The sequence below is a fragment of the Taudactylus pleione genome, unplaced genomic scaffold, assembly GCF_031769625.1.
Source record: "Taudactylus pleione unplaced genomic scaffold, aTauple2 ptg000116l, whole genome shotgun sequence".
Classification (NCBI taxonomy): Eukaryota; Metazoa; Chordata; class Amphibia; order Anura; family Myobatrachidae; genus Taudactylus; species Taudactylus pleione.
This window is the reverse complement of record NW_028284518.1, coordinates 9,816,851-9,961,029: the sequence shown is the minus strand read 5'-3', so window position 1 is coordinate 9,961,029 and position 144,179 is coordinate 9,816,851. Positions and strand designations below refer to the sequence as shown.

General features: G+C 42.8%; 1 protein-coding gene across 6 annotated transcripts; it reads right to left on the bottom strand.

Moving 5' to 3' along the window:
* Positions 1 to 63,080: 63,080 nt before the first annotated feature.
* On the bottom strand, positions 63,081 to 125,798 carry SLC35B3 (solute carrier family 35 member B3). 6 transcript variants are annotated; one of them, XM_088471670.1, is made up of 10 exons: positions 125,780 to 125,798; positions 98,554 to 98,815; positions 96,030 to 96,151; positions 90,863 to 91,017; positions 86,661 to 86,768; positions 79,008 to 79,105; positions 66,687 to 66,779; positions 65,726 to 65,837; positions 64,795 to 64,864; positions 63,081 to 64,308 (listed from the first exon to the last, which is right to left on the bottom strand). In XM_088471670.1, the coding sequence occupies exons 2-10, from the start codon at positions 98,752 to 98,754 to the stop codon at positions 64,158 to 64,160; spliced, it is 1,110 nt and encodes a 369-aa protein (XP_088327796.1). In that variant the 5' UTR covers positions 98,755 to 98,815; positions 125,780 to 125,798; the 3' UTR covers positions 63,081 to 64,157. The 6 variants fall into 6 exon arrangements, with proteins under 6 accessions (XP_088327796.1, XP_088327800.1, XP_088327798.1 ...); XM_088471674.1 differs by lacking the exon at positions 125,780 to 125,798 and adding an exon at positions 99,714 to 100,086; XM_088471672.1 differs by lacking the exon at positions 125,780 to 125,798 and adding an exon at positions 99,762 to 100,086.
* Between the last annotated feature and the right edge of the window lie 18,381 nt (positions 125,799 to 144,179).

The following is a 144,179-nucleotide window of genomic DNA, read 5'->3' as shown; positions in this document are numbered from 1 at the left end:
TTGCTAATAGCTAATTAACAGATATTACATTTTTTAATCCCATCAGCACAAAGGAATGGTGAAATACATTATTTCATCCCGACAGAATACTTTAGTATATACGATTGATGGCCAGTTTTGTAAGAGGAAGAAAAACATGAAGGCTTAGTTTTTTTTAATCTACCTTCAATTATGCTTTATTTTATAATACAGGTTGAGTCTCCCATATCCAAATATTCCGAAATACAGAATATTCCGAAATACAGAATATTTTTAGCATGACTGAGATAGTGAGACCTTTGCTTTTTTATGGTTCCATGTACACAAACTTTGTTTTAGGCACAAAAGTATTACAAACATGGTATAAAATTACCTTCAGGCTTTGTGTATAAGGTGTATATGAAACATAAATAAATTTCATGTATGTACACAAACTTTGTTTGAGCCACAAAATTAGCGAAAATATTGTATAAAATGACCTGCAGGCTGTGTGTATAAGGTGTATATAACACATAAATGCATTCTGTGCTTAGATTTGGGTCCCATTCCCAAGATATTTCATTATGGTATGCAATTATTCCAAAATACGGAATATTCCGTTATCCAAAATACCCCTGGTCCCAAGCATTTTGGATATGGGAGACTCAACCTGTACATACTTTCTTTGCAAAATATTGAAGGTCTTATTTAGTGTTTCAACTGGAATGTAGAACTATTCATTTTTGTTTTGTTTATCATTTTCAAATAATAGATGTGTTCTACTCAACATTGAGATCTTATTTATATGTTTTAGTTCAGTTTGCATAAAATATTATGGGCCTGATTCAGCAAGGATCACAACGCTGCGTACGCACACACACGGTCGATGTTTGCAATCTACTCATGCTTCTGCATTGCATTGTGTGTGTGCAAACCAGCCACTGCGATCGAGATGCGATTGCAGTGAGCACACAGAGGAATGGCAGAGTGATTGACAGGAAGTGACCATTTGGGGGTGGTGACGGGGGGGTGGTCAGGGAAATGCAGGATTTCTAGAGGGGGGCTTCCAAATGCTTGATTTTAGAGCGAGTGTGGCCAGTCCATGAAGAGGGCATAATTAGCACTTAAACAGCTATAATATGCGTCATACAAAGTGAAGTGTATGTCATAATTTCAACATATACAGTGGCAGCAAACAAAGGTAACCTATTAGACATGGCAGTAGGGCCCTGGACATATATGTACACATTGGTTTACTTGTGCACTGGATAGTGTATGTTATACAGTATTAGGGGGTCTATAGTAGTGCACCCCTAACAGTGCATGTTTTCTAGATCAATTAGTTGGTGCACAGGTTTACTCATGACTGGTTGTGGTAATTATATCATTTGTGATATGTAGATCTTTAAAATATGCAGCTCGAGTAAAATATAATCATATATGGTTATTGTGGGGGGGTTTCCAGGCTACCAGAACCCCCATGCGTTTGCCTATGGCATACATAAATTAGCCACTGCGACAGCATATGCAGCCTGAGTACTCATTGCATGCAGGAAGTTTAGCAGTTTGTGAGTGAGGGTCAGGTCAACCACAACTGTGCGTATGGGTTCGATGGTTCTTGATGTTACCGATGTTTTCGCTGTCTTGCTAACTAATGTGGATGTACATAAGGTGTATGGGGTGGCTTTATGTAGTGCTGGACGTCTGCATATTGTGCTGCAGAGGCAGTGTGATCGCATTAATTTGCAACATTTCACAACGAACGAGTGCGTGCGAACGCAGCATTGCGATCTGTCCTGAATCAGGCCCTATATTCAAAGTCAGCCAGGAATTTTTTCAGGTTTTCTGTTTTATCTCTAATAATGTTTTTTTTATTTTTTATATCTTTCACTTTACTAAAGTGAATTTCATTCTGTTTCTCTTTTGAGAGATTGGACTTTACTCATATTAGTATATATGTTTAGGGGTCATATTTATTAATTATCAGGGCAATAAGATATTAATGGTCACCAGTATGTGTATAATTAATTTTATGGGTGTTCCCTTATTTGAGATTTAGATATGAGTTATCAGTAGACTTGTGTAGTACATTTTCATATAAAAGTGTGATAGAGATGTAAATGGAAACTGTAATGGGACTACATTCAGCTGCACATACTATTCACTTTCAACACTGTGCAGCTGATTTTGAGTCAAATGCAATGCCAATATTCACGTAAATGGTCCATGTCTGTGTATGTGTCTAAGTCACTAAAAGTCACACAGCACGTGTCCCATGTTGTGTGTGCACATAGTCACAGGACAGACTGAGATGCACAGATTGTATTAGAAATATATTTCGCATTCCAGGGCGGTGACTGGGAGATGGCTTTTCAGACACATGGAGATGCACCGTCTTATGGGTGTGTTATGGAAGTGCTACAGAATGTAAGCTTAATCGCTTACATTAAAGGCCATACTCTGATGGATATTCTACACTTAGCATCGAGCTTTGCATTTTTCAAAGATGCATCAAGCGGGATTGTAGCGTCTAAAGATGCGTCTTAGTCCTTGGCTTATACTAGTTCTTAGCATAAAGTCGCAGACGTGACTGTGGTTCCTGGCATCTTCTATGGGTCTCCAAGTTCTCAATGTCATTTGAAAAGTTAGTGTAGATTTAAGGAACCAGTACCCTGCCTAATATGGAACATGTTTGTAAAAAGATTAATATCTTACACTCTTGCTGGTCTTTGAGTGTGACAGATAGTAATAGGGGATTTATAGAAGGTTGTGTTATTGCATGTGTTGAAATGTGTTTATATCTACTTTATTTTACATACAGACATAGGGGTAACCTTGTAAAATAAACATTAAACTTGTGCACTTTGTAAAACAGATATTACAGTAAAGATCAAACACAGTATGGAGCTATGACAAAAATTCACATTGAAATGTAATAAAATATAAAACACAGTATGAATCTTTGATGTGTATGATTCATAGGTTGATACCTGATAGTGGGCCTGATTCAGCATGGATCGCAATTGCAACCGTGTATGCAGATCGGTCGATGGTGCTTACTGCGCATGCGTATGCATCACAGTGCGAGTGCGTGAGATAGCATTGCAATTCAGAAAAGAAAAGAAAGAAAGACATCACAGAGTCAGTGACGGAAAGTCAGCATTTGGGGGTGGTGACAGGGGGGTCGTCGGACAAATGCAGGCGTGCCAGTCCATATGAACGCTGTTACTTTGGCATGCATAAATTAGCCATTGCGATGGCATACACAGCTTGTGTACTCACTGCGTACGACGAGAGTTGTAATTTATGAGACAGGTCAGGGCTGCTGTAATTGTGCGTGAGGGGCCAATGTTAATCGATGGTACCGTTCCGATTTATACGCAGGTGTACAAGGTCTTATAGATGTGAGATAGCGGTAGTGGTCATCTCTATGCTGGCTTTGTGATTGCAAACATTAGCATATTTTCACAGCAGATCTACGTGCATAATTGCTGCTACGATAGCAATAGTGATCAGTAGTGAATTATGCCAAGTGTCTGGTTTGAGATGCTACATACAATATATTCAGAGTTGGGAATAGAGTAAGAAATAGTAAGTAACTGTGTACCTGGACAAACCATGTAGCAATGCAAGGGGTGCAAACAAATACATTTATATTGCATGTGGGGTAAATACTGGCTGCTTTTGCATGTAGCCCACAAATGCTGGACAGCTTTATATTTACACTAGAATTTAGATTTCAGTTTGGACACGCCCCGCCCAAATCTAACTCTCTTCTGAACATGTTAAATCTGCCCCTACTGCAGTGCAACATGGCTTTACCAAGGTGAACGGTTACTTTTCTTACTCTTACTCTGGGCCTGATTCACTACCATACGCAACAGATAATACGCATGCAATGTGCCGACTGTTTCGCACTGCGCATGCATGCGTTATCATCCGGATGGACATGCAGCATGGCTGACCAGACGATGTCGCTTGCAGCCGCGGGAGTGTGCATTTTGGTCATACACAATGAGTCGTGCAGCCGATATATGGTTCAGATTCAGCTGGAAACGACATATCATGCCGATATCGTCTCAATGTGTACCCAGCTTTAGAGCATAACTTGTCCTTGAGTCACCTCTATTGCCCTGAGTCTCACCAATCTCATTCCTTCCCTTCTAGTATATTATCACATATTATCACCCCCGCCCCTCATTACATCTGGGTCTGTTTCTTCCCCAATGCCCAATCTCCCCATTGAACTATGATGACAACCAAAGTACCTCCAACACCCCCCCCACCACCGGACTACTGTAAGGGGTGTGTAGTGTAACCCTCCCCCTTGCAGCCCTCACCTCACCTTCCCTCCCCGGCGGCCGGCACCCCCCACCCACTCACAAGCGGCCCGATGGTTGCCCACTGCGCATGCGCCGCGTCCGGGGCTCGCAACAAGACGGGGCGGCTGTTGATTGACAGCTCGCCCCGTTTTGTGGGCGGGTAGGGGGGTGGCCGGACAAACACAGACGTTCCCTTAGGAATGCCTGGCGTCTGTAGGAGGGCTGACTGACATCACTACTGATGTCAGTAATGGACTTCCTGCTCTATTAGAGCAAGGGGCAGCCTAGCCCCTACCGTAGGGTCCTGTCGCAAGGCTGATCATCGCAATGGTCTCCTGGCTGCTCGCACAAGCTGTGGGTGGTCTCCCACAGCTTTGCGAGCGACCGGAGAGAAAAAAAAATGCCCACAGACCCAGCGAGCGGCCAGCGGCTGCGAGCGGGTCTGAATCAGGGCCTATGTGTGTAGTGTGTAGTACTGGAAACTACCCGACACCCCCCGCCTATGGCCGACACTCCCCTCCCCCCTCGGACTGCTGTAGCACTGGAATGGGACTTACCATATAATTTTGTTCACTCTCTAGACGTGCACCCCTGCTCCTTCTTAGAGCATCTTCTCGGCTCCTCTCCTCTACTCTTACATCACACACAGCAAACAGTGCAGGGGTGAGGAGAGTGAGCCAGAGCGGCACCTGGCAGCTGTTCAATGTGCTGACAGTGTGCCGGGGTTAGTTACTTAATATAGATACATAGATATACAGCAGGCCCCCTGGGACCCGCCGGGCCCTAGGCAGCTGTTTATGTTACATAGTGGTAAATCCGCTACTATCATGCAGCACCAGAAGTATGTTGCAACAGCAGTAAAACAATTATGCAGAAAAAAAGGGTATTAGGGGTGAGCAACCTACCATGGATTCCCAGATCGTGACAGTCCTTTGTCCATGTCTGTTCTGGTCTCTGATTGGAGAATGTAATTGCATTTGCACATGTGTATGTACTGGTTTTAGCATCCCTGTTGAACCAGTGCTTTTAAAAGCAATGTTAAATGTACGAAAGCGTAATGTTTTTACCCTTTAAAGGTTGCAGTTTTATATAAACATCAAAGAAATATTTTCATTTGCATTTTTACTATTTGCAATACTCATTTGATTGCTACAAGATCTGCAAATGATTGTTTGGTAATCCTAAAACGTACCCAAGAGCTGCTGATATTGATATGGAACCCTCAGGACATGAACATTTGGGTTTAAGTGTCTAAAGCATTTTATTAATTAAATTGCTGTGATTTAATTCTCCCATGTTAGCATTTACAGTTTATGAAACAGCCTAGTAATTAGAAAATGACTACACTGATGTTGTGTGTTTTCTATGCTAGTCATACATTACTGCACTACTTTCCCCTCCTATGCACACAATCTCCCAGGCTACCTTATTCTGGGTCCGATTAATAGGCAACTGCTACTGGTGCGTTAAATTGCTTTCTGCTTTATATTTTGATGCCAGTATATGATAACTGGTACTTTTAGAGTCATGTTTGACGAGCTGTAAAGGAATGATGCTTATTTTTTCTTGCATGCAAAGAAAGAAGCAGCGCAGTGTCTGTAAATCTTATGGACACACTGCACGTGGATACACTGAAAATCTTATAAGAATATTTATTTATGTCGTTTTATTACTATAATATCATGTGCCACACTAATGGCCGAGCACAAGGGAGAAAAACAAAGTGCCAAATGTAAATATTTTCCATTCATTAATTCAAATATAAGAATGTTCTAAGTAAACATATTCTCAATTATCCTAATAATAATGACAAATGGAAATATATAAGCTTTCCATTATGTTTTGTAAAATGTAGCTTTGGTTTCAAGGGTTGGGTACAGGATGCCGACGCTAGGATTAGGATACACCTGTCAGTAGGTATCCTAACCCTTCTCCTACCCCTACCCCTAACCCCCTCTTCATGGTGCCTAACCCCAACCTCCCCCTAGTGCCTAAACCTAACCTCCCCCTCCCCACACCCTAAACCTAACCCTCCCCCTAGTGCCTAACCCAAACCCTTCCCCTAGTGCCTAACCCTAACACCTAACCCTTCCCCTAGTGCCTAACCCTAACCCTCCCCCTAGTGCCTAACCCTCCCGTAACCCTGCTATTTATTTTCGGGATGCCAACGCCGGGATTCTGACAGGTGTCGGGATTCCAGTATTCTAAGCGCCGGCATCCCATGTGCCAGGATATTGACTGGATCCCGTTTCAAAAGACTACAAAGTCAGATCCCTTTCTACGAGTAAATTAGGAATTTAAAATATTCTGAAAGTGACCTCATTTGGTACTGTAGGTATTATCCAATTGTCAGTAGGAGGAGACAACAGCAGGCTGGCCATTGGTGTGGGTGCCCCAATACTGCTGAATGTGGGAGTAACTGTCATACAATGTAGAAAGCATCCCAGTGACTGCCATGCAATAAAGAGAGCATTCTGGTGACCATTATATAATACAGAGAGCGTCCAAGTGACCACCACAAAAAACTAAGAGCATTCAAGTGATCACCATACAATAAGATACAATACACAAGAGTAGAGCAAATACACACATAGGAGTATATTTAAAGTGCGGGTGTTTAGAAGTGGAGATGTTGCCCATAGCAACCAATCAGTGTGTAGCTATTATATTCTAAAAGGTGCTAGAGAAATGATAAGTATTATCTGATTGGTTGCTATGGGTAACAGCTCCACTTCTAAAAACTTGCACTTTAGTAAATGTACCCCATAATGTTAATAAATACATTACATATAATTAAGAGCCAAAACAAAAATATTTAGATCAAGAAACCACTATTCCAATTCCCTTCATCTCCCACATGATAAAATACAATCCATTGTTATACAGGCACTATTGTCTGTCTCAACATTTTTAACGATTTACTGATTATCTTGTCACCATTTGTGATTAGTATTCATACACCAGTACAATACACCAGTACAAGTACAATACACCAGTATTGTGTTTTATTATTTCTAACATGCATCATATTATTTATTTGATCACTTCCTTTCCTATTTTAGCATCTAATGCTGATATTACATTATAGCTATTTGAATGTCAGATCCCAATAAGACACTTTTGAAAGTTAGTATCTTGTAATAAAAAAAATAGTTAAACAGAAATACTTTCAGCAGTCCCATAATTGACTGGCAAACATGGAAAACTCCCAGTGGGGCCTGTTCCAATCTTCCCTTGTTCCCTTTCTTCTGGTCTACAGTGTCTGACAACAAGAGAAATCACTTGTATTAGTCTGAATACAACCCATCCATTGAAACACACATTGCCAACAAAGTACTGCCTACATTGTATATATCCAGTTGACCAGGCATGTTGCCAGCTCTTTCTTATTTCGGAGTAAAAATCCATCAGTCTTGAAAACCAAACTCTCTTTTCCAAAATTATTTTTTTCCAAAGCTCTTTTTTGACAGTCTTCCTCTCCTGAATATTTCTTTACAGATTACAATGGCTAGCAGGGCTTTTAGTGAAAGTGTGTGTAAAACAGACATTTGATGGAAGAAGGATTACATTTTCGAATAGGAGGAATAGTAGCTGCAGTAACTTTGGAGATGTAAGTTGTGTGCAGTGTAAAAGACAAATACTGACATAAATCATTATTAGATATACCATAAGTATACATCACTAATTTGAAATTTACTAGCAAAAAATTTACAGTTTTGAAATTAATTTCCAATATTTTGATGCCTATGTAAAATAGAGATGTGCGGGTCTAATTCTCTGAGAACTGACAACAATCGAGTCAACCGAGACCGAGTTCGGAATCACTTTGGGCTACTGAGTCGCACAGAGTCCCGGTTTGGATCTGCCTGCGGTTCGGAACTCGGGTTTAAAAAACGAACAAGGGTTTTGGATTGTCTGCGAACAGTTCATAATTACATCATTCTACCGTTTTTTTGTAAATACAGATCAAAACCGAAACATGTGAGGGCGGTTTTGCAAAACCAAAACACGAAGATGAATTCGGATTCAAAACCAAAACACTGGGGTTGGCGCACATCTTTTGTGTGTGCAGAATTGAATATACTGTAGATGATCCTATGGATAATTAAATATGGGAGGATGAAGGATGGATGTCCTAAGTGTGATATGGTAATAGAGCACATTAGTCAACTTGACAACACCTAGTCAAGGAATAAGCAGCATGTAAGCAGGGCACTCAGCTTTCACACTGAATAACCCTGAGAGGGGAATCCAATACTACACAGCCTACCTATTATTTGGTGTAACAATAAAATAATTAGAATTAATGCCGTATCTTGATCAGTACTTGCATTTATATTTTAAAAAAGTACAGTATATATCCTGCAAGTAATTTACTTGGCTTGGCTTATGCAGAACATAGATATATAACATTAAATTCCATGAATGGAGTGTCTTTCTAAGGCAATGTAGTTTATCATTAACATAAAAAACTGCTATGCACTCTACATAAAACATATTTTCTAATGAGTGAATACATGTAAATTGTTGGGGCTTGCATGACAATGTATAAACCAACACGCTGATCTAGCAAGCACAACAGTTGGTCTTTGGCTCTAACACAACACACTTGAATCTTATAATTAAATGATATTTCCTGGCAGTAGAGTCTCAGAAAAAATTATGCACAAACAATTCATGTGCAATTATATATTACTCTCCAATATCAAGCGCCATTTTAATCTGCTCTCTGAATGTTATCAAGTTATTTTGGTATTTTAAATGAAAATATTAAGATAAATCCATTAAATCCATTAGTGAAGCATATCTCGAGGTTCCAGGCTCTGTGATTTATTAGAAACACAGAAACTTAGTTTGCTGTTAATTTACCTTGTTGAGAACTTGCTTTCTTCTTGTAATAATTGCCATTAGTTCTAGTTTTGTGTTTTGTTAGATTTAGGCTATAGACTTTGATGCCTATAGATAACTGCCAGTTTGTAACATGTTAGGATATGATAGTTATGTTGCAATGTCATATACTTGTTATAGTAATATGCAAGTCAGAACGGTCAATTGCCGACGGCCGGGAAGCCATCTGACTAAAACCTGGGGTCTAAAGACCAATGCAGGACTAAAGATAGGCGTCAAAATCCCGACGTCCGTCTATATCCCGATGTCGGGATCTGAGGAAGGTGGTGAAACACCGAAAGAGATGTCGGATTGGGGCTGATACACATGTACTTGTTATGGACTATGCTAATTATACTTGGGCATGATGAGTATTCATTTTCAAATGCTTATGGATTGATTGAAATAATTTTATGTGCACCCCACTGCTTAATTTAACCTCATGCTGGAACAAAGTTTCTTTTTGCCCCTTGGCTTTCTAGATGACTGATTGCGTCAGTCATACAATAAATGTATTTTTGATATTTTGCATATTGGTCTACTTTCTCAAGGACCCCTGGTGGATTTTGGGAATTTGTTGCCATTACATTTATTTGGATCAAGCACCCATTCATTGGTTCATAAAAAGTGTGTGCATTTCTTTCTGACTCTTCTATATAATTATATATATATATATATGTATACAGAGTTGGGTGGAGATACTGTGGGTGAAGCTATAGAAAAACAATATATATATACATATATATATATATATATATATATATACAGTCAGGTCCATAAATATTGGGACATTGACAGGATTTTCATATTTTGGCCTCTATTCACCACCACAATGTCTTTGAAATGAAACAAACAAGATATTCTTTACCTGCAGACTTTCAGATTTAATTTGAGGGTAATTACATCCAAATCAGGTGAACGGTGTAGGAATTACTATGGTTTTTATATGTGCCTCCCACTTTTTAAGGGGCCAAAAGTAATGGGACAAACTAAACAATCCTAAATCTAACTTTCACTTTTTAATACTTTGTTTCAAATCCTTTGCAGGCAATTACAGCCTGAAGTCTGGAACGCATAGACATCACCAGATGCTGGGTTTCATCCCTGGTGATGCTCTGCCAGGCCTCTACTGCAAATGTTTTCAGTTCCTGCTTGTTCCTGGGGCATTTTCCCTTCAGTTTTGTCATCATCAGGGGATTGACTTGGCCATTGCATACCATTCCACTTTTTAGCCTTAAAAAATCTTTGGTTGCTTTTGCAGTATGCTTCGGGTCATTGTCCATCTGCACTGTGAAGCGCCGTCCAATAAGTTCTGAAGCATTTGACTGAATATGAGCATATAATATTGCCCGAAACACTTCAGAATTCATTCCGCTGCTTTTGTCAGCAGTCACATCATCAATAAATACAAGGGAACCAGTTCCATTGGCAGTCATACATGCCCACGCCATGACACTACCACCACCATGCTTCACTGATGATGTATGTTTTGGATCATGAGCTGTTCCTTTCCTTCTCCATACTCTTCTCTTCCCATCACTCTGGTACAAGTTGACCTTTGTCTCATCTGTCCATAGGATGTTGTTCCAGAACTGTAATGGCTTTTTTAGATTTTGTTTGGCAAACTCTAATCTTCCTGTTTTTGTGGCTCACCAATGGTTTACATCTTGTGGTGAACCCTCTATATTCACTCTTGTGAAGTTTTCTCTTGATTGTTGACTTTGACACATATGCACCTACCTCCTGGAGAGTGTTCTTGATTTGGCCAACTGGGGAAATAATTTTTCTGTCATCCACCACAGTTGTTTTCCGTGGTCTTCCGGGTCTTTTGGTGTTGCTGAGCTCTCCGGTGCGTTCTTTCTTTTTAAGAATGTTCCAAACAGTTGATTTGGCCACACCTAATGTTTTTGCTATCTCTCTGATGGGTTTGTTTTGATTTTTCAGTCTAATGATGGCTTACTTCACTGATAGTGACAGCTCTTTGGATCTCATATTAAGAGTCGACAGCAACTGATTCCAAATGCAAATGTCACACCTAGAATCAAGTCCAGACCTTTTACCTGCTTATTTGATAATGAAATAACGAGGGAATAGCCCACACCTGTCCATGAAATAGCTTTTGAGTTGATAGTCCCATTACTTTTGGCCCCTTAAAAAGTGGGAGGCACATATAGAAACCGTTGTAATTCCTACACCGTTCACTTGATTTGGATGTAATTACCCTCAAATTAAATCTGAAAGTCTGCAGTTAAAGCACATCTTGTTTGTTTCATTTCAAAGACATTGTGGTGGTGAATAGAGGCCAAAATATGAAAATTCTGTCAATGTCCCAATATTTATGCACCTGACTGTATATATACATATAGAGGGCTAGATTAAGGCTTGTGGGGGCCCTGGGGAAACTAAAGTTGTGGGGACCCCCATCAAGCCACACGGAGTCTACACCCCCTCCCCCTCCACACGAAGCCTAACCCCACCATCCCTGATTACTTACCTTCTGGCTCTGTGTTGTGAATGAAGCAGCATAGTCGGCACAGCTGCATAGAGCGCAGAGCTGCTCCTGAAGCCCGACATCAGTGATCAGCGTCACGGACATGATGTGTCATATGATGCTGATGAGGGGACTCGGGACCCGCTCTGCGCTTTATGCAGCAGTGCTGACTGTGCTGTTGCATTCAGAACACAGATCAGCGGCAGCTCAGCCCCCATCCGGGAACAGGGTACACTGGGCAGGATTTTCTGAGGAGGTTTTCCACATATGTATATATATGTGTGTGTGTCTAAATATATATATATATATAAATACATATAGAGAGAGAGAGAGAGAGAGAGAGAGAGGAGTAGATGGGTGTGGCACCAATACTCTTTCAAAGTGAAGTGACACAATATATAGTGAGCATATAGTGTACATATAGCAAACAAAACCAAAAATATTAAGGCGTCAGCTCTGAATCAACATAAAAAATACTCGTGCTAGTATTTTAAAAACAATGTAGACAAGGGGGGAGTTGATATTAGAGTGACTATTTTGCTAAAAATTGTGTAAATGTGAATAAATAGTTTGAATAAATATAGTGATAAAATTAATAACAGATATATTATAGACATAGAGTAAGGAACCTCAAAGATAAAAAAGGTTACCCTTAATCACACATAAATAAACAAGAAAGTATAAAATCTTAAAAGAGACTGTTTTCAGAGTTCATGAGTTCATGAGGCATAGGTGGGAGTGTCTGACCTATGCCTCATGAACTCTGAAAACAGTCTCTCTCGTATCAGATAAGCTGCTATATTTATTCCTTATTTATTTCGTTTAAAATCAATTTTTTATCTTCATCTGTTTACTGTTGTATGAAATGCCTCTTGATTTTATATTTATATTTTTATTTATATATGTATGAAATGCCTCTGGATTTTATACTTTCTTGTTTATTTATGTGTGACTAAGGGTAACCTTTTTTATCTTTGAGGTCCCTTACTCTGTGTCTATAATAAATCTGTTATTAATTTTATCACTATATTTATTCAAACTATTTATTCACATTTACACAATTTTTAGCAAAATAGTCGCTCTAATATCAACTCCCCCCCTTGTCTATATATATATATATATATATATATATATATATATATATACGTGTCTGTTAAACACGCACCCAAACATATATATAATATATATGTAGCAAACATATATATTTTATATATAACATACACACTAACACACACATATACAGTATACACACATACATTCACACTAACACATATATACACATTAACACATACATACACACACACTGACAAATACAGTATACACATACTGTATATACAATAACACATACACATATATACACATAAACACATATATACACAACATATATACACATAAACACATACATACACATACATACACATACACATATATACACAAAAACACATATATACACAACATGTATACACATAAACACATACATACACATACACATATATACACACAAACACATACATAAACATATATACACATATATAAATAATAAAACAGTACACATACACTTACATTTTATGCAGCTGCTGTACCCTTCATTAGGTTCCACCACCTCGCACCGTAACCATGCGATTCACAGGTCATATGAGGGCGAAGCTTCCTGTATTGGCTCCACCTCCACTTCGGCCATGACAGCAGGGGAAATTGCTCTGTCGGCGTGCTCTAGTGGTGGGGACCCCACTGTGTGTGGGGGCCCCGGGACAACCACCCCTGTCGCCCCACCCTTAATCTTGCCCTATATATATATATATATATATATATATATAATATATATATATATTATGCCACACAGTAGTAATGTCAGGATGTGGCCTACTTACCATTGTGCTGGCTTCCCCTGATCTTCCTGACAGTCAGACACCGAGTGCGGCGGCGATTGGCGCTGAGTATTCTTCTTGGGGTCTGCTAGGACTTCCATGTGTGCATCCTGGTTCCGTGGTCCCTTCATAGGCGCAGCCTTGTTGGTCTCTATCAGCTGACTAGTCCATCATCCAGTGGTACAGAATAGCAATAAAACAAACCACCTGCGCCTCAGGACGGCAGCTCCGTACACACCCAGGAGCACCAAATCCCCAAATGTTACAAACAAAAAATAGGGCGGTCCGAGAGTAGCGCTGTCCTCGATAATAATACGTGTAACTCCCTTCCGTCAGATGTAATATCCTCGACAGGTAAAGAGAAATGAACATACAATGGAGAGTATTATATACACCAGGATTCCGGGAAAAATTCTCAAAACGGATGATCATGAAGTGTAACCAACTCACCCCAAAGTAGTGAGATGCATTCACAAAAAGGTATCTTTCATAAAGCTTCTTTTTGTAGTCATATGCCCCTCATCGCCCCCTACTGGGTCTGAACTCACCTGCAAACAGATGTAGACATTCCCCAAAAGGTTTCTTTTATGTAAAGTGGTGTCCAGGCTATAGGTAAATTGTCCAACACCAATATCTTGGGGTAGCCAAAACACCACAGAGGATGGTCTTTCGAAGAATATTTATTCCAAACGAGATAAAAATACAATAAAAAATTATAAAACAATATAGTACTGGGAAACCCACTAAGCGACATGGATATATGGATATACCAAAAATGTCAACCTCACCCAGACTCTGATAGACTTGGTAAGCCAGCAGATGTGAGTAGATGGAAAAAAACGAAGGTAAGTCCACAGTGGTCAGGATCCCCAGAAAAACATCAACGCGTTTCAGACTTAAGCAGTCCTTCCTCAGGATGTATACTAACACTCTTTTAGACTCAATTTATATACCCCTCATCCCCTCAAGTGGGAGGGATTCACCATGGAGGTGTACAAAACATGGAAATATACAAACATAAAACAATCGCTATACAAATCTCTAAAATACAATCATGCAATGATGCCCCTTATAATGAACACTGGTGTTCTTCCGTACTAAACATGTATAATCACTCCACTTAATAAATCAATAAAACCGGAGTATAAGACATGAGAGAATAAACCAATGTCCATGGAACAACCTCTTATTAATGTGATCCAGTCCACTTTTTCATTCAAACAGGAACAAAAGCATAAGGTGTTTCCATGTTACTCCGCACTTGCGTCCCGGAAGTGCTGTGCGCGTCTACATCCGGCTCGTCACTATTATGGCTTTTAGTAGTTGTTATTGTGGGTAGCGCAACGCCGTAAGTGATGATAATGGACTTCCATCCTATGAGCCGCAAACCACGAAGCTGACATCACGTGGTCCCGTGTGCTCTAGTGTTGCATGGGACGCCATTTTGCGGGGGTTTTTTCGTAAGAACACGATGATTGTAGAAATTACCAAAATTGTAATCCAATGATCCCACATATTATAAAAAGAAAAACAACATATTACTAATGCCGAATAGACAGACATCACAAAAAACATTAATATGATTAAAAAATATGAATATTTAAAAATATAAAGACTCATAGGAACCATTTCATTTCGAAATCAGCGTTTAGACCTCTAGGGACTAAACATTTCAATAGGTGTATCATTCTCATTTCTTCTTGTGCCAATCTATGGTCCCTATCATTAATTCTCCAATTAGGCTTCACAATTTTTATACCACAAAATGATATTAGGTGTTTGATCTCACATGCATGTACTTGTTTAAAATGTGACGAAACATGGTGCGTATCTAAACCTTTTTTAATGTTTCGCACATGCTCTGCCAATCTTTCCTTCAAAAGGCGGGTGGTTTTACCCACATATTGGCTACCGCATGTGCATTCTAATAAGTAGACACAATATTTGCTATTGCATGTTATAAAGTCATTTATAGAGAACAATTTCCCCGTTTGTGTAGATTTAAAATGCGTGATTTTGGTATTCTCAGATCTACAAATTTTACACATGCTGCAAGTCCCACACCGGAAAAACCCCTTGGATCTAATGTTACCCCCTAATGTGGGGGGGTTATTACACTTTTCACTAAATTATCTTTAATATTGTGAGCTCTTCAATACACAAAGGTGGGCTTGGTCTCTATATGTGTTTTTAATAGGGGATCATTCCTCAATATTCCCCAGTGTTTGGCTATGACCTTTTCCAATTGTTTATACTGATTATTAAAGCGTGTTATGAAAGGGACTAACGGTTTTTTATCACTAATTCTTTTTTGTTTGGTGGTAGATATTGCTTCTATTCTGTCAAGATTTGCCCCCCTTACTCTAGCTTTCCTTACTACATCAGCTGCATAGCCCTTAGTAATGAATTGTTCCTCTAAAATTTCCGCATGCACATCATAGGTCGATATGTCCGTACAATTGCGTCTAATGCACTGAAATTGGCTGCAGGGAATACTCCTCAGCCAATTTTGGTGATGATTGCTATCATAATTTATAAATTAATTGCAATCCGTTTGTTTTACAAAATTCCTTGTTTTAATTTGGTCACCCTCAACATATAAGGTTAACTCCAAAAAATCAACCGTATTAGGGTTAATATTAAAGGTTAATGCAATATTGGAAGTATTACTATTAAGGTATTGACAGAACAAATCCAAACTGGTACGATCTCCACTCCTAATAAATAAAATATTGTCTATATAACGCAGCCATGTCACCAGACTGGACTCGAACTGGTGGCCACTCCAGATCGAGTGATCCTCCCACCACACCATGAAAAGGTTGGCATAGCTCGGGGCCAGTCTGGTGCCCATGGCGGTGCCCGTGAGTTGGAGAAAAAAAGTATTTTCAAACCAGAAAAAATTATTTTGTAATATCATGTTTATACCCTCCAATACAAAATTTTTATAATCCTCTGATGTTTCTTTTTTATCCAAGAAATATTTAACCGCATCGATACCTAATTGGTGTCTAATGATGGTGTATAAGGATGTAACGTCAGCTGTAATCATCCAATAACCCGTTTGCCACTTTATATTTGAGACCATTTCGATCACTGATATAGTATCTTTTAAGTAAGATCTTGTTTCCTGTACTAAGGGCTGTAGTTGGTGGTCCAAATAATGGGATAAGTTAGACAGAACTGAATTGGACCCCGCCACAATTGGACGACCGGGGGGCTTTTCTTTATTTTTATGCATTTTGGGTAAAATGTAGATGACTGGTATAGCAGGAACATCTATTTTTATATATTTTTGTACAGTTTCCATGATAATACCCTTTGAAACATATAACATTAAAAAAGTCTCAAGTTTATTTGTAATCATCATCGTGGGATTACCTCTCAATTTTTTATAGGTTGTAACATCGGACAACTGTCTAATGATCTCCTCATTGTAATCTCCAACATCTAATACCACCACACTGCCCCCTTTGTCGGCTGACTTAATCACGATTTGTTTATTCTCCTTAAGTGTTTTTATAGCCAACCTTTCTTCTTTAGATAAATATATAGACAATATTTTATTTATTTGGAGTGGAGATCGTACCAGTTTGGATTTGTTCTGTCAATACCTTAATAGTAATACTTCCAATATTGCATTAACCTTTAATATTAACCCTAATACGGTTGATTTTTTTTAATTTAACCTTATATGTTGAGGGTGACCAAATAAAAAACAAGGAATTTTGTAAAACAAACGGATTGCAATTCATTTATAAATTATGATAGCAATCATCACCAAAATTGGCTGAGGAGTATTCCCTGCAGCCAATTTCAGCGCATTAGACGCAATTGTACGGACATATTGACCTATGATGTGCATGCGGAAATTTTAGAGGAACAATTCATTACTAAGGGCTATGCAGCTGATGTAGTAAGGAAAGCTAGAGTAAGGGGGGCAAATCTTGACAGAATAGAAGCAATATCTACCACCAAACAAAAAAGAATTAGTGATAAAAAACCGTTAGTCCCTTTCATAACACGCTTTAATAATCAGTATAAACAATTGGAAAGTGTAATAGCCAAACACTGGGGAATATTGAGGAATGATCCCCTATTAAAAACACATATAGAGACCAAGCCCACCTTTGTGTATCGAAGAGCTCACAATATTAAAGATAATTTAGTGAAAAGTGTAATAACCCCCCCACATTAGGGGGTAACATTAGATCCAAGGGGTTTTTCCGGTGTGGGACTTGCAGCATGTGTAAAATTTGTAGATCTGAGAATACCAAAATCACGCATTTTAAATCTACACAAACGGGGAAATTGTTCTCTATAAATGACTTTATAACATGCAATAGCAAATATTGTGTCTACTTATTAGAATGCACATGTGGTAGCCAATATGTGGGTAAAACCACCCGCCTTTTGAAGGAAAGATTGGCAGAGCATGTGCGAAACATTAAAAAAGGTTTAGATACGCACCATGTTTCGTCACATTTTAAACAAGTACATGCATGTGAGATCAAACACCTAATATCATTTTGTGGTATAAAAATTGTGAAGCCTAATTGGAGAATTAATGATAGGGACCATAGATTGGCACAAGAAGAAATGAGAATGATACACCTATTGAAATGTTTAGTCCCTAGAGGTCTAAACGCTGATTTCGAAATGAAATGGTTCCTATGAGTCTTTATATTTTTAAATATTCATATTTTTTAATCATATTAGTGTTTTTTGTGATGTCTGTCTGTTCTGCATTAGTAATATGTTGTTTTTCTTTTTATAATATGTGGGATCATTGGATTACAATTTTGGTAATTTCTACAATCATCGTGTTCTTACGAAAAAACCCCCGCAAAATGGCGTCCCATGCAACACTAGAGCACACGGGACCACGTGATGTCAGCTTCGTGGTTTGCGGCTCATAGGATGGAAGTCCATTATCATCACTTCCGGCGTTGCGCTATCCACAATAACATCTACTAAAATCCATAATAGTGACGAGCCGGATGTAGACGCGCACAGCACTTCCGGGACGCAAGTGCGGAGTAACGTGGAAACACCTTATGCTTTTGTTCCTGTTTGAATGAAAAAGTGGACTGGATCACATTAATAAGAGGTTGTTCCATGGACATTGGTTTATTCTCTCATGTCTTATACTCCGGTTTTATTGATTTATTAAGTGGAGTGATTATACATGTTTAGTACGGAAGAACACCAGTGTTCATTATAAGGGGCATCATTGCATGATTGTATTTTAGAGATTTGTATAGCGATTGTTTTATGTTTGTATATTTCCATGTTTTGTACACCTCCATGGTGAATCCCTCCCACTTGAGGGGATGAGGGGTATATAAATTGAGTCTAAAAGAGTGTTAGTATACATCCTGAGGAAGGACTGCTTAAGTCTGAAACGCGTTGATGTTTTTCTGGGGACCCTGACCACTGTGGACTTACTTTCGTTTTTTTCCATCTACTCACATCTGCTGGCTTACCAAGTCTATCAGAGTCTGGGTGAGGTTGACATTTTTGGTATATCCATATATCCATGTCGCTTAGTGGGTTTCCCAGTACTATATTGTTTTATAATTTTTTATTGTATTTTTATCTTGTTTGGAATAAATATTCTTCGAAAGACCATCCTCTGTGGTGTTTTGGCTACCCCAAGATATTGGTGTTGGACAATTTACCTATAGCCTGGACACCACTTTACATAAAAGAAACCTTTTGGGGAATGTCTACATCTGTTTGCAGGTGAGTTCAGACCCAGTAGGGGGCGATGAGGGGCATATGACTACAAAAAGAAGCTTTATGAAAGATACCTTTTTGTGAATGCATCTCACTACTTTGGGGTGAGTTGGTTACACTTCGTGATCATCCATTTTGAGAATATTTCCCGGAATCCTGGTGTATATAATACTCTCCATTGTATGTTCATTTCTCTTTCCCTGTCGAGGATATTACATCTGACGGAAGGGAGTTACACGTATTATTATCGAGGACAGCGCTACTCTCGGACCGCCCTATTTTTTGTTTGCATCATCCAGTGGTAGCCTGGTCAGCTTCCTCCAATGTATGGCTATTTAGGGGTATTAAGTAGGAATCCAGGTAACAGCCTGTTCAACTTCATTCACTCTCCAGTGTTTGTGGCTATAACATCGCTCCAAGCTCCATGCTGAAGATATTCTCTGGTGTTTCTCCACTTCAGGATTTTCTAGTGTGCTCACCCAGCCTTCATGCTGGCTTCTAGTGTTCAGTTCCATGCTGATTTCAGGTGTTCAGCTCTTTTGCTGATTTTCTAGTGTTAGTATTCAGCTCATTCGCTGATCTCCTGTATTCAAGTATTCAGCTCACACACTGATCTCCTGTGTTCAAGTATCCAGCTCATATGCTGATCTCCTTTGTTCAAGTACTCAGTTCACATGCTGATCTCCTGTGTTCAAGTATTCTGCTCACATGCTGATACCTTGTGCCCTAGTTATTTAGTTCTTACACTAGTCTCTAGTGTTATACCTTTGTCCTCATCCAGCGCCTGGACCCAAGTGCTTTCAGTACCCTATCCAGCGTCTGGACCCCAAGTACATTCAGTACCCTACCTAGCATCTGGAATCCAAGTGCTCTCAGTACCATATCCAGCGTCTTGATTTCTAGTACATTCAGTACCCTATCCTGCATCTGGATCACAAGTCCATTTTGTGCATTTCCTCTGGTCTCAGGTGATACTCTCCAGTGCACCTTCTGCAAGTTATTCTCAAGTGAACCCTCTAGTGCAATTCTCCAGTGAATTCCATTTGTGTAAATTTCCCAGTGAACCTTCTACGTGGCAGTTTCCAGTATATTTCCCACTACACATTCTCCAGTGTTACCCACTACGTGTCTCCCACAAGTGTGGTCCCTACGAGTACTTTCTAGTAAGAGTAGTTCTCTTTCTGCCCGGCCACCTTGTTTTACTGCTAGTTTCCGGATACCTGACCTGAGGGTCATGACCTACCCACTGGGCGCCGTGAAGCCCATATCCCAATAGGAGGGGTCACCGATGAAAACCACTAGTGGATTAGACTCTGCGCCTTAGGTCAGGTTTTGCCAATACTCGGATCAAGCACACCACAGTACCCTGACTCTCAGGCCTCTTCCAAAAGTTTCCTGTGCGTGGTCGTGACAAGTAATGCCCCTTACACATTACGCCACACAGTAGTAATGCCCCTTACACATTATGCCCAAAGTAGTAATGCCCCTTACACATTATGCCCATAGTAGTAATGCCCCTTACACATTATGCCCAAAGCAGTAATGACCCTTACACATTATGCCCAAAGTAGTATAGCCCCTTACACATTATGCCCATAGTAGTAATGCCCAATACACATTATGCCCATAGTAGTAGTGCCCCTTAAACGTGACACCCCACACCCCCACCGTGTCTTCCTAAATGCAAACCTTACCTGTAGCTGGACACTGTGGTGGGACATCATGACATCTCTCCCAGTCCCTGAAGACTACAGAAGATGGCTGGTTAGGGGGCGGAGCACATGGGAAAGACAGCTGCAGCACTGCCCGGTAGCCACTGTAATATGTATTAGTAGTGGTGTGCCTGGCAGCAGAGGAGCCGGGCACACTGCTACTGTTATACATGTAGCGGGCAGTAGAAGACTAATGGCTGTGATCAGGGGTTGAGCCAGATCTGCCCACAGGGCATGAGTGTTCTGTATGGGTGCAGCGGCCGCTGCACCCTAGTTACAGCCCTGAGGACCATCATCAGGAGGCACAGCAACCCAGCACAAACATCAGCATAGCAACACACCAAACACATCAAGGCATGCAGCCCAACATTCCTGTGAGTGCCCCTTGTTGGTGAGTGACCCTTGTTTTGTTCTATTTTTGGACTCCTTTTCTGGGTGTCTTGGGTGACACTCCAGTAGCTGCTATATTGAATGATGAGAGTGCGACCTACTATATTGAATATATATATATATATATATAGTAAAAGCAATTCACCCCACTCTGAAACCTTCCACCCTCCCTCACCTCACTATATATACATATGTGTAGCACACTTACACATACTTGCAGAACACTCCAAGCTCTCTGGACTTTGTAGGGATGCCTCATCCCTGGATACCTCCACGAATGGTCCACCATTCACAGGGGTACTCCGTGAACTTCTCTGTCACTGCCCATACCTGGGCCAACAACTCCAGCTTTAAAGAACTGAAGTTCTCCTAATTCTTTTCAGTGTGCTTAAGTCTTCAGCTACCACTCCTTTCTATCCTGTTCATGAGCTAACATGGCTCCCAGGCCCTCTAGGCTGGCATAAGTGTACAAGATGAAATGCTTCTCAAATTCCGTGTAGGCCAAGATTGGCACCTCTGTTACGGTCTTGGGCATCTACCAGTCCTGTATGACTTTCACTTTCTCAAGCATTTAATGAACCCCCTCTTCTGATACCGGGTGTTCCAGGTACTCCAGACTCCGCTTCAATAGATGGCACTTCCTGTACTGCTCCAGCCTTTATAGTACCACATCTAGACAGTTCAGATGCTCCACAATGGTTGGGGCATACACGATGATATAATCTAGATAAATCAGAAAGGATACGAAGTTGATGTCACCCGAACATCTATCCATGATTCATGACTGGGGCATTAGTCAATCCTAAGGGAATCCAGCAAAATTGAAACAGCCCCATTGACGTATTTTCCAGCCACTGGAATTTGCCAGTATCCACTAGCCAGATCTAGGGTGGAGAAATAACAGACCCAAACAAGTGCTGCCAATGATTCTTTAATCAAAGGGAGAGGATACATATCTTGGGTGGTACACTGGTTCAGCCGTCTGTAAACCATGCAGAAGCACAAGACCCCATACTTCTGCACAAGTACAATCAGGGCCACCCAGGGACTCTTAGTCTTCAAGCCGGGTCACCTCCTATGGGGTCAAGTCATCTATGAGGACAGATCTGTTCTCATCACTGGTTGGCCTCCATGCCCAGGTCCTGCCGCATTGGCAAATGAAAGCAAATGGCCCTGGTGTATGGCAATGGGAAAGTGGGCGTGACCAAACCCCATAGGAGTGGTTTGTAAAATGTGGGTGTTTAAAATTGTTTTGTCACAGAGCTATAATCAAATGCAACACATAAAGGCCCTCATTCAGAGGTGGTTGGAGGATGCAAGCGGTCGCTCAGAAACTGGGCAGCCGCTTGCATCCTGACCGGCCGCCTCTGTTTCGGTCATTAGGCTGTGGATCATAGACCATCGCGACCATCAGGGCTTACGACGAGACCCTAGGGTAGGGTCTCACTTGTCATAAGCCCCGGAGAGCCTCTGGCTCTGTCAGAGCCGGAAGCTCTCCACTGACATCACTAGTGATGTCAGTGGGGCCTCCCCCAAACGGCAGGCATTCCCATGGGAACGCTTCCATTTGGGCTGCCACCCCCCCAGACCACCTTCCAAACGGGGTGAGCTGTCAATCAACATCGACAGCTCACCCCCTTTGGAAAGAGACCCGCTACGACCGGCGCTGTCGGTCATAGCGGGTCTCACGCATGTGCACGAAGGAGCCGGCTCCCTCGTGCGCATGCGCACTGGACAAACATCAAGGCGGCCTTGCGGTCGTAGACCATACGGCCGCCTATGAATGAAGCCCACTGTACCTGCCTCTTCTGACAAAGCAGAGGCTATCCTAATAGCCTCTGTATAATACACAGAGCATTCTAGCAACTTCTATACCAGGGGTTCCCAACCACGGTCCTCAAGGCACACTAACAGTCCAGGTTTTAAGGATAGCCATAGTTGAGCACAGGTGACTTAATTAGTACCTCAGTTTTTTTTACTTAACCATCTGTGCTTAAGCATGGATATCACTAAAACCAGGACTGTTAGTGTGCCTTGAGGACCGAGGTTGGGAATCACTGTTCTATACAATACAGTTAAGATTCCCATAACCAGAGATGGACTGCGGGTGTAGCTGCCCCGACATACCTCTTTGTGCACGCTCTGGCATTGTGCATGTTACTTTCATGCATACCACCTAACCATTTTACAGACCAAGTACACCCCTTCATGGCAATAGTATTCCCTGATGGCAGTGACCTCTTTCAGCAGGATAATGCACCCTGACACATGCAAACATTGTTCAGGAATGGTTTGAAGAACATGATAGAGTTCAAGCTGTTGACTTGGCCTCCAAAGTCCTCAGATCTCAAATTGATCAAGCATCTGTGACATGTGAATCTCACTTCAATCAAGCATCTGTGAGATGTGCTGGAAAATCAAGTCTGAGCCATGGAAGCCCCACCTCGCAACTTACATGACTTAAATGATCTGCTGCTAATGTCCTGGTGCCTGATACCACAGGACACCTTCAGATGTCTTGTGGAGTCCATGTCTCAATGGGTCAGAGCTGTTTTGGTGGCACAAGGTGGACTTACACAATATTAGGCAGGTGGTATTAATGTTATGGTTGATCAGTACATATGCAATGCAGGAGCACACATTCCCAAATTCTGTCCAACTAAGCATCACACCCAAAGGGAGGAACTGTTCCAATATTACAAACAAAAGTAAAAATCAACATACAGGGGTCCATGGCTTGACTGGCAAAGAGTGCGGTCATGTCCTACATTGGTTCCTGTGGGCCTGCTCTATAGGTGGTGTTTTTTTTGGGTTATCCTCCCCCAGTGTTTGTGTGGTGCCACCCCAATATCTCCCACATGCTTGGACCCCCAGTTCCAGGTCTCCAGTGGCTCCGAAGGTGTCCTTCTTGGCCGAGTCCTACATCAGGTGAGAAGCTTTGGCTTCAATTAGATGCTCACCCGGCTGAGCACCTGTTCACACCTCTGTCGGTGGCTCACATACTTCCAGGGCTGGATTAAGGCTTGTGGTGGCCCCGGGGCAACTAAGTTGTGGGGGCCCCATTGATAAAATAGTTACGGTCCCACACAACGACTACTATGCCCCTTGTCTCTGGAATCTCCACTGACCGGCAAGGATCGCAGTATACTACTTCATGTCCGCAATACTGCTGGGTACCGACTCCCAGCAGCATAGCGTACATGATCTAGTACACTGCTAGGAGCAAACACAGGATTTTGAGTAGGGGGGGTTAGAGAGAGGGGGAGAGGCAGACAGAGAGAGGGAAGGGAGTGAGATATAGGTACATTAAGCTGTCTTCAGGAACATACCACAGTTGATTACTGCTATATGTACCTAGAATATTGCAAATGACAGTTCTTCCGATAAGAGCTGTCTTTTGCGACGGCTCCGGACAGAAGAACTTCTGGGTTTAACACCCAGAAGTCCCTCTGGCATCTTTCTGCGCATGCACAGAAGGCCGCAGGGGGTGATGGGAGGGACCCGATCGGTTCCCTCCCAAGGGGGAGCATCCTGGTAAGAAGCCCATAAGCTTCTATGTGGTAACGCTACCTGAATATGGCGTTACCCTTTTGGACGAAGCATTCCGGTGCTTTGTACATATGGGGAATGCAGTAAAACCCCCGAAAACTGCATTTTCGGGGGTTTTACCTCATTTTCCCCCTTAGTACATGCCACTCAGAGAGGGAGAGAGAGCAAGATAGAGGAAGAGAGAGATCGAGATAGATAGATATGAGATAGATATGAGAGATAGAAAGATAGATAGATATGAGATAGATAGATAGATATGAGATAGATTAGATAGATATGAGATAAATATTAGATAGATATGAGATAGATAGATAGATAGATAGATAGATATGAGATACGTACAGTAGATAAATATGAGATAAATAGATGGATAGATATGAGATAGATGGATAGATATGAGATAGATAGATGGATAGATATGAGATAGATAGGTAGATGGATAGATATGAGATAGATGGATAGATAGATGGATAGATATGAGATATATAGATGGATAGATATGAGACAGATAGAGAGAAGGGATAGGGAGGAAGCTAGAGAAAGAAGTCATGAGCGAGTTAGAGAGAGGGAGGAATGGACAGTCAGGAGTACATACTGTACATATTTCCCTACCTCTTTTTACATTAACAGGCTTACAACTTTTTCCAGACTTCTCTGCGTTGACCATTGCTAAATGGAGATCGCTGGCTCCTATTACAACTGCCCTTCGCTCTCAAGATATCCAGTATCGATGGGGATCCCAGGTGAAATTGATCATTACTCATGAAGGGTTTTCATTTGTTATATCTACTTTGGATGCTGGAGTAAAGTTGCTATCGGATTGGGACGTTTCAGTCAAGATGCCTTCTTTGTCCAGAAAGCACCCTCCCCCCAAACCAAATGGTCCACTAGCTGACTGTTCACTCCTAGCTACTTTGGAATACAGCTTTCTGGGCTCTAGTGTTCTTCGTACATTTTTTAGGCTATGTCCTTGGTTATGCCAGCATTCTCCTACAGGATGTGTGAGTTCATATGTTGGTATTTTGTGTTTTTCCATACTCAATTTTGTATGTCTATTTTATATTGTTCTCTTTCTATGCATGTAATGTTAATTTAAGATGTGTTATATTATTTCTGCACCCTCCAAACTATTACTATAAGGGCCCTGGGTGGTGGTGCCAGTGCTGTTTCCCCCACGATTATTCTACTGCATTTTTACCCCCTGCAGTAGTCATGCAGACCCAATATCCTGGGTCATTTTGTTTTTTTTCTCCCACCCCTTTTGTTTGTACCCCCTGCTTTGTTTTTTCTCCCACCTTTCTTGGGTTGCTATTTAGATCTATACAATTCTGTTACTGCCTCATATGTGGTCCTTACTCATTATGTTTCAGGGCATTCTTTTCTGACTTAATAACGTGGAGCGTTTTTTCTCTTTGAATGTGAAGGATCTAAATTCCCCTAATAAATGTAGACTGGCTCTATCCATCTTTCACAAACAGAAGGCACATATTGTAGCCCTGCAGGAGACCCATTTCTCTTCTCTAGGCCTGCCAGTTTTGAAAGATCAGAGGTATCCTTTAGGTAACTTTGTGAATGGCTCCTTTAAACGCAACGGCGTAGCTATTCTTTTTCACCATTCTGTTTGTTTTGTTTTACACTCCCAATTAACTGACAAAAATTGCTGTCATCTTATTCTCCTTGTCTTCCAGAAGATATATTAGTCACTATTGTTTCTCTCTATGCTCATAACACTAGTCAGGTCTTGTTTCTTAGAAAAGTGTGTATAGCAATACAGAAGATCCAACAAAGTTCTCTCTTGTTATGGGGGATTTTAATTTGGTGTTGGATTCTAAATTGGATAAATCTAATCGACCCAGTAATGCTGCCTCTAGGTTCCAAACGGGCCCACCTTTAGCATTCCGCTGCCTTCTAGCAGAGTTTAAACTATACGACATCTGGCGAGTTCTAAACCCAACTGGGCGTCACTATACATATTATTCCCCATTTCACAACTCCTACTCTCGTATATATCTTATTCTATGTGACAAATGTTGCAATATTCTGGTTCAATAGATATATTGCCTATAACATGGTCGAATCATGCTCCTGTTCTGTGGTGCTGAGACATTTTTCAACACTTTGTCCCCCTCACCCATGGCTTCTGTCCCCTCACCTGCATCCAGACCTTGAAAACATCCATTACAGAGAGTATTTTATAATTTATGGCCATTCTCCCTCTGACTCTTCTATCCTGACTTTCTGGTGTGCCTTTAAAGCTGTGATCAGGGACTCTGCCATTCAGGCTGGTGCTAGACAAACTTTGCAGCTACAATTGGACTTAGAGGCCAAACTTAAAGAAACAGAGGATAGAAATAAACTACATCTTTCTAAAGCCCTACGTAAAGAGTTGTCTGCAATTTGGAGCCAATTGTAATAGACCTGGTAAGTTGTAAGCTTATAAGTTACACTCACAACAAGCTCAAAAAAGAATCAAACATATCATCTCTCCAACGGGTGTTAAGATTGCTAATCCGCTGGATATAGCAAATCAGTTCGCCAATTATTACACCCAACTCTACAATTTATCGTCTGATCTCTCTATTACACAACCTACCTCCATGTCTATTTTATTTTTCCTTTCGAACGTAGGTTTGCCCTCTCTAACCAATGACCAGGTAGAGGCACCTAATGCCCCTTAGACTTCATCAAAAGTAGAGGTGGCAATTAAATCACTCCTTTGTGGTAAAGCTCCAGGCCCTGACAGCTTTATTAATGATTTTTATGCTACCTTCCAAGACCATTTAACCACCCACATTGACATCTGTGTTTATTGAAGTGACTAATGTAGGTGTATTTCAGAAAGAAATGTTAGAAGCCCAAGTTGTAACTTTGCCCAAACCTGGGAAGGACCCAGTTTAATGTCAGCATTATCATTCCATTGCACTACTTAATGGTGATATTAAACTCTACGCTAAATTGATTGCTACTTGCTTTAATGCTTACCTATTTTTCCTGATCCACCCTGATCAAGATGAGGTTTGTGCCTGGCAGACAGGCATTCAATAACACTCGCAGGGTATTTAACTTAATTGACCCTCTTTCTTCTGATAAGGGCCTTTATTACTCTCAATCAATGCTGAAAAAGCATTCAATAGATTGAACTAGTTATATATGCGTACAATCCTTACTAGGTTTGGCTTTCATGATCAAATATTGTCATCTATTTCTGCTTTTCTTAGTTCTCCATCTGGGTTTTCAGTAATGGCTTTTTGTTGAACACATTCCCAATCACCAATGGTACCCATCAAGGATGTTCTCTCTTGCCCCTAATGTTTGTAGTAGCTATTGAACCTTTAGCCGCCAAGATTAGAATGGAAAAGGAATTCCCTGGGGTTGTGAGTGGGGGTATGCCTCATAAGCTCTGTTTATTTGCGGACGACGTTCTTCTTTTTGTTAACGACCGCTTTTTTCCACTTCCTCACCTCCATAGTTTACTAGATGGTTTTAGTGAAGCTTCATACTATAAACTGAACAAGACTAAAACTGATGCACTTCCTATTAACCTCTCTGACTTAGATGTTTCTACTTTACATTCTTTATACGCATATAATTGGCAAACTGCTTCTATCCAGTACCTAGGCATTCAGATACCTCCTTCTACTTCCTCTGACTTTGAGGTGAATCTACCTCCCCTTACCAACCGCCTGTTGGCTGTAACTTCATACTAGAATCTCATGGTTAGGTCGCTTAGCAGCATTTAAAATGTCCCTTTTACCTAGACTCATGTACCTATTCTGCAGGATCCAATTTTCTTTTTCTAAAATTTACCTAGATAAATTTAGTTCTATTCTTACTATATATGTGTGGAAATCTCGCCCCCCCACCCCTCCAAAATGGCTTGATCTAGAATGATTCAGCCACAATCTCGAGGTGGCCTAGTCCTCTCAGACCTGGTTTTATACCATGAAGCGTGTATATTTGCTCAGTTTAAAAATTGGTTTGACATATCTCCCACCCCATGCTGGATGTCTATTGAAAAAGTAGGTTGTTCAGGTTATCCACTAGAAGACTTCCTATGAACTCCTAAACATATTCACCCTTCTAACTTGTTGTCCCTTCCCTCCACAAACACATCTATACAAGTTTTGAATAAGATAGTTTCCCAAATCCCTGGTTATTCTCCGTTTTCAACTATCTCACTGCAGATTATTACTAAATTAATTTCTAATCTTAATCTTTCTAATTGGTATGCCTGCGGTATACGGACCTTGGGAGACTTTTTAGATAGTACAGTTAAAAGAGCGTTATTTTCTCCCACACATGGAATTGTTTCATTATTTTCAAATTCAACATTGGTTTAAATATTTGACATGTCTCCAAGGGTCCTCTAGGTCTCTTTCCCATACAGTCATGATTCGTGTAACAACGGGCGGAACCAAAGAGAATATCTCTTTCTGGTATAATATTCTTTTAGATTTATGACTGTACACTAAATTGAATGCCCAGACATGGTGGGAAATGGATCTGGGTCTCACTTTCCGACATTCAATGGGAGAAAATACATACCTCATCATATCGTATGTCCCGTTTGAATCACTCAGAAATGCTAATTACTAAATAGGTTATATCTTACACCTGAAAAATTACATACGCTTTGGCCCTCTTGCTCGAAGTACTTTTGTTGAAAGTTAGGGAGGTGGGTCATGTGTTTCATATTTTATGGTCATGTCCCATTCTCCACAATTTCTGGAAAGAGGTTTTCCTTCTGATTAACAAGGTGATAAATCTTTATCTCACTCCATCCCCTACTTTGGCCCTGCTACATATATTTCCCAATGTGGTTCAAAGATATATACTTGGTCATATTTGCATAGCGGCCCGTGCCGTGCTAGCCCAACTTTGGAAGCAATCCCTTCCCCGTTCTTTTCTTAAGGTTTTCCACAAGATACATTTCCATTTTACCATGGAAACTGAGTTTATGCCATATTCCTCTTCTGCCTCTTCTCCAATCATGAAGTGGATGGCATGGCAAGAATTTGTGACGGTCGGGGAGGGCGCTCAATATCTATTTCAACCATCTAAGTTCAGCCCTCTTCAGTTTAGCTTAAATGAAGATGATTCACCTTGCTTACCTTTCAGCTTTACAATAACCTCTCTCTCTTTGCTAATATTGTATACCTTTCTGTTTATTTCATAAACCCTTAAGTTTCTGTATAATGAATTGTTAATGTTCATTAAAGTATTGTAAAACTTTACGGTCATTCAATTGAATGCACCCGTTGCATGTTCCCCTCTGCCCTCCCTCTTTTTCCTATTCTGTATCCCTTCCCAAACATTTTCAATAAAATACTATTAATGTTAAATATCAACATACAACTTTTCTGGTGAGTCATGTTTGAAAATATAATTTCCCTGAAGATTTCCTGTGAATTTTACCTCTACTACATTGCGCCAAATTTAACTTGCACCCCCCCTCAAAAATAAAGAAATATATAAAAAAGAATCATATAAAAGATAATTGTGGGTTACTGGTACCTTAAACAAGTCATACTCTATAACATTTCCCCTTTTATTTAAATTTTTTATAGCAAAGGACATTTAAATCAAGTTTAAAAGTAAACTAGGCCTAAAATACTTAAAGTAGATATAATTATTTTTTTAAGTGAAATATAATCAACTGTATTGACTTTCTTCAGAGGGTATTTCTGGAATGGTGCTGCTGAATATGACATTAGTCTTTGCAACAAACATTAAAATGCATTCCACTATAAATGGCTTTTTCATATTAATGGCAGGATGTGTTGGTGAATGAGACTACTTATGACGAGAAACTCTTGTCTATATAAAGAGTCATCACGGTGACCACAGGACTGTACAGCATAAAAAGGTTACGTAAAAATACTTAACATTCAGAATTTGTCCACAGAGAATAATTTATTGGAACTCATCTGTAATAAGGCCTGGCACTGATTTATCAGTTGATTTGAAAAATAAATAAAAGTGATAGAAACCTACATTTGGTTTTAATGATAGACTGTTGCAGCGTGAAAAGTAAGGAATGGAAACATTGCTAGGAAATTAGATATTATGCCCTGAGGAAAACTGCAGCTACCAGCCCATTAATTATTAGATATTTATTATTAAAAAAATCTTTTCATGAATGAGTGCATAACATTTGTGCTGTTCCAGCTGTTGAATGCCAGCATCAATGAAATGTATGAAGATTTTTTGTTTCTGTATGTTTATCTATGTACCTGCTGCTTTCATGTCAGGACTGCTCGTGTTTATCTTGAGCAAAAATGAAACAAAATCATCTGCAATGTAGGTTTTGCCACTTATCAAAGGGTAGATTTATTTTGCATATTCTTATTGCACAATCAATTAAACCATTATTGTATTATGTTAGGAATTAACAGTTCCCTGGAGTTTAAATAAGAGGCGTTCCCAGGCCGCTGAAGCAGGATTATTTTTATTTATGTAGTAACATTGACAAGGATTAAAGTTAAGTTGGAAAATTCCATTACCATTTTGAAATTGTTTTTCATAATAATATAACAATTTTTTTAGTTGCTAATAAGTATATGATTAATGTATAGTAATCTAAATGTTAATATATCACAGCTACTGAGTCACGTTGCTAACTCTGTATCGAAGACCAATAGCAAAAAAATGGACAAAGTGCTCTTAAATAGTTACTCACAAAACGCGGGTTCAAAATAAAAAAAATTATAAATTTATATTAAAGACAATATAAAGTCTCTAAAATACAATAAAACACATAAAATGATATATAATAATACATAATATAGACATAAAAAAATATCTGGTAAACAGTAAACATACAATAAATCAGTATAAAAATAACTTACAGGTTAAAGCAGGCTCAATATGCTAAACTGTTTAAGAGCACAATAAATCAGTATAGTCATCACTGTGTATCAATAGAATGAGAATCCTTGTATATAACTGCAGACTATGCATTAATGTGATTCAAGTTGCTGATGGTATTAAGTAGCAACTATATATATTAGGAACAGATAGTCCCTAAATTAATCATGAAGTTGAGTAAAATCTACTGTAATGATAGTAGCACAAAAATATGTACTTAACGCAAAGCTCACTCACAGCCGTGCTGCACCACAGAAGTCTTGTTATAGAGTAAATAACTCCAGGTCTATAGCAGATAACGATGTGTCTCCAACTAAAATAGTGCGGGACTTAAGGCCTGATACAGAGATGTATGCAATGCCGATATTTACTCAGATTGAGCGATTTGCAATTGCACATGCGTGTAATCTGCACTGCGCAGCGATTGATTTGCAAATACGCTCACACAGAGGATTCACTCGCAAAGTGAGTGACAGGTAGTCAGCATTTGGGGGAGGTAACAGGGATGGTTAGACAAACGCAGGCATGTCGGACTGTTTAAACACTGTTTTCTGGGAGTCCATATATTAGCCACTGCGTTCTTGCTCACAGCGGGAGAGTCCTCTGTGTGTCTGGAGGGGATCGGTATGAAATACTGCTGGATGTTAGCCCGACGCCGGAAAGCAGAGCAGTAGGATCCCGACTAAGGTAAGTTTCTAACTATCCCTAACCTCCCCCCGTAAGTGCCTAAACCTATCCTCCCCCCTAGTGCCTAACCCTAACCTCCCCCCGTAAGTGCCTAAACCTAATCCCCCATCCCCGCAGCCTAAACCTAACCCTCGGGGAAGGGGGTGCTTAATCCTAAACTCCCCCCGGGGGTGCCTAGCCCTAGCTCTCCCTTCCCCTAGCCTAACCCTCCTGGGGGAGTGACTAACCCTAAGTCCCCCCCAGGAGCCCTTAACCTAACCCTCCCCCCCACAGCTGTCCGCACCCGGCACCCGGCTTACCTTCGTTCGGTATGCCGGGCGTCAGGCTCCCGGCGTAGGTATAGTGACAGGCATCCAGATTTCGACGCCTGTCATTAATCCACTGCTGGGATTTGACAGTCGGGAAGCCAGCGGTCAGCATTTCGACCGCCGGCTTTTTGACTGCATCCCGTCTGGAGACCCACTGTGTCTGCAGCATGTTAGACTTACTCAGAAGGCTGATGGTCGCCTGATTTGCGGTGGATGTTTCCGGCTTTGTGTAGGAGCGATGGATGTGAGATGCTGTCAGTGGGCGTCTCTAAGCACCAGTGATGTGCGGTCAGCTAAGGCAGAGCCTTTCCTTTCATACTTAGGTGTACTCCACAGTTAATTTTTACTATAAAAATTATAAGAAAAATGTAAAGAAAATATAAATATCTACTTTGTATTATTCTAATCATTTTTATAGTCAAAACTCTGAAGTAAAAAGTGTATGGCAGGTGAGGCACTGCCTCCCCTGTATACCTTTTCCGCACATCCCTGATCAGAACACCCCAAATTTCCAGCACTAAATACTGCTGCACCTTTGTATAATGCCCACATGAACCCTCGGGTTCATATATGTATCTGTACATCTGGCTCTGATACTACCCAGCGCCTCCCCAGCCATTTACCTCACAGCACGTCACTGTCATTAGCGTATTTTCTCAATTGCATCAATCTCTGAATCAGGCCCTAAATCTGAAAGAAAACACCACAGACTAAGAATGCTCCAGACCACATTAAGGAATGAAAGAGTGCACAGATGGATAAATGTGAGATTGCAGATCACGGTAGCAGTGAATATTGATGGGTACACACTACACGATATGCTCCCTGAGCGATATCGTGTAGTGTGGTCCCTGGCAGGCTGTGCTCAATGTCGATATCGTTCAGCGCCGGGCTCTCTCCCCCATTCCCTGACATGCAGCAACCTGACGAGATCGTCAGGTTGGCCTGCATGTCAGCCCGATGAACGATGATGACGAACGACATGCAGGAACGCGCGTCGTCGTCATCGTTCATCTTTTTGATGTTAAAAATGGATGATAAAGTGGACGACTAAACGATAACGATATTGTTATCGTTCAGTCGTCCACTTTATCGCCCAGTGTGTACGCACCATAAGATGACAGTCACTTTGTCAACAGTACTTCTTAGCGCATATTTACCGTGCGGGCATTAAACCTTTGCTGATTTTGATATTCCGCAAGTAGCTCCTGGATACACATGAGCATGGCTAACGAATTTCATCTTCCACACTTTATCACCACTGTGAAAATATGGGTCCTTGTTCTAAGACATTGGTTCCCAAACTTTTTTGAATCACGGCGCCCTAGACTTTCAGCATTCTTTTTAACATGGCACCCCTAGGCCAAGAGTTTGTCCAGTTTTATTTTTAATCATTGCAAGCTAGTTTACTTTAAATCAGTTGTTTTGCAGTTGTTTCTAGAAGTCTGCGCTTCAATGCTGAAGAATACCACCACCAGTATCTATGTAATGGTGGGTACACACTATACAGATGTATCTGCAGATGATGGTCGCTCATACACACTGAACAGCCATCATCTGTGTCTGGCCACGGGTCCCGGCGGCAGGGGGGCGTTTCGGGCGCGTGTCCTGCCCCCCTCCTCGCGGCGGCTGCTGTGTGTGTATGAGCGGTCTGCAGACCCCCTGTACACACTTGCCGATGGACAGATGTGTCTGCAGACATATCTGTCCATCGGCTGTGCAGCACAGCCACGACGATGTTCACAGACATATCGCGGGTACACACTGGCCGACAGGCAGCAGATACATTGGTCGATCAATTGATCGGCCAATATATCTGTCAGTGTGTACCCAGCTTTAAGAAAAGGAACGCTATATATCTGCACACTGAGCGTATTTAAATCACACACACGAACCCATACAGCTGTTTACTAAATAGTACTTGATCATGGGGGTGCAGCCCTAATCCAACCAGGTTAAACTGTAACGAAAGGAAAGAGCTAGGGGTTGTATTTAGTGGGCGCACAAAAGAAACATATTTATGCTAAAACATAACTTTTATTCCTAATGATATAAAATTGTCCCATTTTTTGGGAATACATACAGTGAAATATAGAGGTTAAAATTGTAGACTAACTACAGTAACATACAAACATAAATTGTGCAAATAAGTCAGAAAGTGTGAAGAAATAATACTTAAAGAGCTCAGTCCACTAATCAGTATCTTATAATATTTGTGGCTGCACTGCAACTAGACAATGCGGATGCCTATAATGTAAGTAAAGCCTGAAATGTATATCAGCATATAAATAAACACTCCACGGTAGACAAGGTGGTGGTAGATTAAAATAATCACTATTGTACGTCTCGCCTCGCCATGTGAGTAACAATAAATGTGTGCAGCAGGCTTCACATATGAACCTTGAAGAGTACAAATGTATATTCCATGAAAGATGGTATCAAATTATCATAAGTGGCAGTATAATGGAGTATTAATGCTTGCTCCAGCACATATATTCACCCTATAATACAAATCCCATTCAGGTATAGTGTTTCCTTATTATTGCATTGCATTCAAAACCATTCACAGAGTGTAACACACTAAAGGTGCCTACACACTATGCGATTTTTTATATGATTCTGCCGATTTCAAAGCCTTGGAACGACAAATCGTGTAAAATATGTCCAAATCGTGAGTGTCCACCCACAATCACGATGCCGATGCGCGTACCCGTGGTCGTACATCGCATCTGTAGATCTTGCCTGCTGCAGGCATAATTTGCCAATCTCCGACACGATGTGGTATGGATCGTACGTGTGTTTGTACTCACGATCTATCGCACAAACTATCGTCCATTCCCTCACTTGACTGACATACCCTGTACACGCCCAGTCTCCATTTGTGCATCATTGTGACTTCAAGGAAGACTGACACGATTACCTTGTTCATCACACCTGATTACGTGACCTGCTATTATTTGGTGAGTATTGATACTAGTGCTTCTGAGCAGCAATGTATATGCAGACCCTGTCCACCAATGAATATGCCTGACCCACTGTCCACCAATGAATATGCCTGACCCACTGTCCACCAATGTGACCCACCCACTGACCACCTATGTGTATAATGCATCGCCCACCCACCCACTGACCCTGTATGTGTATAATGCATCAACTGACCACCAATGTGTAATGTGTCTATATATATTTAAATCATATTTGGAACAGAATAAAATGACTGAATTTTAAAAATTTATTGTCAAATGCAATATTAAAAGACCATAAGAACAGAACCAACTCAAAAACAACTTTTAAAAATGTAAAACTATACACAACGTTCTGGAGCATCCGCTGATGACGTGTATCGGATCACCCTTTGGTACTATCCTCTAATGTCATTTATCATGGAACAAGAACCACAGCGTTAGGTCTCTTGTCCTTATGGCCGAGCGAGAGGGAGAAGAGGAGGCGGATAAAGGTCACAGTGGACCGTCCCAGGAAGGTTTGGTAAGTAAAGACACAATGCATACACACCATGTTTTTTTGGTTTAAATCACTTGTTTAATGTTCCACAAATGTCCACTTAATTGGCAATTATCTGAGACAGTCCTCCTGCCATAGCACTGCACCCGACCCATTAAAATAGGCCATATACTCCTCCCTCACCTGTTTGACCTGTGCAGTCCCTGTGGCTTGCATTGATGGTGCTGCCACTGATGGTCAGTGGTGTAACTAGGGCAGGGCGAGCGGGGTGCGTGCCCTTGGCGCCGTTGGACCGGCGGCGCTGCCGGCCACGGTACCGGCCCGCCCTAGTTAGCCAGTGTAGCGCCGACCGCAATGAGTGCGGTCAGTGCTACACATTTACACAGGACCGGCGCTAGGCTTCCAGCGCCGGTCCTGTGCTTCACACCTGAGCCCGTTCCCTCCCCCTGAGCACTTGCCCAATAGCGCTAGGAGGCGGGCTCAGGCTGTGCATAACACACGCATCGCAGCCAGCGATGAGGTGGATGTGTCGATATCCCTATGCCCACCACCAACCGCACCACCCCCAGCACCTACCGTACCCCAGTAAAAGAGAAAGCACCATGGGAAAAAAACGCAAAGCAGGGAGAGAGCAAATGAGTGCTGAAACACAAACAGAATTCCAGTGTCTGGTCTGTGAGTTGCTCATCAGGGAGCTGTGTATCCAGCTACCTATATAGTGTGCCCTGCCCACCTGCCCCAACTGCGTCTGTGATGCCTCCACCCTAGTCACAGCCTACTCCCCCACACACTAACCCTCCCACCACAAGCCAGGCTATATATAGCGCCATTTTAGATGCAGAGGAGGATATTCCAGGGTTTTACCAAATCTAAACTTTTATTGTTGTTGTTGTTGCCTGCAGTATCCCCAAATTTTATCGCTCCCAATACCTCCCCTATGGTATACGGTGGTGATGACGCTGATTGGACATGGTCAATACACACATGGTGCAAGGACAGATTGTTGGAAGCCGGGGCCACAATCTGTCCTTGCGCTATGTGTGTATTGGCCTATTCAATCCGGCATCTGACCCACCGTATACCATAGAACAGGCTAGGTATGGGGACTGATAAAATTTGGTGATAATGCAGTTTTACATTATAAAAGTATATAGGAGCCTTATTTAAAATACAAAATTGCAAAGTTATTTATTCCATGTTTGGAAGGCAAATGTTTATACCTTTGTCATAAAGACAGTTTTATCACTCACAGCCATATTGGAAGAAAATGTAACACTGTTTTAACCTGTTTAGACAGTACTTTTCTACATTTCCAAAAAACAAAACAAAAATTTTTTTTTTCTTTCACAAGAATTTTTTTTATGTGGAATATATTTGCAGTTATTCCAGTGCATACTCACCGGATAAACAAACTTTGACATGAAATGTAACCTTTCAAGGAGCAGTTATTATAACTGACATTGCATTATTTATTCCGGACTAATATATTCACATGTGTGATTTCACCGTGTTCCTATACTGTAACACCTAATGTTTGTTACTAATTGTCAAGGGATTAGTACTCTCAAAGTGGCAGTTATTGGCAGATGGCAACAAAATTACTTTTATTATGTTTGATAGTAGTCTGTGATCTATACTGCCACGTTATGTGACAGAATGTATTTTTCAGTTGTACCTTCATACTGTATGTAACTTATATATATATATATATATATATATATATATATATATATATATTGTAGATGACACTGTAATGTTTATCCCGGATTAAAATATCCACACATGCATTTTTACAGTGTCCATATATTATTGTATCCCCATCTAATAGTGGTTAAATTGGGATTATTCAATAAAATATACAATACACAAAAGGTACCACTTGTCCATATACTGGTGATGCCATTGACTCTAAAGGCGCTTGACAGCTAATTCAAATGTAGCTCAGGCCACCTCACTCAGAACTGCCTGGGATTGTAAATATAAATCAATGTTAATGTCTCCCAATGTATTATCCCGCTTTTTCACCCTCATGCTAGCTTTCACGAGTCTATCACCTGGCCACTTGCTGGCATCAGGAGCACTGGTAACAATACCTACTCCAGCCAAATAGGGAAGTCACTTCCTGGAGCAGCTGAGGCAAAGCCCATCCCTGCTCCCAAGAAAGCCTGGATTCAGGACTATAGCCAGGTTGTAAAGGTACCCACACACTAGGCATGTGGTCACGTTGTGATATCGTGTCCGATTTCCCCTTGAACTCTCCTCTGCAGCTCCCCGGCAGTCGTGGGCACGATTTAGTGTTGAAAACTGTCCAATGTGACAAACGATCTATTGTGCCTCCTAACTAATTCAGTGCATTGTGACTGAGATTGTCAGATCTTGTCTGCAGCAGGCAAGATCTGAAGATGCGATGTACGACCAGCGGGTACGTGCATCGTGAGTGGACACTCACGGTTAGGACATATTTTACATGATCTGTCGTCCTGATGCGTCGGAATCGGGCTGATCGTGTAAAATATTGCCTAATGTGTGAGCACCTTTAGTCTGAAACAATGGGTGCTTCCAGGTCCCGGGGCACCTTTTAACTTGTTGAACTGTGGCACCAGAGTCTCTCTGCCACAGTAAATACTCTTGAATTAAAAGCACAAAAGGGATTGTGATCTCTTATTTGAAATATAAGATAATTTATTATAGACAAGTGTATCTGAACAGCAGTTAAATACTGGACATTTTATTTTATTAATCTATAAAGCAATATGTGATAGTTTATAATTGTCTTTATATATATTTATAACACATTTTGTATTGTATGTGAGGCGAAATAAGTGTTTTAATGGTTAAGGGCAGTCTGATATATTGATCCGCATGTGTTATTAATATGTAAATTTAGTATAGGCGCAGCGCAGTCCATGCATTATAAATATATTCTCTTGTGTGTTAGCAAGCTCAATCTTTAAGATCACAGAGACCACATCCAAGTTTGGATGAAGAATTGGTCCGTAGTGCAGAAGATCCAAGATGGCTATTCCAGAAGCATTTGCCAATCCCAACACAGACCACAGACATTTACTCCAGAATGGAGGAACTTCTATGACATCTACAGTACCACAACTTTGTTGATCTTCCATAGGGTGTGGGGATTGAGAGGAGAAGGAGGGAACACATAGCCCAGTTGAAAATTCTATGGCATCGATGGTGTATCTATTTCTTCTGTTTTAATGGAATACAACTATTTTAGCGTCTGAAAATGTTGTCATTGTATATTTGAGGAAGTCCAAACTTCTGGACCAGTAACTGAAAAACCTTTGTATAAGGCCCATTCTGTGGGAGGGATTTGAGACTGACAGAGATTATAGGCTAACATGACAGAAGAAGAGCAGAAAGAGACATAACATTTTCTTCTGTCCATAACATTACTACTGAAACTTCTAAAATCATGGTCCTGCTTTCCAGTTTATGAAAGCATCTGCAGTCCAGTTGTCAGAAAAGATCTTGGCGTTTGCGTCTTAGAAAATAATGGAAATGCTGGATCACCTACTATATTGCCTTTAGCTCCAAATAAATTACATGCAAATGTACATTTTGGAACCATGTGCTCTGTAAAACTTCTGTGAACAGATGAGAGCCTCAACCAATGGAGATTGAATCTATAGTGAGCTCAATGCATTCTCCTTCTGAGAGATACACTCCACAATCTTTTAATTTTGCCACCAGCTTTGTGACCTTTCTAAATCTTATGACTTGATCTAAACAAGTGGACATTTTAATTTAACTGAGTGAGTAAACACAGTCGAAGGTTCTGTATATGCCACATTCCCTCATAGGAGAATGCTGATAGTGGATGAGAGTATAGCCAGGAGATGGAGGCTGTCCTGTATTGAGACTGATACTGGTATGCTAATAATGCATTTTGATGAGCCTTCCCTCCAATAAAGATCTTGTGTTGTATTTATCTGTACTCTCAAGTACGGCAGCTGTTGAGAAAGCACCAGATGACTTTTTGCTATATTGATGATGCATCAGTGTTCCTGTAGAAACGCCATCACCTGAGCTGTTCTGTAAAGGGTGATATGCTTTGTATTTCCTGTAACAAGAGGTTGTCTGGATAAGTCCATACCCTACTTTCTGTTTCCTTAGAGTGGCCATGGAAACTGCAAGCACCTTGGAGAAGGTCTTGGAGAGGCAGACAGACTGAATGATAGACCATTGAGGTGGAAGTGATACCCAGTATGAAAATCTAAGGGATTGATGATGAAAGTCTGTGATATAAAAGTGCATATAAGTATCCTGCTTATCTATTGAAATAAGAAAGTCTCCTCTCTCCATGGCATGTGGAATAGACTGCATGGATGCCATATGAAAATGTCTTGTATGAATGAATTAATTGAGCCACCTCAGACTGAGGACATTTGTGAAATTTCCTGATAAATTCATAGCAGTGTGGCCCTGCCCCCTCCGAATAACATCACATGGAGGGGCGTGGCCTGCGCCGGTAGCACTAGTGACGGCACTGGTATCTCACATATAAAAATGCAGCAAACTAAAGATTTTGAAAAAAACACTTACTTGATAAATCAGACCCACACAAATCATTGTAAAAGTGTCTGTTCCTGAATTATTGTGACACAATAATGCACCAGCCCTGGTGAAACTTTTCTCTCGTGGAACACTGTGACCCACAGGTATAATGACAGGACTATGCTGAAAAAGCAGGACTGTCCCACCAAAATGGGGACCACTGGAAGATCTGCTGTTCTATATATCTACACATACACATATGCAGTGGTGTGCAAATTAATTAATGCTGTATGTGTGTTTCCTGTAGATGGTATTGGCTTATGAATGTGGCCTTGGGCAGATATACCTGTTTTATCTGGTCCTCTCCACCTGCAGTCAAGTTTAGCAGTTTAGAGCCAGATTTTGTCAAGTGAACATTATTCTGATTTCTCATATCATCTTGAATTGTTTCTTGTTTTTTACATTATTGGTATAATACCCAGGACAAAAACTAAAATTGCAGCTATATGTCGGAGTCAGTAAACCAAATGTGTCAAGGCTGCTTACAATTCACAGCAAAACCAGATCTGTGACAGTGAAACGGATGAGGAAACGGAAAACAGTATGAGAAAGTGACAAACTACTGATAAGGAAGAGTATTGTTGTTCCAGATAAGATAAGCAATGTCAGCCTTGATAAAGCGCATAGGCGTTTCAGCTGATCTACTAAATGTACTCATGGTTTATGTGTAAAAATGCTGTACTAGTTCAGTAATGAAACTACAATAAATAAAGAGGGGTGGTTCAAACTGCAAGCGGGTGCCTGATTCAGCCGCTCAACACACGGAGGCAAATACTGGGAGATGGAAACATTGGTAAGCAAATTTCCAAATATTTTAAATCCCTACAGAAAAGTATCTTCTGACTGATTAAAATCACACAAGGGATTGTGATCTCTTATTTGAAATATAAGATCATATATTCTACACAAGTGTATCTGAGCAGCAGTTAAATACTTAACATTATTTTTATGTGATAGTTTATAATTGTCTTTTATATTTATAACAAATTTTGTGTTGTATGTGAGGTTAAATATATTTCATTCTAACATTTTATGGGATCTATTTACTAAGCAGTGTTAGGAGACAGAGTGAAAAGTGATAAGAAAGTGATAAGGTGCCAGCCAATCAGCTCCCAGCTGTCATCTCACAGCTGTGTTTGAAAAATGACAGTTGGGAGCTGAGTCAGCCCAGCATTTTGCAGGACCTGCTGCTGAGGCTGATGAATGCAGGGGGAGGGCTGCAGCTGCCGTTGTTGAAGAAGGTACACCGCTGCTACGTGCTGAGAACGCACAGGGGAGGCTTCGCTAAGGATGGGGAAGGTGTCCACTGCTGTCGGCACTGAGGACATGGGGGACAAATGCTGCCAGCATTGAGAACGCGCGAGGGGGTGCCGGTGATGAGGACACGGGGGGGCCCGCTACCGCCAGCGGTGAGAACCAGAGCCGGATTTAGATTACACGGGGCCCTAGGCAAGACACCGGTTTGTGCCCCCCCTCCCTTAAACAATCCTGTGCATCTATTACAATAGGTTTAGCTGGAGCAAGATACACACAATATACACACATCTTAACATATATATTTGTGTATCTTGCTCCAGCGACACTTACTGTAATATATGCACAGTTATTACAGTAGTTGTTACTAGATCGCATTATATATTGTAATGTATTAGGGGGACAAACAGGGAGACAGGAGGAAAGGGGGAAATATAGGGCAAGAAGGGAAGAAAGGGGGACGGACAGAGCGAGATGGGAGGAAATGGGGACGGATAGAGGGAACGGGAAAAAATTGGGAGGAACAGAGGGGATGGGAGGAACAGAGGGAACAGCAGGAAATGGGGAGGAACAGAGGGGACGGCAGGAAATGGGGAGGAACAGAGGGGACGGGAGGAAATGGGGAGGAACAGAGGGGACGGGAGGAAATGGGGAGGAACAGAGGGGACGGCAGGAAATGGGGAGGAACAGAGGGGATGGCAGGAAATGGGGAAGAATATTGTAAGACAGGAGGAAAGAGGGAGACAAGAAAAGGTGGAGGAACAGACAAGAAAATAAACACATACACAATAGCTACTGACATATATATACATATATATAATAGTTTTACACACATACAGTAAAGAGCAGGTGTGTTATTTAACTCTATATAAAAAAAAAATGAAGTTAAACTTACCCAGTCTAGAGTGGCATGCTGTCTTCATAGGCTGAACACCAGTGTCCAGTGCAATCACCCCATGTCAGTCAGTGGAGTGAAAGTTTCCTGCGGTTCCCAGTAGAGGCAGGCTGCAATTTACACTGCGGAGAGGGTGGATGCACTGTGACTAGGGGGGGGAGAGGGCTGCACTCACTATGACTGCGGGGGGGGCTGCCTAGATCTGCGCATGCTGCTGGCTACGCTGCGGAGGGGGGGGTCTTGTCAGGGTGGATCTGCGGCTGCTATCAATGTGACTACGGGGGAGGAGGGCACTGGCTATAGCTGCGGGGGAGGTTGGTTGGACAGGGCTGCGTAGATGCGCATGCTGCTGGGGATGGAGCTTGCTACACTGTGGGAGGCTGCACTGCGGGGGGCGGCAGCTGCTGCTACTATCGCTGTGACTTGGAGGGGGGGGGGTTTGGCTGGCTACAGCAGCGTTTGTTAGATGAGCAGCACATGCTGCGGGTTGGGGGCTGGCTACATTGCAGGGGAAGGGGAACGGAGGAGCCTGGCTGCATTCGCTGTGACTGCAGCACTGCAGTGCACACATCATGGGGCGGAGCTGATTGACGCGAGGAGCAGAAAATGGAGCCGTGCTGCTGCCTGTGTGTCTAGCAGCAGTTCAACCAGTGCAGCAGGTCCTCTCCAGGGCCCGGTCGCGGGCCCCTTTGGACTCTTCGGGCCCTAGGCGGACGCCTAGGATGCATAATGGTAAATCTGGCCCTGGTGAGAACGTGTGGGGGGTGCTGGCGCTGAGGATGGGGAAGGGATCCACAGCTGCCGACGCTGAGGATGGGTAAGGAATCCACACCTGCCATTGCTGAGGACACGGGGCCCGGCACTGGGGCTGAGGGTGGGGGGGCCTAGCACTGAGGATGGGGGACCCGATGCTGCGCTGAGGATGGAGGAGTCCAATGCTGTGGGTGCTGTGGAGGGATGGTCCCGATTCTGGAGGCGCTGATGAGGGAGTGGCCCGATACAGCTGGCAATTGAAGTAGTCTGACCCTGCATGGCCCTGCCCCCCAGTTAAAGTGGGCAGAGTTACAAAGCAAGAGGGCCAACCGGGGATTTACCCAACTCCCTGGCGGCCCAGGCCGAGCCTGACCGCACACCACCCGACTCACTTTCATAGGTTTGCTAGTTACCCTCAAGTAGATTGGGAGTCGGAGGATGTAACTAGGACTAGCGTGTCCTTTCGCATAGGCAAGTATAGTGATTTACAAATGGCCCAAGTAGTAATAGCCGTCAGAATGCCCCTGTCCAAACTTCATTCCTCTGGGCCCTGAGTGAGCGGTCCCAGGTATATAATTTGCTCAATTAGCCTTTAGAACAGCTCTCATTAAGGAGGACGAGATGATTCTCCGCAATAATACTGGCATTCCTGACATTCCCGCTCTGTTTTCCCCAAGAAATTGATCCAGCCCTTACATCACTCGTTGGGGATAAGGCCCAGAGTGATTCTACAGATAAACTACTTAGAAAAATTCAGCTCAAAGTATCAGATGCGGCTGGTCCTCTGTTATTTGTCCAAGACAAATTGGAAAAAGAAGGGGTCTCAAGGGGCTCCCTAGATACCCTGGTAGCTTCCAAAATGGCCTTATTAAAACCTATAAGCAGGGCTACTCTAATGAATGGCCAGACTTTTGATTTCATGTCCAATTTCTGTAGACCTTGCTGGGTGGCTAGTGCAGGTCTGACTAATCTAGCTCCCAGGCCACTAGACTTTCCTAACTTAACAGATTCTTTTGGCCCTGACTTAAAGCCTGTAAGTCATTCGTAGACCTGAAGGGCCCCCAGCCTCCCAAATGGCCCTTTCGTCAGGAGCCATCAGTTTGACCTGACACCAGCGGGGCGCCCAAAGAGGAGGATTTTCCCGGACACGGATTGGGAGAGGCACAGGATCCAGCAATGCATACTCCACCATGAAAGACAGAAGATACGGTAAGTTAGTTGGCTTCGCTTCCTCCTCCTCGTCTTTCCCAAACAATAGTTTCCAGGGGACAGATCACCACAGACAGTTGCTTGCTAAGGATTGTGGAGAAAGGTTTGTTCCTCCCACTTTCCCATTTTCCACATCAGGTTTATCCCTGCTCAAAAAATGCCAGACCTTTATTAAATGGTGTCCTATACCTTCAGCAGGGCAAAATAGAGTTGGCAGATCCTTCCAGGAAAGGCTGGATTAGTCACCTGTTCCCTGTCAAAAAACAGGCTGGTTCATACAGACCGGTTTTAAACGTCAAAACCCTAAACCAGTATATAAAACCTCATTCTTTCTGTATGGAGGGCTTAGCGGATGTACCTTTCCTGCTCACCAAGAACGATTTTTGTATCAAAATAGACCTCAAAGAGGCCTTTCACACAATTCAAATGCATCCAAATCACAGGAGGTTCTTAAGATTCCTCTTGAATGGCATCCTCTATCAGTGGACAGTAATGGCTTTCCGGCTTTCCAATGCCCCTTACACATTCGCACGCCTCATAAAGGCAATAGTTACACACCTCAATGTTTCCCGATTAGCTGCTAGTCACTACTATACTAATATATATAAATGTAATTACTGTGCATTTACCGATCTGATCTGATAAGGAGAGACAGTGTGATTAGACATACATAAACAATATCCACTGAGCTGTGTGTGTGAAAGCCGGAAATGTTGAGAGATACTGGAACCAAGTGATTACAGTATCAGATACAGAGAGATAGAGTGATAAAGCACAAACAACAAAAGATACATAATAGATACAGTGGTTACTATGGATACATAGTTGCAACATTGTGAATCATAAATGGTATTGTGGCAGATCCATACTGTAATTGAATGCTGACAGCTAAAAACCACACTATAATTTTGCGATTAGTAACAATTGATTCATTATGCCGTTATTATGTTATGGTTAACATCACACTATATAAATGAGCTGTATAGATCAATAATATAATATTGACGCATAATATTAAAGTTATTAAGAGATTAGACATATTATAATTTAAGTCTCTCATATTAAGGATCAAGATTAATCGATAGATACTATATTAAAAGTAACCAGCTGCAAAAGGGAATTTTAAAACACATTTTTCTAACTATTCTTCTTTTTCACATTCCAACTATATGCACCACGGCTTAAAGTGGTCCTGTAGAGGTGGTGGAACTCATCTGTCTCGCCGCCTACTCTCCACCCTGCCACGCTAGTCTGACAGGCCAAAATAAGTGTGAAAACTGTTACACACACACACACACACACACTTGTGTATAGGAAACGGTAAAGTGAATGGCTGGGGGTCACCTAGGCACTATATCATCAGTGTTATTTTTCTGCCGTTCCTTTGAGTTTTCTATGGGGTCCCCACAAACTAGTCCATGTCACTTGGATGCCCAATGTTTTTTTGCAACCCCTATGTATTGCCTTTGCTTGATTCTTTCCTTACCTATATGCTGGTTTCTCTGACGAAACTAAGCCTCCCTAGGCAGACAGTGAGTGGCTCTCTTTCTGTGGGACTTCTGTCCAGGGACTTGGTGGAGGTAGAAGTAGTTCCACCTACCATTAGAGGTGACGGAACTCAGTTCCACTCCGTTCCTGCCCACTTTAAACCCTGATCTGCACTATGATTTTAATTAATATTTCACCTTTTCATTTGAACACATTATTTTAATGATGGAATTAATAAAGATTGATTGATTTTTAGATATTTGTTGACAGAGAACTAACTAAACACAGATCCAAAGAGTGCACCACAACATATACTCTACTCTCAGGACATTCTCTCAGCTCTCCTTCGACAGGGTCGGGAGTGGACAGACAAAATCCTCCTAGATCCCATAGTTTGCAGAGAGATCCACAGCTGGACAGCCCTTCCCCTACCCTCTCCTAGACTTCTGCTTCCTCCTGCACCGGACATATTCATCACATCAGACGTGTCTCTTTCGGCCTGGGTAGCATATACAAAACACATAGCAGTAAGGGGAGTTGGTCTGCTCAAGAGTCAACAGCTCATATCAATCTCTTGGAATTGGGGCCTGCCAGGTTAGCTCTTTCTGCACTAGTCCCACCAAATTCCTGGGAGATATTGGTCCAGCTCTGCCTGGACAACAGAACCATGGTTTCTTAACAGAATGGGAGGCACTCAATCCCTCATTCTCTGCCAAGAGGCAATAGACATCTGGAACTGGGCGATGGAGCAATCCATACTCCTATGCACAATATATGTTCCAGGAAAGCTAAATGAGTTAGCCGAATCCTTATCCAGGAAAAAACTCACACGTGCAACTCTGAAGCCAGAGGTTTTTCTCAACATTGTGAAGACCTTTGGACAACCACAGGTCTGTTTGCAACTCTGTCAAACACTCAGGTTCCAACCTTTGTCTCCAGAATCTGGACTCAAGGGGCCATGCACATGGACGCAATGTCCTTCCCATGGACAGACCTTCCTTTTCCTTACGCCTTTCCCCCTCCTGCCATGCTACTGAAGGTCCTCCACAAGATGAAAGTGGACAGGGTACCGCAACTCATTCTAGTATATCCCGTCTGGCCCTCCAGAGTTTGGTTCCCTTTGATCACTCCTCTCCGCAAAGGTCCCAAACTTCCCCTAGGAATGTTCAGAGACTGCTTCCAGTGGACTCCAGACCTCCTACGGGATCTTCCCAATTTCATGTGGATAGTGATATTACTCGGTTGTTGACCTCTACTAACTCTCGGCTTCATTTATGGCTTTGATAAACGCATCTTAGACCCAGAACAAGGTCCAGATACCAATCCATAATTGATGAGTTTATGGCCTGGCGGGCTGCTCAGGCTCTGCCCTTAGGCTCCCTTTCCAAGTCTAACTTAGCCCTAGATTTCCTGGCTACTAAGTTCGAGTCAGGCCTCGCTTCTGCCACAATACAATCATATGGCTCGGCACTGGCTCTTCTTATTCCAGACCTCACAGAAAATAGACTATACCTTAGACTACTTAAAGGTATTTTCTTGTCCAGACCTCCGTGTCCACTTTACTCTACCATTTTACTCTGCCCTTTCTAAATTTTCTTGCCACTATTCCTTCTACGGCCGACATCTCTAATATTTCAAGAAAGCTGGCTTCACTCTGGCCAGAGGAGCCAAACTTTATTTAATACACACATCCGAACCCTGGATGACACCCACCCACTGGGTTTCCATATTGTTTTGAGAGGACACACAAAGACCAGTTCCATTCAGTCCCCTCTGGTGGAGTTTGATCTACCCAGAGACCAGTCATACCCGGATCTTTGCATTGTCGACTGCTTATCTACCTACCTAACACTCGCAGCCCCACTGAGATACAATATTTCTAACCTCTTTATCACTTGCCATAAACCCTTTCATCCTGCCAGACCTCCACAATCAGGGGTTGGCTAGTTTCAGTTAAGCAAAGTTCAGGGGTAGACACCTCCACTTCAAGGGTCACTCCCTTCGTGGGGCTGCCTTCACATCGGCAGAAGATAGGGGCTTGCCATTACAGTCCATAATGCGAGCCGTTCGTTGATCTTCCACGCGTACCTTTGTTAAACACTATTGGGGGCCTTCCAATACGCAAAGGATAGAATTCTTTAGAGCAACCACCAGGTATGTGGTAGTCTACCCACCAGCTGTTACTAGGTGGCAAGTCTGTGAATGCACAAACACTAGTTTGCAGGAATCTATGGCCTGCAAACACTCTTTTTTCTAGGGAATACCACCTAGCAACAGATCCCACCCAACTCACCCTATACCTTGCTAGGTCTGCTGGCTTTAAGCTCTAATGTCAGTTATTAGTTATACCTGACCTCTCCTTTACTTTCAGGAGCTCCAAAGGTCCAGGAGAAGCAACAGCAGTCACAGCTACCTAAGGATCAGAAGTAGTTTTATCCTTATCTTCTACAGTCACAACAAGTTTGCAGAAGTTTAAGACTATGTTCCAGTTCCAAGGCAACTTAGGAGATTGTTCTTCCACCATTCCCAGTTGCTTTCCTGATTATCTTATACTAAAGTTTGCTGGTTTCTAGTAAACGTATTGTTTCGGCATCAACATAAGTCTTCTGTTTCCTTTGTTATTAGGTTACAGGAATTAATTACACCCTTCCCAACCTCTCTCTTGTTCTAGTCGGGATGGCCATCTATAAGCTTCCGTAAAATCTAGCAGGGGAGTGTGGCTCAGCCTATCACCAGTGATGTACAGGTCTACTGAGCCCTGCTCCCCCCCCCAAGCTGTGGAGAAGGTGAGTGAAAGTTTTCTTCCACTTTACCTTCTCTGCGTTCGTCAGGAGGCTTTCACCTAACCCACAAGCTGTTGCTAGGTGGCAATCCTTTTCAGAGCCGGATTTATACCTCACGGGGCCCTAGGCAAGACATTGTTTAGGGGCCCCCTCCTTCAAACAATCCTGTGCATATATTACAGTAGGTGTCACTGGAGCAAGACGCACACATCATATTATATACACGCATCAATATATACAGTATTATTTTCCAAAGGAAAGCTGTCCAATCTGTGGAAAGGAATAGGCGGCACTCTTGAATCCTGATGAAAAGGTCTTAGGACCTTGAAACGTTGACTATGTATTTAATCCATCGGTGATCAATACACGTTTTTTTGGAGAAAAAAGAATGCCGCCTATATTTTTCCACATGGGGAGGGCCAGGTTTTCCTTATCTTGCTCCAGTGACACCTACTGTACTATATGCACAGTTACTACAGTCTTCCTAGATCACATTATATATATATCTCATCCTGTAACAAATATTTACATGAAAGGAATGTGCATGTGTGTGCGCATGTATGTGTGTGTGTATATACATACATACATACTTACAGAGTGTGATAGGCGAGACGGGATGATAGGGTGTCAAATGAGCAGAGGAAGATAGGAGGAAAAATAGTGTGAGACTGTAGGAAAGGGGGATGAACAGAGGGAGACGGGAGAAAGTGAGGGAACAGAAAATAAGATAAAAACACCTTTACAATAGGTAGCAAATTATATATAATATATAATCTAGTAACATTTTAAAAACTGTGCATAAATCCAGTAGGTGTCACCAGGTCAAGTCTAAATAAATAATAATAAAAAAAAACATACACATATATATATATATATATATAAAAATATATATACACACACATATACATATATATATATATAATGTATATCTGCTCCCATTGAGATATACATTTTCATAGGCCCTACCTGCCTGGCCTTGCTGGGTGCTGCTGGTGGGCGGCGGTGGTCCTGAAAGGCTGGCAGAGTGGCTGCGGTGGGGCCCGGCTAGATGGGTGATGGACGGATTATCAGATGCTAGGGGCAGGGCGGCGGGCTGTCGGGCCGCGCACTGTCTCTCTCTCCTTGAGAGAGAGACAGAAGCGCGGGACTCTCTGGGAGAGGAGGAGGCGGGACCGCAGGACGTCATGCGGTACTTGCGCAGTGCTCCTCTGGGAGCACTGTGATCAAGTAATTTCTAAGGGCAAATGGGCCCATCCACGGGCCCCTTGGGTCCCGCCGGGCCCTAGGCGAGCGCCTAGGATGCTTAGCGGGAAATCCAGCCCTGGTCCTATTCCCTAGAACAAAGAGAGTTGCAGGTCATACATTCCTGAAAACTAGTGTTTGTTTTTGCTTGCACCTCTATGGTGTTTGTGCAAAAAAGGTGTGAAGTTATACCACTCCAATAACCCACTTTACAGCAAGGTTCTGACTAACCCCATGGTTTTGGTAATATGTTTATGGTGGACATCCACTACATCAGGGTTAAATGACCTGGGATCTTCCACATAATCTACTGAATCACTGATAGACTACACTGTGTCAATAAAATAACCCGAGGACCCACAAACTGAAGGACCAGGCTGTAGACCAGTGTTTCCAAAGTCCTCAGGAACCCCTAACAGTGCATGGTTTACAGGGCCAGATTAACAATGGGGCGGATGGAGGTCCAGCTCCAGGCCTCAACATAAATAATAGGCCCATTGTCATGACAACATGATGTTGACTGGCCATCTGCCCTCCACACGGTCAGCCATAAATCATAAGTAGTAAAATTGTATTTCTATTTACCTCACAAAATGAAGCATTTTTTTTATTTTACATATTTAGGGTGACATTGGGGCTGAGAGTATAGAGGTGTACACGCCCACATGGCACTGGTCACACCTCCTCTGCTTCTCATAATAAGCCCTTGGTTATTTTCAGCTCCAGGCCCATGTGGCCCTCAATCCAGCACTGATGGTTTACAGATATCCTCAGTATCACAATTGAAATATTTAGCCCCATCTGTGAATCTTTTAAAATGTGTCACCAGTAATGAATACACCTGTGCACCAAATACATCTGTAAAACTTGCAGTCTCTGAGGACTGGAGTTCAGAAACACTGCTGTAAATTATTTAGGTCTCTTTAGCCATTGCATAAACTAAAAATTATCCTTAGTTACAGCAGCACCTTGCATCAACATCACCATCCCGGAAATTAACTGTTTAATCTATTCTGGAGGTGGAGTTGTGGCTTTTTTGGGTTGAGGAATGTAATCCACACATAAAGCCCCTTCTTATCATCAACAAAGGGGTGTCACATGTTCCACAGACATGGTGATCAGGCTTGTTGCTTTTATTTCCTTTAACAGGCTATGAAGGAGTACTGAGGGCCTGATTCATTACGGATCGCTATTGTGTTCGCAGCTGCGATTACGCACGCAGTCATGCTGTGAAAATATGCTAATGACTGCAACCGCTCAGCCAGAATAGAGAAACCCACTACCGCTTTCTCACATCCGCAAGACCTCGCAGTCCTGTGTATACATTGGTAACATCGAGTAACATCGGACCCTCACACAGAATTACAGCAGGTCTGACCTGTCTCAGAAATTGCAAGTTTCGTCACACGCAGTGAGTACTCAAGTTGGCATATTTAGATAATATAAAACTAGCAAACAGGCACTAATATACTTTTATTTAATTCAAATCGTATATAATAAGAAAAATGGTTGCAGCTGGAGTAATGAGGTACTGCGGAAACACAATTAAAGATAAAAAAATGGTATACTGTATATCACACTGCACCAATAAAAAACTTAAGTTTATTAATATAAATAATTAAAACTTCAAATGAGATTGGATTCACCAAACATCTTATACAGAAATACCTAGGAGTGTAGAATCTCCATTACAACTTGGACTTTCATAAATATAGAAAATTCTGTATGCGAAGTTTCGTCACATGCAGTGAGTACTCAAGTTGCGTATACAGTCACAATGGCTAAATTATGCACGCCCATGTACCGGCATTCAACAGACACACCCGCATTTGTCAGAACACTGCTCGTCACCACCCCCAAACGCTGATGTCCCATCACTGACTCTGCGAGGGCTTTCTATCTGCGTGTGCGATCGCAATGCTAACCTGTACATGCGCACTGCGGTGCATACGCATTTGCAGTACTCTCCATCATCCGATCTGCGTACGCAGTTGCAATTGCGAGCCATGCTGAATCAGGCCTTGAGCACTGAATAGGAAAAGAATACATTTTATAATCCAAAATCATAAATAAAGCTATGTAGGGCTAGCAAGCTAGGGCTTAAAGGGTTCGGTATATTAGGTTGACAGCAGGCATGTCAACATTAATAATGGCGACATGTTCATCATGTCAATGTCAACAAGTAAATTGAAATGTAATCCTAACGCCAACAGTTTCACTATGAAGACATTTCATGTCGTCATTCTGTCCATGTCTACATTTTCGTGAGGTCAACATTTTAACCATGTCGACATATTAATGTTGATATTATGGTGTTTTGAGGCTGTGCTAACGATTCTTCTCTGTGCTTCTGAATAATTCCAGATTTTCCACGCTGTAATATGCTTCCCCATTGGTCTAACTCTATACAGTATGTCACGTCCACATAAATAGAATAAGACAAATTACATCTACACTGACACTACACACTCAGCAGAAAGCGTGGTAAAGGCACCAGGAAATGAAGTTGTCACGCTTATATCTTATGGTGGTTTTTCTTATTCCTATCTATGGAGTAAAACCATTTTTTATGGCTTTCATGGAGTTTGGGAAGGAAATTTTTGTGACCGTTGAGACAGTGGGGTGTTCAATAGGAATGACAGAGGATAGGACAAAGAATAGGATAAATGTAAATCAGGCTGAATAGTTGTCAAGGAATTGTGGAACTGGATTGGAGAGTCGATAAAGGACAGGAACACCACTCGTGATGTCAGTGTGGCCGCCCCCAAATGGCAGGCGTTCCTTCGGGAACGCCTCCGTTTGGCCAGCCACCCCCGCGACCCACCTACCAAACGGGGCGAGCTGTCGATCAACATCGACAGCCGCCCCTTTTGGATGCGAGCGCCGGAGCGAGTGATTTCTCGCTCGTATCGGGGCTTGCGTATAGCGCTTGCGAGCGGGTCTGAATCAGGCCCATTATGTTCCCCGATTACAGTGCATTTTGCTACGCTTGCTAAGCTGGCAATATATGCAAAATGCAGCCAAGCTTGGCAAGGGTGACATATGGCCCTAGCATATGCTCCTGGTTTACTCCAGGAGATGTGGCTTCACAGTGGTAGTAGAAAACACTAAAAATACAGTACACAGATCATATACAATACAGTACATGGAATCCGGTCAAAATCCAGGCTGTCTGGATGCCAGTGCTTAGAATGCCAGCGGCAGAATCCCGACACCAGTCAGAATCTCAGCGCCGGCATCCTGGCGGTAAGTACTGGGGTTAGGAGGAGCATTAGGGTTAGACACTAGGGGGAGGGTTAGGGTTAGGCACTAAGAGGGGAGGGTTAGGTTTAGAGTGCGGGGAAGGGAACATTAGGTTTAGGCACTAGGGGGAGGTTAGGATTAGGCACCGGGGAGGGAGGGTTAGTGTTAGGGGGAGAGTTAGGATAATGACGCACAAATGTCAATATCTTAATCCTGTCGGGATGCTGGTGTAAGGATTTTGACCACCGGGATCCCGAGAACCGGCATTCCGTACACAAACCATAATAACGAAATACCGTTACATTCATGTCAAAGTTAGAAGAACAAGATTATAGATTATGGTCACATCAACTATTTTACCATTTAAAAGACCAAATAGAAATATGCTAAATCCTAATATCATTGTAATAGTGCAAGTAGATTGCAGCAGCAACTTTACTGTAGTATTAGCATAAATAGGAGGGAATCTGACACATTCAGCCAATGAAAATTGGGCATCAGTTCATATTTTGCACCGGAGGTTGAGCATCAGAAAGTGATTTGCTTTTAAACAAAAACATGTTATTTGGTTGCACTAACCCCCTCTCCTAACATTGTACTGGTCCCCTTAGCACAAGGGGTTGAGCTTTGAATACTAAGTATTATTTGCTGGGACAGAATTTGTTTCAACTCTCAGGCAGTTACTTTTTGCAAGATAAAAACTACTACTGTACAAAGAGATTAAGCACTTACCTTTGTGCTTGACTGTGTGAAGCAAATACTGTACTAAGAATACTAAGTCTCAGTAAAATTCAAGGTAACTACAGAATATAGCATATCATAGGCAAGAGAAAACATGTGAAATGTCAGGGCACGCCAGCTGCCAAATAGACTATTTAAAAGAAAATTAAAACTCTATTGACAGTGTACGTATTCATTTTAATGAAGTACTAGGAACATGCCAATACTTAACATAGTAATATTATTGATTTAAAAAATCAAAAACAAAACTTGCTTGGCTTGACCAGGATTTGGTTGGTAGGGTGATATATCAAGGTTCTGTAACAAACAAAGCCTACTTGTACATAATCCTCATTCACTGTTCTATGTTAAAAAGCAATTTTGTGAGCATATACAAAGTTTGAACACGTATTGCTTGTAACATAAAGGACAGAGGTAATGGATGAGCTGCCAGCACTTTTCTGCTGTAGCAATTTTTAGAGGTTGATGCTTTCCATACAATTCTATTTGGAGTGAAGATGGGCTTTATACACTCGGCATAATTTATTGCACAAGTTGCAGGATAAAACAGAGGTCACCAACAGCTCCAGTAAATGGAGATCATTCTGATGTAACAGGGAAACTAAATAGGTATATAGATTGCATTTTGCACTCCATCCTGTTATTTTATTTATGTACTGTATGTTAAATAGTACATTCGTAAAGCTACAACTAGAATGATCCTTATTCCCTCTACCTACAAACTAAATCTAAAGACACATTTAAATAATATAAAACTAGCAAACAGGCACGAATATACTTTTATTTAATTCAAATCGTTTATAATAAGAAAAATGGTTGCAGCTGGAGTAATGAGGTACTGCGGAACCACAAACAAGTGATGTGATGAAAAACAACGACTGGCAGTAAAAAATAAATAGATAAAAGCAAAGTAGAGGAAAGTTGATATTTTTAAGCAGCTTATCTGATTAGAGGAGAGAGGTAGTTCTCCACAGTGCATGAGGCAGCCAACAGTCCCGACTTTGGGCCTGATTCAGACCCACTCGCGAGCGGCTGTCCGCTCGCAAGTGGGTCGATGGTCTGCACTGAGCATGCGCACGACGGAGGGAGCTCCGTCGTGCGCATGCGCCAGACACGACGAGCGAAGGACTTTCCTTCGCTCGTTGTGTCCGATCAAAGGGGGCGTGCTGTCAATGTTGATTGACAGCACGCCCCCTTTGGTGGGCGTGCCGGGGGCGTGCCTCCCTGACGGGGGCGTTCCCACGGGAACGCCTCCCGTCAGAAGCCGGCCCACTGACATCACTAGTGATGTCAGTGGGAGTGATTTTGGCTCTGATAGAGCCAAAATCACTCCGGAGCTTGCGGTTGAAAACCTCAACCGCAGGCTCCGGCTCGCAATTTCGATGGTCGCGATGGTCACGACCATCGCGGCCATCAAAATGCACGCTCGTATAGCCTGTGGGTGGTGACCCACAGCTATACGAGCGTCCAGGAGGACGCTCCATGAAAATGGAGCCCGGCCCTCATGCAGAGCGTGCGCTCTGCTCAGAGCGTACGGCTCTGAATGAGGGCCTTTGTCCCAGATTCATCATATTTTGCACTAGCACTTATTTATTAGCTTGTTATAAGAGTTCAATATAACTTTTTTAGATATAACCAGATATATCATATCTTGCACTAAGCACTTTGTTATTTATTGGTTTGATATATTTATTTATTATTCAGCGTGGAACACGCTCTTCTATATGTTCTGAGGTATAATCAGATTTAATTACATTTTGAAACCAATACTTATTCATTGTATATTTTACTGTGTGTGATTTTACACATCTAGCAAACTAGTCGCCTGATTGTCAATTCCCTTGTTTTTCACTTTCTAAAAATACTCACACTGGTATTACACTATTGACTCAGAACGGACGCCGAAACACTAATAGGCTAAGTTGCTATACACTTTACAGTTTATTTGTTTCACTCAGCAAGTCACACAGGTAGTGGCGCTGTACCCATCTATTTCTTGATAAATAATTAAAGCTTCACATGAGATTGGATTCACCAAACATCTTACACAGAAAAATCTAGGAGTGTAGAATCTCCATTACAACTTGGACTTGCATAAAAATAGAAAATTCCATATGCGATGTGTCATGCCTGAGGGTTGGCGTTGGTTGGAACAGGCGTGGGAGGCTGAAGTTGCATAGACTGCATGTGTATAATCCAGTGAGCACACAATTCTGTGAATTAGCAGCTCCACCATTTTGTGAGTGACAGCAATCTCACTCTGTGAGAGTTCTGTATCTGCAGTTAACCACAGGGTGTGATGGCATACCATATCTGTATTGCGCAAGGAACACGTCCATTAAGGCGTCAGCTTTAATGATTGGAATTTCATTGCTTTTTAAAGTTTGAGTGGTACAAATTCAGTAGGTTTTGTGAAATTTCAGATCATGTCTAAGAAGCCTTAAAGGGACATGTGAAACCGTAAGGTTTTTTGCCTATGGAATTTCATTGCTTTTTTTATAATTTATTAACCATCAGGGTTTTGAGAAGCAAACTGGGCCACCTGCAGGGCAGGAGTACAACATATAGGTACACTGGCACGGGTGGAGGAGCGGACAGCACACAGGAGGTGTCTTGGGGGTGCAGAGGGAGAGACAGCTGTGGGGGCAGGCTGCAGGTGTGTGGGGCAGTGGCAGCAGTGGGGTTGCGGAGCAGTGGCAGCAACAGGAGCATCAGTGGGCGACAGAGGAACTCACCGGCGGTGGGCATGCACCTGAGAAAATAAAATCAATAAGACACAGATGCATGGATGTATCAGTGAGATCCATTCATGCATCTGTTAAAAAATGAATGTGTAATATAAAAATCAAAATTTCGTGCCCCCACAGCACCGGGCTTTGGAGCCCCAGTGCTGGTTGTGCTAAATACAGGGGACAAACGAAGTAGGGGTCCCCTTGAAAAAACTGAATTCTCCCATAGAGAACTCCTAAGGGAGGAGGGATGGTGTTTAAAGGGCTACACCTCAAAATTGGAGTCACCAAGCTGAAATTTGACATGGTCGTGTAGAACTGTCGCTTTTTTGCTGCATACCAAATTTCAGGGCAAAAACTTAAAAAAATTAGGATTTGGGAGTAATCTAAAGTTCCAACTGTCAGTTTTTTCTGACACTCAATTAGGACTACTTTTCTGCTGATCTCTAAGGGGGAGGCGTAAGTCAGGGACAGGGCGAATTTAGACTTGGTGTTTGCTTTATTAGGTAACTATTGTTCCAGGGTAGGGCCTTTTGGGGTTCAGGTATATTAGAAAGTTACAGTTTGTAAACTATTACCTCACAAATGTGCCATTATACAGATAGGAAGCTTCAACTTGTTGCGCAGCCTCAGTTGGTGTGGATGTAGTTGGCATACAGGCATCTGGTATGCCACGGCCTAAATACCGGCACCAAAATCCCGACAGGTTAGGATCCCGCCACCAGTATCCCGACCGGATACTATTGGGCTGTTAGGGGGAGGTTAGGGTGCGGAGTTAGGCAATAGGGGGAGGGTTAGGCACTGGGGAGGGAGTGCTAGGTTTAGGTTGCGGGGAGGGGGAGGTTAGGCTTATGCACTGGGGTGGATTAGGTACTGGGGAGGGAGTGCTAGGTTTAGGTTGCGGGGAGGGGGAGGTTAGGCTTATGCACTGGGGGGGATTAGGTACTGGGGAGGGAGTGTTATGGTAGGGGATGGGAAAATACTTACCCTGTGTATCCCAACAGCTGGGATTTCATACCCAACCCCAGTTGGTGCCATCAGCAGGTGTACTCACTGTGGCTTCATTTGGGTGCACCAAGATGGCTGGCCAGTGGGGGTGGTAGTGGCAGTGGGACCTGCGAGGTAGCTGGCGTTGACAGCATCACCTGGCGGCAGATAGATGCAGGCTCGGATTAGGGATATCCATGATGCCTGCATATGTGTGTGATAAAAATAAACACAGATGCATGGATAGATCAGTTAGATCTGTCTGTGCTGCTGTTTAAAAAAATGAAAGCGTTAAAATAAAAAATAAACGGTGTGCCCACCCCCAAAAGAACAACCAGCACCGGGCTTTGCAGACCCAGTAGTGGTTGTGCTAAATACAGGGGACAAATGATGTAGGGGTCACCCATATTAAGCACAACTAGCACTGGGTTATTCAGAACCAGTCCCAATTGCCAAAATACGGGCGACAAATAACATAGGGGTCCCCCGTATTCAGCGCAACCAGCACTGGGCTCTAAGCCGGTCCTGGAAATACAGGGGAAAAAATGCATAGGGTTCCCCTCTATTATCCAGAACCAGCACCAGACTTTTTCTAGCAGGGGGACTAATGCCACAGCCAGGGGAGCCCTTTCACCGGGCCCCCTGGCCGAAGCATCAACCCTGACCACGTCAGCCCAGGCCAGGGATCCCTGGGGTCCTCCCCCAATAAAGGGGTCCCCCTCTCCAAGGAACCCCAGGCTAATAGCCCGGGGCTATCCCGGGCCATGCTAGTTGATTATGTAAAGTGTAGTGCAAAATAAAGAGCTAAAATATTGACTTTTGCAGTAGCACTACAGGCCCCAGCAAGCCTCCCCCGCATGCTGGTACTTGGAGAACCACAAGTACCAGCAAGCAGGGCATTAAGGGCCTGCTGGTACCTAAAGTAGCCCTGTAAAAGAAATAAAACAAACAGTGTCTGTTTTTTTTTTTATAATATTTTATTTTTTTCTGCACCTTCACCTTTTGTATTGCCGCCGCCCAACCAGGACTTCCATGGCGTCTTTTCTTCCGCAGTCTTCACTGCTACCCCTCCGCCGTCAGACTGCCGTGCTGCTGCCTTCCCTGGCTTATATAAGCCAGCCGAGGGGTGGGATGATGAAGGCTTTGAACTTCAAAAACGGCAGAGGCTCCATTTTTTAAATAGGCACGTGCGGTTTTACCATCAACGTCAATGGTGAGAACTGGTCATTGGCTGAGATGCGGAAGGCTCACCTCTCTCAGCCAATGAGCACTCCGTACCGGGATTTCAATACTGAAATCCCGTAGTGCAGCTGTAATTCGGGTAGTATTGTCCTTAAAGGAAAGTGCTAAAGTTCGTGGATCGCTAAATGCGTTTTACCAAGGCCATGAATTGCCTACTTTGGAACGATGAGAACGTGATCCACGCATAGGAAGAGGTGAGTATGGATTTTTTATTACAGGTACCCTATGTATTATTACTTGGAGAAGAGGACCGATGGACATCACTACAGGGATACATAGGTATGTGAGATAGCATGTGTGCGTGCATATATGTGTTAATAAAATTTGACTTTCTACTGTGTGTGTGTGTTCTATGGTTTTTTAATATTGCTTTTTATGTGGAACTACAGGTACCAGAGGGCCCGGAATGCTCCGCATGCTAGTACTTGTGGTTCCCCAAGTACCAGCATGCGAGGGAGGCTTGCTGGAATCTGTAGTTCGACAGCAAAAGACAATATTTTTAACTATTTGTACCACACTTTACATAACCCGGCACCCACCGCTCAACCTTGCCATGGTGTATGAGTGGGATGCCGACAAACTAAATGCCGACCTTCGGCATCCCAACTGTTTAATCCCGGCAAGTGTCTAATGACCAGCGTCAAAATCCTGACGCCTGTGATTAGACCTATGCCGGAAGCTGGGCGCCGACAGCCGTGTGGGGGAGGGTTAGGGGCTCCCGAGGGGGACAATTCCCTGGGAGGTTAGGGGAAGGGGGGGGTTAAGCACTTGGGGAGAGGTTAGGGTTAGGCACCCCTACGGGAGGGTTAGGATGTTAGTAAATAGAAAAAAAATACTTACCTGCCGAGATCTCAGTGCCGGGCTTCCGCTGTCGGGATGTGAACCGCCTGCCATGTAAATCATACTGATCCTGTACGAGCTGTGACATGAAACGGTCTTCCACAACCTCACCTTTGTAGTCGTTTGGCTGCTGTTAATTACTGTGTTTCAACCTACATATGAAATTGATGATCATTATCACCTGTTTGGTATAATTGGTTAATCATACACCGGACTATAATCCTACAAAATCCCTGACTTTGTGCAAGTTTACCTAGAAGAATTCACTCTGTTTTGAATTCAAAGGTGGTCACACCAAATATTGATTTGATTTAGATTTCTCTTCTCTGTTCATTCACTTTGCATGTTGTTAATTGATAAAAATAAACTATCACTTCTATTTTGACAGCATTCTTAGTTTGCAGCATTTTTTCCACACCTGCTTAAAACTTTTACACAGTACTGTATATCTATATATTTTAAACATAGTTCAACCTCATCTTCCTTTTTTCTGCAGAAATGTAGATCTAAATTAAGGATGTTCACCAGTCCCTATTTCATCTTCATGAAATTATTGATATACTCATATATACTAATAATGGGAATAGAAAGGTAAGAAGAATTGTAGCACTTCACTGGGGGTTAAAAGCCACCTCTTGAGCAACGCCGAAGGATCTATCCCAAAAAGATCCGGAATGGATTGACAAAAGAATGGTAGTCGGTGTGGAAGTTGGCGCTAATATGTTGTGAGTTGTAAGCGAGGTATACTTATCCGAAAAAGATGGTCGATCAGAAATTTGTCCTCATTGCTCAGATGTTAAAGCACTCAGTGGAAATACGAACGATCCCATGGATATGTTAAGAAAATGGAATGATAATACCAATGTGTAGTATGGTAAAATATACAATGTATATAGATAGTTTCAGACGTAGTTTGATTGGTGTACCAAACTCACTTATAGGAGACGTAAATTACATGGATCACGGTATCTTTTAACCAGAAATATCCTCTGAATAATTCCTTTCGGTACTCTCTATAATGGTAGTTGAAAGATCACACCTTACTTACACTATTGAGGTGTATACAACATACAGTATATAACGGTATCTTTCTTTTTAACGGCAACACAAGGCTTACTTGATTATTCTCAGAAAAAATTCTCTTAAATGATAGGGTACAGGATTCGTACCTTACTTACACAATTCAAGTGTAAAACACGTATATCAGGTATCTTTTGTGAATAATATGTGTGCGTACCGATACTCACAGCAGGCGTGGTGTGATGACTCTCATCATGGTATATGAATATGTATGCAGACTCAGTCTAATCTCATAAAAATAGGGACTTTAATATAAAGACTTTTTAAACACATACTTATGTCTACACCTTAATAGTGTAAGGTATGATCTTTCAACAGTACCATTATAGAGAGTACCGAAAGGAATTATTCAGAGGATCTTTCTGATTAAGATACCTTGATACATGTCATTTCCGTCTCCTATAAGTGAGTTCTCTACGCCAAACTACGTCTGAAAACTATCTATATACATTGTATATATTACAATACTGGTCTTATCATTCCCTTTTCTTTACATATCCATGGGATTGTTTGTATTTCCACTGAGTGCTTTAACATCTGAGCAATGAGGACAAATTTCCTACCGACCATCTTTTACGGATAAGCATATCTTGCTTACCACTCATACCATTCCCCCATATTAGTGCCATCTACCGCACAGACTCCTATTCTTCTTATCTAATAATGTTCCTAGAACAGTGTTTCCCAACCTCGGTCCTCAAGGCACACTAACAGTCCATGTTTTAAGGATACTCATGCTTGAACACAGATGGTTAAAATTAATTAACTGAGGCACTATCTAAGTCAACTGTGCTGAAGTATAGCTATCCTTAAAACCTGGACTGTTAATGTGTCTTGAGGACTGTTGTTGGGAAACACTGGCCTAGAAAATAAATTAAATTAGTTACCTGAAGCGTTGAGTTCCCAATATGGAAGTGGGCCATCTGTCTTCGGCTTGGTAGATAAACACTGACACCGTCGGTGACAGCAATTGGGACTGCCTGCAGTGAGTGGAAACAAATTCGATCTCCCTCTGTTACAGATTTGGCATACCCTAATAGCAAAACTGTTGCAGGGCAAGCTGGTATGTGTAGTTCCACAGCAGCTGAAGTACCCCAGATTGCCTACCCATGTTCTATAAAATTATAGCTACAAGATGATTGGTTGCTCTGGGCAACTTCTCCATCTGCCCTCATTAAGATGTTAAATATGTTTGTACCAAATTTATTGGAGAAAGTAAGTAATGGAAATGGGAGAAAAGATAAATAGGTGATGTTTGTGAGTCAAGGAACCCTGACAGCAGAAGTAACAGCTGAGGTAAAATGGCTGCTTATGCTGGGCATACACAGCCAGATAAAATGTCTGTCAGACCGACAGACATTTTATTCTGGCAGCCTGTCAGCGGCAGATGTCGCCGGCATATACTGTGAGATTTCTCTCACAGTGTATTAGCCAACATCCGCGCTCCGCTCCCAGGGGAGGAGACATTTTCCTGTTCCTTCCGTAGGGAAATGTCTGCCCGATGCGGCCGACAGTTTACCGGGAAATATTGCATCGGACGGGCATGCTGGACAATCTGGCATGCCCGACCTAGCAATATTTAACCCTCGGTCGCCCCCCCCACACGCTTACAACTATCGGGGCGATCCGCCGATATCAGGCGGATCGCCCCGATAATTGTAGCGTGTATGGCAGCATTATTTATATGCACAAAAGTTACATTTACAATGTATTTAAAAACAGCTAGCAGTTAAGTATTCACACGTATATATATATATAAAAGACAAGAAGCATGATAAATAAAGAGAAAAACTGTACAATTTTTAATGTAAAAAAACTGCATAAATTGATGTTTAACATCGGTAGGTTTTATGACATCATATTAAAAGTAATTGGAAAGAGACAAGAGGTTGGTTTTAGAAGTTTGGATATAAGATGTCTAATACAGCCTCTCAGTTTGGTGAGTGAATTATCTAATGTACAGTAAATTAATTATTTTATTCAGCTCAGTGGTTTGCTAAACCAGTTTACCCAGAGCATTGCCATTAGGACTATCCATTGTTTAGCTTAAAGAAGTTTTCAAGAAAATATGGAGAAGTGTTTTCAATTCATATTTAGCAGTAAAATAAACAGGATAAGTTTAGATCACATTTTCATAATTTATCACACTACAAATAATTTTGCACCTAAATTGCACAAAGAAACATATAGGGGACCATATTACAATACACAAAATAACATGGGAATGACAATTAGAAGAGTTATAAAAGTGAAAAACAAGGTGCAAAAAGCCTCCCTCTTACCTCTGCAAAGAACGGTTACAATCAGGTGTCAATAAGGCCTGGTCTATCTGCTCTCTATATGCTATCCTCATATACTGGTGCAAAGCATGGACAATTTGCACTGTAATCAAAGGATCAGGTCTACATCTGAAAGTAGATTTTATTGGTAAAAAAGGCCTCATGCGCAAAACCAATATAGTCCACGTGATTTACCTGATTTGATGCAAGGTGTTCGCAATCTAAAGATGCTGACAATTTGGCGTCTGAACACTGATTATTCCCTGATGCTACATTGACATAAGAATAATAAAAATGCCATTAAAAGACACGGTCCACTAGTGTGTATGTCTCTATCCTAGAGACCACACAAGACTCCCAGTACCACACTGCGTTTGAAGCCACCACATTGCGCCACATCCTGTAAAATGCCCATTGGTGAGCAGAGTGGTGAATTGGCTTCCTTGGCTTCCACCTCAGCAGTAAAACAAAGCAGGCAATATGCCTTCACCTTCTCTTTAGTGTATCTGATTCCCTATGGAAAAATATCATCATTTAATGATTTTAGCAGTTAATAAAAAAATGTAAATAAAATGAATTATACAGTCTGTGAAAACATCCTTGATTTTCCTTCTGTGCCTTTCTTCTTCAGAATACTGTACAGCTGGGAGAGTTTCATTTTGTCCATATTCTTGCTATAAACATTTAAAAATATTCCAAGAACAACTAATAATCCAGCCCATACATATCTGCAAAGGCAAAAAAAATCATTTAAAAACATTGATAAATTAATACATCCTACCTAAAGTGCAAAATATATTAATAAACCAACGCTTATTAAAGTCATGTGCATTGTTGTGTGACTGCACCAGGTAAGAGCATAGTCAATTTTGTTAAGATGGAGGATATTCAAACAACAACTAAATATTTGCTAAAAATTAAGGAATTAAAGGTTTTTAACTAAGCATATGCAAATGTCTAAACAAAATCCTAATATGTAAAGACCAAAGAACTTGCGGTATCTGACTGGTTCCCCTGCTAACATTCCTCTTCCTATATAAAGTGGAGAACATAATAGATATATATGGTATACCCTAAACCAAGGGGCGTTAGAAGTTTTGCAACATTACTTAGTTGTTAATGTGCATCATAAATGTGGCTATATACAGAGACAGTTTTAATGCTGTCATATAACAGTTTCAACCAACCATAGAGAAATGGAATATGTTACTTACTGGAAAGTGAAGGGTTTTGCAAAAAACAAGAAGGATAGCACAATGGACATTGCCTTTCTTCCCGTTGTTACTGTAGAAATAAATACAGATCTGGTATAAGGACTGCAATTTTCAGGCATGGATATATTAGGAGTTTATAATGTTTTAATTTGAATACTTATTTAATATAATCAGTTTATTTTTACATTACTGGTAACAATTATGTGCTAAAGCTACAGTATACTCATAGAATACTTTAAAGGTTGCAATTCCATTACCTATTTCCTAATATATCTGTGCCTGTAGACTATTAATTTGGCTGTAGATTTATATTACTTTTGCTAAGAAATGCTCACGTGCACAGTGGTTAGTATTCCTGCTTCACATTCAAAATATATGTGATGTGTTTGTATGTTTTTCATGTGTTCTTGTGGGATTCTTCCAGTTGCTATGGCTTGCTTCTACAGTCAAATGATATAGGTTAGTCACCTTCTGACTAAAGCTGGGTACACATTAGACGATCGGGCCGACATATCGGCAAAATTGTCTTATGTCCACCCACTATGATGGCCGTTGCACGCTCTCGTGGGGTCGTCAGGTCGTCCCTACATGCAGCTCAATCTGACGATGCGACGGATGACCCCATGCAGCGGGATGTGGCAAGGGCTGACATATCGGGCACTGTATCGTCTAATGAGTACTGGCAGCCCGATATGTCCCAATTAGTGGGCCAAGCAAGGGGTGGGACTTATGAAAAAATGGCTATGATTAGGTGGGTTTTAGGTCAACAACAGTGATGATTTTTTAGTATCATCTTTGTATTATCAAATGTAAACTGCATTTGTAAAATAGCTTAATCTTACAATCACATCTACTTTGCATCGTATGGTAATTTCAAAGCCTTAACTTTTTGGTCTACTCCTTAAAATTTGCGTTTACATTGAGCTATTACCTGTTACTGCAAGAAGAGCGCCAAACAGTTTGATCAATGCAAGTACGAAAGAAATCCCAAAATACCCGGTGAGGGAGAAAAGGAATGCATAGCCATATGTCTGTGATGGATTCTGAAACAAGATACTCAAGTTACAACATGGGTGGAATATTTGTTTAATCTAAGCCAATAGCATAACTTGCCATGTTTTGGTGCTATCCACTGTAAGGAGTACAGTTGGTAATAACTAAATAATACTAAAAGTTGGTATTGCATCAGTCCAATTGGTAAACCATATGAACATGCCCAGGCTAAATCGTAAAATGGCCAGTCAACTATCAACTGTTTGCAAACACTCCTGCTCCCACACAATATATAATCCTTCTTGAACAATCTTTTACAACTAGGGGTATATTTACTAAAGGTCGATTTTAATCAATTTAAAATCGATCAACATTGATGTTTTGTTTCTGGGGCTAAATCACACATTTACTAACATTTACTAATACTTAAAAAACTAAATCAAAAGTTGACTGTTAGTACATGTGTGATTTAGCCCCAGAAATTTCGTATATATACCCCCTAAAATCAAGATATATTTCTATTTATTGTTATAGTACAAGATGTTTGTTTGTTCTAGTGGTCACTATCATCTAGGTGAGATCAGGACAAATGCAACATAATACAGTTGGCCAACACACTACAAAAAAAATATTTTATACATATGATGTTCTAAACTAAATGTGCTACGTAAATATATAGCCCTTTTACAGTATTAATGTGGAATAAATAAAACATGCTATTTCCGTGTTTTTGTGAAACGAAGAGATGACTCTGGCTGGAAGGTAGTGCCTATTCAGCAGCCTCTGCATGACATGTATATTTTATGCTGTCATGCACTATTGCCTTGAATTAATACAGTTCTCAGCCGTGTACCAGCCATTTCCTCTTTTTAATCAAGCTGCTCTATTTCAGCACTCACCTTGGAACAGAATGCTATAGCCTGAGTCAGTCCACTGGTAATGGCCAGGCCCAGTAAAATGTAAACAAATCCTATGGAATATGAATATAGAACCTGAAAAATTAAATAATCACATGAAAAAGACAATAGAGATTACACAGATAATTCATATAGTATTTCATTAAAGAATAAAGAGTTTTACATTAAACCTAATATCAGAATACAAGTATGTCTGAATGAATATACAAAAAAAAAATAATCACTTTTGTAGGTTGCAGATGTACTGTACATACTATAAATAGTTAGCTTTATTTTTAGAGGGAATAAAAAGTAGGATATCACAGTTTTCATCACAAATTGAGCAACCCTCTTTTTACATCTTTCCCTTTTCACTGGGAAAAGCTTTTATTTTATTTATTAGTATAGAAAATCTATTTCATTTTAGGCAAAAATTTGAGAAAGAAAGAAATTTCGATGATTCTTCAGATAGTTACTGTCGTGCAACTGGCGCAAACCCAGAGACTTACCTCATTTACATGGTGTAGCACATATGTGCGCTTTACATAAGCTGTGCCAATGTGATAGGGCCAGGAACAACGGTACATACTGTAATTTAATTTTAAAAGGAACATTGTTTCGATGTAAGATATGCAGCAACTCCACATATTTTTATTATCATCCTTTCATTATTTTTTACAAGGCACCAACATATTATGCAGTGCTATACATTGATTGGATAATAGTACAAATAAATAACATACAATAGCATGCAACCGGAGATAAGGATGATTCTGTTCAAATTTACTTACAGGATAAGAAGTGTGTGGGATGACGACTAATAAATTTGTTAGTTGGTGGAGAAAGAGACAGGCTCCTGTAAGACAGAAGCATGGTCAGCCATCACCATTAAAGTTGCCATTGTAGAAATCTTAACACCTGCTGGCAACCAGGACGGTCCTTCATAATTTATATTGTTTGTGTAGAAGGCATTTCCTTTTGAGCTCTATGGGCACTTCCACTGGTATCTGCCCGAAGTTTGGTATGTTTTGTCAACGGTTAGTATGTTGGCATGAGAATATCGACACATAACATGTCAACATTTACCATGTATACATTGAGCATGTCAACACTGATGAAATGTTGACATGCTAACAATGTTGATAATCGGGGATGCGGTTAATTCGGTGGTAAGTACCCTAAGCCTAAACCCTGTGGGTTAATGTTCGGCGGTTGTGGCTTTAGTTGCAGTTTTGGGACATTAGCTGCAACCTGTGACTAAGACCATGATTATGTCCCTATTGTTAACCCTAGCTCTAAACAAAAACTCTAAACCTTATGTTGGCATTTTGCAAACTGCAAGCATTTACAACGTCAACATTGTGACGGTCGACATGTCATCAACCAGCTTGGAGTAGCTGTGTGAAAGGTACAGGTGTGTCCTTATACATCTTTGCTGCAGTTGCGGTAAAAAGCCCCTCTCGGCGCGCCAGGTCCCGTGAGACCATAGACCATGGGGATAACAGAAAGAAGAGGGATGACAAAGGCAGTTACAGCTGAACTTGCTCAGTCAGAGACTAGCAGCTGAACAGAGATGGTATTGCAGAAGATGTTCAAACCAACCGTGACCTTAGTGTGAGAACTCATTGCTGCTTTAATTTCCCACTGCTCTCACAAATTACATTTTGTATATTTAAAAAAAAAACATTAAAATTATGTGGCAGGTTGGGCACAGATCTGATATAATGTGAAGCCATCTCTAACTGCCATCCTCATACCATAGATAGATACACACCCAAGTACTGGTGTATGCAAAAGCTAATATAGTGAGAGAAAGAAGAATTAGGGCAAGTGGTGGCTGGATTCAATATGCAGAAAGTTGGAGCTTTATTTATGAGTTGCAATCAAGTTCTTTGTGTGATATTCACAGGTATTTGAACAAGTATGTGCAATGCATCAATTATAACTGGAATGAGAAGAGACCCAATTCAGGTAACACCTTGGGGTCTCTTGATTTGCATCGCCGAATCTCGGGTGATTTTCCCATTTTACATCTCGCAAATTTACTAAGAAGTGAGTTTAGCTGAAAGTGAGTTTTCCAATGGTGATGTAGTTCGAGCTATCTCCCCCGAGTTGCAAATTTAGATGAGATTACTCACCCGAGATTGCAGTGTTTTTTCTCTGCAAATCTCTCCCGAGCTAGCAGCCTGCACATACAGTATCCGTGAGATATGTGAAGGCTGCTTGTGTGTTATACCTGTAAACGGGTTCAATGTTTAAGAAAATATGACATAGGGTCCCCCCCCCCAAAAAAAAGCATAACCAGCCCTGGGCTTGTCAGCCAGTCCTGGTTCCAAAAATTAAGGGGAACAAAACGAGTAGGGATCCACCGTAATTTAGAAACCACCACCTGGCTGCAGGGACAGTCCTGGTTTTAAATATAGTGGGAAAAAAAATGCGTAGGGGTTCCTCTATATTTAAAACCAGCAACGGACCCAAACCGACCGGGGGGTAATGCCACAGCCAGGAGACCCCATCACCGTTGCTCCGTGGCCAAAGCAAACACCCCAAGCTGGTCAGGCCAAGCTGGGGATCTCAGGGGACGTGGGAACCCCCCAAGAAGAGGCGCCCCCTCTCCCGAAACCCCAGGCTTGGTCTGAAGTCCGGGGCTCTTCTCCGCACCCCTGGGCTGTGGATAAGTGGGTAATAAAGTGTTAAATAGTAGTAAACTATTGTATTTTACAGTGAAACTACAGGTGCTTGTGGAACTACAAGTGCCAGCAGGTGGCTGGCACCCGTAATTTTTGAAACCAGGACTGGCTGACAAGGCTGGGGCTGGTTATGCTTTTGCGGGAGGACCCTACGTAATTAAAAAAAAAAAAAAACAACAACTCTATTTTTAATATTTACAGACAGAAACATACACAAATCACACAGATCTGTGTATGTTTCTGGCAAACTCGCAGCTCCGGAGGTGAGTTTTTAAAACTTCTATTTGGCAGAGTTTGGCATCATCTCACCCGAGGTTGTCATCTAGATACTTGGTAAATTTGCGAGCTGTATATTTTAGGTGAAAAGTACTTCAGAGTTTGCCCGATGGTGATAAGATTCTAATTTGCGATCTCACCCGAGTTTTACGAGTGGGAAGAGAGAACAAACTTACAAACTAAGGGGGTCATTCAGACCCGCTCGCGAGCAAAGTTCGTTCGCAAGCGGGTCGATGTTGTGAGAATGCGCATGCGCATGACGGAGGGAGATCCGTTGTGCGCATGCGCGAGACCCGGCGAGCGACGAGAAATACGTCGCTCGGGGTCTCGCACCAAAGGGGGCGTGCTGTCGATGGTGACTGACAGCACGCCCTCTGTGGTGGGCGTGCCGGGGGCGTGGCGGCCAGTCGGAGCCGTTCCCATGGGAAAGCCTACCGTCTGAGTCCGGCCCCACTGACATCAGTAATGATGTCAGTGGGAGTGACTTTGGCTCTGATAGAGCCAAAATCACTCCGGGGCTTGCGGCAGCGAGACCCTACCGCAAGGGTCTCGTCGCAAGCCCGATGGTCGCGATGGTCTTGACCATCGCGACCATCATGGACGCTCGCATAAGCTGTGGGTGGTAACACACAGCTATGCGAGCGTCCATAAGGCCGCTCCACATTTAAATAGGACGGCCCTGATTCAGAGCGAGCGTTCTGCTCAGAGCGTTCAGCTTTGAATCAGGGCCTAAAGGCATAGGGCCTGATTCAGAGCCGCTCGTAAGCGGACGCTCGTTCGCTCCGAGCGATGTTTGCCCGGGGAGTGGAGATCCGATCGCAGGCGTGCTTAAAGGTCGAAACGGGCGTTTTATGGGTGTGCATAATTAAAACAGCAGCGTTATTGACCACGTCACTGGGTTATTTTATAGCCAGAACTGCTCGCAAAATTGTGGTAGCAAAAACCAACCACAAGAATAGCGAGCAGCTCATACCCTGGGCAATGTACTCGATTAATCTAATAAATAGCGGACATGACGTAGGATGCGAGCGGCCAGGGGGCGTAGTTTCCCAAAAAACGACCGGAAGTTTTGTTCGCTCGTTCAGACCTAGAGGCGTGAACAGACCGCAAAGAGCGAGCGGTTCATTTGAATAGCCACCCCTTTTTTTGAACGAACGACCGCAAATAGCGACCAGCCCTGAATTAGGCCCATAATGTGCAGTGGGTATCTATCTATCCATCATCCCAATGGCACCTATCAAGGAGTGGAATATATTAGGCACTAAGTGAACACTCAGTTCTTGAAGTTGAATGGTAGGAAGCAGGAAAAATTGGCAAGTGTAAGGATCTGAGCGACTTTGACAAAAGGGCCAACTTGTGATGGCTAAATGACTGGGTTAGAGCATCTCCAAAACAGCAGGTCTTGTGGGGTGTTCCTGGTATAAAGTGGTATATATACCGGGAACACCCCACAAGACCTGCTGTTTTGGAGATGCTCTAACAGTCTCCGTCGTGCGCATGCGCTGTGGGCCACCATCGACTAGTTTGCGATCGCTCAGCGCTTGCGACCAGGTCTGAATCAGGCCCAGAGTATCCCTAAGCTGGAGACGATCCCCAAATCTACGGGAATAATTAACCCAAAGCCACTACAGACGCATTGCACCGAGACCCCCTACAGTGAAAGGATCATTCCTATGTGGTTCACGCAGGGCTTGCTTATACATGACCAAGAAAAAGGAAGTTATGGACAAATACGGTAAGAAGATGGAAATTAACAATTACATCAACTGCAGGAGCAAGGGGGTGATTTATTGTATAACTGCGAATGCAATGTCAAATATGTGGGAATGACGGCTCGGATGCTTAAGGAACACATTCTGGAACATGTCGGGAATGTGAGAAAAGCCACATCTGATCTTGCTAAATTCAAGCAACTAAGGGCCGTATTCAATTAGCTGCGAAAAGACGTTTTTTGCAATAAAGTTTCGCCGGTGACGTCATTTGCCAGTGGAAACTTATCCTCGTATTCAATTGTTGCAACTTTCGCCGGTGCGAAAACGCAATACAATGTACCCGGCGGAAAAGTTTCGCCTATGAATAGCTGTCGGAAAAAAGTGCAGAATTGCAGTTTTGGGGTGCAAAGAGGGGGAAACCACCCTGCACCCTTAGGACAGGTCCCCAAAGGTAAACTGCATGAAAAAAATTCCTAAGACGAAATAAAGAACACCCCAAAAAATGACTTTGAAAAAGGGGGCGAAAAAGTTCAAAGTTGGGTACAAACTTAAAAACTAGCAAAATAGACTTGGGGGGGGGGGGGGGGGGGGTCTGCAAGTATGTGGGTGGTGTTTTTTTTATTGCAGGTAACTTTTCTGGTCATTCTCTATTTCTTTCATGGATAGAATGTTTTTTTTTCGCCTGTCTGACCGAATCATGAATGGGCCCTTGTTTTGATATTTTTAATGAATTTGGTTCACATATGTACATACATTGTGATCAATTTTGTACTATATGATTACCTTATCATGTATACCCCTATTTTTGTACTTTTGTTTCTGCAGACTAGAATTACTATGACTATCAATTCTGCTGTATATGAATATCATATTTCTTATACCTTTTACCCTTACGAATCTTTCCTTCTTAGGAATAATATCATAACTACTTTTACATCTCTCTAATAGGTATCCACTCATAAACAACCTTTATGCACCCTATGATGTATGACCTATCATTAATCCTATCTTACATGTGATTTTACCTTTGAGGAGTTATTTCTGGGAATATAATACATTTGGATATTTACTTTCCTGTCCTTCCTTTGTACCCTCTGGGAAAATGGGCAGAGTAGTTTTTCATATATGAAAGATCAGAGATCTAACAGGGTCAGTGGTTAGCTAACATATCAAAATACATATTTGTGCTTAGACATAAATACGTATATGTATCATTGTTTCTCTAGTGGTGCTTCACTTACACTTTCTCTACCATCGTTTATGTATAATTACTTACCCGTTACTACAACCAGCCCCCCGGGTATATACAGCTGGACCTGATGATTGACGTCTAGGACTGCCCCCCCCTTTTTTTTAGTATGCCATATATGATTGGTTCCCATAAGAAAGGGATTTCCCAGCCATAATTCACTTTGATGTGAACAAACCCCGCCCCAGGCGAAACACAGGTCATCTTTACACAGAGAAGCTGTTAACGGCTGGGCACCATCCTGATAGCAGCGTGGAAGGAGATCCCCGCTGCTCTAGCAGTGCGCTTCCTGTGCATTTTGCACACATCACACACAGAGCCTCAGACACAGTGACGAGTGACCGGGCACCCTCCAGGTTATTACTAGAAGGAGCTTCTTGTAATACAACCACTCGCTGTGGTATCACAGACAAACCGCCGCACCCCCCCCCCCCCCCCATAACTTTAACAACAATACCTCTATTATCATATCCACTACTCTGTATGACATTGTGGTAAAAACAATATGATTCACGGAAATTATTATATAATCCTTCTTTGATGATGAATGAGATTAATGCTCTTCTGAGTGAATAGGAGAGCGAGATATTTTTCTGATCCATAATGAATCTGCCAAAGTGAACTCAGTAAAGGGTATATAGGTCTGATGATTACTGACACTCATGCATTACAGAGAAGAATCTGTATGATATCCCAAGCACTTGGGAGTGGAACGGAGTTGCTGTTAATATAATAGAATATTTCATGTAATTAATGGATGGTATGATTTCCCATCTACTGTTTTTTCAACATAAGAATATTGATGAGCGAACCCTGGCTTATTTCTGTGATATAAAAAGAGAAAAAAAAAATTATATTTTTTTGTGTGTGTGACTGGACGAAGCATGTGACACTGTTATAATTCTTCTTTCTATGTCACAATGTGCCTACTATGTTAAATACTTGTTTTGCTTATTACCATATGTACCATTGTATGAACTGGCTCTAGCTTGAGCACAAGAGATTGGGTGTGTGCAACTGTGGCAATAATGAATCATTGCTGGGTTAATGTTATTTATAAACAACCTGCTATTAAGCAACATTGTATTCTCGCAACAGGGCATTGAACTATACCTAGGAGGATCTGGATAAGATTCCTCTTCCTAGTAAACCTTATTTTAAAGAAATATTAATACATGTTAAGTTTTACTAAATGCTTAAAAATACATAATAAGTAGTGTCCCCAAACAAGAGTCGTCTTTTTCTCTTTTTTTTGTATGGTGAATATCCACCAACATATACTGATTGCCAATTGTGGTCATATTAAACTTTTCTAGTTGGTTTCACTTATACTAATCTCTACTATAAAAATCCTGTGCGGCTCTCACTCCTCTTTGTGTTTCCAAGTATGATAGAAAGGTGTCAGAACACACAGTGCATCGCAGCTTGCTGCGTATGGGGCTGCGTAGCCATAGACCGGTCAGATGACCGTCCGAAAGAGCCTATAATGGGCACGGGAGCATCAGAACTGGAACATGGAGCAATTACAGAAGGTGGCCTGGTCTTATGCATCATGTTCTCTTTTACATCATGTTGACACCCGGATGTGTGTGCGTCATTTACCTGAGGAAGAGATGACACCAGTATGCATAATAGGAAAAAAGCAAGCCGGCAGAGGCAGTGTGATGCTCTGGGCAATGTTCTGCAAGGAAATCTTGGGTCTTCGCATTCATGTGGATGTTACTTTGACATGTACCACCTATTGTATGTAAACATTGTTGCACAGCAAGTACACCCCTTCATGGCAACAGTATCCCCTGGTAGCAGTTGCCTCTTTCAGCAGGATAATGCGTCCAGCCACACTGCAAAAATTGTTCAGAAATGGTTTGAGGAACACGACAAAGAACATGACACAGAGTTCAAGGTGTTGACTTGGCCTCCAAATTCCCCAGATCTAATTCCGATCGAGCATCTGTGAGATGTACTAGATAAACAAGTCTGAGCCATAGAGGCCCCACCATTCAATTTACAGGACTTAAGAGATCTGCTGCTAACATCTTGGTGCCAGATACCAGAGGACACCTACAGAAGCCTTGTGGAGTCCATGCCTAAGACGGGACAGAGCTGTTTTGGCAGCACGAGGGACCTACTGTACACAATATTAGGAAAGTGGTTTTAATGTAACAGGTGATTGATTTGTATAGTTAGGTCCATATACTGACAATTTTTGTAATTTTAGCTGTTTACCAAAACATATACAAGTTACAGTTATATAATGCATATGGTTTTAAAATACAGACTATCAGCTTTAATTTGAGGTTATTCACACCCAAATTGGAGGTAGGGTACAGGAATCATAGCTGTTTAATATGCAGTCTCCTCTTTTTCAAAGGACCAAAAAGTAATTGGACAATTGACTCAGAAGCTGTTTCATGGACATGTATGGGTTATTCCTTCCTATTCTTTGTCAATTAAGCAGGCAAAAGGTTTGGAGTTGATTCCAATTGTGTCATTTGCATGTGGAAGCTGTTGCGGTGAACCCACAATATCCAGTCAAATGAGCTCTCAATGCAAATTAAATAGGCCATCCTTAGGTCCCCAAAACAAATAAAATCCAGCTCAGGTCTTCGGACAGATGAAACAAAGATCAACCTGTGCCAGAATGATGGAAAGAAAAAAGTATGGAAAAGGCTTGGAATGGCTCATGATGCAAAGCATAGCACATAACCTGTAAAACACAGTGGAGGCAGTGTAATGGCATGGGTATGCATGTCTTCCAATGGCACTGGGTCACTAGTGATTATTGATGATGATGATGATGACACAAGATACAAGCAGCCGGATGAATTCTGAAGTGTATAGCGATAAACTGTCTGCTCAGATTCTGACAAATTCAACGAAGTTGATTAGACTGAGCTCCACAGTACAGATGGACAATTCTTCTGCAATGGCCAAGTCAATCACCTGATCAAGAATGCATTTCGCTTTCTGAAGATAAAACTAAAGGTAGAAAGACCCACACACATACAACTATAGACAGCTGTAAGGAGAGCGCACTCGTGATTATGTGAAAAATAATAATTTTACTTATAACATTTGCTCACGTACATCAGGGGGTCATCAAGTGACGAAACATGTTGGGCGTGGCTTACTGATGTGGACCTGTGACGACATCCTGTGTTCCCAGAACCGGCGGTGGTCCGCTGAATTTCTGTCTGCAGCATGGTCTGTCGATTACACCAGGATCCGGAGGACCGTCCATGGTGGAGATTAATGGTTTAAACTTTGATGTACGTGAGCAAATGTTATAAGTAAAATTGTTATTTTTCACATAATCTTTAGTGCGCTCTCCTTTCAACTTGCTTACCTCTAGAATCTATCGCTCTGTGGTTTGGAGCTGGGATGCAGCTGTGCTACATACATACATGAACAAATCATTTCTGGACATTTCAATCAAAAGACTTCATGCACATTAGTAGGATTTCTCCATATACTGTATATATTGAAAGGTATAAAACGGTTGATTTTTTTGCATTTTTGTTAACAGTGGAAAAATGATAATAAGTAAGCATTTTTCAGCAAATTAAAGCCACTCATGAATTTTGGGGTACATTAAAATACTTGTAAAGGTGATTTTCATGTAATGTTAAACCATTTTGAAAAAAAAAAAAAAAACCACATGCAACTCCCAGCTGCAAGTTCAAAATCTCATGACTCATCTATACAACACCCCCAAATAACTATCGTATATCATTAAACCCATTATTCAGCTTTTTGTAAAAAATCACCTCACAAATGTCTTCATTGGCAATAATTTATCTAAAAGCTTATAAAGTGCCTTATTAATCATTAAGTCCTGTAGGTGCTGACTCACAGCACTGCGGCCATGGGCTTGATTCCAACCAGGGTCCTAACTGTAAGGTGTTTCTCCCACATTCCAAACATTATTGTTTTAAATGCAGACTCCTTAGATACAGAGTACATGCGAGACTCTGGGACCCCCAGCACCTACAGGTGCTCGCATCCTCCCTACACCCACTTTTGGTGGAGTACTGGACGAGAGGAGGGATGGGGCTGATAAGTCTGACAGGGACCAGCAACACTGCTTCCTAGTCATAGGCACACTTCAGCCTGTGAATAGTATGTAGTTTGCTGCAGTGAATCATAAGCACTGTGGGCCCCTGTCAGACTTATCAGTCCTGTCCCTCCTCTCATATTACTCTCCTCACCAGCATCAGTGAGCGTGACACTGCAAAAGGGGCCCCATAGCAAAAATTTCTAGAAAATGTACTGTTCTGGATCAGCAAATTGCACCCGCCACCATTGCGAGTCAAACACTTCCTATGTTGGGACTTCGATATGTGCACAGTCTGTCACTTCCCACTAAATTGGATTCCTCCCCTATACTGGCCCGAAAACAAGTTGGGGCACCATTGTTTGAAAGAGGGGAGTCTCCTCTACCAAATAATATGCCGCCTTATGTGGCGATTACTAGACAAGGACTTAAACAGTACATAAAATAAAGTATTCCACACAGGAGGATGATCTAAAGCAGGGGTCTTCAACCTTTGAGACAGTGTGGGCCACATTAAAACATTCAACGAAGCCCAAGAGTCACTAAGCTATACTGCGGCATTTAGACTCTGCCCCCTCCTCACACAATTATGTACCATAACTGCCCCCCTCTGCAGTGCCCCTTATACAGTGGCCCCAGTAATGGTCCCCCCTATGCAGTGCCCCCAGTAGTGGTCCCACCTATGCAGTGCCCCCAGTAGTGGTCCCCCCTATGCCGTGCCTCCAGTTGTAGTCCCCCCTATGCAGTGCCCCTTATATAGTGCTCTCAGTAGTGGTCCCCCCCGTATAGCCCCTTATATAGTGCCCCCAGTAGTAGTTCCCCCTATGCAGTGCTCCCACTAGTGCCAGTGTCCCTTACATATACAGGACAAAGACACACACACAAAAAAACCACTTACCTGAATCCGTCCGCTCCTCCGTCCTCCCGGCCTGCTCTGCACTATGGGAGAGACGTCGTGACGTCTCTCCCTTCACCCACTGCAGGAGCCAGAAGGTGGAGCTCATGAGTGAGCTCCAGCCCGGCTCCGGCCGTGGGTGCAGCACCCAATGAGAGTCTGTCTGACGGCGGCGATGTGTTTGTTACTGTGTGTAGTGCGGACCGCACTTAGGCCCTCATTCAGAGCCACTCGCTATTTGCGGTCGTTCTTTCTAAAACAAGGGGTGGCTATTCAAATGAACCGTTCGCTGTTTGCGGTCTGTTCACGCCTCTAGGTCTGAACGAGCGAACAAAACTTGCGTTCGTTTTTTGGAAAAATACGCCCCCTGGCCGCTCGCATCCTACGTCATGTCCGCTATTTATTAGATTAATCGAGTACATCGACCAGGGTATGAACTGCTCGCTATTCTTGTGGTTGGTTTTTGCTACCACAATTTTGCGAGCAGTTCTGGCTTAAAAAAAACCCAGTGACGTGGTCAATGACGCTGCTGTTATAAATATGCACACCCATAAAACGCCCGTTTTGACCTTTAAGCACGCCTGCGATCGGATCTCCACTCCCCGTTTTCAAGCACCTTCCCCTGTTACCACCCACATACGCCTCTTTCTGTCACTCAAATTATCAGGCATTCGCTATTTTGCGAGCACATGAATTTCGGCCGCACTGACTGGTTCGCGCATGCGTATAACGATCCGTACGCATGCGCAGTTGGGCAAACATCGCTCAGAGCGAACGAGCTGCCGCTTACGAGTGGCTCTGAATCAGGCCCTTATAGCGGTCCGCACTACACCAACTTAAATGGACCTGGAGGGGGTGACATTAGGGTGTGCAGGCAGCTAAAACAGCGTAGCGGAAACGCTATAGAAGGTCACCATATTATTCCTACACATAGTAAGCATTTAACTCAAGACTGTGAAAACAAACCAAAAAGGTGCAGATTATGTGGTGAAAACCTACAGGTAGAATACTGATTTTTGCAAATTTGGAAAGCCGGATTAATGCGGAAGCAGGAGCCAAAGTATTTCTTTGTGGTGATTATAATAAAAACAAAATCAAGTTTGCTTTTTTTTTACTTTCTTGAAATCTCATTAATAAAAAAAATAAACAGTGATTGATAAGTTTGGTTAAATGTTATTTAATGTGTCAAAATGAGCAAGACTAATTGTATTTTCTAAAAATACAAAGACTTCAGAAAAGAACATGGTATAATTTATTTGGGTACTGCAAATGGAGCAGGATGGAGATGAAAGATTCCAATATTCTCTGTAAAACATAGGATAACATGGAGGCAGTATATGAACAATATAATCGCTACAACTATCTAGGCGCACCATTTATCATGGTTTCCTTGGTCTTTTTTCAGATTTCTTTTTGAACATAAAACATGGGGATAATGGACTCCTTACCATTTCTGAATTAGATCCGTTGTGTAGTTTCATAGCTTTTTCTTGTACATTTCCTATAACAGCATCAGCGCAAAGGGCAAGGGAGATGAGCAGCACACCTTAGGGAAAGAAACGCATACATCATATTATTAAATGGGTTTATTACAAACAATTTATATGTAATTATCCCAGCAGGTCCTTGGAATAGAACTAATATATACCAAATGTATTTCTTTTTGGGGTACTGCACCATCACATTTTACCTTTCAAAAATGTAAGCCTAATAGAGTTAAATAGACCCAGAGAAGGCAAATTACACTCAGAGAGTCAACTGCGAAAAAATAAAATTCCTGTCCCCATACAAGGCAAAAGGATTAAATTCCGAGATAACTCACCCAGGTTACACTACATTACATGTCTTGCAGAAACATCAAATCAATGTTTAAGTATTATTACCGCTTCGTTCAATATGCATGCCAGAATCTGACCACTATTACAGGAAAATACACCAATCTTCACTGTGGTTAAAGCTTTTTTGTCCCGCTAGTTACACAGTCCTGGACATGAAAAGTTTGTTGGACAAATCTTTGTATTGACTTATGGGACCCATTGATCTGCAACGTATTGCCCCAATTGCTTGATGCAGGGCACAGGGATTGGGGAAATCCTCAATTCCCTGAGCTAATCAGGGATTTTTAATATGCTGTTTGCCGATCATCGATGTCCGCGGATCAGCGTTATTGATCGGCTGAACGGGAAATCAGGGTCGTGGATGTATTGCCCGCATTACGGATGTGTCCTCATACATCTAGCCTCCTTGTGTGTTAAACTGCCGTCTTATTCACACAGTGATGCGAATAGCTGTCACAAGCAGGTGATTAAAATGATATGCAGCATGCCTATGTTCTCTGTGCATCTGCGGGTGTATCTGCATGCGAAACGCTACGTTACAGTGTTACAGCCACTGACACTGTAACGTAGCATTTCATATGCAGATACACCCGCAGAAGCACAGAGAGCATAGGCATGCCGCATATAAGTTTAATCAGCAGAAGCTGCGTGTGCTAGCTATTCACTGTGTGAACAAGACGCATTTGAAGGTAAAAAGTCGCACGAAAGATGCTCTGCGCTACAGAGGCAGATGGAGCTCCCGCGTTATGTGTGGGGCGACTTGTAGCGCATGGAGGATAGTGTATGTGGACACATCTGTAGTTTTTTCCCAAAGTAAACAAATATCTCCCGTTAACAACTATGGACTGATTCAGAGTGGAGATCAAAGCAAGAAGAGCAAGTAACTGTGCACCTGGACAAAGGGTGTATTTTGTGGACATTCACAATTTCAACAGAATACTATCGACATGTTCTGAATGTTGACACTGCGAATGAGAACAGTTGGCATGTAGACATTATGCTGTTGACATTCTGAATGACAATAAGATTTGCCATTTACTTTTACTATAAGCCTAACCCTGAATTTCAACCTAACCCTAAAATCAGGTGTTGACATTCACAACGTTGACATTCTGTTAGTGTGGACATTGAGAATGTCAGCATAATGACTACAAACCATGACAAACCATGTTGCAATGCAACGGGTGCAAATACATTTATTTTTGTCTTTGCATGTAGCATAAATACTGGCTGCTTTTGCATGTAGCCCACAAATGCTGGACAGCTTTATTTTTACACTGCAATTTAGATCGAGCTAGAACACCCCATTCTTATATCTAAATATCTCTGCATATTTAAATTTTCCCCACCTGCAGTGCAACATGGTTTTGCCCAGGTGCAAAGTTACAGATGTGGCCTCATACACTATTGCTGCAGTTTCGCCAAACAGCCCCCGTGCGACTGAGCATCTTTTTCATACGAAAATGCGTATTAGTCGCAATGCACCGAGACTGCACTGATTCATTTAATATGCAACACCTTTACATCAGTGTGCAAGTGAGTCTGAATCTATGCTATGATGCAAATGCCGCTGCTTTTTTCCATGCCAAGTTCCGTTATGCTTCATATACAGACTCCGTCGCACACAAATATATTCAAGTGTCGTATATAAAAACAATCAGTGGAGTCTCCTGGTGTATATATATAACTGTAGTCGCATCGCATTGCGACTAAGGGCCGTATTCAATTTGGCTGCGAATAGCCATATCGCCGATGACGCCATTTTCACCCTTCCCTATATTAAATTTCAAAGACTTTCGCAGGTACGAAAAGTCTTTGGCAAAAACTAGGGCTAACTTTTCTCCTATGATTAGGTGGCGATAACAAGTGCGGAATTGGTGTTCTGGGGTACAAAGTAAAAAAAAAAGTACCCTGCACCCTTTGCAATGCCCCCTATAGGTATTCTGTGTAAAAAAAAAAAAAAAAAAAAATGTAAAGTTAAACAGGATACCCCAAAAAATTTACTTTCGTTTTGGGGGCAAAAAAATAAATAAAATTGGGGGACAAACTTATAAACTAGCAAAATAGACTCAGGGGGAGTCCCCAAGTATGCGGTAGGCGTTTTTTAGAATGCGGGTGGTTGCGGCAAGTGGATTTTTAAAAGTTCACTTTAGGGACTTAAAAATATGCTTGCACCCATTTTCATGTACCCCAAATTTGATGGGACTATGTTAAAGACGCATTAAAGCACTTGTAGAGACCGTTTAAAACACCCAAATATCTTTAGCAGGGCTTTTCGGGGGTACCCATAGTGATCTCCCATGTTAGTACATCTTTTGGGGGGTGACAGGTTGATTTCCCCAAAAAGTGAGAGGACTTTTCGCTACTTACCTTTCTGCCAGGTCCCGTTTTCGACGATTCCCAATTGAATACGGGGAAACGCGGGTATGCCCCACAATACTTTATCCCCAGGAAAACCTGCGATGACGGCGAAAAGTCCGGCCTCAGACTTTTTGCCTCTAATTGAATATGGCTCTAAGACTCATTTCAAGCGAGAAACACATCTGTACTCGCTTTTTTTTTTACAAGTTGCTTCCATATTTAAAGCAGCCCCTATGTTTTTGTTTTTTTTAACAGGGGAAAGCAGTATGTCTCTGGGGAAGGGTGCATGATTTCAACAGCCAACAGAGGTGGGACTGACTTTGCTTTGATTACAAGGATTCAAGAACACAGGATTAATGCAGAAGAACCGCGTCCTTGGGCTTGTTCTGCTAGGGTCTTTATATATTCTAAAATTCCCTGAGCTCATACCATTTGGATTTTACATCTTTTGTGGAACATATAAATTTTTTTGCTAAATATTTACATCAAGTGCATACAGCTTGAAAACACACTATGTGATCCGTCGTACGATATATCGTTCCGTGGTGGATCGGAACAATATATCGTAGAGTGTGTATGCCCGATCTATTGTTTGCGATGGTCATTCATTGCATCGTCCCATCTGCTGTTCTCCACAGCAGATGGGATGACGTACTCATGCAGCATGGAACAGTACATTGCAAAGTGGTACACCGGATCGTGCAGTGTGTGTGTGCGCGATATATATCGTTACACTGTGTTGTTCTGTTGCTGGATACACACATTGTATAGTGTGTATCCAGCTTTGCATTATTTTTTTTAGAATGCCCTCAAATATTTAACCCACAACTGATGTCAATAAAGGACACCTGTGATCCTAGCATTGCACTAATGCATATTTTTCACTTAACTACAGCTACCAATCAGAAATGAGCTTGTACCCAAAAGGTCATCTGTTTGACACTGAAAACAGACATTCAAATGGTTAAAATGGTTTAGTGCCCGACTCACCTAAATGCAATATTAGTAAAGTTCTACAGTTCTATAAACTCTTACGTTGAATTTTGATTTATTTTTAAATAATGGTAACATCTGCTTTCTTGTGGTATTTATATGGATAAAAAAAAGTAATTTATTGTACTGTAAAACTCAATGCCACATTTAGCCAAGAGTACAGATGCGTCAACATACATCTAGCCTCCTTGCGCACTAAACAGCCCTTCTACTAGCGCCATGCTGTGGATGGACTCGATAGTGCTGAGCGTTTTTTCGTGCGACTTTTTACCTTCAAATGCGTCTTATTGGGATGAGGATAGTATAGCGAATAGTTAGCACAAGTAGCTTCTGCTGATTAAAATGATATGTAGCATGCCTATAATCTGCAGGTGTAACTGTATGTGAAACGCTACGTTACAGTGTCAGCGCATTTCGCATGCAGATACGCCCGCAGTGGCACACCTGAAGTTAAAAACGTTGCACGAAAAGATGCTCGGCGCTACCGAGTCACACGGAGCTCCCACGTTATTTGTGGTGCGACTTGCAGCGCACAGAGGATAGATGTATGTGGACACATCTGTACATTTTCATTTCTTGATGACATGCTTGCAGAGTGACATGTGTAGTACAGTATTTGTCAGTATCTTTGTTCTTTCCATCACTGACCAGACCTGTATACTTAGGTCGAGCATCCCGATCACTTCTAGGGTGCACTGGGAACCTTTAACTGCAGTTGAAGGATGATCTCACATATAGGACCATAGCAATCAGGAATTACAGTAATGAACAATAAATATCTTATTGGGGAATTCAATAAGACAAGTTAATTTATGGGTGTGAAAAAGGGTGACGCCTCAGGCTTTATCGCCCGAGGCTATTCAATTAGAGCCCCTTTTTCACCCAGGACACTTTTTAAAGTGTGTTAAATTAACGTGTTAACACATGTTAACAGGCATTAAAACATAGGATCCATGAAAAGTTCATAGACCTATGCGTTTACGGGGTCTTTTTACCCGTCAACATGCTACTTATCAGGGATTTCTTTTCAGGTCCTATCAGACTCTGAAAAAATCCCTGTAAAGTGCAGTCTACGGGCTGCCTTTGGGGATAATTGAATAGGCCCGGGGGATCAATTAGCACATGGTAAATGACTGCAACTACTTTAATTCCCCCCTTAATGTTTATGATGGGATCAATATTGGAACCAGTTCCTTTAGAGGCTAATTTGCAAGTAATAATGCAGCGTACAGTATATGACTGACTTTACAATTATATGCTTATGTAGGTGTTGGTGATAAAGGTTAGCTTTATTTCACTATTTCTATGGGTATACATTCAGGATGTCAACATTCACAATATTGACATGGACAGAATGTCGACATTCAAGATGTCATCATTTACTGTACAGTGTCGACAGACTATTTTAGGGTTAGAATCAGGGTTACGCTACGGTTATAGTTAGGTTTGAAGGAGGGCTCAACAAATCCCGGGGGCCAGGTCGCCAGGGCTACCAGATTTTGCTGCCATGCTACTAGATTTTGCAGTGAGGAAGGAGGCAGCTCCGACGGAGATTCGTGCCTATAGTATTGCGGTGTTTATATCATGCACAGGAGTGCATGTGCTGAGTGTCGCCTGCGGTGACTGCTGTGCCTCTGTCCGTCCCGGCCTGCACTGACGACTCATCTCCATCCTGGCCTGCTCTGATCCCTGCTGGTCCTCCTGTTCGTCCCGGATGTCTACTGTCTCCTATCTCCAGCTGCATAGAGCTCTCCGGTAGTATGGTCTATGCGTGGCCAGGGATTGCGGAGCGGCTTCAGAGGGATAGTGGTGTGACCACGAGGGGAGGGTTTTTTTTGTTGTACATCCTGGCACCATTATTTTATGTCAATTGTGGTCCGTTATTACTGGGGGGTGGAGCAGGGGAGCTGTGCAGAGCAGTGAGGGGGCCTCCATTTTACTGTATCCATTCAACTGTGACCATTTTGTGGACTAGTATAGTGTGTATAACAGTTGCATAACACACAGAGCTGTGTTTCTCACTCACTCCTGTAATTTTTTTGGGGGGGGGATGGTGGTCTGGCTCCTACACTTGTATCCGGGCTCCTAGATTTTAGAAACATTTGTCAAGTCCTGGTTTGAAGTCTATGGAAAAACACATTGTCGACATGCCGATTGTCAACTTTTACGCTGCCGAACTTGTGAATGTCGGTTGACATGCTGACCATGCTGGCATTCTTTCTATGCCCACCCAACAAATCACACCCCTCTCTAATAAAGTTGTCATCATTGAAAGGAGTTTAACACCTGATTTTACGTTAATGAAAATTACTTCAGAATTTGTAAAACACTATTTGGTGAAGATATGTAAAAAGCAGCATTTACAAGATTTAATTTGCAGGCCCTAAAGTTTTTACACCATGTACACAAGCGCAGTACAAGGGATGTAGGCCCTTAACCAACTGGGGTTTTATGATAAGAATATTTGTATGAGACAGCGTAAGAGTATGCTTTGTTTATACTAGCTGAACAGTTTTGCTTCCTTTAGGCAAAAATGTCATCTGAATAGATTTGTCCCTCACAATGTTCAAGGGAATCTGATTAAATTATGTAAGTAGAGCTTCAGCTGAAATCAGACTAGTTTATGTATCAATGTTTCTGAGAAATTTATGAGTAAAAGTCAAGTGAAGTCAATTTGGCATTTAGTAACTAGCATCCAAACTGCTACCCTTAGGCAACTGAATCCTTAAGAATTTTTCATTTGAAAGTTAATATAAAATAGAGAAAGTAGTATGTTTTCTGAAAGCCTCAATGCCTCCAAGACTTTTGCTGGTTTATGCATTTATCCATGCATATGCTAGTGTCAATACTCATTTAACATATGTTACCTAATACATCGCCTTTGCAAAGAATAATATGTTGTAATAAACTACAGTACTTTGCTTTTTTTTTCCTACTTATTGTCTGTTATGCACCACTTCTGTATACCAAGAAATACACTACTGTGATTACTGTTTCTGTAGTTAAAGCACCATATGTAACAAATCCAATTTCAGTTATTTACATACAGAAAGGAACTTGAGCACATTTATTTTTTTTATAGCAAACTAATAGATTTACATTTAAGAGGGATACTGTAAGCTGTACATCAAATATGCATTTTACACTGCTGAACTATATAGAGCGAGGATGTGTGCTATTATAGAATTGGCAAAGTGACATACTGGCTAAATTATTAACATCATCCGATTCAATAGTAAAATAAAAACAACATATGCATATTACTATCAACTGCATTCAAATAGGATTACATATAGTTAGCATTTTACGCTTTCAATTAAATGCTCTTTAGTGCGCTCTGTGAAATGAAAGGGCCATTCTATGCAAGTTACAGGAAAGGCACAATCCCGGGATCGAGATTTTTTCAGTCCAAAATCCCAGGATTGAAAAAATGAAGCGGGATTGGCTTCCCTATTTTGGGCTGGAGTATAATACAACAGCTGGAACCATTAATTAAAAGAAAAATTTACACTGAAGTTTGTTAAACGATGGAACAAAACAACTACAGATGTGTCCACATACATCTCATCTCTGTGCACTACAAATCGCGTTAAACATAATGCGAGCATTGCACGAAAAGCTCAGCACTACAGAGTTGCAAGTCGCTCACGCGTTATATTTAACGCGACTTGTAGCGCACAGTGGTGAGATGTATGTGGACACATCTGTAATTTTTTTGTTCCATCTTTTAACAAAGCTTCAGATTTGTCTGGAAGCCTGGGTGTAATTTACAGGACAAACCCTTTTTACTGTCTCCCAGGAATATATAAATAATACATTATCATCTAATTTTCCAAGCAATTTCATCTAGGGGTTAGTAATTCAATGGGGCTGTAGATTGGCTAACCATGCTGTAATCTATCACCTTACCAGTGACATTGAAGTTTGGTGCAACTGTACTATCAGCCAGTGTAAACCATATGAGACCAATGCTCATGCATATAGCAGCAGTCACATCCACAGCATTATATCTCTTTCCTGTAGAAACAAGTAAAGTGGATTACATATACATTTGTACTAAGAGGTCATTCATTTATGGCCATGACAAGAGGAATCTGTATTGTGTACAAATATTTACCATCAAACATCAATATCAAATTAGGAAAAACAAGAATATAGGGCAGGATGCTTTACTGTTGGCATGACACTGGACTGATGGTAGCGCTCACCTTTCCTTCTCCGGAAAAGCGTTTTTCCAGATGCCCCAAACAATCTGAAAGGGGATTCATCTGAGAAAATAACTTTATCCCAGTCCTCAGTAGTCCAATCCCTGTACCTTTTGCAGAATATCAGTCTGTCCCTGATGTTTTCCTGGAGAGAAGTGGTCCATCAGGCCATCCTCCAAAAGTCTTCGTCCTATGTCATGCCAACAGTAAAGCATACTGAGATCATTCATGTGTGGGTTGCTTCTCAGCCAAGGGAGTGGGATCACTCACAATTTTGCCTAAGAACACAGCCATGAATAAAGAATGGTATCAAAATATCCTCCAAGAGCAACTTCTCCCAACCATCCAAGAACAGTTTGGTGATGAACAATGCCTTTTCCAGCATGATGGAGTACCTTGCCATGAGGCAAAACTGATAACTAAGTAGCTCGGGAACAAAACATCTAAATTTTGAGTCCATGGCCAGGAAACTCCCCAGACCTTAATCCAATTGAGAACTTGTGGTCAATCCTCAAAAGGCAGGTGGACAAACAAAAACCCACAAATTCTGACAAACTCCAAGCATTGATTAGGCAAGAATGGGCGGCCATCAGTCAGTATGTGGCACAGAAGTTGATTGACAGCATGCCAGCGGGAATTGCAGAGGTCTTGAAAAAGAAGGGTCAACACTGCAAATATGGACTCTTTGCATAAACTTAATGTAATTGTCAATAAAAACCTTTGACACTTATGAAATGCTTGTAAATTTTACTTCAGTATACCATAGTAACATCTGACAAAAAGGTCTAAAAACACTGAAGCAGCAAACTTTGTGAAAACCAATACTTGTGTCATTCTCAAAACTTTTGGCCATGGCTGTACACAGTTATTCTGTAGAACACAAAATGATGTGCAGCCAAATGCATAACATACTATATCATTAGATTTCTTTATCCTCTATTTTCTGTGTGTCTGTATATATAATATATATATATATATATATATATATATATATATATATATATATATATACACACACACACACACATACACACACACACACATACATATAAACACAAACACACACACAAAAAAAAGTGAGTGTAATTTTTAATTCTTGTAACTAGTTCCAGGAACGGGCAGATGCAAATCAAAATCATTTCAGCAGTGAATAAAATAAGCATCTGATCAATTACAGTAGTGTGGAAAATCCTGTAATAATTGTACCTATAGACTTGTACCAGTATATTTTTTCATAGAAAAAAAAAAGCAATATATTTTTTATACATTGTAAATTAACGTGCACTTTTGCTCAACTTTTGAAGATTTCGGGGTATATTTACTAAAGGTCGATTATAATCAATTTAAAGTCACTGAAAATCGATCAACATCGATGTTGTGTTTCTGATAAATCACAGATTTACTAACAGACGATTTTTTGTTTATTTAAGTATTAGTAAATGTGTGATTTAGCCCCAGAAAGACAACATTGATTAAAATCGACCTTTAGTAAATATACCCCTTAGTCACCAGTAACATATTGCATGTACTGTATGATGAAAGACCCTCAAAGTATAAGCTTTCCAGTCAGGCTGCAGAGTACTCTCTGTAAGGTCTGCCTTAGTGATGTCTGAGGGTTTTCCAAAAAATTATCTCCCACAATTCTGTTATTACAGGGATTTTACTTGAATTGCAAACCGAATTGTTCATTACATCAGGAAATGGAAAAGGCTGGGTTTAGAAGTGATGCTGCATTGGCAGAAAACAGTCTTCACACTACTTTAGGTGCTCCATACAAAAGGAGAAAGTTGCTGAACAGAGCAGCAAGATTGTAGGACAGATTACTACAATGGGCAATCTACGTATTTCCAATCATGCACAGCAAATCACACCACCACATTTTACTGATAAGATTTGTACCTGGCACTAAAATGGTGTGGAAATAAAATCTGGAATTCACAATAGATTAAATAGGATACAATATTATGTTAGACTTGCTTTACAAATTATTAAATCAGGCACAACAAAATAATCAACAGACTCCCATGAAAACTAGTATCTTAAATGGGTTAATTATATACACCATCCTGCAACGTTTAGTAAATGCGTTGTAGATTTCTCTGCCTCCCTTCTGTGCTTTTAAGCCATATATTTATTATACCAGGCATACTAGTCAGTTTTATTTGCCATGATATAGACATCTCTACTGTATTCTCTGCATTGGATACAATTATGTGGCCAAAAAGAATGTAATCAGTAAAAGTTGTAAGAGCAAATGAACAAGCCAATAAAGTCACCAGAAGGGAGAAATCCCCTTTTATCTGCATCTTTCAATCTCCAGAAAGCAAATAATTTGTGGTATAGCGCTGCGGAATATGTGTGCGCTATATAAATAACTGGTAATAAATAACAAATAAAGTATAGGAAGTTATTTTATTTGCACTCTTAGATTACAGTGCAGTATAAAATGATTTTTTTTTTGTAGAAATGTTACAGTGTAATGTAATTAAAATTTTAATGAATCCCACAAAAAATGGCAGGTAGCTCAGTACCATCCCATGGACATTCATCATACAGTTGAATCACATCTATGTTAAATAAATGAACAAGAGCCTGTCACCCAGAGCTTCAATTGCAATAACTGCCACTTAACACGACAGTGCCCTTGTCAAAGCAGCAACCCTATGAAAAATTAAGTGTTTTCTTTTTTGTTTTAACATAAATCAATTTTGCAGGCTATAAGAAGAATCTTGTTGCCATTTCTCATTGGATTGTTATTTCGGTCTGTAATTCATTAACAATTTTCCAGTGCCATGGACTACTGTGGCAAAGACAGTCACATGATGTAGTGAACACAGAGGCTTTGAAATACCCCTTTATGACATATCCCCCCTCTGCCATCATATTGGCTTAATTGTGCCTGCTCCTTTGGCAGCAATCACACAAATCTTTTTTTGTTTTAAGTGAAATGTCTTTTAAAACATGCATAGGGTAATTTTACCTAGCTATCCTCCTAGGAATTATGGGCCTGATTCAGCAAGGATTGCAAGTAAGAAATAGCATATTCTCGCAGGGGCCAGGTACGTGCAAATAAATGCATACGCTCGGCAAACGCAACACAAGATGCAGACGTCTAGCACTACATAATGCCTGCCCACCTCCCTTTACGCTATGCATGATCAGTATGCAGGATAGCGAAAACATCGAGAACCATCTAACCCATATGAACAACTGTAGTAGCCCTGACCTGCCACAGCTTCCTGTGTACATCGAGATGTATGGCTGCATATGCCGTCACACAAGCTTAATTATGCACGCCCCTGCAATGCCGTTCAGACGCACAGGCACGCCTGTGTTCGCCCGACCACCCCCCGTCATCACCCACAAACGGCATTTCCTGTCAATCAACATCGGAGGTCTCTCCGTGCTAACTGCGTATGCCGTGCGATCCCTTACTTCATCGCAATGACTGGTTCACGCACTTGCAGAGATGCAACATCGGCCAACTGCGAGCTAATTCTTACTTGTGATCCTTGCTGAATCAGGCCCTATTATCCCTTCAAAGTATCCCGGGATCAAACACCAGTATGGAGGACAGACACAGCCCTAGTTTGCTACACAGACAAAGGCCAACACAGCACCACGCATGTGATATGATGTCAGAGTGGGAGGACATCACAGTAAAGATAGAATTCAGAGGGGCATTTCAGAATCTCTTTTCTCCTCTACGTTATGCGCATGTTTAAAAAGTACTTAACTTTAATAAAACTTCTATGTGGGATTTCTACTTTACACAAAGGAGCAGACAAAATAAACCACACATTCCAAGTAAGACATGTGGCACATAATTTGCATGGCACCCGACTTAAAACAAACATGACCCATATATGATTCTCTTGGACATTAACTGGCCTGAAGGTTGCATACCTTGAATGAACACTCCTCCAATCATGACAGGAATCAGTTTGCAGCATTTGAAAATAACCTGAGTAGGATAATTCAGATATCCAAGGGAAGTGTTTGAAAGACCCATTGTCGCCACTGTGAGGAAAGCTATTATAATATAAGTTTTTACCGGTATTCTGAAAATATAAGAGAAAAAATGTTTTTTAATGCAGATCTATAATAAACATCAACAATAAATAAAAAGCTCCACTGTGCCCTAGCTCCCATTGGAGTCAACATTTTTTTTATATTGTGTTACTTATCCCTTTCCCTATGTACCTTACTGGCCTATGCAATATTTTTGAGTAATTATATAAAACTATGGTATAGGCCAGGGACGTGCAGTCAGGGTAAGCAGAGCCTCCCTTGTCATACTCCTGATATTTGATATAAAAATGATTGGAGTAATACAAAGATGATATTTATAACTTACAAACATCTTTGTTTATTCTAATAATTTTTATAGTTAACGCTCACCAGCTTTGTGGAGCTCCCTGGGACTGCTGGTAGACCAGAACTGAGGCAGCAATAGCTCAGCCTTGCTTCTGTATAGTCAGACACTGCGTGCAGAGCTGGGGGCGGGGCCACACCACAGGCAGTAAGCTGCACAGAAAGAGAGCTAATACAACAGTGATGGACACCTTGGATGTGTCATGTGCCAGGAATTGCACTGCAATGTCTAAAGATGGAGCTCAGTCAGCAGCAGCAAGAGAAGACACAGTGATGTAGGTAGAAGAATCAATGGACACTGAAGCTTAGTGTAGTGAGAGGAGAGTTACAGTGACTAGGGGGTGAGACAGGCTTCCAGCACTCAGACCCATCTCCTTGTGTGCCTCACTGCAGGTCACTGGTATAGACTAAGTGGCTACAGAATTTTATTGTAGTCATTTATTAAGGGCATCTGCTCAGTTTTTTAATCGCTATCCCAGTCACTTAAATAGAGGTTTTCTAAGTTAAGATGCTTCATTCTCAGGCTATTATTGTAATACACAATTTTATCAGCTGTTCACATTTATTTGATTATCCATTACAGCTCATTAATATTGGACCATAATGCTTTTAAGAAATAATTAAACTGCACTGAAGTTGTTTAGATTACCATTATATACACCTTACATCAATGTCTGTCACAAAATTGCCATATGTTTTATTACATACTTAGCCATAAGTTTTTAAATATACTAAAATTTCTATTCTTTGGAGCAGAATTTTTCTATTTACATTTGATCATCTATGTGGCAGTACCATTATGTCTGTTGCTACCTCCCTTCTCTAAAGCTGGGTACACACATTACGATAGTGCGACCCAGTATTGCGTTATAATGATACATAGCTGCGCCATACACACAACATGATCTGGTGTACGACAACACAATGTATCGTTACATGCTGCATGTACTGTAACAGCATTGCGTCGGCCATGGAATCATCCCATCTAATGTGCAAAATGCACAGCAGATGGAATGATTCAATGAACGATGGCTGGGAACGATGGATTGGGCATACACACTGTATGATGTGTACAACATATCATTCCGATCCACGTCAGAGCAATATATATCGGACAATTTATCATATGGTGTGTACCCAGCTTAATAGACTGCCCAAGGAATATGCATGATGGGCTAAAAGTCCCACCCCTCACACACCATCATTTCCATCTACCCATTCCATATTCAGAAGTTTGTTCATAGAGTAACAGTGATAAGAGTGAGACATATGCTCAATGGATGCACTCTTCCACTACACTAACAGCTATTGAAGTTGCTGATAAGCCATACTTATATTATACCTATGCAGGTACTTTATAAAATGAAAATACTGTTCAATATTACACAGAAATGGCTGTTTGGGATTCTGTTTACTTCTAGTGAATCGTTCAATAATAAAAAGATTCCTAATGTCGCTCCAAGCACATGCCTAATGGGAAATTCACAGAGGGAGCTTGCTGTGAGGACCCCTCTACCAGCCATTGGGAACCTGTTCTAAGTCAAACAGACAAAAGTCTTATTGAATTTTTGCTTAATTTAAAGTTCTACACTATTAGGTGTATTTAATTAATAGTGATGGCCATGAGGTGCCAGCTTTATGACCGTTTGCCCAGGACCTAGGGGCCACTTAACACAGATTTACTATGCTATACTGTAACTATTGATCATTTTCGCAGCCGCACAGACAATGACTACTCTCATATTTGTCCTCTCCTTCCAGTATTGCATAATGCGTATGTGGTTTACTGTTCAGGATACATATCAAACTAGCACATCACTATTAATTCTAATTATACAGTATTGATTCATTTATGCTGATTCCTATTTGCTTTAACTTATATTATCAGTACCTGTACTCTCTTTTGACATTTTAATTCAATATAATAAAGTGTATACTACATTTTCACATTTAGGGACACAATGGCGATTTTCACGTAAGTTTGTGATTTTTTTTTTGCGACTGCGCAAGCGTCTAAATCCCTTAAAAGTCCCAAGCGCATGCATCCCATGGTGTGTGCATGCAAAGTTACAGGAGTGATTGAGCCACACTGACTGGCGATGGTTTAACAGATGCACAAAGTTCTTCAGTCTGAAAGGAGTGTCGCAGGAGTGGTTTCGGACTTAGAGGCTTAATAGAGTACATTGGAGGCCATATCTTGCATGATCCCCACCTAGCATGGAACCGATTCAAGTCCTGATGATGCTTCTGATAGTTGCAATTGCAGCCGCTCATATTGGGCGTCCCAGCCCTTGCGCATTCAGATGAACGTCTGTACACTAGGAGGGAAGGGCTTGTGCTAGCATTAGCATAGAGACGCAGGCACGACACCGGTAAAAGACACTAAAGCGGTCGCAGCAGCGTGTGACTCAGAATCAGCCCCTGATATTCTATATGTGAGGAATTCAAAAGCAATAATTGCAGGAGGCAACTAAATAATTGTTCTAGTGATTGAGCATACTAAACAACATAATTTTGTGGCAATGTTCTAAAAAGTTTATAGATGACCAATCATTTTACACACATTTAAGTAGTTCTAAAACATCTAATTAGTAATAGCATCTAGATAAGAAATGGGATCATGATTGAAAATAATGGGTTTATAAACCAACTTGGACACTAAACCTTTCCCGATAAGCAAAAATATTTTTTTTTGTTTTGTTTACAGAACACGCACAAAATTACAGATGCATGGTAACCATGCCACCGGTGCAGATTGACTTTTTAAACTACTGCCTAACTCTTTTAATGACATCATATCTGAGGATTTTATTGGATTAGGTAAAAGTAAGCGTAAAGGTGCCCACACACTGGACGGTTTTAGGCACGATTTGCACGAAAACGATGCATTGGAACGGTACATCATTTAAAAATGTGCAGCTTCCAGGTACGATAACGATCCGATGTGCGGTCCCGCGGGTCGTTTGTCGCATCTTCAGATCTTACCTACTGCAGGTAAGATCTGGCAATCTCCTTAACGATGCACTGGAAATCATTAAGGACGCACGATAGGTCGTAAGTCACATTGCACAGTTTAGCAAGATATCGTTTGTCCAGGAGTGCCGGTGAGTTGCCTGGGGAGTTCAAGGGAAATCGCTGATGACATTGCATCTTTTGCGAGTCGTCCAGTGTGTGGACCTTTAGGACCCGGAGGTGCTGATCACATACAGGCAGGCACTGTGCTGGCATGAACTAATAAACTGCAGCCAATGATTTTAGTAGGAACTAGTGACATGACAAGCAATTTTTGTGTTTGCAATAACTCAAATTCCTTATTAATTAATAGGCAACAGTCTCATGCATTGTAGCTCATGCCACAACATGGCTGTCTCCATTGTGTACAGGTGACATGACCACATAAGCATTAGGATCATATTTCACTAACCTGAACAACTATTAGGATGGAGGTGCTTCTTAGCAGACAGTTTGAGTGACCGCTGTTCAGACTTGCTGTTCATACATTCAGTGTGTGGATTGGTGGGTTTACAGATGTGTCCTTACACATCTTTGCTGCAGTCGCACGAAAAACCGTTCTCATCACCCCACGGCCCGTGACCCTCTTTTAACGCCAAGCATCTTTTAAATTGGCCTGAGTGAGCCGGCAGGTCCCATGCAACTCTGCTAGCACAGGGCTTCTTTTTTTGTCGAAAATGCGCCTAGTTTTAATGCGAGGCAACTAAGCTGCACATATGCTGTGTAATTTATAAGCAACTCTTGTATATCTGTGTGCGACTGAGTCCCTGAATCTGTATACAAAGTGCTATAATGTAGAGGTCGCAGCTTTTTTCATTCCAAGTTCCATTGTGCTTCATATACATACTCAGGTGCACACGGATATACATGTGTAGCATATTAAATTAATAGCATCACATTGTAACTAACAAAACGCCCGACACTAGAAGAGTTGCACGGGACCTGTCTGTAGTGGAAAGGGCGGTAATACTTTAAAATAACTCCATTATAAAAAGTCAGGTTAACACTAATCAATCAATGTGCTTCTACCTCCATGGTACATATATGAACATCTCAATGTTGAAGTTTCGTGGTCTTAACAGAAAAATAGTGCATATTAAAGAGATACTAATAATATTCATAAATTCATATGTAAAACTTCCATTCCTTGAGAGAATTGAGATGTATGAGCTGCACAGCAAATGTGAATATGATGTCAGATTAAGTTCTTGCTCTCAGTCCTTTTTCTGCAAGGTGTCTAAAAGTAACTGCTGTGTCCTCCAATAACACAAGTGACAGGAAGTCTGCAGTATGTATGAAACTCTCCTAACACAATCACAACCTTGTTCTAAATATCTGGACTGCTAAGTTCCGGATACCTTTACATATATATTTGTAAAAATAATGAGTAATTACTATTTTATGGAAATTAACTAGTGCTTTAGTTGCAATGGTACAACGCATTAATACCATAAGCCTCGTTACAGTGGTCCTCTAAGCATACCTCTACCTGTCCAGATTTTGGTGGGATAGTCCCACGCGCCGCAGTATCCCACAGTGGGGTGGGTGTGGGAGGTATGCTTTAAGAGAAAAATTCTTTGCAGATTTGTAATAGGTAGCACTACCAAAGAGAAGGCAGGTTATATCTAACAGTCAAGAAAATTTGCAAATATCTAAGGTGTAACTGACAACTTTGTTCTTAACCTACCTTCTGCGTTTGTCTTGTGTTAACTGTAGTTCTATTAGTCCAAATATAGAATAAAATCCAAACTGCACTAATGTCAAATACCAACCAAATGGTTTAAAACCTTCGACTGAGAATATCAATTCCTGTAAAAGAAACACAAAACCAAGTTTTAGCTAAACATCAATACAAACAAATGTAACTTTGGTTATTAATGAAAAGATACAAAGAACAATATTGAATGTTGCTTTAAGTAGTAATATTATTTATGCCTGTCATATCACTGATAAATAAATGCAAGTGTAGTGGCTGCATAAAAAGTGGTGATTATAGCATTATTACTAAAGCACAGCATCATCAGTGAAAATATTTACTTTAAAACTGTAAGATACATAGGGATAACATTTAATTTATTGGAATTCTTTTTATGACTATCTGAAAAATTATTTGGCAAACATTTAAAAATAATAATTTTGATGACGTTCCAAGAGTGTACTCCCTCTGGAAAGCTGACGACAGCACTCGTCCATCCAGATGCTTAGCTTACACTATTCCCAGGTAAGAAAATGAAAAAGAGGTTATTGGAGAGAAAAGGTTTAGTGGTCTCCAGACTGGCAGGGGATCCAGGAAGGGTTAAGTGATAAGGGAGATGCACTAAGCCTTGGAGAGTGATAAAGTACCAGCCAACGAGCTGCTGTCAGTTTACAGGCTGTGTCTGAAAAATTAGTTAGGAGCTGATTGATTGGCACTTTATCACTCTCCAAGGCTAAGTGAATCTCCCCCACCGCATTCATTTAAAGTTCTCCCCAGAAGAGAAAATCTTTTAATATTGAGTATAAAGTTTATTCATAAGCAAGAAGCATTAAATGAAAAGGAGTTTGATGTAGACAAAAGTTCCTTGACTGCAGTGTGAATATTACCTCTTCTGACCAATGGGGTAAGAATAACTGGCCATCGAGGTAATTAATGTATATTTAATAGTAGGGTGGATCCATCACTGGAACTGCCCTGTGCGTAATGACTGAAGCAACTATTTTTCTTAGCCCCAAAGCCACTACACACAGGGGCCGATGCGGAATTACACCTTCATTGCGTGCACAGAGAAAAATTACATATATTCACCTGTATATATGTACACATCTAAGTGACCACACGTATCCATATGCTTGGTTTCATATCTGTCATTATTATTATGGAGCACTTGCACAAGGCCTTCCCCAGGTGCAAAAGTTGTGTCTAAAAGACTGAGTATCCCTGCATACAATTCTGTCAATGCACCCTCAACCCACCTTCAGTAAACTTAGCCTTAATGCAAAATCGATGTTATGCCAAGTGGAGATGCAACGGAGCTCACCATCGCCTGTTACTTGGGTGCTCTCTGCTTCAGAATACGCAAGATAAGTCAGTAAAATAGACTTGTGTTCAACTCTACATCAGTCCCACAATGATCAAACTGCACTTGTCTGGGGAATCCTCTTATGTCACATTGTGAAATTACCAAATAAACACCTAGGGCCTGATTCTAAGTTGCACTGTAAAGCGCACGCAGCAGCGTGTATTGGCGAGGGTTGGGTATGCGATCCCGGCGCACACAAAGACTGCGGTCATAATCCCAGCACCAGAATCCCGAAGGATGGAAATCCCAAAGGATGCAGGTAAGTAATGTAACCCTTCCCCTAACCCACCTTTCTCGCAGCTTAACCATAACCCTCCCCGAGGCTAACCCCCCCCATGCATGTCTAAACCTAAACCTAACCCTCCCCTCCCGCAGCCTAAGACAAACCCTCCCCCTAGTGCCTAACCCTAAACCTAACTCACCGCCGGGATCACAGCCACTGGGATTCTGGCGCCGATATTCTGATCTCCAGCATTGTGTGCGTCGGGATGCTAACTACATCCCATTAGTGGTCGCCCATCTTCGACTGTATGCAAGGGGCCTACAAACTCCTTCCTTTGTGTACTTTCATGCGACCAAATGTGCCAAGGTCTGAGATGCCCACTTTTAGCATCCGTGCATATGCCAGGTCACCTCCGTCCTGACCGCCTGCTGCCCCCACTCCCCTCCCCGTCCTGTTTCTACCCCTGCCGCCGCTATAGTGAGGTGACCCGGCATATGCCAGGTCACCTCCCTCCTTACTGTCCAATACCCCTCCGCTCTGCCCCTATCTTATCTAACCACCGCCGCCGAGATGACCCCGTCGCATGAGCACAAAAGTCCAGCATCAAACGCCGATGCATGCGCAGAACTATACAGAAAAAAGAAAACCTGAAGTTACAGATTAAAAAAAAAAAGGAGAAGAATGGACTGCCAAAACTGGATATACTGCTTTGCAAAACAGGTAAGTGTATATGGATTGCTACTTATCAAAACTATAGATTGCATCAAAGTGATGTGATCTATAGTGATAAGTAACAAATCTATATCGCAGATCTTCTTTCCTATATGACCAGAGTTAGTATAATACATTTGCACAAATATACAATTTGAGCCCTGAACAACACACAAATTTAGAAAAGTAAAACATAAGAAATTTCTACAAATGATTACCTGTAAATATCCATATATTAAATAAAAAACAAACACTCCAGTAACACAAATGAAAAATTGCACGGATTTCTGGAACTGGCTGAGATTGATACCAAGCACCCGGATATCATCAACAGACTTGATATGAGGAGACATTGTGTCAGTCTTTGAAGGAATACTGATGGATATATTCTTCCTTGAGTTGTTAAATGTTAGATCCATGGCACACGGATGGGTGTTGTCAGGATTGCCTGACTGGTCTGACGAGTGATCGTCTGTGTCTCTGAAAAAAATAAAGAATCATCAATTCAAAATAAGCTTTACAGGGAAAATATGAACATAAAGGTGATACCTGCCATTTATACATTAAACTAGTTTATTTCAAATGTACCATTAGCCATGGTGCACTGTATACTGGAATTGCATGTTTGCTTTGCACTTAAGTACCCCACAGGATAGCAGTCTATTGCAAAATACTGTTATCAAACAAATGTTTGTGCCCCCTAGCTTACTTATTATATTTGTATCGCTTTTTTGGGCAGAGCTCTAAGTGAAACGAACTACAAAATATTAATTTCTTAAAAATGAGGTGATCAACATGATCTAGTATAGTAAGGTACCTTCGCTTAGATCTGGGAAGGCTGACCTCACTCTTACCAGAGAGACTATTTCCACGTTATCCATTGCCAACATGTCAGCTCTAACTAGATTACCGTAAATAGACAGATCACCACAACATGGGGAAAAAACTTTTTTTATTGATTGAATTCAACCTAAACTGAATTTGCCTTTAAACATAAGAAACACAAACAAATGATGAGGTTGGTTAAATCTTGCAACTTGCCAATACTGGGTAACTTCTTTATCACCAGACCTAAGGCTGCTTTACAAAATATGTTTAATTCTTTACACTAAGGCTTTCTTCACAATAAAAATCATATTACACATCTGCATTTTGTGACGTGGATCTCCTGGCATATCCCATTGAGTGGAATAGAGACTAGTGGGCTGTAACACTGATTACCTATCCCAAAGGGGCAGGCAGGTGTGGGGCTAAGCGACCTGCCTGTTAAGGACCATGCATTGACACTACTACACGTTGCACAGTCGAGTCCTAGGAATTAGTCCGACACCGCGATGTAACGTTTGTATATATCTATAGAGACAGACAGAATACGTGCCGGGAGGAGGAAGACTGTGGTGTTCTATAGGAGGAGGCTGAGCCTCACCAGTGCTTACAGAGGCCGGATCTCCTCCTGGGGCATCTTTCCTCGGCCTCCTACAATCACCTGTCAGCAGCAACCGCAAATCAGCTGCTCGTACCCGGCAGCCGCATACTGAGCTCCCCCAGGCTGCTCGCACACAGGACAAGGGACACGACGGTCTCGACCCCCGAACCTGTATGATGATGGTGATATGCTGTAGCTGTAGCTGTAGTGTGATGATGTGACAACCGCCGTTTCCGCATTGTGACGTCACGCTGCGGTGACGTGTCGTGTAGCAGCAGCACAGTGATAGGCCGGTGCAGAGGGACGGGCATGAGGGACCGGCAGGAAGAGAAGAGGCGCAGCTGCTGCTGTAAGCCATCCCGGTAAGGGTAAGGGTAAGGTCTGGTAACTCCGGCAACGGGAGTGTTGTCACTAGTCTGTGACATAAAAAGACCAGCCGTCAGGTGTGCCCTCACACTACACCGGCAGCCATATACAGGTGTATGTAATCCGGTTTCAGCCAGCCCAACGCTGAGCACAGCAGCTCTGTGAGCGCTACGTATCCACTATAGGGTCTCTCCGGCATCGGCTGAGTTACATGCATGCTGCACCTGATAGCATCAACACTGGCCGTTATGTCACCACACATCAGCGGATGTTCCCGTGCAAACTACTATAAGCCACACGCTTATATGTAATAACACTACGATTATAATAACACTGGGGCTGATTCAGACCCGGTCGCAAGCGCTGAGCGCTCGCAACTGGGTCGATGGTGGCCCAGAGCGCATGCGCATGACGTCGTGTGCGAGACCCGGATAGCGACAGGCAATCCGTCGCTCCAGGTCTCGCACCAAAGGGGGCTTGCTGTCGATCTTGATCTTGCCCATCGCGACCATCATCCTGGCTGCTCCATAATAAAAAAAAAGCCCTGATTCAGAGCGAGCGCTCTGTCAGAGCGTCCGGCTCTGAATCAGGCCCACTGTACCACATTATAGACGCATTTATGAGGGGTTGGGTACGGGATGCCGGCGGTCAGTATGCGGACAGGGTTAGGATACTGACATCTGTCGGTAAGTATCTTAACCTAACCCCAACCTCCCCGCAACATAAACCTAACCCCCCTGGTGCCTAACCCTAATGCTGGATACATACATATCTGCAGATCGAGTGATGTTCAACTATATCTGCAGATGGTTGTTCATACACTCTGAATAACCATCATCTGGCGGGGGCCGCGCTGCCACCCCCTCTCCGTAGCCTCCGCTGCAGATGTACGGACTGTTGTCTGACCGCCCGTACACACAGCACGATGGACAGATATGTTTGCAGATATATCTGCTATTGGTTGTGCAGCACAGCCAACGCGATATGTCTGTGAACGACATCATTCACAGACATCGCTGGTACACACTGGCCGAAGGGCACACGATACACTGGCCAATCAATTAATCGGCCAATATATCTGCCATTGTGTACCCAGCATAACCCTCAAGTACGGGATGCTGGAGCCGGGATTCTGATTGGTGTCAGGATTCCGGTGCCAGTATTCTACGCGCCGACAGCCAGGATTTAAACTATATCCCGTTTAGGAGTAATGTGATTTTATTTGCACAGTGCCAAATAGACCGACCCTATAGATGCTCAGTAGTATTTAAGGTAAAGAGGGACAGCTGTGGGGCACCATTTGCAGTTTATCTACCATATTTGCTATTAAGGCCCCCATACACGGCACGGTATACGTGCCGATCCGACGGATCGGCACGATATAGGTGCTATATCGTGCCATGTATGGGCACGATATTGTACCTGATATCGTGGTATGCGCTCCTACGGGGTCGTACATTGCATTCCCAGATCTTCCTGCAAAACTATCTGATCTGGGATGCGATGTACGATCCCATTCAGGTGAAGGAGGGGGAAGCTGGCATATCGTGCTGTCTGCGGGGACCGCACGATTGCCTGCGGTGACAACACGATCCGTCTGCCGACAGATCGGCAGTTGCCCTACACCAGGGGCTTCTAGAGAGGAGGGGGCCCGTGTGCAGTCTCCGACATGGGCCCCCTCCTCTCCGCCCGGCGGCCGGTAGCACACTGAGCTGTGCGCGGCTAGCGCCGGAGTTATAGACTCGGGGCACTAGAGTGTGCCCAGAGTCTATATAGTATGCAAAGGGCACCGGGAAAATGGCTGCGGCGGCCATTTTCCCTGTACTGCGCATGCGCAAACGACAGGAAAATGGCCGCTGCGGCCATTTTCTAGTCGTTTTACAGCGCCGGACCCCAGCGCCAACGTGGGACTCCGGAGAGGTAAGTAATATTATGGGTGGAGGGTGTGCGGTGCGGGGCCCTCCCTGGACCCAGGTCCCCGTGTTCCCCGCACACCCTGCACCCATTATAGATACTCCCCTGCCCTACATGGTGCATCACACCGTGTATGGGCATCTTTACAGTAGGTTGCCTTATTATAATTTTTTGCTATGAAGTCTCCAGATAAATGTTATGAGTCATTATTTACATATAGCTCAATATAAAACACTCAGTTGTTGCCAATTGTAAATGAATCCCATCACAGGACTAAGGGGGTCATTCAGACCCGCTCGTGAGCGTCAGTACGCTCGCAAGCGGGTCGATGTTCCCCACTGCACATGCGCACGACGGAGGGAGCTCCGTCGTGCGCATGCGCGAGACCCGGGGAGCGACGGGCTTTCCATCGCTCCGGGTCTTGCACCAAAGGGGGCGTGCTGTCGATGTTGATTGACAGCACGCCCCCTTTGGTGGGCGTGCCGGGGGCGTGCCTGCCAGACGGAGGCGTTCCCATGGGAACGCCTAACGTCTGAAGCCGGCCCCACTGACATCACTAGTGATGTCAGTGGGAGTGATTTTGGCTCTGATAGAGCCAAAATCACTCCAGGGCTTGTGGCAGGGAGACCCTACCGCAGGGTCTCCGTGGCAAGTCCGATGGTCGCCATGGTCAAGACCATCGCGACCATCTTTTTGGCCGCTCGCATATGCACCCACAGCTATACAAGCGGCCAGGAGGCTGCCCCATTTTCTTGGAGGAGGGCCCTGATTCAGAGCGAGCGCTCTGGTCAGAGCGTTCAGCTCTGTATCAGGCCCTAAGGGGTATATTTACAGTACTAAATTGCAGTTTTTGGAAGCGGAGATGTTGCCCATAGCAACCAATCAGATTCTAGCTATTATCTTCTAGCATGTGCTGGATAAATGTTAAGTAGAATCTGCTTGTTTGTTATGGGCAACATCCCCATTTCTAAAAACCTGCACTTTAGTAAATATACACTGAAAAGTGTAGCTCAGTGGCAAAGGGCTCCTGTGTACAAGCAGTGCCAGATTAATAGGGCAGCTAAAAGTGCCTACACATGGTACGATGTGTAGGCACAGATGCGACCGACAATCCCAGGGCTGACATAACGGGTGGTCCCTACACATGGGGCGATCCGGTGCCCGGCCGCCCGATATGCCGGCCCCCCTGCATACCGCTGCAAGCAATCGTCAATTGCTTTGCCTGATCTTTTGAACATGCAGAAAGATTAGGTGAAGCAACTGATGACATCACAGGAACGCGCAATGCACGATATGCATGTGCACGGAACGATATTTTCGTTTGGTCGCTCCGATGCGTTGGATCATTAACAATATCGTTCCATGTGTAGGTTACTTAAGATTTCTGTGTAGCATAATGTCAACTGGGGGCACTACAGGGTGTTTAATGCATTTGTGGTGCTGCTGGGAGTATTTACACATACATTTTGATAACATTGTCAGCATATCATAAACGCATTTTTATTGTTAGGTGCCCCTCCCCCCCCAAAAAAAATTAGTTGCCCTGGGGTTTCCACAAACTTTAATATGGCCTTGGTCACATCAGCGTCTTCAGGGAAACAGCCTACACTGTGCTCAGTCACTAGGGCGATAACCCCCACTGTGCTCAGTTAGTGACATCATCATCACTAGGAAGATAACCCCCACTGTGCTCAGTCAGTGACATCATCATCACTAGGGCGATAACCCCCATTGTGCTCAGTCTGTGACATCAGCTTCACTATGGAGATAATGACCATTAAGATCAGTCTTTGACATCAGCATCCCTAGGGAGATAACCCCCCACTGTGCTCAGTTGGTGACATCGACGCCACTAGGGAGATAACCTCCATTGTGCTAAGTCTGTGCTATCAGCGTCACTAGGGAAATAGGCCCTCATTCAGAGGCAGTCGCAAGATCAACATCGACAGCCGGCCCTTTTGTGCAGGGCCTAACCATCGACCCGGTTGCGAGCGCTCAGCGCTTGCGACCGGGTCTGAATGAGGTCCATAGTCCCCACTGTGATCAGTCTATGATATCAGCATCACTTTTTGTTGTTATTTTTATAGCACACACATATTTCGCAGCATTTTACAGAGACTATTTGGCCATTCACATCAGTCCCTTCCTCAGTGGAGCTTAAGCTGGCCACACACATAGCGATATTCTACCCGATCTGGCTGATTCCGACACATTGGAACGACAGATAGTGTAAAATATGGCGAAACTGAGAGTAAATCGTGAGTCCCCACTCACGATCACGATGCGATGTGCGTCCCCGCTGGTCGTACATCGCGTGGTCAGATCTGCCGTGCATTAGGGCAGATCTGACAATCTAGGACACGATGCACTGTGAAAGTCTGGATGCAGGAGAGATTGTTTGAAGATTGGACACCAAATTGTGTGCAGATCGTGTGCAGAGATGCTGGGGAGAGTGTCAAGGGAAATCGTACACATCGGCTCATCGTTGCAGATCGCCATGTGTGTGGGCACCTTTAATGTCTATGGGCCTGATTCAGACCCGCTCGCTAGCAATCGGCCGCTCGTTGCAGACGATGTTCGCTAATGTGCGCATGCGTTTAGTTCGCATGCGCAAACTAGTACGAGCGATCGGAATGTACTTGCTTGCCCTGCCAAGACAGCTCAGTGGATTGAGTGACAGGAGAGGCCGTTTGTGGGTGGTAACAAGGGCAGGCCAGTAGTAATGGGGGGGAGTGGAGTTGCGGACCTAGGCGTGCCACAGTGTTTCAACGCCGTTTCAGAGGCGTGCATTATTAACAGTCAGCTTCATAGTACACGTCACCTGGTTGTTTTTTACACTGAACTGCTCGCAGTGCTTGCGGTAGGGTACAGTCAAGCCCTGCGGTCTGATCCGATGGTTCCCGATGCGCTGATGGTTGTATATACTTCCTGTAGATGACGTACGCTGGTGGGCATCAGGAAACACAGAGTGATCGCTCGCCAAGACATAGTGGGCGTGCTTATATCTTGCTGTGCAAGCGGATGCCTTGACGTCACTTAGCTGAATTTCCATACGCTGGGAGCGAGTGGCCGCATCTAGCGAGCGGGTCTGAATCAGGCCCTATATTCGCTACCGTATGTACATACGTCCTATGGTTAATTTTTGTCGTGAGACAGTTCACCTACCATTATATTTTTGGATTGTGGGAAGAAAACTGGAGTACCTGGAAAAAACACACAGAAGCATAGAGAGGATATACAAACGCCACACAGGGCCGTGGTGGGAATCGACCCAAAGACTTCAGTGCTGTGAAGCAGTAAAAGTAAACATTACACCAATCTTACTGCCCATACTCACTAGGGAGATATCCCCCACTATGCTCAGTCTGTGACATCAGCATCACTGTGGAGATTATACCTCATTGATCAATTTTCGCATGGGCAGACAGGACAGGGAGTGTACTCAGGCTGTGACATCAGGATCATTAGGAGATAACCAACTGCATACCTCCCAACTGTCCCGCATTCAGCGGGACAGTCCCGTCTTTCTGGAACTGTCCCGCTGTCCCACCCGCGGGCCACAGTGTCCTGCGGTGGGAGGGAAGTTGGGGAGAGCACACCCGCTGTTCTGCATAGCAGAGCAGCGGGTGTGCAGAAGGTGAACAGATGCCATGTGCATCGCACGGCATCTGTTCACTAGCGCAGGGAGAGCCTGGGGGGCTGCCCAGCATCTCGGAGAGTGCTGGGCATGCCACCTATAGTGAAGGCTTGCCCCTTTTCGAAAGCCCCACTACTTTTTGGGCGCTCCTCCCTCTCTTCAAAAGTTGGGAGGTATGCACCTGCCACTGTGCTCACTCTGTGACATCAGTGTCACTAGAGAGATAATCACCACTGCGCATATCTGTGACATCAGAATCACTTTGGAGTTAACCCCCACTGTGATCAGTCTGTGACAGCATCACTAGGAAGATAACCCCCGCTACCCAGTCTGTGACATCAGGGTCACAAGGGAGATGCTGTGCATTCAGTTACAACATGACAGCTGAGACGTTAGCCCAGGGGTCCCCACAGAAGTTTGGGGGGGGGGGCTACACATAACTACATAACCATGGAGAGAGGCGGGCGCTGTGGTATATTTGAACTAGGGTGCCTGAACTGAAGGCATCACAGCGTGTTTAACATATTTTGTGTTACTTAGAGTATTTGTACTGTACATTATGAGCCTGATTCTGTGTTGAGAGTAAAAAAAGACCATGTAAATGTGAATTTTGGCAAAACTTTGGGGCAGAGAGATTTAGATTTGGGAGGGTTGTGTCCAAGCTCAAATCTGAATTGCAGTGTATAAACCTGTCCAGGATTTGTAGGCTACAGTAAATGCAAAATCATCCAGTATTTACCCTGCATAAAAAAATAGATGTATTTGCACCCCTTGCATTGCAACATAGCTTGTCCATGTGCATAGTTACTTGCTCTTTTTTGCTTTACTCCCAACTCAAAATAAGACCCTATACTTTTTATCAGTTTATCATATTGACAATTTTATTGGTAGGTTCCCCTTAAGGTATTTGCCCTAGGGTCCCACAAACTTTAATTAGGCCCTGTGAACAAATAACATATCTTGCTAGTCATAGAAGTAGACAGACATTTTACCTTGGGCCTGATTCAGCATGGATCGCAAGTGCAACAGAGTACAAATGATGGTGTGTACTGCGCTTGGAGGGCAGTGCGCATGCGTGAATTTCTATCACACAACCACAATACAAGCCATCGCAGAGTAAGTGACATGCTGTGAACGTTTGGGGGGTAGTGACGGGGGAGTAGTCAGAGAAACACAAGTGTGTCTGTCCGTTTGAACTCTGTTTCCTGGGCGTGCATAAATTAGCACTGAGATGGCATTCACAGCTTGTGCACTCACTGCGTGCAACAAGACTTGCAGTTTCTGCGGCATGTCAGACCTGCTGTAACTGTGCGTGAGAGGCTGATGTTACTCGATGTTCCCTATGTATACGCAGGACTGCAGGGTATTACGGACGTGAGATAGCGGTGGTCGGCGTCTCTATGCTGACTGTGCGACGGCTTTGCATTCATTAGCATATTTTCACATCAGACCTCCATGCGATTACAGAGCTGAGATCGTAATAGCGATCCATGCTGAATCATGCCCTTTGTTCAGATGGTTACAGTCGGGGGACACAGAGAGAATTTGGATGCAGAGAGAGGCAATTTTAGTGGGCGTTCTTGGGTGGTAGCAGGGTGGCTAACCAGATGCTGGCGAGTGTCGCAGCCAGCAACTGCGTCTTTTTCCGCAGTTGCACTGATTTCGATGTCCATGTTCAGACGGACATTTTATCCCTCCATAAGGCTGGTGCAATATCCGATGTTGTGTCTTTTTTTTATGCACAGCAGCTGATTAGCAATGCAGTTGGATTTTGTAGAGAACTATTGTATTTCATGAACAAATGGATGTATAAATTAATTGATGGTAATGCATATCATTAGATAGGTTAGTGCCAGGCCAAGGCGTTGGTCTCATAAATATGTGAAATAGGAAAATATTTACAACACAAAGAACACTACCTCTACAGTATGTGTAAGAAAGTGGAGACGCACATAAATTTGAAAACAATATAATATATGGTGATGCATTGTGTCCTCTCTTCTGAATTCTCCAATAAAGTGTAAAAAATCCCCACATATTCATGCAAACAACACAAAAACATGTAGTGTAATATGTCCATCAATAGAGAATCAGTATGAGATGCCTGCGGCTGAATAGCTGGCGGTTCAAATACCAACAGTGAAAGGCTGAACGGCGAAGATCCCGACTAGGGATGGTAAGTAGGCTAACCCTCCCCCCCCCCCCCCCCCCAACCTCCCCGGGGGGGTGCCTAACCCTAACCTCCCCGGGGGGTGCCTAACCTTAACCTTCCCCCAATGGTGCCTAACCCTATCCCCCTCTTCCCGTACCCTAAACCTAACCATCCCGGGGGGGGGGTGTCTAACCCTAACCTCCCCCCGAGGGTGCCTAACCCCCCCTCCCTGTAGCCTAACCCTCCTCGGGGGGGTGCTTAAACCTAAGTCCCCCCGGGGGTGCCTAATCCTAACCCCCCATCCCCGGCTAATGGCGCATATTTACTGCCGGTATCCTGAAGTCCATTGGGCTATCTGCATTTTGCCGGGCGGCGGGATTCTGGTGTTGGTATTTCGACTTCCGGCATATCAACTGCATCCCCATCAAAAGTTATATTTGAATTCAACCACAGGTAATTCAACTAGAAATAGTGAAATAATCCTCCCTCTTTCCAGAGAATGATAAATAAAGCTTCAGAAGAATAGCAAGAATAAATTTCCTTACTTGACCATACCTTGGATCACCGATATATCACTTAATCTTTGTTAGTCCACATATCCTGTGACTTTATACAAATGCTAGTAAAAGCACTTCCCCTGGTGTACAAGTGAGCATTGGCTGTGCAAGGACTAATTCAGATGTGGACGTAATGCCGATATTTACGCAGATTGTTAGCAATTGCGCAGGGCGCACGCGCAGCAATTCATTTGCAATTACGCTCACACAGAGGAGTCACACACAAAGTGAGTGACAGGTAGTCAGCATTTGGGGTAGGTTACGGGGGGTGGTTAGAAAAACTCAGGCGTATAGAACTGTTTAAATACTGGTGGTGTCCATAATTTAGCCACTGCATTCTTGCTCTCAATGGCAGACCTGCTGTGACTGCGGCAGCTTATGGCCACCTGATTTACGTTGGATGTTCTCAATGTTTTTCCGGTATTATGCATGATGTGAGATACTTTCAGTGGGTGTGTCTAAACACTGGACATCGAATGAGTCATTAGTATAATTCCACAATTGCGATCCGTGATAAATCACTGTTGCGATGACATTAGCGACCACATCTGAATCAGGTCCTGAGTTTGTGACATGTTATGGTCACATGGAATGTGACATGCCCACAACACTTCCATTACACACTCACAAGTGCATTTCCTCCATAGCCACCACCCAAGAATGGTGAGTACATTTCCAATACATTTATTAGAACGTGCGTCTCGATCAGTACTGGGGACCTTTCACTGCGCGCCTTTTAGCTACTTAGACACATGCGCAGTTGAAAAACATTGACCATTTGCGTGAATATCAGCATTGCGTCCGACTCTGAATCAGGCCCCTAGTGTTCATATCTCCCAGCAAATATACATATATATATATATATATACTGTGACAGGGTCAGCATAATTCCACATGAAGTAAATGTGGAATATCCAGATCTCCCAGGTTTGGCAGAGCAAAAGGCATTATGAATGTGTAATGTTCAGGTGTTGCCTCAATCAGAGTCTAGAAAGGCAGCTGATTACAGACACCTGTGTGCGGCTGATTTACGAGCTGCAGAGACGCTAGGGAAACTGAGCATGATGGTGAGATAGTCGCTCAGCTTATAGGCCCGGGGGTGAGTAGTGTTAAGGTGCGTACACACGGCCAATTTTTTGGATGACGGAACAATAACGTTATCGTTTAGTCATCCAAAAAATTGTCCAGTTTCAGCCCCAAAACGATGAACGATAACTACCAATGCGTGCTCCCTTTTGTAGTTGGCAGTTATTGTTCATTGCCCGAACCCCCCCGTCCAATCTGATAATATTATCAGGTTGAACATGTTCGGGGATGAGGGAGGGAGCCTGGCACTGAACGATTTAATTCATGAAATCGTTCAGTGTTTGTGCTCAGTGACATTAACAACACTGAGCACACCCCTGCCGGGGACACAAGGGACAATTTCTCTTCATGGAGCAAATTGTCCCATGTGTACGCACCTTTAGGGATCCTCCCGTGTGTACGCACCTTTAGGGATCCTGGACCTGCGAGTCCACTGAAGAAAAAAATTGCTTTTTTGAAAACTTTGTGTAGCATCTTGCCTGTTAAACTGCCGTATCCAAGCCTGTATACTTGCCTGTGGTGAGAAATAAAGATGCTGAAGGATTTTACCTGGTCTACGGTTTGTGATTCTTGTTACATTATATTTATTTATATATATATATATATGTGTATATATATATATATATATATATATATATATATATATATAGATCCAAAATACCGGCACTCCTAAATAAACTGCAACTACTCCGGTGCCTTTCCAAAGAATTCAACATACAGATATGTAAAGACGGCACTCATGAGACTGGACAGCTTCAAATAATGACCATGACACTAGTCGTAATGTAAATCATTACGACTAGTGTCATGGTCATTATTTGAAGCTGTCCAGTCTCATGAGTGCCGTCTTTACATATCTGTATATATATATATATATATATATATATATACACATATACATACAGTCAGGTGCATAAATATTGGACAGTGACAGAATTTTCATATTCACCACCACAATGGCTTTGAAATGAAACAAACAAGATGTGCTTTAACTGTAGACTTTCAGATTTAATTTGAGGGTAAATACATCCAAATCAGGTGAACAGTGTAAGAATTACAATGGTTTCTATATGTGCCTCCCACTTTTTAAGGGGCCAAAAGTAATGGGACTATTAACTCAAAAGCTATTTCATGGACAGGTGTGGGCTATTCCCTCGTTATTTCATTATCAATTAAGCAGGTAAAAGGTCTGTAGTTGATTCTAGGTGTGACATTTGGATTTGGAATCAGTTGCTGTTGACTCTCAATATGAGATCCAAAGAGCTGTTACTATCAGTGAAGCAAGCCATCAATAGGCTGAAAAATAAAAACAAACCCATCAGAGAGATAGCAAAAACATTAGGTGTGGCCAAATCAACTGTTTGGAACAGAAGAAAACGCACCGGAGAGCTCAGCAACACCAAAAGACCCGGAAGACCATGGAAAACAACTGTGGTGGATGACAGAAGAATTATTTCCCTGGTGAAGAAAAACCCCTTCACAACAGTTGGCCAAATCAAGAACTGTCTCCAGGAGGTAGGTGTATATGTTTCAAAGTCAACAATCAAGAGAAGACTTCACAAGAGTGAATATAGAGGGTTCACCACAAGATGTAAACCATTGGTGAGCCACAAAAACAGGAAGACCAGATTAGAGTTTGCCAAACAACATCTAAAAAAACCATTACAGTTCTGGAACAACATCCTATGGACAGATAAGACAAAGATCAAACTTGTACCGGAGTGATGGGAAGAGAAGAGAAGGAAAGGAACTGCTCATGATCCAAAACATACCACCTCATCAGTGAAGCATGGTGGTGGTAGTGTCATGGCGTGGGCATGTATGGCTGCCAATGGAACTGGTTCCCTTGTATTTATTGATGATGTGACTGCTGACAAAAGCAGCAGAATGAATTCTGAAGTGTTTCGGGCAATATTATATGCTCATATTCAGTCAAATGCTTCAGAACTCATTGGACGGCGCTTCACAGTGCAGATGGACAATGATCCGAAGCATACTGCAAAAGCAACCAAAGATTTTTTAAGGCTAAAAAGTGGAATGTTATGCAATGGCCATGTCAATCCCCTGACCTGAATCCGATTGAGCATGCATTTCACTTGATGAAGACAAAACTGAAGGGAAAATGCCCCAGGAACAAGCAGGAACTGAAGACATTTGCAGTAGAGGCCTGGCAGAGCATCACCAGGGATGAAACCCAGCGTCTGGTGATGTCTATGCGTTCCAGACTTCAGGCTGTAATTGCCTGCAAAGGATTTGCAACAAAGTATTAAAAAGTGAAAGTTAGATTTAGGATTGTTTAGTTTGTCCCATTACTTTTGGCCCCGTAGAAAGTGGGAGGCACATATAGAAACCGTTGTAATTCCTACACTGTTCACCTGATTTGGATGTAATTACCCTCAAATTAAATCTGAAAGTCTGCAGTTAAAGCACATCTTGTTTGTTTCATTTCAAAGCCATTGTGGTGGTGAATGGAGGCCAAAATATGAAAATTCTGTCAATGTCCCAATATTTATGCACTTGACTGTATATACAGTGCATCCGGAAAGTATTCACAACACTTCACTTTTTCCACATTTTGTTATGTTAAATAAATTCATTTTTGTCCTCAAAATTCTACACACAATACCCCATAATGACTACGTGTAAAACGTTTTTTGAGATTTTTGCAAATTTAATAAAAAAAACCCACTAAAGCTGCATACACACACAACGATGTTATTAACCAACGATTTTAGTGTACGATTTTCGTTCAGATTTTCCCTTGAAAAAGTGCATGAAAATCGATCACTAAAAATCGTTGGTTACTAAATTACTGAACGCTTTTCATGAACGATTTTTTAATCATGCATACAGTGAATGGAAATCGTTCATCGTGTATTGTTCATTCTGTACAACATGAACGATTTCTGTACGAAAATCGTTTGTTGGACAGTCAGAATGGATGATGAACTACAAATGTGAATGCGCTTGAACGAATATCGTTCATTGTTCACCTTAAAAAGATGAACAATTTTACAAACGATTTAACAATAACAACGTCGTTATAGTTAAATCGTTCAAAAAATTGTTATGTGTGTTCGCACCTTTAGAAATCACATGTACATAAGTATTTACGGCCTTTGCCATGAAGCTCAAAATCAAGCTCAGGTGCATCCTGTTTCCACTGATCATCCTTAATTGGAGTCCACCTGTGGTAAATTCAGTTGATTGGACATGATTTTGAAAGGCATACACCGGTCTATCAGTGTTCGCAAATACGCAATATAGCGCGTATTTTACCCACAATTGAAGACTGGGGACTCACTTTTTCAGAGTGGGTGGGTCCCTGGGGATGCGCTCCGTTGCTGTCCAATCCCCTGGCTCTTGGTATATGATTGATGCCTCCGGCTGCAGGGAGGACTTTTAAAGGAGCCATTACGCAGCACGCCATTCCTCTGCAGCAGCTCACAGCGTGAGAGTAGTGTGCCTGATCCCCCGGCCTGAAGACTGCGCCTGGTCCTGGAGGCTCACCTGGCCCGAAGACTACACCCCACCCCGGCGTGAACACTCTGACCCCCCCCCCCCCGGGTTGAAGGTACTGAGGGCTAGTGCGGTGGGTGGGGAATTGTGCCAGACAGGCTGCATCATAGCGGGAACAGTAGGAGCGGAGGTGCTTTCACGCCACCGCATGCCGCTGGTCTTGGTCAGTGGCATGCGACGTAACAGCACCTCGGCTCCTACTGTTCCATGGACCTGCTAGGAGAATGAACATCACGCTCCGACAGCGGGTATGTAGGGGAGCCTGGGCTGCTGGGGTCAGGCGCACTTCTCATGTCCCTCCCTAGCTGGATTCACCGCTCCTGCCTCCTGAAAAAAAGCAGCGACGGGGGTAGTTAATATTGAAACGGAGTAGGTGGAGGTAGGGGTAATGATTCAGGGAGTAGTGGGTGGGAGGGTTGGTAGTGCTGGAAGTAGTGGGGGGGTCGTTAGTGATAGTGGTGGGTTAGTGATGTTGGGGGTAGTGGGTGGGTGTTATTGATGCAAGGAGTACAGTAGTGGGCGGATGTTAGTGATGCTGGGAGTAGTGAGGAGGATGTTAGTGATGCTGAGAGTAGTGGGGGGGATGGTAGTGATGCTGGCAGTAGTGGGGGGATGGTAGTGATGCTGGGAGTAGTGGGGGGATGGTAGTGATGCTGGGAGTAGTGGGGGGTTATTGATGCTGGGAGTAGTGAGGGGGATGTTAGTGATGCTGGGAGTAGTGAGGGGGATGTTAGTGATGCTGGGAGTAGTGAGGGGGTTGCTAGTGATGCTGGGAGTAGTTGGGGGTTATTGATGCTGGGAGTAGTGAGGGGGATGTTAGTGATGCTGGGAGTAGTGAGGGGGATGTTAGTGATGCTGGGAGTAGTGAGGGGGTTGCTAGTGATGCTGGGAGTAGTTGGGATGGTAGTGATGCTGGGAGTAGTTGGGATGGTAGTGATGCTGGGAGTAGTGGGGGGATGTTAGTGATGCTGGGAGTAGTGGGGGGGATGGTAGTGATGCTGGGAGTAGTGGGGGGGATGGTAGTGATGCTGGGAGTAGTGGGGGGGATGGTAGTGATGCTGGGAGTAGTGGGGGGGATGACAGTGATGCTGGGAGTAGTGGGGGGGATGACAGTGATGCTGGGAGTAGTGGGGGGATGTTAGTGATGCTGGGAGTAGGGGGGTTGTTAGTGATGCAAGGAGTATTGTGGGGGGTTAGTGATGCTGGGAGTAGTGGGATGTTAGTGATCTGGGAGTAGTGGGGGGTTAGTGATGCTGGGAGTAGGGGGGATGTTAGTGATGCTGGGAGTAGTGGAGAAGGGGGGAGGTTAATGGTGCTGGCAGTAGTGGGGGGAATCCCAGGACTTGTTCCTATTGATGTGCAGCCTCTGCTTCCTATAGATGGGCTCTTTGTATATCATGGGCCTGCATGATAAGCCTGCTGGTGGTGAAATCAATATTATTAATGGCGTTAGCAGCTGGGGCCAATATCTGGAATGCATCGCATTCCAGATATTGCTAAATCTGGCAGCATCGCATCCCCCTTAGAAACCTATGGGAGATGCGGCTGCCAGTGGGAATGGAGGGATCACAGCAGGTGTCGGAGATACCTGCTGCATTCCCTCCTTAATACAACTGGGGGAAACTTAATATTTCAGGTAATCCTCCGAATCAGGTGTTTTCGGAGATTTTACCTCAAATATTCAATGATTAATAGGCCCCTAAAACTTTAGTTGGCTAACACTGGCAGCTCTAATGTTGATTACCAGTACCTGAGTCTATTAAGGAAAAATGTCTCATTGTGCACTAAAGATTAACAAAATGTTGTACTTACTATACTATATTAAAACTAAATAATGTTTTACATAACTGTTTAGCATTCATTATTTTTTTTCTGTTAGATTTTCATAAAACTTTCATTCCGATGGGACCCAGAAAAGGTCAGGTAGGACCCCAGTTTAGTAAAGTGAGGGGTACCAGGGACCCACAATTTTTTTGTCTCACCGCGATAACTGGTCTATATAAGGTCCCACACTTGACAGTGCATGTCAGAACACAAACCAAGCATGAAGTCCAAGGAATTGTCTGTAGACCTCCGAGACAGGCTTGTCTCGAGGCACAAATCTGGGGAACGGTACAGAAAAATATCTGCTGCTTTGTAGGTCCCAATGAGCACAGTGGCCTCCATCATCCGTAAATGGAAGAAGTTCAGAACCACCAGGACTCTTCCTAGAGTTGTCCGGCCGTCTAAACTGAGCGATCGGGGGAGAAGGGCCCTGGTCAGGGAGGTGACCAAGAACCTGATAGTCACTCTGTCAGAGCTACAGCATTCCTCTGTGGAGAGAGGAGAACCTTTCAGAAGGACAACCATCTCTGCAGCAATCCACCAATCAGGCCTGTATGGTAGAGTGGCCAGACAGAAGCCACTCCTTAGTAAAAAGCTCATGTCAGCCTGCCTGGAGTTTGCCAAAATGCACCCGAAGGACTCTCAGACCATGATGAGACAAAGATTGAACTCTTTGGCGTGAATGCCAGGCATTATGCTTGGAGGAAACCAGGCACCGCTCATCACCAGGCCAATACCATCCCTACAGTACAGCATGGTGGTGGCAGCATCATGCTTTTGGGATGTTTTTCAGCCGCAGGAGGAGACTAGTCAGGATAGAGGGAAAGATGAATGCAGCAATGTACAGAGATGAAAACCTGCTCCAGAGCGCTCTTGACCTCAGACTGGTGCAACAGTTCATCTTTCAGCAGGACAACAACCCTAAGCACACAGCCAAGATATCAAAGTAGAGGCTTCAGGACAACTCTGTGAATGTCCTTGAGTGGCCCAGCTAGAGCCCAGACTTGAATCCAATTGAACATCTCTGGAGAGATATGAAAATGGCTGTGCATCGGATGCTTCCCATCCAACCTGATGGAGCTTGAGAGGTGCTGCAAAGAGGAATGGGCGAAACTGCCCAAAGATAGGTGTGCCAAGCTCGTGCCATCATTTTAATAAAGATTTCAGGCTGTAATTGCTGCCAATGGTGCATCAACAAAGTATTGAGCAAAGGTGTGAATACTTATGTACATGTGATTTCTTAGTTTATTTTGTATTATTAAATTTGCAAAAATCGCAAAAAAAATTTGTACACGTTCTCTTATGTGCGAATGCAAAAGTTGTTGCCCAGTTGACACCCAGTAACACCTATTTGATGGACGCAGAGAAAAGACCAAGATGTGTTTGTTTTCTGTGATGAATGCGCAGTTTGCTAAAACTCTTTGGATACGGCTGCATTCAAACTTGCGAGTGACTGAGAATCAAAGCCTATATCTCTGATAGTGTGTATTATTTATTAACAGTTAATGACAGTTAAGCACATATACCAGCCGGTAAAATATGCATTGAACACATCAACATTTTTCTCTGTAAATATATATTTAATGGGGCTATTGTAATGAAATTTTCACCAAATGTCAGCAACAACCCATGCAATCCACACATGCAAAGAAATCAAACCATGGATTTCCATAAATTAAGTTATGTGTAGTAATGTGAAATGACACAGGGAAAAAGTATTGAACATGCTTACTGAAATTTATTTAATACTTTGTACAAAAGCCTTTTTTTGCAGCTTCAAGACGCCTCCTGTATGGAAAAACTAGTCTCATTAATTGGTCACGTGTGATTTGGCCCATTCTTCCACAGTCTTCAAACCTTGATGGTTCAGTGGGCCTCTTCTATGAACTCTGGCCCTGATTCAGAGCCGGACACTCTGACAGAGCGCTCGCTCTGAATCAGGGCCGTCCCTGCTCCTTTTTCGAGCGGCCTCCTGGCCGCTCGCATAGCTGTGGGTGACCACCCACAGCTATAGCGAGCGGCCAAAATGATGGCCGCGATGGTCAAGACCATCGCAACCATAGGGCTGGCAACGAGACCCTGCAGGAGGGTCTCGCTGCCGCAAGCCCAGGAGTGCTTTTGGATCTATCAGAGCCAGAAGCACTCCCACTGACATCACTAGTGATGTCAGTGGCGCCGGCCCCAGATGGTAGGCGTTCCAATGGGAACGCGTCCATCTGGGCAGCCACGCCCCTGGCACGCCTACCAAAGGTGGCGTGCTGTCAATCACCATCGACAGCACGCCCCCTTTGGTGCGAGACCCATAACGACGGCTTGGCCGTCGTTATTCGGGTCTCGCGCATGCGCACGACAGAGACGCCTCCGTCGTGCGCATGCGCTCTTGGGCACCATCGACCCGCTTGCGAGCACTCAGCGTTCGCGAGCGGGTCTGAATCAGGCCCTCTGATCTTTAGTTCTTACCATAGATTTTTCAATTGGATTCAAGTCAGGTGATTGGATGGGCCATTCTAGCAGTTTTATTTTCTTTATCTGAAACCAATTGAGAGTGTCCTTGGCTGTGTGTTTGGAATCATTGTCTTGCTGAAATGTCCACTCTCGTTTAATCTTCAGCATCCTGGTAGATGGCAGCAGATTTTTTATCAAGAATGTCGGGGTCCATTTTTCCATTCATCCTCCAATCATATGAAGTATGCCAGTACCGTATGCTGAAAAACAGCCCCACCCCATGATGTTCCCACCTCCAAACTTCACTGTTGGTATGGTGTTTTTGGGGTGATGTGCAGGGCCATTTCTCCTCCAAACATGGTGTGTATTATGGCATCCAAAGAGTTACATTTTGGTCTCATCTGACTAGACTATATTCTCCCAGTATTTCACAGGCTTGTCCAAATGTGCAGCAAACTTTTAAACGAGCTTCAACATGCTTTTTCTTTAGCAATGGAGTCTTGCATGGTAAGCTTGCATACAGGTCATCGTGGTTGAGTGCATTACTTATTGTTTTCTTTAAAACAATTGTACCTGCTAATTCCAGGTCTTTCTGAAGCCCTGGTCCTTGGCTCTTGGACAACTCTTCTGATCATTCTTTTCACTCTGTCAGAAATCTTGCGAGGAGCACCTGGTCGTGGCTGGATTATGGTCAAATTATGTTCTTTCCACTTCCGGATTATGGCCCAAACAGTGCTCACTGGAACATTCAGAAGTTTAGAAATCCTTCTGTAACCAATGCCATCAGTATGTTTTGCAACAATAAGGTTGCGAAAGTCTTGAGAGAGCTCTTTGCTTTTACCCATCATGAGATGTTTCTTGTGTGACACCTTGGTAATGAGACACCTTTTTATAGGCCATCAGTTGGGGCTAAACCAGTTTGAATCAGCTTATATTAATTTGCTCTGACAAGGGGCAGGATTGCTTTCTAATTACTGATAGATTTCAGCTGGTGTCTTGGCTTTCCATGCCTTTTTGCACCTCCCTTTTTTTTGTGTGTTCTATACTTTTTCCCTGTTTCATTTCACATTTTTACATATAATTTATGGACAGCTATGGTTAGATTTCTTTGCATGTGTGGTTTGCATAGGTTGTTACTGACATTTGGTGAAGATTTCATTACAATAGCCCAATTACAAATATATTTACTGAGAATAATGTTGATGTGTTCAATACTTATTTTACCCGCTGTATATTGCACAGTGACTATGTGGTCATTCACATCAGTCCCCACCACATGTACACACGCACACATACACCCTATGGTTAATTTTTATCTGGAGCCAATTAAACTACCAGTATTTTTTGGGACTGTGGAAGGAAACCAGTGTACGTGGAGGAAAACGCCTGCAAGCACGGGGAGAATATACAAACTCCACACAGTAGGGCCTGGTTGGAATTGAACCCAAGACCTCAGTGCTGTGAGGCAGTAATGCTAATGTCATGATTTTGATTCTGAAAACAGCATTAGAACAATGTTGTCCTTTTTATTCTGAACCTCATAGTGGCCCTTCAAAATAGATATACTTTTGGAATAATCTGAACACACAAGCATTTAAATTCATTCCTTTAAAAGTACACATTCATGTGCTACTAAGCAGTTTTTCAGGCGGTATTATTAAATGCACTTTGGATGCATGCCAATAATCAAGAACAAATTAGGGTATAAGGCACTATTAAGTAGATACACAGTCTATAAGTGCTGCATACTGCTAGATAATCAACGTTGTTCATTTTATATCCAGTGAAAGTAAATTACTGTTGTTTGAGAATTAGAATTTAATGCCATTATAATGAGGTACATCAGGATTAACACAGCTAAAGAATAACACAATGCATGACTTTATCAAATCAGACATTAAAACAGGTTATGTGTATGTCTGTTAACTTTGTGACACTAGAAGGAACAGTGGCCCTGATTCAGAGCCGGACGCTCTGACAGGGCCGGTCTTTTTTTTTTTTAGAACGGCCTCCTGGCCGCTCGTATAGCTTTGGGTGACCACCCACAGCTATAGCGAGTGGCCAGGAAGATGGTCGCGATGGTCAAGACCATCGCGACCATTGGGCTTGCGATGAGACCCTTTTGGTAGGGTCTCGCTGACGCAAGCCCCAGAGAGATTTCGGCTCTAACAGCCGAAATCTCTCCCACTGACATCACTCGTGATGTCAGAGCCGAAATCTCTCCCACTGACATCACTCGTGATGTCAGTGGGGCCGCCCCCAAACGGAGGCGTTCACATGGGAATGCCTCCATTTGGGCAGCCACTCCTCCGGCCCGCCCACCAAAGGGGGCGTGCTGTCACTCAACATCGACAGCACGCCCCCTTTGGTACGAGACCCGGAGCAACGGATTGCCCGCCTCTATCCGGGTCTCGTGCATGCGCACGGCGGAGCCGGCTCCGTCGTGCGCATGCGCTCTGAGCCACCATCGACCTGGTTGAGAGCGCTCAGTGCTTGCGACTGGGTCTGAATCAGGCCCAGTGTGTCTGATTCAGAGATGGACTCTAATGTTCCAAAGCTTACCCGAGCAAAGGGAAGTCCACTGCTGCCTTCTCATCTGCATCTGACTTCGCATATCAGCGTAAATATCGGTAACATCAACGCACATCGACCAGCCATGCAGCCCTTGCGGAAGGTCTGACCTGTCTCAAATGGGATGCAGTTAATATCCCTACGATTGGGATGCCGGTTGCCAGAGTCCCGATCACCGAGAGAACACCGGTGCCGGAATCCCAAAATGACTGGGGATGCTCACAATCAGTGACTCAACTCTAGTTTCTTCACACCTTCACTGATGCTTCCTGCAGCTCCTCTCACAGTCGCACAGCTTATGGAGGGGAGCCAGCGTCTCCCGGAGCTGCATAGCATGAAATGGGGCTGTGCTGTGAGACATGTTGGAAACAGGACACTCAGGCTGTTTACTGTCTTTACCCACAAACCCTCTCAAATTCCCTGCCTGCTACCTTTAAGCTGAGTGACCTTCATATGTATAAAATACTAATAATCCTACGCAGTGGTGAAGCAGCTCTGAATTCAAAGATAAATATAGTATAGTAGTAACAGGATGGGTACTGTATGGTTATAAGTGTATGTAAATGTAAAAATGTGTACGCGTCAACCCATATGTAAGGTATGGAAAGATGTAAGTGAATTTACTTTACATGGGTTGACGCATACACATTTTTACATTTGCATACACTTATAACCAGACAGCGCTCATCATGTTACTACTGAGTGACTTCCACGATGTTACGCAGCAGTGGTGCTGATTGTGGGTCATGGCTTGGGCCTCGTCGATCGGCCTTCGACCCGGCCCTGCCTTCAATGTATATGGTATTGAAAGGACAACAAATAATACTTCCCAAAAACCAGACATACCTATCAATTGTTCCTGATAGGACGTGGGACAATCTCCTCTAATTGGAACTGTCCCATCTACATGGGTACTGTTGGAAATTACAGTTCAGGTTAAGTCTCCCATATCCAAATATTCCGAAATACGGAATTTTTTTTTGCATGACCGAGATAGTGACACCTTTGCTGTCTGATGGTTTAATGTATATAAACTTTGTTTAAGGCACCAAATTATTAATAATATTGCATAAAATTACCTTGAGGTTTTGTGTATAAGGTGTATATGAAACATAAATGAATATCATGTATGTACACAAACTTGAGCCGCAAAATTATTAAAAATACTGTATAAAATGACCTGCAGGCTGTGTGTATAAGGTGTATATGAAACATAAATGAATTTCATGTATGTACACAAACTTTGTTTGAGCCACAAAAATATTGAAAATATTGTATAAAATTACTAGGGATGTGTGCTGACCCCTGTGTTTTGGTTTTGGATCTGGATCTCCTCTGGTTTGGGATCTGGATTGGTTTTGCCAAAACCTCACCTCTGTGTTTTGTTATCGGGTTTTGGTTTTGGATCTTGATTTTTTCATAACATAATAAAAAAAACAGCTAAAATCACATAAAATGGGCCTTTTTTTGTTCCTGCAGAATTAATAACCTCAATAACATTTATTTCCACTCGTTTCCAGTCAATTTTGACCACCTCACAGCTCACAATATTGATTTTTTTCATCTATTTAAAGGGCCAAATGGTTGCATCCAGATTTCTGGCTCAAAACTGATTGATATAATTATTAATAGAGTTGAGGACTGTGCAAAGCTAATGGTTTGGATACCCTTGAGGATTGAAGAATTGATAGTTAATAATGCCCCAACCAGCACATAATGGAAAGGAAAAAGGTGCAAGATGGAATAGTCCTTGGGCCCTCCCACCCACCCCTATGTTATATATGAAACAGGACAGTTTAACAAACCAATAATTTCAGTGACAAGGATTGCCAATTGTGGCTGAAATGATTGTTTTGTTTTGCCCCCCCCATAAAACAAGCAGATCCCATACATAAACTGGCTTTACATTACAAGTTGTCCTCATCCTCGTCATCCCCATCAGTGTGTACATCCTCTCCTTCACACAATATTAATTCGTCCCCACTGGAATCCACCATAGGCGCCTCTGTCATTTTGTGATGAAATTGTTGGTAGAGGTCTTCCTCGTGGAATTTGTAATTCATTTTAATGAACATCATCTTTTCCACATCTTGAGGAAGTAACCTCCTACGCCGATCACTGACAAGGTTGCCAGCTGCACTGAAAACTCTTTCGGAGTACACACTTGAGGGTGGGCAACTTAAGTAATGCAAAGCCAGTTTGTGTATGGGACTCCAAATTGCCTATTTTTCCTGCCAGTACTGAAAGGGACTGTCTGACATGCCTATTAGGATGTTATCTCTGAAATAGTCCTCCACCATTCTGTGAATGGAGACCATATCACACATAGTCATGATAGAAGACATGTTACTAGTAGGCAGTTCTCTCAGGCCCAACCAGATGTCATTTTTTGGTGAACGATCTGCATGACCAGCAGGCATTCTGTAAGGAATATGTAGTTTTTTCCTGGCAGCTGCAGAAACTAAAGGAGGAGATGATGGCGTTTCATGTGCGGCTGCAGCTGACAATTTTTTACCAACAGCTCTTTGCATAGTTTTAGATTTCGGTTCTGTTGGAAAAAAACAGACAAGGTAGGACTTAAACTTAGGATCCAGAATGGTCACCAAAATATTTTTTTCAGATTTCAATAGATTGATGACTCTTGGATCCTGGTGAAGTGAATCAAGGGCTTGATCCACCAGTCTGACATACCTTGCACAATCACTCCGTTTCAGTTCCTCCTTCAGTTTCTACAGCTGTTTCTGCAAAAGTCTGATGAGGGGAATGACCTGACTCAAGCTGGCAGTGTCTGAACTAACTTCACATGTGGCAAGTTCAAAGGGTTTGAGAACCTTCAGCTGATGGCAGGGCAAATTTAACAGTACCTGCTAGTCATGCAATCTTCGACAAGCGTTTACCAGATGTCTAAAATGTCCGGATATTTTGCGGGCCACCGAGAGCATCTCCTGCATGCCCCTGTCATTTTTAAAAAAATGTTGCACCACCAAATTAATTGTGTGAACAAAACATGGGACGTGTTGGAATTCGCCGACATGTAATGCTCTCACAATATTGGTGGCATTGTCTGAAATCACAAATTCCGAGGAGAGTCCAAGTGGGGTGAGCCATTTAGAAATGATTTCCCTGAGTTTTTCTAAGAGGTTCTCAGCGTTATGCCTCTTAGTGAAACCAGTTATACAAAGAGTAGCCTGCCTCTGTATCAGCTGTCTTTTGGTAGATGTTGCTGTTGTAGGCAATACACCTACCCAGTGGGCTGTCAGTCATGTAATCCTTAGTTTGCCCTGTCCCACTTGTCCACATATCAGTGGTCAAGTGGACAGTGGGTACAATGACATTTAATAAGGTTTTTTTTAATGTCCTTGTACAGACTTGGAGTTGCTGTTCTAGCTAAGTGGAATCTAGAAGGGATCTGGTAGCAAGGACACAGGACCTCAATTAACCGTTGAAAACCCACTGCAGTAATGGCGGATACTGGATGCATAGCTGTTATGGCATCAGTAGTCCGCTGTGCAGCTGGGTGATTGCTGTCATACTTGTTTGCCCTTGCAAATTATTGCTTGACAGTTAATTGTTTTTTGGAGGATACACTACAAGTAGTTTTCCTCCTGGTCCCCTTCTGGGATGAAGATCCACTCAAGGCAACAGCAGCAGCAACAGGCGTAGTCATCAAGGATCCTTCTGAGGAATCACAGATAGGAGAGGAGTCAATCATGCTTTGAATAACAACATTGGTTGCAGAAGGACTACTCGCGATAATGAATGAGGATGTTGATGATGCAGGTGTTGGTGGTGGAGATTGAAGGCGCTTGGATCCCACAGAGAGGGAGCAGGTAGGTGACACTGGACTTGTTACATTTTGAGTTTTGGAACTTGGCGACATACACTTTGATATTTGATGAATGCGCTCCAAGTGACGTAACAAGGAGGAGGTTCCTAGGTGGTTTAGGTCCCTCCCTCTACTCGCTTTTGCTTGGCAATGGTCACATATGGCTTGACAACTGTTGTGCGGATTGGGGTGGAAATAATTCCACACGTGAAAAGTGTTTTTTTTTGTCTTTTGCCCCTGCATGACAACAATGGGTTTTGGCTTTTTCAATCCGTGGGCAACAGCTGTTGCCTTACTTACATAAAGGACATCCTCGGCATCAACATCCTCATCACCAACATCCTCATTATCCTTAGCGCCTTCAACTACCAAAATATCCTCCATGTGAAATTCCACAGAAGCATCCTCACTGACTTTGTCTGCAAGATGTTGACTGCCCTTCCCCACATTTACAGAGGGCACACAAATGTTGTAACTTGGAGTATCCTCCAGTACACTAGTATTTAAGTCAGGCTCACACATGGCAACTGCGGACACACTTGCACTCTTCTCGGGGATTTGTGATTTCGATTTCTCAGGGCACACAGTTGGTTTTTCCGGAGCTGTCTTACTCTTCTTAACAACTTGAATTTTTTTTAATGGTACCACCACCACTACTACTACAAGCAGAAGGGCTATCGGAACCAGCAGTCAACATAAATAAAGGCCAAGGCCTTATGCTTTCCTTGCCACTTCGTGTAGTGAATGGCATATTGCCTTTCAATTTATTTTTTTTCTTTACTACGGTAAAAGTAGCTTTACCATATCCATGGCGTGACTTAAGCCCTGAGGCATGGGCCTTCATAGAGGACAAGGAAGTTGACGGTCTTGCATTATCATGATGACTGCTGGCGGCAGCTACAACATGTGGTTCTTGGCCTTGCTCTCCTGTCATGTGACAGCCATCGATATTTTCTGCGGTCTTGAAGCAGTGTCACAAGCACCAATAGCCAAGGTGCGGTTACAAAATTCACACACGTGCAGTTGTGCGCGCACCGAAAAAAAATATACAAAAGACACTTTTTTTTGTTTTTATCGGGTCCAGAAGTAGGGCCCAGAGCACAGATTGATGACGAGTGGAGTCGGGCAGCACTAGATTGCATTTCTGTATCTTGTGCGGCTAAGCCTAACACGCACACACAGAAAAAAAAAGAAGAAGACAATTTTTTTTTTTTGGGTCCAGAACTTAGGCCCAGATGGACTCAGCAGACAGCACAGCACCAGCCCAGATGGATCAGCACCAGCCCAGATGGACGCAGCAGATAGCAAAGCACCAGCCAGGATGGATCAGCACCAGCCCAGATGGACACAGCAGACAGCCAAGCAGTGACAGCACCAGATGGATCAGCAGTGCACCAGCCCAGGACACAGCAGACAGCACAGCACCAGCACAGGTAAGTAGTACTACCTCTCCCAGCCCTACACTACCCACTCTCCCTGTTCAGTCTCCACAGCTGGAGTGAAATGGCGGTCGCCGCGTGGTTGCTTATATACATAGAGATGAAAACTCGCGAGCCGCAAGATTTCATCTCTATGGTTTTGCCTCGGTTTGAGATCCGGGGCCGGTAGGGGAACCGAACACACGTCCGGTTATCGCCCCGGATCTCAAAATTCGGGTGGGTTCGGATCTCTGAGATCCAAACCCGCTCATCTGTAAAAATTGCCTGCAAGCTGGGTGTATATAAAAATCCCTTTCCCAAGATAATTAATTATGGTATGCAAATATTCCAAAATACGGAATATTCCCATATCCAAAATACCCCTGGTCCCAAGCATTTTATATCTGCAAATGCACTTTATTGTTCATAAGCATGTGTGGAAACACCTGCTTGCTGATTCTCACACAGTAGACTGAGGTGAGGGAGACTGAGCTAGAGCTTGGTGGTGCACCCAGGCGATCATATTAATATTAATTGTAGAAACATTAATTCCCCCAAAAATGTAATGTAAATGTAACTTCTTGCAAGAAGAAATACTGATTCTGTATTGTTTCATGTAAAGTAAGGGCAGCAGTGTGTTGAAAGGGCATACCTATAATCCCATATGTTGAGAGCTAATACAGTATTAAGTATAAAGTAGTACCTTTCTTGTTTGGTGATATGTGGCTCATCCATGTTCTGGTTACTTGTATATTCGTCCTCTCCAGCAGACAATCTTTATTTATAGGCTGTAAACATTTCCTTAATAGAAATAGAAGACAAAAGCTGAGCTACGTAGGCTGACTGACTTTCTCACTTCCTTGTTCTCTGATCCTCTGTTACACATTGCAAACTGCACAGAACAGGTCACAAGGAATTGTTTAAAATACGTACACTAAGATAAGTTGACAGCTAGTCTACTACTTCTTGTGTGCAGGTAATTGTAAGTGGCAGTGTGGATAAGTTTGGAACTTTGAGTTTGTTTTTAGTGATCTAGGGCTCTATTTATTAACATTATTTTTACTAAAATAAATATTTTAGTATCACCTATAGTTATTACAGGGCAACTGGAGTAGAATTCGTAAAATTCTACTCCAACCCCTAAGTATCACTTATTTTTAGTAATCAGATCGCATTTCCCATAATTGTAATGGGAAATGTGATCTGGCCAAAGTTACTAAAAATAAATTGTAAAAAAATATCGGGGAAAGCCCTGTGATAATAACGCCACCTGGAGGTGGCGTTATCCAGAGTCTCCCCCAGTTACCGGGCTCCTACTCTGCTCTTAAAGGCAGAGCAGAGCCGGGAGCCAATCCCAGTAATCAGCTGTGTGGTCTAAACAGACCGAAAATATCTATAAAAAATATAATTCTTTATTAGGTATACACTAAAAAGTTCCCATAGGAACCTATTCCAGTGAAATAATGATTAAAACATATATAAAACAAAATAATAATGGTGTAACTATTTGTAATAAACACAGTGAAATAAAAAAGAAGAGAACCCTGCCATGTATATATATTTATTTATAATATTAATAGATATTCATGCTCTATAATGTAAGAACTAATTCTTGCAAAGCTCTGTAATTATTCAGAGAAAGTAATAATTGGATAAGCGATGTGTGGTTCAGTTAGTAAATAAACCAACACACCTTCTTTATAACATGTGACAAAAAATAATGAGATAGATACATTAAGGTTGGTATATTAATGAGTTAATTTCTTATGCATGGGATGTACTTATGTAGCTAATATCATTATTGCATAGTACATAGAGGCATAATTATTAACTACTGATCACCTTGCAAAAATCCCATCAGCCTATCCTTAAATGATTAATGATAACAGTTTTCCACCGTATATAAGTATTTTTAGTTAATTAATAAAAGAATATCTCTTATTATCTATGGTGTTTGTGTCTTTATTTAATCAGATTGAATAAAGACACAAACACCATAGATAATAAAATATATTCTTTTATTGGATAGGCTGATGGGATTTTTGCAAGGTGATCAGTATTTAATAATTATGCCTCTATGTACTATGCAATAATGATATTAGCTATATAAGTACATCCCATGCATAAGAAATTAACTCATTAATATACCAACCTTAATGTATCTATCTCATTATTTTTTGTCACATGTTATAAAGAAGGTGTGTTGGTTTATTTACTAACTGAACCACACATCGCTTTTCCAATTATTACTTTCTCTGAATAATAATTACAGAGCTTTGCAAGAATTCGTTCTTACATTATAGAGCATGAATATCTATTAATATTGTAAATAAAGAAATATATATGCACGGCAGGGTTCTCTTCTTTTTTATTTCACTGTGTTTATTACAAATAGTTACACCATTATTATTTTGCTTGAAAAAGCTACCTGGTGGTAGTGAAACGCGTTGGTGGTTCTTCCTATATCAGGCACTCACCGATTGGACACTTCTCAGGAATTGTACTGAAGTACTATATTGGACTTGGGACGTTGTCTTGGTTCCTGCATCTACTTTCCAGAGAATTTTCCTTGCGGTGGATGTTCGCCGGTGTTATACCATTGCTAATTTCTTGGGACCCTCGTTTCATCTAATACAAGCTGGTAAACCATTCTCCCACTGTTGGATTTACAATTCTATTCCAAGTTCCTTCTGCAAGACTTTTTTTCAGTGTCCTTTTTTTCAAAACTGCAGTAACCAGTGCCTATAGAATATTATCATGCATGCATTGTGAGGTCGTATTATGGGCCTCTATTTATTATCATAGTGGATCCAAATTATTTTATTTCAATTTTATTTCAATTTTATGTATGTATTATTGTTCTTAATTTAATATTTAATAAATTGCATCTATTATCAGCGCTGCATATTTCTCTTACCTACCTACTTTCTGCTGGAAGAAGTGGTGTCCCGTGCTGCCTACTTCCAGCACCCTGGCCTTTCATGGGGATTGTCGGACCAATGATACTCACAGAGCCATACAACGCCGCAATTCCAAACAGCAAGTACACCGTATCACCACCGTTAGTGTATAGGGCACCAGTGTCACTATCCGCCTGTGTATTTACTGCAATCATACCTGACGATATTAAAATGAACCTCTATATACCCCTGCCTGTACCTTCTAAAATCCTTCCTATAAACCTCTAAGGATGACGCTAATTTGCGTATGCAGTGATACAATAAATAGAGACTCCAGACTCAGAACATGTGGTTCCGAAGCACAAAGTATTATTCAAGTAAAAGTACAGTCAGTTACATGCTATGATCTGTGTACAATTTAGCGCAAAGGAATTATACAGACCCAAGTACAGTATACATACGCAGCGCCTCTGGACCAGATCCCGGCATTCAGAAAGAAAACCTCCGTCAATCAGCATTCAGCAAGAAGACTAAAGACCCAGTGTTTGAGCACACATCTTTATACCCCCCCAGAATAGACAGGACAATAGAGAAGTTTCTTGCTTATGCCATTGGTTCCCAGGGGAGAAGCATATGTTAGAGTGCATTTAACAGGCTGGTTCAAATAGACTCGCCCAGCCTCTAACAACTGGGGTCTCTGCCCTCCCGCCTCCCCATGCTGCATCCTAACAGTTCATAAAATATACATTTTGTTGCTTGTAGTTCCTGCGGTCCATAAGTTGAGAATGCCTGATGCGGTCTCCACACTGATAGTACCGGAATTCTGTTGAAAGAGTATGCATCAGTACGAACCCAAACACGGCTGTCTTAACATGTATAAAACCTTATTTATCAAATATCTTTATTTCACAGCATTTAAACTAACTGAACCAACTTAAATCATATACTTTCAAGCTTATTAAACCTTATGTGTGAATATGTAATGTGTGAGTATTCAGGGTTTGATATAAGGACGCTAGTTAACTTGGGGCAGATGCGTGCGCATAAAGCTAATAAAACAGCGGTTTCATACAAAGTCCTATGCATTCGCTAATATGTGACCAGTTAACAGTGCAATTGTGCATATTAATGTGTGTATGAGGAAGGGTGCACTTAACTCTCACTAAGTGAACATCTTAGCAGTGTGACATGCTGAGCCAGATAGTTCCACATGCCCACTCTGTCAGCAGTCCCCCCCACCTGTCCCAGGCTTCAAAAGAAAAACTCTTTATTCTCCCAGTCTCTTGTGTGAAATGCAAATAGCCCAGCTACAAGAGACAGACCTAAGATGACTCTCTAGTCTTTGAAATCATGTCCTTGCAGGAAGCCTGCTAATGTAGGTGTGTATTCTAGCTGGACCACCTAGAGTGAGAGCAGACATTATTCCAGGAAGCTTATCTACACAGGCTAGTGGTCACTTGGACATTTGCTCTATTCAGCTAATGCAATTTTGGCATACTGTAAAGCCATTTCTGAAATATATATCCTTTATAATACATAAAGTAATGAAATGGGCTTTTGGTGAATCGCCGTAACCCATGGTGATGGTCACAGATGCATTCGCATGAAGCTAATAGTATTATCGCCACATGTACTAAAGTGTGAGTTTATTTAAAATGGTGCTTAGGCGGCCATTTCACAAAATGGCGTCTTGCGGCCAGTCGCAAGATAGTGTTGCTGCGATTCAATTTTAAACTGATCTTGTCTCAGCCAATAATCCAGTTTCGACAGTCCACCCTTTGATAGCGAACAACATGCTTTCACAATCTGATCTTAAAATTTAATTTAGGCTTACATTTATATATTATTTAGTGTTATTATGGGATGGCACAAGGTGGTTCTTAATCCATCAATAATGTGTCTCTGGTTGGGGACATAAAACTACTATTATACGCACACCGCGGATCTTGGAAGATCATGTGAAAGATGTGGGGATACACCAGTCTTATAAAAGCAGTCTTGAAGGGGAATTGAGACTTTACATTATCTGAGGTGTTTTAAAAATAACATTTCAATAATACATTTTCATGCATGGCTAAATATAATACATTAAATGATGGTATTTCCTAGCTCAGGGTTGTAATGCAGTTCTGTATTTACCTCGGTATTCATACTGGCCACTATCATAATTTCATTCTTTCGTTTTACTCTATTTTTACATTTTCCACACTTCAACACAATAGGAACACACCGGACGCATATGCCAATTATTATGATGACAATCAGTATAAGGATTAAGAATTTGCCTATGCTGGCGATCACTTCCTGGACCCATTCCCCTAGACCTGAGAACCATTTCACTGGGTTCAGCCATGAAACCCACCCTTCTATCTTCTCCCCTACTTCAGCCACTGAAGTGTTATGGTTCTTGCGAAATTCCCACTTTAGCTGCAGAATTTCATCCATCTTCCGGTCTATCACCTCCTGAGGGTGGCTGGTATCATTGGTAACATAGGTGCAACATTTTACTCCAAATTGGGTGGCTAACGTTACGCAATACCCTCCAGTAACAGCAGTTAAATAATTCAACACTAGCATGTGTTGCACCAGTTCTTTCTTGTACGCTTGCAATTCTCTCCCTGTATACCTGAATGTGTCATCGTACATCTCGGTGATATTATCTATCAATTTAGCAAGTTCCTGAATATATCTAAAATTTAATGTACCCCGAGCAATTCTGGTGGGATCCAGTGCGACTAAAACTTGAAAGCCAGTTGTCTCACTAATTAACTGAGTGGCTTTATGCACGTCACCAGGTATCATATTTCTTTTGCCTCTGTGTTCATATTGCGTGTGAAGATATGGTGATGGTGTGTTTGTATGTATAACAAGCATTTCAACATGTGTTAGGGTCATAACTTCTGGAAGTATTCTTCCCAAATAACATAACAATTACAATACTAAGATTGGTCAGACACTCCCCTGATTGGTATAGCACTCCTCCTCCTGACTCCACTCCATCAGCTCTGCCATCTGCTCACATTTCCTTTATCAGTCCCCCATCACAGAAACTGGGTAACACCAAACAGATCATCATGACAGAAACTTCTGGAAGAAAGAACTAGGATGACCACAGCAGACCACTCCATTGCTGGAAGCACTGATCTACACATTTCTTTAGCTCAGTTATCTCACCGTCACCTTTTTAATCCTTCCGGCACAAGCTCGCAATCGACAGGTCCACGTTATCAGCCTTGTCTCCGCCTTTTTTCTCCACCAGTTGGTTAACCTCCCTATATTGAGTGGAATGGACCCACGTATCTTCCTTGGCCACCCTTTGAGGATGTTTTATCGTCAGATACGGACCTTTCCACCGATCAGTCAAACAACCTGAGCTAAAAAAAAAATTTGGATCATAACAAATTCTCCAGATTTGACATCATGACAGGTTGCATTAGACATGTTAGTTAATAACACTTTCAATTTCGGTTATTCTCATTCATCTTCGTGAGACCCTGCACAGTAACCTCATTATCATATTTTCACATGAGGCTGCCTGTTTGAACAGTATCTCAAAGGGGGGCAAATAAAGGAAAAGACAGTCTGGGATAATCTTAGTGTTGTTACCCATCACCTTACACATGTTCTTGGAAACGTCACCTGTAAAATAAGTCCCCCTATAATTTTTTTTCATAATTCTAGGGATATAGTATCTGCATACAGGTTCCTGCAATTAAATCTTGTTATTAATAGCTACTGGTCTAAATAATGTCTGGGCCACTGGGTTTTATAGTATTCCGAGTAGTCGACCTCAGCCTGGCATGGCTGCCGTTTATCCTTAGCAACCTTGTGTCCTATGAGTGGGAGATAAAGCACAACAGTTTAATATCATTTAAACATGACCTAAAATACAACAATAAATCGTCCACATTTTACATTAGAACAGATCCATTGATAGGTTGAAAAGATTGTAAACAGTCATATAAGGCCTGGGAGAAGATACTGGGGTTACCTATGAACCCATGAGAAACTCGTGTTCCTGTGTGGTGTTCTTCACTTTGCAGTTCTTACTTACGTGTCCCACATGGTGACAGTTAAAACATAATTTTGAACTGGGTGGATGAAAAGATTGCTGTGGGATTTGAGCAAGAGGGAAAGGTGGTGGGTATGGGTAAGGATATTGTGGGGGATATGAGTATGGGACCTGTGGTTGTGTATGATATGTGGGGTAAGGATGTGTTTGCTGTGGTGTGGGATTGGTGAGGACGTGTAATTGTTCAGGTGCAGGTGTGGGTGCAGGTGTGTCGGTTGGCTGTGATGTTATTGTCCTTACAGAGCTTGGATACTGACAGCCATTAGTTTTTCGCTCTGGGTCTCTCTCTTCTTTGTGATATTTTTATCATGTTCTATGGCAGACTCTATGAGGTTATCTATTGTAAGTCCCCTCCAGCCAGGCTGTGAGGTCTGAGCCCGAGTCTTTAAGTCGTCTCTCAGACCGTCCATGAGTACCGTGACTATCATTCCCCTGTGGTGAGTGCTATCTTTAATATCTTCTATCCCAGAGTACTGGGTGATAGCCTGCAGAGCCCGATCGCAATAATCCTCTGCAGATTAACTCTCCTTTTACTTAATTGTGAAAATTTTGTTCCAGTTAACTACTACTGGAAAATATATACCCAATTGAGTTACAATGCGGGAACCTTGGTTTACTTGGTCTGTTAAGGGAACGTCACCATCTAATACACAATCTGTGATAAATTTTGTCACGTCGGTATTGCGTGGCAGACAGGCCCTTAACACCACACGCCAATCTTTATTAGTTGGCTCATGAGAACTACCCAAATTTCTCAAAAATCTTTGACATTTGGCTAGTTCCTTTTTGGGATCGGGGAAATCATTTATGATGGAATTTAGGGCCTGATTCAGACCCACTCGCAAGCGACTGTCCGCTCGCAAGTGGGTCGATGGTGTGCACTGAGCATGCGCACGATGGAGGGAGCTGCGTCGTGCGCATGCGCCAGACGCGACGAGCGAAGGAAAGTCCTTCGCTCGTTGTGTCTGATCAAAGGGGGCGTGCTGTCGATGTTGATTGACAGCACGCCCGCTTTGGTAGGCGTGCCTCCCTGACGGGGGCGTTCCCACGGGAACGCCTCCCATCAGAAGCCGGCCCACTGACATCACTAGTGATGTCAGTGGGAGTGATTTTGGCTCTGATAGAGCCAAAATCACTCCGGAGCTTGTGGTTGAAAACCTCAACCGCAGGCTACGGCTCGCAGTTTCGATGGTCGCGATGGTCAAGACCATCACGGCCATCAAACTGCACGCTCATATAGCCTGTGGGTGGTGACCCACAGCTATATGAGCGTCCAGGAGGACGCTCCATTTTCATGGAGGGCGGCCCTCATTCAGAGCGTGCGCTCTGCTCAGAGCGTACAGCTCTGAATGAGGGCCTTAGTTCTGCTCTTGTCAAGGGACAATGCATTACTACTTCCCTCGTGGGCACTACACCGTTCGCATCTGCATTTCCATTCGGAACAGTTATCGTCCGAATGGGATGCAGACCTGTAGCGTTGCTACCTCTGACCTGGTTACCTAGCTGGGGGTTTAATCTGCTGCTACGTATGGTATTAACAACTTCCTCTACGGGTGCAGTGTGTTAACACTTCCCTTGCTGTTACCGATGGAGATGGCGGCACCACCCGTGATTGTGGTGATGCAGCATCTATCATTTGCACGGCATGGGAAATGGCAGACATTACAATAGGCTCATCATCCACATCATAAACATTTTCTTTATGGTTGCTTAAGAGAGGGTTGAAATTGCTTGTTACATTTTTATGGGTATTTTTGGTAACTGTACTTGCACTTCCATCCAAATAAAATGGGGGAGGTGAGCGTGAACTGTTTGCAATACTCTCCACAACGCTACCTTGCCTCACGTGCGCGCCATTTTGCGGCTCGCCAGTATTGCAATTTAACCTCGCGGATGTATTTTCTGGCAATGCGCTCGCGACGCTAGTTTGTGTCGCTTGCACATTTTTAAGCCATGCATCCCCCTCATGCTGCCACAATTTTAAACATTCACAATATTTGACCTTTTTCTCTCGGGAGCGCATCAAACTGATGTGATCCCGGACATTATCTAATACAGCCTTATCAAAACTACCAATTCTGGGAAACGGTCTAACACTTCATCGTCATTTTAAACCATACATCACAATACCTTATTGCATAAGTACCATACTTAGTATGCATAATACGACGGGCCGATCCAATCAGAGCTTTCATTAGCAGCACATCATTGTCTAACATCTCTACTGTTTGCATGGCTCCCATTCTGAGACAAAATCCTACGCTTTTCAATAAAGATTTAAACTGGTGAAAGACAATCTAGATACTCTCACTTACCTACGGAAGAAATTCTAGATGCCCCCGCTCACCTACGGAAGAAATTCTAGATGCCCCCGCTCACCTACGGAAGAAATTCTAGATGCCCCCGCTCACCTATTATCTCTCAGCTCACAATCACACCTAGTGCGGCTCAACTACAATGCTCAAATATTATTGAACACTGCAGTCACACTGAGAGCTGGTCCCTAACAAAAATAACAAACCATACACCTACTCTGTGTACTGAATGGTAAGCTGCTTACCGAGCGGCTAGACTAACCCTTGCACCTAGCCCTTAAGGATCATACGATACCCTTAACTGTCCAACACATACTCACTGTTACACACTTTTTCCTGCGCAGAAAAATAAACGTTAACCCAGATATTGCTAACAATTGAAAAATATAAACCTCAACGGCTTTGTTTAAACACCATGGCAGCACAACCAGAAGTACGTATACGCTATTGTGCGACCAGCCACATTCAAAATAATGTGACTACCACACAACCGTATAATGACTTATTAACTGCGTATGCAAAAGTGCGTCTTTTACTGTGCGCAAAACTGCGATTCAGCCGCGTATTCAATACTGCGGCACCCCTTTTAAACGTTAGGTTCTATCAACAAAGGAAAACAAACTTTTTCCTTTCTTGTCCCTGGATTCTAGTCAGCTTCCTTCGCTCACATGAAAACGGATAGCGATTTTTCAGCACAAAGCGGCCACTTCACCCTTTGCTGAGACATCGATAGCCGTATGTGCCGTGTGAGTAGGTAAGTGACTTCACTCAATGAGCCCCCATCTGACGATATTAAAATGAACCTCTATATACCCCTGCCTGTACCTTCTAAAATCCTTCCTATAAACCTCTAAGGATGATGCTAATTTGCGTATGCAGTCATACAATAAATAGAGACTCCAGACTCAGAACATGTGGTTCTGAAGCACAAAGTATTATTCAAGTAAAAGTACAGTCAGTTACACGCTATGATCTGTGTACAATTTAGCGCAAAGGAATTATACAGACCCTAGTACAGTATACATACGCAGCGCCTCTGGACAGCAAGACACTCTGGGAGCCTCCTGGCCAGGACCCCGCCAGGACAGAGCAGCATGACTCCGAGGGTAAGGACGATTCCTGACACCCCTGTAGTAACATTTCCCTCCCCCACTTGTGTTGAAACAAAATCACTCCCTACACCTGTAGTAACGCATTATTCTAACTCACCCCTGAAGTAACAGATTCCCCTCCTTCACCTCTGTAATAACACATATTAACCCTGCTCCCCCCTGTAGTAACACACTCACCTCCCTTACCTGTGGAGTAACACATTCCCCCCTCACCTCTGCAAATAACACATTGCCCTCGCTCACCCCTGTAGTAACACATTCCCCTCATATGTGTTGTAACACATTCCCTTCCCTCAACCCGTAGTAACAGATTTGACATTCCCCTCTCCCATACCTGTGTAGTAACACATTCCACTCTTTCATCTCTATTGTAACACATTCCCTTCCCTCACCTCTATAGTAACACATTTCCTCCCTTACCTGTGTATTACCACATTTTCCTCTCTCACCTTAATACATTCCTTCCCTCACATTTGTACTAACACATTACCCTCCCTCATATGTGGCCTAAGAGCTATTGAGGAAACTGTAATTTTTTTTTAACCCTTTGGAGTGCTGTCTGCCTCATGAGCCAATGTCGGTATCATACAGCTAGTGGCATCTCAAGTTTAAAAAAAATCCCTGCTTAGTGGGTGCTTACATCATGGAAGGAATATACTCCCCGAATTTCATGTTTCTAGGTCCAGTGGTTTGGGCTGGGCATTTATGTGTCAGTGAGTTAATCAGTCAGGATATTTGATTTTATATATATATATATATATATATATATATATATAGATGTATATATAAAATTGTTCGTTTGTATGTATGTTTGCAATAAACTTGAGAACCACTTTTTCCTCCTCAGGAAGCCATTACAGAGATAACTTACTGGGTTTCTTCCAGCAGCAGCTCCCCATGTAACCTGGGGGTGTGGAGCCTCTTGGCCTCACGTTACTTTAAGTGACAGCAGCCAGGCAACTATTGCTTTGTCTCCCACCCTCCTCTCTGCTGCCAGATGGCCCTTTCCATTCCACCTCATTGACTGAGCAGCCTGGGTAGAAGGCTTCCCTGAGAACAACAAGGGGAGAGTGGTGATTGACTACGCCTAGCAACAGCATGACACCACATTGGGACAGTGACATGGCAATTAGCTGTAACGCGCCTTGCCTTAGCATGGCTGGGGTCAGGCTCTGGTTAGAAGGAGAATTGTGAAACTGTGTTAAAGTAACCAGTTGTGGAAAGACGAGGGTGGCCCGAGAGACGTTTTGTGTCCCCAAGACGAGAATCTCACACAGCCACATCCAGCGGACAGTCTCCGCTGAGGCCCATAGCCCACGCTCCATCACACCGAGCGCCCCATATGGTGCCGGCTGCATGGTGTGCAGGGAGAAGTCTGTGTGGTGGGTCTGAGCTGCCGCACAAAATCTGTGCCCTCCATCAGCCTTATCCATCTGGATGTTTACGGACTGCTGCTGGGGCCCACCCATGTGTTCCATCCTTCACTCCCTACGAGCATGTCTTCAGGGCTGCTGCTGCTGAGTCCCCATCTACTGGTTGAGGGGTGATCCACTCTGAGCACCAGGCACACTGCCGTATCTGCGATCTACCTTTCCAGCATTTCCAAGGCAACATCTGTATCCGAAACTTACCCAGGAAACTTTGCTGGGAATATCCGACCATGCACAGAGGAGCGGACACCCGGGAAATGATCAGGAATGCCCATGGTGTTATCTCTTTGTTATTGCATAAAATTAATTATCACTCGGTAATGATGGGTAGGCACTGCTAGTGATATTAGATTAATGAATAAATGATCAATATATTTATATACGACAGCTACTGTGCTCTTTAGGAGGTTCTAGTTAGCCTTAGGGCTGACGTGTAATTGACTGGAGTGGCCTCGGGGCCGAGTTGCAGCCTTGAGAGCTGATGTGTACCTGGCTGAGCTGCGGCCTTGAGCCGAGTTGCAGCCTTTAGGGCTGTTGTATACTTGGGTGAGGTGCGGCCTTAGGCCGAGTTGCAGCCTTGAGGGCTGATGCGTACTAGGCTGAGGTGCGGCCTTAGGCCGAGTTGCAGCCTTGAGGGTGGATACGTACGTGGCTGAGGTGTGGCCTTGGGGGCTGTTGTGAACTTGGCTGAGGTGCGGCCTTGGGGACAAGTTGCAGCCTTGAGGGCTAATGTGAACTTGGCTAAGGTGCGGCCTTGGAGCTGTGTTGCTGCCTTGAGGGGTGATGTGAACTTGGCTGAGGTGCGGCCTTAGGCCGAGTTGCAGCCTTGAGGGCTGATATGTACTTGGCTGAGGTGCGGCCTTGGGGGCTGTTGTGAACTTGACTGAGGTGCGGCCTTGGGGCCGAGTTGCAGCCTTGAGGGCTGTTGTGAACTTGGGTAAGGTGCCATGAAGATTGTAGCAGATGTCCACACAGACACGGAAGTGCGACTGTGGCAGCAGCAATGTCCAATAACAAGTCCACTTAGATACTGCAGTGCAACTGAGACTGTCGTGATGTTAGGAGTTGAGAGTCCACTCAGACGCTGGCGTGCGGCTGAGACTGCTGTAATGTTAATAGCAGATAGTCCACTCAGATGCTGAAGTACAGCTGAGACTGCTAGAATGTTATTAGCAGAAGGTCCACACAGACGCTGAAGTGCGGCTGAGCAGGAGTGTATCTACCCATTGGCCAGATGGCACTCGCCAGGGGCGCCGCCCAAAGGAGGGGCACCACCCGGCCATGGGGTAGACCTGCTACAGAGTATCATTTTAGCTTGTGTTGTATGCTGTCTATTTGAACTCCCTTCCGCCTGCCAGCATTTGCCAGGTAACCGCCCGCCATCTGCAGGTGCCGGGATCCATCCCCCGCTGAAAGGTCTCTGCAGCATCTAAGCTGCAGAGACCAGCATTGAGGATTGTGTGCCTCCAAAACTAATGACAGGTCACCTGACTTCCTCCTTGAATAATTGGCTCTGGCTGAAAGATCCAACTTCACCAGGCAGCCCCGCCCCCTGGCCACTGCAGCGTCATCAACACAGCAGGCAGCTGGCCTGCTTTCTCTTCTGGATACACGGCTTCCTGCACTGCCTGATCTTGATAATGGTCTCTGGCAGTGGGCTGTCACTGACAGGGAGCCAGCAAGCAGCACTCGATGAAAACGACAAGAGATGGCCCTGGATCTCCTTTCCAGAATGATTAGTAAGTTACTTAAAGTAATTACTGCTGGAGGGGCATCTGATCCTGGGGAGCACAAAATGTGGGATCAATGTGGAGGGGGGGCACATAATATAGTGTGGGATGTGGAAAGGAAACAAGGGAGCATACATTGGTATAGGGGAAGGGGAGTAGAGTGTGCAGGTGGGAGGGGAGCAGAGTGTGGGATGTGGATGGGGGAAGGGGAGCAGAGTGTGGGGAGTGGATGGGGAAAGGGGAGCAGAGTGTGGGATGGGGGAAAGGGAGAATAGTGTGTGATGGGGAAGAGGAGCACAGTGTGTGATGGGCGAAGGGAGCAGAGTGTGGGATGTGGATGGGGGAAGGGGAGCAGTGTGTGGAATGTGTAGGGAGAAGGGAAGCACAGTGTGGGGTGTAGAGGGAGAAGGGAAGCACAGTGTGGAGGGAGAAGGGAAGCACAGTGTGGGGTGTAGAGGGATAAGGGAAGCACAGTATGGGGTGTGGAGGGAGAAGGGAAGCACAGTGTGGGGTGTAGAGGGATAAGGGAAGCACAGTATGGGGTGTGGAGGGAGAAGGGAAGCACAGTGTGGGATGTAGAGGGAGAAGGGAAGCACAGTGTGGGGTATAGAGGGAGAAGGGAAGCACAGTGGGGGGTGTAGAGGGAGAAGGGAAGCACAGTGTGGGATGAGGAACCCTTAGTGTGTTTTACTGAAAAGTTGCGCAACTCGAACCGCAGTGATCCTGGCAGTAGCTGTTACGGTTTCCGACACCGTCTAACAGGATCACAACTTTTGAGTAACACACACTGACAGCGAGACAGAGTGGGCAGCTATGTGAGTGGTTTGTGAGGACTATGGGGCGACTTGCGTGCACAGATCATCACAGCAGACGGGCATCCTGGGCAGGGCAGCTAAACTGATGAGTGTTGGTGGGTACTTTTTTATATTTAATCTCTAATATTTAAACTAAAATATTAAGTTTTTAAGTTTTCAATTGTATAAGTACATAATGTAATTATTCTAAATAATATGGGGGAGGGGAGCACCAGTCCCAAACTTTGCCTGGGGCGCTCGGGCCCCTAGATACACCCCTGCGGCTGAGACTGCTGAGATGTTTATAGCTGATAGCCCACACAGAGGCTGAATTGCGACTGAGACTGCTGAGATGTTAGGTAGCAGGTAGCCCACACAGAGGCTGAATTGCAGCTGAGATTGCTGAGATGTTAGGTAGCAGGTTGCCCACACAGAGGCTGACTTGCGGCTGAGATTGCTGAGATGTTAGGTAGCAGGTAGCCCACACAGATGCTGAAGTGAGGCTGAGACTGTTGATATATACGCTGGAGACTAAGAACTGGAACAAAGGAGCATGAACTCCTCACACAAGAACTGAAAGGCATGTACTGAGCGCTATCATCGGCAACTGAGCAAAGAACCAGCAGGAGGGAAAAAGGAGAGGAATCCGATCCGAACAGGGCGGAGATGACGGAGTAGCCAGGAAGGAGGACCTCACGGAGAAGCAGCCCGGCATCATTGTCTCCAAGCAATAAGCCTAGGAGAGCTGTCCGGAGAACTGTTGTCCAACAAGACGCAGCAGCTACTTGTGACACTTAGATGCTCCAGGACTTGGCCAGCAACGTCTGCAATTTCAGCAGAACTTGGTAGACTCTACGTTTAAGTGTTTTTTTTTTTTTTTAAAGCAGGTAGCATCCCCTGCGGTTCTATCTTGAGATATGGATCACAGAATAATTTGTTGGGACTGCAGCTTCCAGTTACATTTAGCAAAATCTATGGGATACAGCAAGATTTATGATTCAATTTGGTCATCAATTGTCTTGTTCCTTATAGATTTATTTATTTACTAGCTGTTGCCCGCGTATTTGCCCACTATGAGATTGCTTCTGCCAACATTTTTTTATTTTTTGTTCTAGTTGTACTTCTTTGCATATCGGTCTTGTTGCGGGAGTTGCCCATGTGACTAGCAGCGCTATACAAACTAGTGGCAGCAGCGCCTTCACCCACCGTGTACCCTGTGCACAGGCTGCTATGAAGCCTCTCCTATTCAAGTGAAAACATCACTTCTGCCAACATTTTGTTTATTTGAGGTGTTCTAGTTGCATTGCTTTGCATAGGGCCACTGTCACCAGAGTGGACCATATGACCATCAGCGCTACACAGACTGGTGGCAGTAGTGCCTTCACCCACCACTCACACCAATGTGAAAAACGGTTTAGTAGTTTCTGCGCCAAATTGGAACAAACAGATAGGTGCCTATTCATCATTGCTAAAATATCGATGGCAATAATTAGGTTTAGAACTCCCATGGAGTTCTACCTAATTCCTGGAGGAATTCATCATTCCTCCTCTCCATAAGTATATATTCAGAAAACTGTCATTTTTGCGATGACAGCTCTTCGGAAAATAGATACTTTCCCTGCCTGATCCTACCTTACCGCAGCTGTACTGAGCGCTGCGCATGCGCCATTCCGTTCACAGAAGCTGCGGTAATTGAACATAAACTTCTATGTTCCTGCACCCCCCCCCCCCACCTACCTGGCCGGCTGTCGGGCTGATGCCGTGGACCCTGACCTCCCGCCCGGCCCCAGCGGCTACAAAGACGGCCAGGCAGAGGGAGCTCTAGATTTTTTTTTTTAAATATAACTTTATTGTGTTCTCCCCGCCGCAATGCTGCTGCTGCTGCTGCCGGGCACCGTCTCACCTTCCCGCTGTTCCCCGATGGCACTTGTAAGTGCATCTTTATGTAACTGTTTATAGTAAATAAATAATTTACGGAATTTGATGATGTTACTACTATACGCCACTCTCAGATGGCGTATAAGGGATTATACTTACCTTCTTTCAGCATGAGCAGGTCCTCCTCGGCTCCCTCTGTCGCTCCCTGGTCCCTCAGGCTCCGGCTGTGTGTTCTCCCCGCCGCAATGCTGCTGCCGGGCAACGTCTCCCCTCTGTTCCCTGATGGCACTTGTAAAGTATGGGGAGTATGGAAATTAACGCAGACAGACTTAACCAGGAGATATCAGTGATATCTCCTGTGTTAAGTGTGTTAATGAATACTAACAAATGGTAATTAAGGAAAAATGTCCTTAAAACCGTTATTTTAGTGTTGATGAATAGGCCCCATAGACACAATGTTTTTATAATATTAGTGTAAATATAGATAAACAGTTATGTGTGTATAGCAGTGCTTTACAGAGGGTTATTTTTTTGTCAGAATCCAGTAAACCTACCAGTATGATTTTTTTGGATTGTGGGAGGAAATTGGAGTACCTGGAAGAAACCCATGCAAACACAGGCAAAACATAAAAATGCCACACAAAGCTATGGTAGGAATCAAACCCACGTTCTCAGTGCTGTACTGCTAACTATTACACTAATTGTGCTGCCCATTATATCTCGAATTACAAAATAAAGACCTGATTAAGCACACCTTCAGGCCTGAGGTAGTTTTCTGTATGTCCAGTAGAGGGACTCTGCAGATATCTGTCACAAAATGAGAATTAACAGCTCTGTCCCTCATAGCACTGACCATCTGTTGGTTACCACTACTATTTGTCTTTTCTTTGAAAGGGGGGTGAGCAGGTGGGCAAGGAACTTTGAAGCTTACAGGGGAGAAGAAATTTTCATCCTGCTAATTTCCCACGACTGCCCGGGTGAGTTTTTGTTTTAACAAAATGGCAAGACATTGAAAAATGGAATCCTGTGATGGTTTAATAGGTAATGCAGCACAAGGTGGGTGAAGTAAAAGAATGAAGCTTGAGGGGTAGGAATACATTGGGTCAGCAATGAGAAAACAAGTCTTGTTAAGATTACGATGACTGCAGTTAGTGATGGAATTGTTTTTAAATTCAGGGTTTACGTATCAAGCCTTGGAAAAAGATAAAGTGGACAGATATAAAGTACCAGCCAATCAGCTCCTAACTCGTTTTTTTCAAACAAAGCCTGTAAAATTACAGGAGCTGATTGGTTGGTCCTTTACCTTTCTCTATTTTCTCTCTCTCCAAGGTTTAATACATGTAGCCCTCAAGTTTGTGTTTATTCAAAAATGATAATGGGTTGATGAAATTGATGTGTACAGTCTGATTTACCTAGATTTTTGCTATGTCCAATTGCTTTTTTTTTCTGTTTCCCTAAGGATATATTTTGAAACAAAGCATTATTCAATTAACTCACTTTTCTTTGCTGTTGCTGACTAAAGGTGGGTACACACTTACCGATGTGTGTACCCAGCGATGCGACGGCTGACGGGCCAACATATCGCGCGGCCGGTACAAATTACACGTGCCCGACTGCCTGATATGTCAGGCACCGTCTCCATTCAACTGCCTGGTGTCGTTCAGCACATTGACAGATTAAGAAGCATGAACTGCAGATGAGTTGATACTATGAACGACCCCCGCGGGAGCATGCAAGGGCCGACATAGTGGGTACACACTCGCCAATGTAGACGATTTGCCAGCCCGATCCACCAGCATATCGTCTAATGTGTACCCACCTTTAGGCTCACACAAATGAACCCAAAACAAAGCAAGCTTGTGGGAAGGTATTAACATCCATTTTTATTATGTTGGTGTGAGAATCCCAGTGTGAGAACCCTTTGAAGAGCACATTCCTTGTAATGGTAACAAATAATGGGATCGGTATGATTTACCGCCGGCCGCATCCCGACAGCGGGCAGAGGTGAAGATCCCGACTGCACTAAAGGTAAGTATAAACTAATTAACCCCCCCTAACCCTAACCCTCCCTTAGGGATGCCTAACCCCAGGGCCGTCACTAGGGTAGTGTGACCTGTGCCATGGCACACGACACCGCAGGGCAGGGGGCACTGTTTGGGCCTGTCAGTTTTCCTGTTTATTATTATTCTCACTTGTAGCTTCCTCTTGTTTTATCCCCAGCAGCTCCTGGCCTTCCCTATCTCTTTCCTAGCCCTTCCCCATGATGACACCTTTTTCGGGTGTTATCTCCCTATTTAAAAAATTGGGGGGGCGCCAATGCTCTTTCTTGCACAGGGCACCAGAAAGTCTAGTTACGGCTCTGCCTAACCCTAACCTCCCCCCGGGGGTGCCTAACCCTAACCCCCCTTACCCTAGCCTAACCCTAAGTCCCCCCTGGGAGCCCCTAACCTAGCCCTCCTCCCCCGCACCTCAGTTTACCTTTGATCAGGATGCCGGGCTTCTAGCGTACGTAAAATGACAGGCGTCGGGATTTCGATGCCTGTCATTAGACCCTTGCCGGGATCAGACAGTCGGGATGCCGACGGTCTGGATTTAGACTGTCGGCATCCAGAATCCATACCCAAATAACATGTATCCAGGGCACTAGCTGGGGTCCTGTATTTTGAAATGTACATTATCCTTCTCCCAGAAATACAGAGGATGGGCATGCTGTATATTAGGTTATTAATACAGGGGTTGGGGAGGGGTTGGCTGAAACCAAAGATGTTATTTTCCATTGTACCTTGCTCTGGGATATTCAATGCACAGGTAATGCTGATCTGAAGGAGTCTTCAGTGTGTGGGAGGAAGAGGTTACAATCCAATGTGAACCT

Coding starts and splice junctions, on each gene's coding strand:
- SLC35B3 (XM_088471671.1), bottom strand. CDS start 99,797: ATGCCCCAGGAGGAGATCCGGCCTCT. Junction 96,152..98,553: donor TAATATATGGATATTTACAG/GTAATCATTTGT, acceptor TTTCTTTTACAG/GAATTGATATTCTCAGTCGA. Junction 79,106..86,660: donor ACCAAACTTCAATGTCACTG/GTAAGGTGATAG, acceptor TCTTTCCCTAAG/GTGTGCTGCTCATCTCCCTT.